Below are 125197 nucleotides of genomic sequence, written 5' to 3' on the forward strand. Positions count from 1 at the left end.
AGCTGAGCAGAAGCCGCCATTGAGGATAACATTGAAAGGACCGGGTGAGTCGTCAGGGCAAAGAAGAGAGGACTCAAAGGGCAACCCTATCTGACCGAGCGTGCAAGGACAAATGGCTCTGTAACCCCACCATTGAGCATAACTCTTGAAGAAGCCGCAACACTAATGGTGTAGATCAATCGGGACATCCGAGTACCAAAACCCATAGCAAACATGAGATCTGCAATGAAAGACTAGTCCACATAGTCAAACGCCTTTTCCAAGTCCAATTGAATCAATACCACTTCGTGACTGGAGTGCCGCGCATAGTCAATAGCCATTTGCACATTTAAGATATTATGCAGAATGTTGCGGCCCTTAATGAAACCATATTGAAGAGGATGCACAATAGCTGGAAGGTGCTTGTGAAGCCGATTCGCCAGCACTTTGGAGAAGATTTTATACATCAAGCCCATTAAAGAAATTGGTCTCCAGCGTTGCAGCATTGACGGCGAAGGGACCTTTGGAATCAGTTTGATAAGGCCTTCTCTCCATGAGAAAGGCATGACCCCTGTTTTCCAAACCTGCTGAAACATGACCGCCAATGGCTTTACCAGTTGCGTGGCCAAGTTCTCAAATAATTCATTAGTGAGACCATCCCAACCAGGACTTTTATCCTTAGGCAGGTGCAACAAAACATCCATAACCTCCTCCTCGCAAATATCCGCCTCCAAAGTGGCTTGCATATCAAGTGGAACCTGCTGGCAGACCAGATGATAGAAGACCGAGCAAGCATACGTAACCTGGCTAGAAGGCGAGGGAGAAGAACCAAGAAGTTCCATAAAATAATTTATGCACATATTGACAATGGTCTGCGGATCAGTGACCATGCGACCTTCCGAATCGTGGAGTCTAGTCATATTTTCGCGAGCAGCAGAAGCATGCAAGGCGCGAAAGAACTTATGAGACTGGCAGGCACTATCTTGCAATGTGTCAGTCAAGTTATACAGCTTGGCCTGCTGATAAGATTTCAACTGAAACACTTGAATAAGATGGGCCAAACGCCTGTCCAGTGACAGCAGAAAATCATCATCTGGGATATCCACGAGCAACGAACGGACCAAAGCCAGTAAGTCCTCTGCTGCATGTCGACGTCGCCGACAAAGAGAGGCATGATGAATCCCATACTGCCGAGCAACCTGCTACACATTAGAGAGCAGCTGTGCAAATGAAGCCAAGCCCTCAGAGGCGATGTCCAATAAGAACCTCTCAATCAATTGCTGCATATAGCCCTGAAAAATTGGATGCTTCAAATAAAAGGAGTTGAAACGTAAAGAGAGCCTATCCAGCAACTGCATAAAAGGTGCAATAGGTTGTGCCCGCATCTCAAGCTGGAGAGGGAAATGGTCCGACAATGCATATTGCTGCAAGACCTTCATTTCCAGCATCTCGGGAAGAAAATCATCTCCCTGCATGATATACATTCAGTCCAACCGCGACCAAGTAGTTGCATATTGTGCGGAATAAAAAGTAAACCCTGAAAAAGAAGGGTGAAGCCACGACCAAAGATCTTGCTTAAGTATGCGCAAAGCAAAGGAATTCCACACCCGGCTTTCCGGCGTATCCATTACCGAATGCCCTGAAGTGGACTGAGAAGAGTCAACACACATATTGAAATCTCCCATCAAAAACCCCCTTCGGCCAAGTGACATCGAGCCCTGCAAAGTCGACCAAAGATCCCGTCGGGATAAGGAATCATTCGAAGCATAGAGGCCCAGCAACCATAAAATCTCTCCTTCAAATAAGACTTCGATTACCAGAAAGCGGCCCTACACATCATTTTTAACAAGAACAGGCTGGTATTTCTCATGGACAATCATCAGCACGCCCGAATAGTGCGTAGCATGTGTCCCTGCATAAAATAGACGGAATCCATGACAATCCACAACTTTTCCTGCTTCACCGTGACTTTTGTGCTCAACTGCACACAATACATCCCACTGGTTCTCATGCAAGACAGTCCACATGGCATGTTGCTTATGGCGAGAGCAAATGCCTCGCACATTCCACATGGCTATCTTCATATATCTTCAAAATAAGAAAGTCAGGAACGAGGCGCCTGTTGCCTCGATTTCACCTTTTCCGCGAGAGCATCCAGGACACCCTCATTCAAAAAATCAGCCAATACTGCAAACGAATTCTGGCGACCTGCTTTAGAGGTAGAAGGAAAATCCACTGCCTTGGGAGTGGGGCGGGGATAATGCCGATCCCAGGGTGTAATCACATTACCTTTTGTATCAAACGCCAGCTTAGCAGGTGGGCCCTTGGGACCGTCTGTATAGACTTTCCTTGTAGACTAATTACGGGGGGCAGATGGGGCCATAGTGTTAGCAGAGTATTTGTCACCTCATGTGTGAGTCTGAGCTTGATCTGGGCTGGACATTCTTATTAGGTATTTTAGGTATTTTTCTGGTGTGGCATTTTATGCCAGTGGGACATTTTATGCACCAGTCGGCCAGCATTAATGCTGTCCGACCAGCATTGTTGCTCCCCACTTTTTTAGCCTATTTATACTCAGTGGCTCCTCCTCAGTCAGTCAATTCATCTTCACCATCTGCAGACTCTGTGGAGAGAGGAGCCAGAGCCAGTGCCAGTGCCCACGCAGCCAGTGACTCACTGTTGTATGCGACTGTCTCGTGTTCAGATATATGGATTCCATTTCCCGTGCATACATCTGAGTTCTCATCTGTATCGTGTTCTTTTCTTTTCTCTTTTTGTCTTGTGTTTCAGCAGTTTATTTCAGCACATGTTTATGCTTCCACCGCTGCTCCACTTCTGACATGGTATCAGTTTTCAGGATTTGTGTTTCTGCTGTGTTTTCTTGCTGATTTCAGAACTATTTTGTACCCTTGCTGATCAGACGACTGCTGTCACAGCCAGGCGACCTGTTTTGGGGCTGTTTTCAGCCTGCGTTTTTTGCAGTTTTGCCATCGCCTGCTGCCTCCGCACCCTCTGCTGCCTGCGTTTTTCATCTGTAGCTGCTGGCGACAGTTTTCTACCTGTTTTTCTCCAGTTTACAGCCTGCGTTTTGCTGATTCAGCGTCTCTCGTGGCTGGGTGACTGTTACTTCAGGCCGTTTTTGCTGTTTTTGGCAGTTTTTGACTGATTTTTTAACTTTCTGCTGCAAATTTTGTCTTCTATTGATCAGATTTTGGGTTATATTGCATGTGAACTCTCATTTTCTGTAGTCAGTGCTTGTGTTTTGGCTGTGTTTCCTCTCTAAATTCCATCTCTTCTCTACTTCTCTTCTTATCCTCTCCATATGGCTCCTTCGTGCACTTCCACTGATGATAAGTTACATGGACCTGATTATCTCACATGGAGTGCTGTCATGAAAGCTTGGTTTGTGCAGAAGCGGTTATGGTACATCGTCTGTGGAGCTACTCCTTCTCCTCTCCATCCTTTTCCTCTTCCTGAAGACTTTGATGAGGACAACCATGAGACATCCTTGAGATTACAGGGGCGGCTTCCAGCACATTATGGAGGTGAGGCTTATGTAGCTTCAGAGAGGGGTAACGGGAAGGCGAAGTCGAAGGCCCAGTGTTACCAATGTGGCAAGAAGGGACATTTACGGAAGGACTGCAAGAAGTTAGCGGCTTCCAGGAAGGAGCAGAAGACGAAGCGGGATGTTGACTCTACCGATGAGTCCTCTCCTTCATCAGACTCCGACTCCGATCCTCCGACCAAGGTGAAGTCCAAGGTGCGGAAGGGATCCTCTTCTTTGGATCGTGGAAAGGGCTTGGTGGCCCCTTCCTCGGCTGCTTTCTAGTGGTGGTGATGAGGTCATCCCTCACGACTCTCTTGTGCCAGAGAGGGAGTGTGAGCGGATGTTCAGATGGGGCAGCCGCGCCTCATCTATACTTTTATACAGGTGCACAGGTTCCAGAGAGGGACGTCCCTGACGCATCGACTTTCGTCTGGCGGAATCAAATCCTAGAGCTGGGATTGACATCCAGGTTCATGCTGAGCTGGTTATCTGACAGAGAGCGGGAGGCTTTCGTCTGGAGCTCAGATGAGGGGACACTTTGGCGGTCTGGCCAAAGGTGGGGACTCCATGGTCACCTATGTTCAGAGGCATTTTTGACAGGATGGTCTTGTATGCTACTGCGAGACATTGATGATGGACACAGAGACATGCTATGATATTCTCTATTTTCAAGTGTTTGGTACGATCGACATTGACATTAGATTCTCTCCGAGGCACCTTGGTGGTGGCTTGATCACCCACTGCTTGGGTATCCATGGTTCTACTTGGTGGTTCTCTGTTGTATAGTTTATGATCCCTTTTCATTGTACTATTGTATTGTATCAGATCACTCATGATCTGAGAGAGGGTGTTAGCAGAGTATTTGTCAGCTCATGTGTGACTCTGAGCTTGATCTGGGCTGGATATTTTTATTAGGTATTTTAGGTATTTTTCTGGTGTGACATTTTATGCACCAGTCGGCCAGCATTAATGCTGTCCGACCAGCATTGTTGCTCCCCACTTTTTTAGCCTATTTATACTCAGTGGCTCCTCCTCAGTCAGTAACTTCATCTTCACCATCTGCAGACTCTGTGGAGAGAGGAGCCAGAGCCAGTGCCAGTGCCCACGCAGCTAGTGACTCACTGTTGTATGCGACTGTCTCGTGTTCAGATATATGGATTCCATTTCCCGTGCATACATCTGAGTTCTCATCTGTATCGTGTTCTTTTCTTTTCTCTTTTTGTCTTGTGTTTCAGCAGTTTATTTCAGCACATGTTTATGCTTCCACCGCTGCTCCACTTCTGACACATAGTACGCGCAGCATGCTGTGAAGTGAACATTCCTTTCCTGCGCATATACGTGCGCACGGAATCCTGTGAAGCATTAGGCCCAAGATCCGCCAGGCCTGCATCCAACTTTTTACCTTTTTTTTTATGTGCCTCAATCCAATCAGTGCTACGGGAATCCAAACCCAGGACCTGTTGTTTGCTTTTATCCACCACATTAGGTGGCTGAAGGGTCTCCTGTGTTGGGGCATCAAGCACCATGTCATCCTTAGGCAGCACAACATGCGCATCCTCGGAAGACGGTTGTCTTTCGGGGCATTCGGCCATAAAATGCCCCAATTTACCACATGAAAAGCAATGTCCTGCAAAGTTGCCCCATTTCTCTCTCTCTCTTTTTTTTCGTAAATCTCTCTCTCTCTCTCTCTCTCTCTCTCTCTCTCTCTCTCTCTCTCTCTCTCTCTGTGCTTCTCTCTCTGTTCGTGTTTCTCTTCCGTTGCGCACTCTCACATTACCAGTTTCCAATTGAGAAAAATAGTCGGTGACTACATGCTCCAATCTCAAGCAATGAATAATTTCAAAGTTTAATTCTTGAAGGAATAGCATCCAATGAGCCAACTTGTCTGTCAAACACATTAATGCAAAGTAATCAATTATCAATATGAAAAAAAAATTATAGACAACAAATAATGCCAAATAGGGGCCAAAAACATCTTGAAAAAGGCACTAAAAGGCGGCCACAGCATTCTTTAAGCCATATCGCATGACTATGCAGATAAAAACACCCTATTTTGCGTAAAGGCAGTCTTATCCGGATCATTGGGATGCATCCGAATCTAATTATGCCCACTAAAACCACTCAGAAAAGTTTACATTTCATGACCGGCAACATCATCTGGAACCTAATCCATGAAAGGTAGCAGAAACGGATCAATAACTTTGGTAGCATTTAATTTCTCGAAATCAATATATACTCAGAATTGCTTGTTCTTCTTTGGCACGACCACAATCAGAGACAACCAAGCAACCCGATCCACTGTGGAAAATAAATCCAACTTTTAAAAGTTTGTCCAATTCAGGTTTAGCCAGATAGACACTACATCCTCTTGCAAATCAATGTGATCCTAACCGAACTTGGGATCAATGCCCTTATAGATCCATGCCAACACATCTTTGTGTATTGTTCCCAGGGTTACATTCCATTTGCAAACGGAGCCATGCCATCCGTTCCGTCCAATCTAGTCGGATCCGACCAGATCCATTTGATCCAGACTATTCCCATCAGGTGATCGTTGCGCACAAATTTTCATTTGACCGTTTTTTCTTGCCTGTTTTCTGCACATTTTGTTGGGCCCTTTTAAAAAAAAATTGGGCCTTTAGAGAATGCATCCAGCCCTTTCTTGTTGGTTGGAACTGTTTATAAACAGCCCTCTCCCACTTTAATCTCCACCCTTAACTTTCAAGCCTTCCTCCACTCAAGCCTCAAGCCTCAAGCCTCCACCTCTTGCTCAAGAGTCAAGCTCACGAGTCATCTCCACCTCTTCCTCTTCCTCTTCTCCTCCTTTACACCAAGTTACCACCTTCTCTTCCTCTTTCTCTCTTCCCATCCTCTCCTCTTCCTTCCACCTTCCAAGTATCATCTTCCTCTTCCTCTCCCTCTTTCTCTTCCTCTCTTTAATCGTAAGAGCCAAGACTTACTCCATACCACCTTCTTTTACCACATCCTCTTCCACCTCTCTTACCACCTCCTCTATCTACGCTTTGACTTCTCTTACCACCTCTATCTACTCTTTAAGTGAGAAGTCTTGCATCTTATCTATAGTTTAGACTCTATCACCATGACTAAAGCCCTTCACGAAGCCTTTTCTCTTCACATCTCATACCTTGAGAAAGCTATAAATCGCACCAATGCTTATTGTTGAACTTGGAAGTATTACAGCAAGGTCCCTACAAGTAGTGTGACACAACGTCTCCTCCATTTATCCAAGATGAGAGAGAATGTGGTCCATGCCTGAAGATCCCTCAATCAATGGCCGATGAGATCATCAAGAAATATTCCCCCATTTCAAAGGCATCAAGCAAGGTATCCTCTAGTATGGCGCAAGCTTAAGATCCTTCAATCAATGGCCGATGAGATCATCAAGAAACATTCCCCCATTTCAAAGGCATCAAGCAAGGTATCCTCTAGTATGGCGCAAGCTTAAGAGGAAATAGTCTCCCCCAATATATGCACACCCACAGCCACCCCTTCGACTACACCTACGGCTAGTATGGAGGGATTCATAGATCCCTCCGATTCCCCTTCCACTTCTTTAGTCCCCCACCACCGCCCATGGGTCCAAGAGGCTCAAGATACAAAGCCACACTTGTTGAAGGAACGGGACGTATTTCAGGCCCACTCTCATTCCTTCAAGAGTGACAAAGAAATGCGCAAATCAAGTTTGCACGACTCATCATCGAGTGCAATCTTTCTTTTCACATTCTAAGAGCGGATAGGTGGAGAAGAATAGTGAAGGTTATCGCCACCATGGGTCCATGCGAGGGGTGGCATGTAGTAGTTACCTACAATGACAAATGTACAAAGAAGCTATACAAGGAGAGGGAGAGGATCAACAAGTCCTTAAGCCCATTCGAGCCAGTTGCATGAAGTATGGGTGCTCCGTCCTCTCTCATGGATAGAATGATGACCGAAAGAAGAGAGATTATTAATATACTTGTCTCTTGCCCTCTTAGCATCTACTTCTTGCGTGCCATGGATGCAAGTATGAAGGGGAATAGAACAACCGGTCAATTCATCTACAAGCACATCAGACAACCATTATAGAGGTGGGTTTATACTCTTGAATATTTTATGTTTTATAAATTATCTTTCATGTTTTATGCTTCTTTAATATTATTTTTTATGCTTTATATTTTATATTTTAGACTTTGATGAATATCTCCATCTCTCTCTCTCTACATCTATCTCCACCTCCATTAGTACAGGCTTGATCTCTATGTATTTCCCGATTACCCACCTCTATGCCATACTATATTCTATGTGTATGTAGGTGGGACCAAGCAATGTTGTCAAAGTCATCACCAACAATGCTTCAAATTGTTGAAGGATGGAATATTGCTTGAGGAGGAATTCCCGTCTATAGTGTGGACACCTTGTGTCACACGTTGCTTTGGCCTTCTCAAGGAGAACATAGGCAACTTGGAGTGGGTGAAAAAAGTAGTGACGGATGCAAATACAATCGTCAATTTCATTAAAAGGAATAAAAATGCTTGTTATTTTTTGCATGTATAATGATGTGGAATCAAAAAAGCCATCAAAAACTTGCTTTGCCATCACATGGTTGCTCTTTGAACGACTATGGCATGCAAATTTCTTGATGCCGAGATTCCACAGTGATAATTTGTAATTAGTTTTTTTTTTACAAATTGAATCTCACTAATTTTGTACATATTGGTTTTTTCCATAAATAGTGGTACTGTTGATGTTTTGGACGATAACCCACAACAGGATGACTTTCCATACAAAACATTGGAATTTATTCGACATTTTTCCGGTACTGTACTAGGTCCATGGACTAGACACATCGGACGAATCGTACCTAACTACCCTGATTGTTCCATCAAACTGCCCCAGAAAGACGGATGAAGTTTGGCACTTATCCTTCCGATTTTGGATATTCGGAGGTGCCTTCACTCGTTGCAACAGCCGCAAATTCTCGCTCAAAGGCAGTTTAACGTCCATTAACTCTTCATAGGTAGGCTGGAAGTTCAAGCGTCTCTGCATCTTGTACAGTCAGGTCTACAGATGCCATCGGAGCCACATATACATCATTTGCTGGCCGAACTCACAAAAGAAATCATCCCCGGAACCATAACATCACGCGGGCGATTAAGGGCTCTGAGTTATCAAATTTTGGAACCAACCATATGGCTATGAGATCTTCATCGTATCAAACTCGAAGAAAGTCAGTAATTACGGATGATCAGTAATGAATTGCTCCTCAACATCATCATCGAGGCCTTCGCGCATGTTAATTTCTTCTATCTACACCGGCCAAATACCATGAAATAAGACGTTCTTAGCAATAATAAAAATGCAGAACTACTTGTTGCCGCCGCAGTTGATGGTGAACTAATCTTTCACCCAATCATGCTTACATATGGCTTGTCGAAGCCGGGGTCGTCCCAAAAGAAGAGGATAAGAAGCCTAAATGTCTTCCATAGCCAAGACTACCGAGGATCCATCAAATTGAACACCACCGATATCTAACATCGGAGAACGAAGCACTCCCAAACGTAGGACTCGTTGGATCTGCCGCCATCAAAGTGCCACGTGGATCCTGTAAAGAGGCAAACGGAAGCCACAACTACTATACTAGCTGGCCGCACCCAAAATATCGACCCCCAAGTTAGCCCGCCTGAATGTCACCTCCGCCTGAAGTGTCTAGGATGGATAAAATGACAACCAAGCATGATGTCAAAGCTCCAATTGTCCTTATCGACTCAGATTTGGGCTCATAGGCAAGAGACGACCATACTAACAAACATGACTGCTGATAGAGACCGCCATGGACAAGGCAAAGAGACCCTAATCCCCACCTGATTGTGCCTATAATGAAGGCTATTGTCATATGAGAAACAACCAAGAGATCACCGCACACACAAAGACATCCAAACACATCTCCTAACACCCTCTGTTAGATCCGGGTATGGCTAAAGGCCAAAGAAGCCAAAAAAAATGATGACAAAATGGGTGGCAAGAAGATGCCATTGGGAGTGGAGAGGCCTCAAATGGATGACATCGATGATATCCAATCGAGAATAGATGAGCCAAGTCTCGAGTCCAGCAAGATGATGATAACGAGGAGCTATCAAAGCATCGAAATGGATTCTTGCCAATGATGAACTTCAAAGCGCAAAAAGGACACAGCGAAGGCATGCTAGCAACAAGGGTGGCTCGAAGAAGAGGGAAAGGAGTTGCTGCATGATGGAAAGGCCTTGCAAAGACAATGTACCTTGGGATAGCATCAACAATATTTGTTATCCCCTTTGAAAGGGACAGGGGATTCGAGGAAACAACCAAAGATTCAGATGGTGGGGGATAGGAAGGGACTTGTAGAGTGGATGGTAGCCTAATGGGTGAGGCAATGGAGAGATGTGGAGGACCCTTCACAAAAGAAGGGGAATGGGGCCAGTAAAGCCCATGCCCCTAACAGCCTATCCAAAGAATGTCTCCTACAGTAGCATCCTCTATAAAGACCGCCCACTCAGTGAAGATAGCCTAGGTACCGGGACGAGTAAGGCTGTAAACTACGAGCAGATGGAAGTCCAAATCTAGAGCATGAAGCACTTCCTCTACAGAACTTGAACATGCCTGATCGAAAAATAATGGCATTCAGCCCGCACCACTAATAGTCAAAGACGAGATGTTCACTATGGTAACAAAAACTCTGTTGAGCACGTAGATCCTTCAGCCAATCGCACATGTAAGGCATATGACTTGAAGGCCCCCAATCCATGAGCAAGGTATCATGAAAGATGAGCAAGTCACAGGAGAATCCTCCACCGATTGGATATGAAGGAAGACAAACCCGATTGTAACAGTGGAAGCAGACGTGGATAAATAGGTAGGTTCCTTTGCTCCGACGATCACATCTAAACAAAGGTAAGGATCATACTTCTTCCAACAATTATCCTCAAGATGCCAGGTCTTGTAAAGTGGGCACTTGGGAAAAAGGTGAGGATACTTCTTCCAGCACTTCTCCTCAAGATGGAGATCGCGTAATCCCTTATGCTTTTCCTAAATTTGGTCAGAATTGGAGTCTAAAGATTACTCTGATTCGAATTTCTTCCTTTTTATTCTTCTTATAAATTTGTCCTTTCCAAACATGACGATGCCATAATTGTACTTGCTCCATCTAAATATGTCTCCTTTGTGATGTGCATCTTGCTCCAATCATCGGGACTAACTCTTTCAATTTGATGTTGCCGCTAACATTTCTAATGGTGCGCCAACGCTAACATAAACACCACATGAACGGCATGGGATGCACAATACCGTGGATGCTCATGGAACACGATCTACCGAGTGGTCTACCTCCACCATACTCTTCCAATCCCACAAGAATGCTTTAAAATTAGCTTCAAGAAGTAAGCCGTCAATCATCAGCACAAGGTGGATAACCTTGCTCAGAGATGGACTCTGCATGCGGCTGCACAAATACATGTGGGGAAGCTCAAGAAAAGTAGTAGCTCTACGAGATGCCTTCAACCCACACTGCTTGTATGCAATTCAGACATGGTGCCAGTAGGTGCAACCCAAAACCTAATAATCCTCCAACTAGTTTCTACCATGTGCCTCATATTCCTTCTTGGTCTGCAAAAAAACCATCCAAACAAGCTTGATGAAAGTATGGGCGAAAAGACACTGTAGGACACCATAGGAATAGTTCCGGTTGTATGGAAGTCTAGTCTAATCTATATACTCTAATGTGCAGGCCATTGGCTAGAGAAGTGTGTTTTCACGAGCCTCTGATTTGAAACTGGCTGAGGATGTTTACGGGTCATTTGAGCAGAGCTGGCATTGCCTTATAAGACAATGGCAGATAGCCTATGATATGAAATCATAAACGTTTTCGTGAATGCTGGTAGAAGCTCTGTGTTTCCTCTTCTCCCTTTTTTTTTGGTTTTTCGGGGGGGTTAACTCGTGATTATTTTGTGCAAAACGGTAGACGAGCGTCATTTTAGTTGAGAACTTACAGCAAAGGAAGGGGTGGCATTGAGCCGGTACTTGTTGCTGCTGCATGTGGCTGAGAAGAGGCCTGCTGCAGCGAGGGCACTGGCTGAGTAGAGTATGGCTCCTCCCACACCCGCTAGCTTGCCAGCCACAATGGAACAAGGGCTACCGTTGGAAGACAGCAGGCAAAGAGAAGGTTCCACGATCGCCATATCATCCAGAGAGAGAGAGACTCCGCGCGCGCGCGTGAAGCGTGCGTGGGAGAGAGAGTGTGAGTGAGTGAGAGTAGTGTGAGTGAGTGAGTGAGTGAGTGAGAGTGAGAAAGTAATCGAGTGAGCCTGTTGCAACGCTGTTGTTGTTTGTGGGTGTCTGTGGATAAGAAAAATAAATAAAACAACTGCTTTGCTAGCAAAGAAGAGAACTCCGATGACGTCATCACCTCTCACCTATAATAAGAATCTTCCGCTAATGGATCTCTGATGGGTGAAGGAATCCTAGACAGAGACCCTAGAGATTAGAACTAGAATCTATATGCTTCAAACTTCCCTTTGGCTTCCAAACTTGAAAAGTAAGGGTAAGGTTAAGAGGAGATTTGTGAATAATTAGCCTGTAGGAAGATTTGAGAATATTTCTCTATTTTTATTGTACCTTCAATCTCTTCCCAACCTCTATGTGGCTCCCGAACTTAAAAAGTAAGGCTAAAGAAATATTTGTGAATAATAAGGTTGCAAGGAGATTTGAAAATAATAAGGCATTACAATTCTCTTTTTTTTCAAATCTCCCTACAATCACCACATTTACAAGACTCTCTCTCTCTCTCCCACCACATCTCTCTCTTTTTCACTTGGTTGTGAACGTGCCATCAATCTTGTTGATGGCATGACTCTCTTGTGAGTACCTCTCTCTCTCTCTCTCTCTCTCTCTCTCTCTCTCTCTCTCTCTCTCTATGTGGGGTACAACTATGTATGTAGCTTCACTTGGATGGCTATAGCATATCCTACTCGCTCCGCCTCCACCTCCCACGTTATGATATCTCCAAAACCTCCAATCATGTTGGCCCTCAAGCTCTCCAACCTCTGTTGTTGGAGCTCTCCTACCTCTGTAGCATCGACCTTTGTTTAGGGTATTCCTCCTAGAGCTTCTGATCCACATGTACGTCTTTGACATGCACCGCACTAGGCCCTCGCCTCCTTCACCTCACCCTACATCCACAACCCCAACTATGGCTATTGTTGTTGCTGGAGCTCTCCAACTCCCACACATTGATACTATCAACTATGCCCGCCATTGTTCTTGAATCTCACATATGGTCACTCTCCAACACACACACGATCCATGGCAAGCGCTATATTGCTGCCACTTGTTGCTATTGTTGCAATTGTGGCTTGCTGATACCTGCTGTTGATGTTACAATTGAAGCTTTCTTGGCTACATGAGTCAGTCCCTGACATGTTGGCCCTTGAGCTATCTATTATCTCGATCATCATTGTAGCATATGTTGTCGATGATGATGTTGATGTTGCTCTTTCTGTAGTAGCTGATAAAAATGGAGTTGCTATGTAAATGAAGGTGACTCAACACTCACATGAGCTAGCTGCATGGCGTTCCTCCCTCTCCCATCAACCTACTGCACATGGCATCACTAACACCTTTCTCTCTCCCTTCATAGTAAGACATTCACTTGCTAATGCATCTCTCCCCAGTTAGCATGGCATTGACTTGTTGACTAGGTCATCTCCTGCACTTCTTGCTCATCATCACCATGAGTAAGGTCCCATTCGCAACTTTGATGTTCTCTACCCATCTTCGCATGATGACCATAACTAACCAAGGTCCCATCTACAATGCTACTGCCATTGGCATTTCTTATATGCTTAAACACACACACACACACATAGGGTAATGTTACCTACTTAATGTGGTAGAGGTTGGTTCACATGTGGAGGTTGATGTGAATACTACAACACTACTTATTTTATTTATAATGTTAAGTTGCAAATATCCTATTTGGTGATGTTAGTTGCAGTATTTTTTGCTTGCAAGCGTGTCTTGAGTATTTCTAATAAAAATGATGATTTGTTGATGGCAATTGATGGCGTTATTGATCACTCTTATTATTTGCATGCTAACATGGTTCGACTAGACTGTATCAATTGCCCAAGTTAGATCTACTTTTTTGAATACTTTGAGGTATCAATATGTGAACTTTGGGATAAATTTCATTTTGTTTAATAATTAAAGCATTCCTTATTTCGTTTTCCATTTTGATACGCATTGAATGAATCCCCCTATATCTCAAGATTGTATTAGAACTATCAATTTGAGTTACTCAAGATTGTCTTTAGAACCTAATTCACTTGAGTTACAATCTCTTCCCTCTATCATGTATCGTGTGTTTGATTTGCATCCACCATAGCTAACTAGCTCTAGATCTGTATTTCTCAACATGGTATCAGAGCCATGGCTGAGTTAGGTAGCTATCAGTGTGATTTCTTCTTCCTTGCAAGCTCCATAACTTGTCTTTCATTCTCCTCCTTGTCATCCAAACAGCCATAATTGCATATGAGGTGAAGAAGCTCAAGGAAGGAGGTGTGCTATCATTTAAGGGCTTATTGTGGTTCATAGCTCAAAGCTTTGATTATATTCAGCAACTGCGTGAGGTTAAACCATATCCTGAGAAGAAAGAGGGGTTGAGCTACTTGGTTCTAATCATTGCCTGTTTGCAAAGATAAGTTGAGGCTCTACTTCAATCTTGGTGGACAGAGAGAAAGAGAAGAAGAGAGTCTTAAATCTTTGTTCTTCACAGCATGTTGCCACGAATAGGGAAGAAGCCATACTTGCCTACCTTTGGACAGAAATAGAGAGTGAAGAAGAGATTGGTTGATTTCGAGATCTGTTGAAAAAGGGAAGAGTATAACCAAATCAGGTTGAGCTGAATCTGTCAATCGACTAGCTAATCAGGAAGAAGGTGATTGTGTAAGATTAAAACCCCAAATTGCATCACTTCTAATCGAGTGTGCACTGGACCGGATAGCGCTGGAGGAAACACATTCAAGTCCTGTTTTTTGAATAGCTGAAGCTGCTCATAAAAGAGGTAAAGAAGATTGAGCAAAGAGAGCTCTACTTGGATCGAGGCTGGGAGTGCTGCCACAAATCAGCGCGGATCAACAGCTGCCGCAAATTAGCACAAATCAATAGTCGTCGTGCTACAGTCGTCGTTTTCATTGTCTGTCATCAAGATTCGTTTTTTTTTCAATCTTAATACTAAGGCTAAAACCCTTAGTTCTTAAAGGCCATTCACACATTATCCTCTCAAAAGTCTATCCACACTAAGCTATTTAAATTCTCTCCTACACCTATTTACTCACATTATCATTCATAGACCTTAGTCAAAATTCTTCCCTCCTCTTAACTTGGATGTGAGTGATCTTAATTTGAAAAGTATGCATCATTGATTAAAATCATTTGTAAACCTTAAAATTGTATATGTGTAATTGGGATTAGACACTCAATGGTAAGACCTTCCCGTGCCTTTGAAAGGGAGATGTTTTATGCACAAGTGTCAAGAAAATTCAATGTCAGTATAATGCCAATCTATTTCAGTAAACATCGTCATCTAGCCAACTGAGCCAAAGCTCCAAACTCTATGTATCCAAGCCCAATATCATAATGTGCTATCAAGCAATGCATTCCAGCAAGTCCCAAAGCTATCCAAACAGAAATGTATTTGTCCTGCAAAGCCACATGAAACCCCCAAATCTATTTATCCCAAGACTCAACAAGTCGTGTCAAGCTACGTCAATGTACATGTTTGGATCCATCTCAAACTCACTAAGATCAAAGATTGAAGCAAAAGACCAAGAAGAAGACAACTACCAAAAAGAAGATGAAGAAATTGTTTCCGTTGCTAATGACAAAGAATTTCCCTTAGTGGATCTTGTTTTCCATAGTGGATGTAAGAACCCTACCAAAATGTAAAGTTTCAAGCCTTAACTTGACTAAGCTACCAAAGAGCTAGTCTCCTGGTCCATGTTCACATGCAAGGGGGGCAAAAAGCTAGCAGGGGTAGAAACTCATCATTTGAGGGGGGGTGTTGAGAAATCAAATGATGTATGCCCATAGGGGCTAAATGTATGCCTAAAAGAGGTTGCCCATAAGTGGCTCTGTATGCTTTAGAAAAGAGATGTCAAAAATCCCATAAGCACAATGAGGAACAATGGTACTATCTAGAAACTATATAACCATGTACTTTGTTGACACTCATAACATGTATTAGAACTATCAATTTGAGTTACTCAAGATTGTCTTTATGAGTCCAAGCTAATCTATCTTGGAACCTAATTCACTTGAGTTACAATCTCTTCCCTCTATCATATATCATGTGTTTGATTTACGTCCACCATAGCTAACTCACTCTAGATCTGTATTTCTCAACAGCTCATTTAGGTCTAAGCCCCCAACTATGCTAAAGCCTAGGCAAACTCCTAGAACCTTGCATGAGATAGCAACCGAGCAAGCCCTTGTTGAACATAGAAGTGTCGCAGAATGCTTAACTGAGTTGGATGCTAAGCTCAAGGTGTTCGCACGTGTCTACGTCCTTGCGGACATGGGTGCATTCCCTAAGGAGCAGCTTGTGGAGAATACTTGCCATTTTCCCTATCCTGGGAAGAGCAAGAACATCTTAACGAGCACTATGACATGCTTCTTCATGAATGCATGCGACTCACCTCTGACGAGGAAGCCGACGAACTACGCTTAGCTGTAACATTCAATGATGTCCTCTGCCAACCAAATCTCTTAGAGATAGAGCAGCTAAAGTGGCAATCAGAGGGTCGAAGTCAATTTGAAAAACGTTGGTTTGGAAGCCCGTTGCAATGGCCAAACTAGGAGCCCAGATTATGATAGTCTTAGAGGAGCGATTGGCCAAATGGCGGTCTCAAAGAGACCCAACCTATGTGGCACCAACTTCCTTTCGAGTGCTAACTGCCATTCGGGGTACGAACTTAGCTGGAACTAGCCAAGAGAACTCTTTGGCTAATAAGGTTCTCACTGAGGAGGAGCTACATGTTGCAAGTAGACTTGGACAAGGTACCATGATACTTGACATTGCAAAATACCTGATGTTATTAAGAAGGTTGCCATGAGTACTGGATGCGTGTGCCACAATCTAGTACAAACTTGAGTTCTACAATTGGTTTTTATCCTCGTGAAGTGACATGGATTCGTAAACATGTACATAAATAAACAATGAATTTTGTGACCATGTATAGATAATATCAACACAAACAAGCAATGATAGTCAAGTGCATGGAGAAGAGTTGGGTTTGACAGACTAAGCTCCTCAGGTCCTCGTCTCACCACACATTTAGAAGTCGTGTAACCATTCCCGCCTCCAATTGGAGGGCATGCAACCCTCATTATCGCCATAGGAAGCCTTGACCAACATCTCTGATGGTGTAGATGGGGCATCGTCCCTTTCTATACACTTTTCTCCTTTTTCGGTCTATCCTTCCAAAGATGAGCCTTGCTCCACTCCATGACAACCAATCCAGGCAACTTAGCATAAGCCAAGATCTGCTAATGGCTGGAGACAAAACGAACATCATCATGGGGGTCATCCCTCTACAACAAACTTTGCATGCCTCACCTCTCCCCTCCTCATCATATGCGCTTGATAACCCACTGTATAATCCCTTCTATGCAAATAGTTTTATCCTGCCTCAAGGCCTAATCCTTGGTTCGCATTTTGCAGGTCCCCCTACGGTAGCCGACATGGAGCACCCAGTGCAGTTGGCTTGCAAGGATGCTATTCGTCGTCGAAGGGAGCATGTAGCAAAAGTGCCTCCGCCGGAACACTACGTACCTACCCTTAAAAGGTATGCAAAGAAACGAGGCCCCAAGTGACACCGGCCCGGACATAGGCCAAAAGATCCCCAGGCCAGGGGAATAGAAGCTCAAGGGAGCACACCTACAACAAACACTGCATGGCTCACCTCTCCCCTCCTCATCATATGCACTTGATAACCCACTGTATAATCCCTTCCATGTAAATAGTTTTATCTTGCCTCAAGGCCTAATCCTTGGTTCACATTTTGCAGGTCCCCCTAGGTAGCTGACATGGAGCACCCAGTGCAATTGGCTTGCAAGGATGCTATCCGCCATCGAAGGGAGCATGTAGCAAAAGCGCCTCCGTCGGAATGCTACGTACCTACCCTTAAAAGGTATGCAAAGAAATGAGGTCCCAAGCGACACCGGCCTGGAAGTAGGCCAAAAGATCCCTAGGCCAAGGGAATAGAAGCTCAAGGGAGCACACAGGGCGTGGCAACACCGGTTGTATGGGCCCCCACCAGAAGCTCGGGCACCATGTGCTCGAAAGAGGAGAGGGCAGCTCGAGACAAGCAAAAATTTGATTCATTGTTCAAAAGCATTCTGGAAACAGTTGCGGCCAGGGACTACACCATCCGAGTCCCAGCCGATATTTTTCCTGCCCAGCCTCATAGGAGTCCCTCACCAGCACAACCTCAGTCGCTCAACCACCCAGACTCGCCCCGCCTCGTACAAATAGAGTAGCCCCATGTTGTATAAAAGGCTTATCAAATGCTATCGGGCCATGACTTTTTGTCTTTAAATGGTTAAGTGTTGACATGTTTCCCCATTGTACAAACTTTTCATATCTACGTTTAATATATTTCACGTCTTTAGCAAAAGAAAAAGCTAATCAAGCGCAGGTGATAAGTATCCAAGTCAACACCATGGAATTCAAATAAGTGATATCTCCTTGTGTTGCACTGGTTTATTATAGTTGCGGCATATACCGTGCATGTACTCTCATGAAGTGACAAGTGGATGCAGGATGATACAGGTCTGTGCGAAAGTGTTCAATGCTTGATCACCGCAAGACCATCAACCCCACAAAGAGCCACGACAAAGCCATGTTGCCAAAAGCGAAAATCACCCTTGCCGACCGCCCACATCACATGGTCCAAAGCATAGTCATGGGCTATGCTCTCTTTATGGTTCAAGCTCTATAGTTGGCTCACAGCAGTTGTTACCTCAATTGTACCGACATCGCGTGTCGCAAAGAGGTTTGCAATATCTCAAGTGTATCTCCCCATCTCAACAACTGCTTCTCTAACAATGAGGCTAGGGCACAATCATCACTGTATTATCAATTTCTTGAGCCTTCGAAGCTTGACATTTCCCAACCCATTGAAAGGCTGATAGCCTCAACATATTGCAATGGTTGTACTCAGGCAAGTCCAAAAAAAAAAAAGAAGAAAAGAGAAGAGAAATAAATAAATAAATAAATAAATAAACAAAAAAGTACAAGAAAAAGAAACAAAAAGAAAACAAAAGAAAAGAAAAGAACAAAAAGATATGAAGCACCTACGATCACAGCACATCACCTAGGGCTCCTCAAATTAGGTACGTCCAGTGACCTTGGTCGGCTGGCTCCGTCCCTAGTCCCCTAGCCCTTTAGCATCACCCCCAATTGTTCAGGGTACATCAAGGGCAGGACATACCTAGGGAGCTTGTCTCGCCTATGGTTAGATCTATCACCATGACCCATTCTCACGATTTCCTCTTGCACTCTGCCTTAATACCATTGCAATCAATTGTGGTAAGCACCGCGCGAATGGCCATGAAAAGTACATCGTCCTCATCAAGCAAGTCCCATAGCTCCCCGCTATCGAAAGTGCAGTGTCCCTGTGTTCAACTATGCTACGTTGTGTAGTCACAATGCAAAGGATGTCTCATACACCTTCACGTGTACTTCTTCTCAACATGGACAACTTTGCTTTATCCACACCTTGTTACGAGAAACCAGCCTGCGGTCTTCTAACTAGGTAATATCTAAGTATGCATGAGCACTCACATAATATCTACACCGAAATATATACACAGTTTGGGTCCTCAAGTGTAGGACATATACTCTCAGCTTGCTTAGAGTTCGACCTGTCTCCCAAACTAATTGAGCTATGTCTTGTGCACGATAGAGAAGACTAGCACTACCCCTAGGGAGAGACCACCTATGAGAGGTTTTCAATTGCAGGTATTGAAGACTCCAACGAAAGTGTCATTTGCTCTTCGTCGACACCCAACTCTGAATTCTTATCCTTTATCAACCTGCAAGCCCGCCAAGAATTGTCATGTGCAGAATCCCTAACAAACCAATACTTGTGCTGGCTATCAGTGCAATCCCCAACAAAGAACAGCCCTACCAACAACCCTACCACCAGCCACCTAGGCCACCAACGTGCCCCCAATGACCTTCCTGCACACCACCACCAACACTCCTCCACGGCAACCATCGATGTCCCTTCCACCCACATTTTCGGTGCATGCTAAAGCCTGCTACCTACGACAGTGAGCACCATGGGACTAGCACTCGTCTAGGAGGGGGGTAATGTTAACCGTCAGACGAATAAGGTGGAAAATCTGGAAAAGCTAAAGTAGAAGACAAAGGCCAAGGCAAAGTGAAATGGAAAACGAAGGCCCGCCAAGAAAAATCTAGAAACACGAGAAGCATAGAAAAGTCCTAAATAAGGGAAAAGGCGCACAAGGAAAAGCGCAAGTCAATACTTTTGTAAAAGAGCGCAAGCGCATCGTGATTTGATTTAAGGAGCGTCGGGCTTTCACCCGTGCAATTTGTAAATATAGACGGGGGCGGTGGAAAGGAAGCTAGGAAGATAGAAGGACAATGGGAAAAAGGGCCTAGGCCACGGCCGGACATGTAAAAAATGAGATAAGGGGATGACCGCCCAAAAGGGATTTAGGGTTTTCTATATAAAGTTGAAAAGTGAATGAGAAGCTCATTCTTGTGTGTGGCCAAAAGTGGGTCTCCTCTTCTTCTTCTTCTTCTTGCTTGCTTGAGCTTGTGCTTGAGAGAGGGAGTGTGAGAGTGTGAGGGAGTGAGTGTGTGAGGGTGAGGGACCGAGGAGGAGAAGCTCTCCATCTTCTCCTCTCTTCTTCTCTTCTCTTCTCTTCTCTTGCTCGCGGCAATGGAGCTTGAAGCGTGGAGCTTGAGGATGGAGCTTGCTTGAAGCTTGCACTTGGATCGTGGAGCTACCGGAGTGCGCTAGAGAGGAGGTAACTCAATCAGCATGGAGGTAAGCTTACTACACCCGTAGATATGGATGGCGCGTCGACTATGTGAGAGGTAGTCATTAGTGCTCGGCTCGGAACACTTGAAACAATAAGCGGTCCGTGGGTCTTGGCGGTTGAGCGAAAGCTCCCACACCACTCCCTCTCTCTCTCCCCGACGTGTTGTCGGCGGGGAGAGAGAGAGGGGGGTTTAAAAAATTTGTACTAATGATATTTTTTTTTCCCTTGAAATTATGAAAAGGGGGGGGGGGAGTTCCTATGGGGGGGGGGAGACACGGGGGAAAAAGAACACAGGAATATTATAAGGATCCACATTCAACCATCTTAGACCACGACGCCATAGAGGTGACACGAGTCAAATCCCACCTCTCCACATAAAAAGTCATTTCGACTTGAACTCGGAGCGGTGGCTCAATTGCCTCACTCAAAATGAGAACCTTGCACACTGGGAGACAAAAATGATGGTTGTTCCATGAGGCACGGCCACCATGGAGGAGGGGGGGAGACATGGGGTTGCCCAAGCCTCACACTCCCTTCCCTCATACCTGTCATGGGTCCCATCTCTCTCTCTCTCTCTCTCTCTCTCTCTCTCTTCATATAATGATGCATGTAGATAGGGAAAGGGAAAGGAGCACACTCTATATGCATGAGATACCAATGTGCATGCATGTAAATAAGATATAAGAGTATATCAATACTTAGATGCTCATGTATGTAGATAGACATGGTAGAAATAATGTACATAATGATATACATGTAGAGAGAGAGAGAGAGAGAGGACTCTATCCCCTCTCTCTCTACATAAGAATACAAACTTAGGTGGATTATATTGAGTGGTGGATTGACATATTGTACACATTAAGATATGTGTGTGAAGAGAGAGAGAGAGAGAGAGAGAGAGAGAGAGAGAGAGAGAGAGGACCCTATCATTATATAAGGCTAATTCATAACCCTCTCAAAAAACATATCATATGAGAATGTAATATCTCTAAAAAATCTAATTTTTAGTTTAAGGTAAAAAGATTTTGGTACATTTATGTTAAAGATAATAGTTTAAGATGCTCTGTGTGTGTGTGTGTGTGTTTGTGTGTGTGTGGAGTCCTCTTTCTCAAACCCTAAACCTTAAGTATTAAAAGTCCTCTCTCTCTACCTCTCTTACATCTACACATAGGGAATATATGTATATAGGCTATGGTAGAGTAACACATTGCCACATGTGAGACACTAATACCCCTATGCCTCCTAGGATTCCCTAACCTCTTACTACATTGTATATACTTTATATGAGTGATACAATTTTTTCTTTTACTATAGACCTCCACAACATAATGCCAGCCCTTTTTATTATCTAAAACCCTTAGTGTATATCTCATGCATGTTTTTAATTCACAAAATGGAGTCATACATTACAAGATACCAGAGAGATCATTTCTCTACCAAGTATAAATGAAGACAGATTGCTAGACTTGGATTTCAAATGGTTTGACCACAAATACATCATGTATTTCTCAATCTACCAGAGAGAAGAGGAATCATTATGATGAGACACGATAGTTATTAGATAGGATGCCTAATATAACTTCTCACTTGCAAGTTGGTTGCCATAACATTCAGCAAAGAAAAGAAGCCTCTATAATGAGGCATAATACATTAATGCCTTTTGTTGTCCAAAATAGGACTCTCATGTCAAAGTTTCTACTAGGACTATTGGATTAGTTGTTCTTATACATGAACCTTTAGAGTTAGCATATGGTGGTAATGCTCAAAATTATCAAAGTCTGGAAAGTCCAATGATAGTTGCAAAGCATATTAAAAATGTTCGTATTTTTAATCCCCAAGGTGGAGGATTTTTCTCCATCCTACATACAACGCTCATAATGGAAATTTATCTTGCAACTACAATAGTGCTATTTCGAGACCAAAATACCCATTCAATTAGGAGTCTTTCTAAGATATGTGATCGATGGAACAATATTAGCATCACTTTATACATGTGTTGACAAAGAGATTCATTGTTAGGTCAGTGTCATACATGGGTATTATGGGTGGATGTGCATAACATCCAAGCCACCCATCCATAGTAGCATCATTTTATACATGTGTCAACAAAGAGATTCAATGTTAGGTCAGTGCCATACATGGATGTTATGGGCAGATGTGCATCACATCCAGGCCACCCATCCATATCCCTCCTCCCCCTCCCTCCTCCTTCCTACTAATTGCAAAATGAGGGCGAACTACTAGCTATGAGCTAATCTCAGTTTGGAAGCATGAAAGTGGAGGAAGAGTACAAAGGGCCAATGCAAAGGGACAAAGGGAAGCCATGGAGGAGGAGGCAGAGAGGGTTGCACAAAGGAAGAGAAGCCATGAGAGGAGGTAGTGAAACTAAGAACAAGCCATGGGGGAGGAGGTAGAGAGAGCAAAGATGGGGTATATGCCTTCCCCCCTCTCTCTCCACACTATAGAGAGCATATTTTGCATACTATAGATGATGGATCTATTGTCTTTGTGAGATACATGGACACCCACCTCTCACATGGGATTAGATTTGCTATTGGTCAAATGCGCACCTCTTGACACCAATTAGAGATTGAGACTACTAGATACACATTCATACCACTAGAAGAGCACACATGGGATTAGATGTGTTATTGGTCAGTTACATGCCTCTTCACACCAATTAGAGATTGAGAAGGTATATGTAGATCCATACCACTAAAGGAGTGTACATGGGATTAGATGTGCTATTGGTCATTTACATGCCTCTTCACACCAATTAGAGTTTGAAATTGGTAGATACAAATCCATACCACCAAGAGACTGCACATGCCAGATATGTCAATTAGGGACAAAGAGAGACAAGCACTATGTTTTCCAATGCCCAACATACCAGAGATCCAAGGTTATTTCCACTATCTATGTAGGGATAAGTTTGGGCCACTATTTAGAGTCACTAAACAACACTTTCTTCATCTCTTGTTCATGGAGATGTGATGACTTTAGGATTCACTCCTAAGGAGTACAATAGCTCTAAGAAATTAGGGTCCCACCCAGGGGAAACTTATACATTTCTTTGTGAGAGAGATGTAGGTGGTTTCAACATAGCCACAATCTCAATCATTTACACATACATGGGGGATATTGATTGATCAAGGTGTCCAACTTAGCCAATCTAGATGTCCCAAACCTTGAGATAGGCATCAACGACACTTCTATAGGTGGATACATGAGATCATCGCCTGGCAAAAGGTCCTCTACATTCCTATGAGATTGTATCTATTAGGACTCTTTAATTATATTTCTCCTTACTTCTAGCGTGTAGTCTCCTTGTATTGTTCTTTACATTTTCATTTATTATTCTTTCCTGATAGTTGTGCTATCATACAAATAATTGTAATCATGGTCTCATAGCTCATTTTGGCCTCTTTGTAGACACTATATCATTTCATTTCCTCTGTGTGTGTGTGTGTGTGTGTGTGTGTGTGTGCATGAAGTGGATGAAGAAAGTCCCGAGAGTCTTCTCCCATATATATAGATGTTACTCTTACATGATGGTTTGCCACATGTGCCACATGTCAAATCTCCACTTTTAACATAGGGTCATCATGCTCCTATAGGCATATGTCAAGGTAATAAAAAGGAAGATAAGTGAGTGTAGGGTCATCAAAAGGGCCCAACTCCTCTCTCTCACACACAGATACATAGATAAATACATACATACATGTATATGTATGTATGTATGTATTCCACAAGGATCCATGGCAAAGCATTCTTATGTGTTTATAAGGAGTCCTTTACCATAACAAATTTGCATGCGTATTAGAAAAGATTCCTTTTAATCAATTTTTATAGAGGTTTTTATGAATTTGTTCACATTTCTTTCATGAATGGATTATTTGTCGAAATTCCTATTTGTTGACCCTTGGTGGAGCACACACAATGTGGCATAATGTTTACTCATATTTAGAGATCTCTTATAAGATCACTCAACATATGTGCATGTAATCATTTAATGTGTTTCTATCTAAAAGGTGGTTTGAAATTGTGTATGGACTTCTACAATACATGTTTAGGATATAGTATTGTACAAGATGATTAGAGGGGAGCTTCAAGCTCTACCTCGAGACCTACGGACCACTTATTGCTCAAGTATTTCGAACCGAGTAGCCATGGCTACCTCTCACATAGCCGACGCGCAATGCCTACCTTACGGGTATAGTGAGCTTACCTTGTTGCTCGATCGAGTACCCTCCTCTTCCTTGCACACCGGTAGCTCCACGATCCTTGAGGCAAGCTCAAGCAACCTCAATCCCTCTCCCAAGAGCTCCATCCTCCATAGCCACGCGCGAGACAAGAGAAGAGAAGAGAGGAAGGGAAGATGAAGAGAGAAGATGGAGAGCTTCTTCTCCAAGATCCCTCACTCCCACACAATCTCTCCCTCACTCCCTCACACTCTCTCAATCCCTCTCTCAAGCACAAGCAAGGAGGAAAGAAACAAGAGAAGAGGAAGAAGAAGAAGAAGAAGCTTTGACCACACACAAGAATGAGCTTCTCATTTACTTTTCAACTTTATATACATGCCCTACTTTTCATGGGCGGCCATCCCCTTTTTTACATGGCCGGCCATTAGCCTAGGCCCATTTCTCATTTCCCACCGTTCTAGTCTATCCTATTCCCAACTAATGCATACAATTTGCACAGGAGTAAGCCTAGCGCTCTCTTAGAAGGATTTGGGAGTGTTTTCACACTTAATGGTGTGGTTTTTACTCTTTTACTCTCCTTGGGCGACTCTAAGACTTCTTGAGGGTCGTGCCCGTGCTTTTAATTTTTTCTAGGGTCTGGTTACCGGTTAAGGTGCCTTTTTCTTCTTTTTTTCCTGCGCCTTTTGTTATTTTCTTTTTTCCATTTCCCGCTCCTCTGTGCTGCAGTAAACATTACCCCCCTCCTAGCCAAGTGCCAGTCCCATGGCACTGTGGTGGGAGGTAGTGGGATAGATGATGCTGTTGCGAGGTGGAACTCGTGGGTAGATGACACTGATGTTTGTGAATGAGAAGTAATGGGGTTTGATGACGATGACCAGGAGAGATTCCAGCGTGCTTTAGGCTCCAAGAAGATACTTGTCATCTTTCACACTGTTGTGGTGCCCCTTTAGGTAGCCGATTGTCCTTTGAGTACTCGAAACGCGTGAAGCAATAAGCAATACCTTAGGAGGATGGTATTGGAGGGATTTATTATGGAGAAACCCCCCGAATGATGTTTGCCTTGAAAAGCCGTGGTTGTGGTTGAAGATCCTTGTCTTTGAGTAGAAGGTCTTCAGTTTTGAGTTGAAGGTCTTCAGGCTTGTGGAATCAATAAGCGATCCGTGGATCTTGAGGCGTAGGGCAAGAATCATTGGACGATGAGGTTCCAAGATCTATGCCAATGGCAGATCCATCACTGGAGTTTCCTTCTGCTTGATTTGGTTCAGTCATGGCAGCCATCAGTAGACAGATGTTGGGCAACATGAAGTCTTTTGAGCCCTTTAGACCTTCGCAGTGAAGCTTCAAAGTTGTGGGAATGGAGTCATGTCCGTCTCATGGAAAAATTCCTTGTCATTGGAGGATGTAGTGGATGATCTTCTTCAGCCAAGCAGCCAGTTTTAGAAACACGAACATAACCTGCAAGAAAAGTTGTGCACTTCCTAGGGGGTGTGTCTGTCTCACTGTGCAGTGCATGGTGCTCGTGCCAGTGGGACTGGGAGATGGGTCTAACCTTGGGCAAGCCCTTGGTAATGTCCCACACTTGAGGACCCAGTTCGTGCGTCGTTGGAGGTGCGGTGCAAAACTTAGGGTGACAGGTCTGAAAGTCCTGCCCTTGATGTGCCCTAAGTGTGAAGTGGGGGAGGGGCTAGAGAGAACCCTAGATGCAGTGAGTGTGGTGTACAATAACAGTGAAGAGACTGCCAGCACATGTGAAGTGTCCTCCTTGTCAACCTGCTTAGTAGTAAATTCATCTTTCAGCTTTGCTATTTTTGCTCTTGTCCTGCTCTCCAGTCACCTTGTCTTTGTTTCTTTTGTTTTTCTCTTTTGCGTTTTTTTTTTTTAATAAGAATGACTGAGAGAGTACATTTGGCAAGGTATATCAAACCCATTTAATCACGGGGCGGTCACAGGCATTGTGATAAGAATGCGCGACTTTGTAGGTATTCTTTAATATCGACTTTAGCTCTCAGAGGAGTGGTTGACAAGAAGTACTCTATTGTGTCTATCTCTTCTTCACTCTCTTCTCTCGTAGAGTGACAGTCCTCATGCATTTCATCATCGGAGTCCTGTCCTTCTGAGTGCTCATCATTCCCCAAGCTTCCCTCTTCAATCTCCTTGTCATCAGTTACCAAAGCCAAGTTATATAACAAATTTAGGTCGTGGACCTTGGTCCATTTCCCTTCTGGCTTAGCTAAAAGATCACGTAGAGGTTTTAAGTTAGCAGCCAAATTGCCATCCAATTTATTGGTCAGATACTCTACGATTTCCTGAAGCTCTAATTTATTGTTGGGGATGTGAAACGAGGCTGGTTTGCCCGGGTTGAGTGAGCTCCCTGCCATCATGCAAAGTGGCACAACTGGCTCCTCAGTTGGCATGGTTGCGGCTTTAGCAGCCTGCCGATATGGCTCTTCCTCATCCGAGAATGGTAGGTCAATGGTTGCCAAGACGTGTATCCAATCCCTCTCATCCTCAGGGCAAGGAATATATTTAGTGAGCGATCCATAGGGTTTGGTCGTTTGAGTATCGCCTTTCAGCATAGCCGAGATGACAGCTAGGTCAACAGGTCTCGTCTTCCAAGTGTCCATCTCTACCCTTACCGCACTAGTTCTATTCCCTAGGAAAATCAACCCATTGCCCCAGTCCTCTATGACACGTGCATTTCTCATCCAAGGTCGGCCTAATAGTATGTCGTAATCCACTCCCTTCATGACAATGAAGTTTACCAAAAAATTGCACACCGACGATCTTTACTGGCCAACTCTTTAAGACCCCGAATGGTCTTACCTTCATTCCGTTTGCTAACGTGACGTTAAACATGGCAGTCTCTACAGGAGGGTTTTCCCATGCCTTTAAGACTGCATGGTTTAGTACACTAACACATGTGCCTGTGTCTACAATTCCTTTTCGCGTCATATCTCCTAAGGCTAGGATGGGCAAAACGGTGTGCATTTCAATGCCTTCCCAAAAAGCATTGATGTGCAAAGACTTAGGATTTGAGTGTAGAGTTAGACTTGGGATCTGTTTAACTGCATCATGATCTTGTGGATCAGCACCTGCAAGTCCTGTGTGTCCCTCGATCGAGTCTTTTAACTCCTGCCATAAGGAATGATTTTGTCTAAGCACATCTTCCAAGCTTAGAGTTACTGGAGTGGACAACAAGGTTGTTAGGAGGTTACTGGGCTCTTGTCTTCCTCTGAGGCTAGCAGTTCTAGGCCATGCGCCCTGTCTGCCCTGGTAAGTTTCCCCCCGGCCTTGCTGCTGAGCCACTCCCAACGGTGCAGGTATGCTCGCAGCCTACGGTTTTGAGGGTGAGACTGGTGTGCTCACACTGGAGAAGTCGTTCATAGGATCTTCCAATATGGGTTCAGCATCCTCGAGGTGCTTTTGGGCATCCTTGATCCACTTCTTGACCTTGGCTATAGCCTCGAGTTGCCATTTGGGGTGGCGATATTCCCTTACCTTGGCACTCCCTAGCTCAGTTGTCTTAGGAGCCGAGGTCTCTGCCTCTGCGTCTGTGAGCTTCTTTCCCGTTACTAGCGTAGTCGCTTCCTCGATTTTAAGGGTTATCTTTGCATTGGTTTTCTTTTTCTGTCTCCTCCGGCTTTTCTTCCCTATTGAGGTTGCGTCAAGGTTACTTGGCCATGGCAAGGAGATGCTTGCTTGTTTCGTTTGAGCTCGCATCATAGCATGTAGTGGGATGGGCATATCCTCACTACCAAAGATTTCCACTCCAAAGAGCCCCAAAGGCACCGATGGCACGTTGGCAGAGCTAATGGCTTCCGCCTAGGACAGTTAGAAAACAGATGTGTGATTCCACACTCTGTGCATCGGAGATCCGCTTTGTCTTTGTTAGCGAGTTCTCGTTCTGGGCAACGTGATGAAATGTGACCTAGGTGGCTGCAGGTCCAGCATGTGACTAGATCCTGGCTGGGCCCTCCAAAGCCTCTGCCTCTTCCTTTTTCTAAAGCCATCACTGGCACTGGCCGATAGTCCATCAGGACTGGGTTGCCCTCCTCGTCATAGAATATGTATGGGTTGACATATGTTTCTTCCTCATTAGGCTCCTCCACAAACTGAACAGGAGCATCACTAGATGGGTGGGTTACAAAAGGCCCTGGTGGCTTGGGTATACCAGTTGGGTTCATCTCCAGCCTAGGCACGGCAGGTCTTGAGTCAGTCGGTGCTGGAAGAGCTAACTGGGCTCCCCTCCCAAAGAAATTAGGTGGCCTATTACCTAAGTATGGAGGGTTGTATTGCTGCGCGTATGGGAATCTCCTCGGCATTCTACAATGCACTGCATCATGCCTGAATCTACTGCAATTTGAGCACGGCCGAGATCTAGGATCTTGGCACTCAACTGGGAGGTGATTGCCACCGCAGTATGCACATTGTACATGCGATCTCCCAGGCTTCCTCATGAGCTCTTGCAATCGTGCAATCTCCATTCTCATCTCTGCCATCCCTTGGTCGTGGTCTACACTCTTTCCCTTATCCTACATACTAGCAGTTGCTTTTCCCGCCAAAGTGGTTGATCTTTCAGGGTCCCTCTGGCTCGCACTATCTCGGTTGGTAGTTCTCATGCTACGTTTCCTGAGTTGATCATCTATGCGTATTGCCTCCTCGAAGACTCTAGCTAGCACGTCTCGTTGCAAGGTGGAGTTACTGGCCAGAGCCTTGTAGAGCTCCTCACTCCGAATCTCGTTCATGAACACTGTAGATACTGCCCTCCGATAAGTCGCTCGTTGGCAGGGATTCTCTTGTAGAGGTTGTACACCTCAGTGACGTAATCCCTAACGTCCTCCTTCTCCCTTTGACTGATATTCATCAACCTAACAATGAGGTTATTCGAATACCCCGCCTCCGAAAACCTCTTGATGAAGAGACCCTTAAGGTGAGCAAAGTCCATATGTTCTACGTCATCCAGACTAGAATACCAGGTCCTCCCCTTATCGCCTAAGCAAAGCCGAAGGCTTAAGCTCGCTGCGCAGGGTCAGTAAGACCGTTTGCCTCACATACTTGCTCGAACTGCTCCATGAAGCTGTACGGGTCAGTGCTAGGTTCGTACCTAGCTAGTCGTTTTGCTACGATGGGGATTCTAGACTGCCCTTTAGCACCTTGCGTGACTCCCAATCCTGATAGTAGCGCGGTGGCTAGGGCAGTAGCGCTCTGTTCCACGGATGTATTGTCCATGAGTCGCTTTGCTACCAGTTCACTCAATGTCATGTCAGCCTTTGCTGCCCGTTCCCTCTCTACGTTCGGTCCGGATTTGGCCGCTCCAGCTAGGTCTAGCACTTGTCTAGCCTCCTACATATCTACGTCTTGCTGCATTCTTCTAGCCCTTTGCTCATGGATGTAGGCAATTATGCCTTCCAGTGCTCTCTTGATAGCTCTTCTCTCTTCTTTCAAGTTAGCTACCACTTCCTCTACAGGTCTGCCTTGGATCACGGTCCTGGTGAGTAGATCATAGTCGTGGACCAGTTCTTGACCGAGGTTGGAAATTCTCCTAAGTCTAATTGGTCTTCCCCTTGTTCGCCTCTCGATCCCGACATTGTTTCTGCTTCCACCTCCACGAGGTTGTCAATGAATCCAATCAGCTCTGGCAGCGTCCACTTCTCTATCTTGTGGCTTCCGGTGTCTTCGTGTCTTCTCCAAGTACTACTAGTAGGGCACTCAAGCACCTATCTAAGTCTTGGGGTCTTCTCCTACTAGTGGGTTCCTTAATGTTATTAGATATCCTGGTGTGTTCCTTGTTATTCAAAAGCAGCTGCGATCCTTATTCACACGTTGTGCTTAGTGCTTTCGTGGTGCTTGGTGCGAAAACAGGCTTTTCTCTTTTCTTGCTGTGCAGACTTAGTGGAACACAAGAGTGAAGTACCGATGTAGAAAGTATTTAATGCGAACTCCACCTTGTTTCCCTCCACATTCCCAGCCTAATTTGAGTTCTCAACTCGGTTCCCCGCTATTCTATGGTCTTTTTGCAGGTCTGTGTTGCGTTTTCTATTTTGCCCTGAGTTCGACTGGTCTCTGAGGTTCTAATGGTCAAACTGGGTCTTGGGGATGTTCAGGGTTGCGTCCTGGGGTCAGGTCTGTAGCAGGGTCAACTAAAGATCCTTATCTTTTCTGTCTGGTAGGATGGTCCGATTGTGGGAATCGGACAGCACTGGTCTGACTCTAGGAGTCGGACGGTCCGATTCTTGCAATCGGACAGGTCTGGTCCGACTCTAGGAGTCGAACGGGGTTGGTCCGATTCTGGGACTTGTCTGATCCTGGTGGTCCGATTCTGGGAATCGGACCAGGAGGGTGGTGCTATTTTCAAAGTGGTCCGATTATGGAGTGGTCCGAGTCCGACTATAATGGTCTGACCATGATGGTCCCACTCTAGTGGGCAATCCGACTGCCACATGGCACGTCCGATTGGATGGTCCGATTCTGATAATTGGACAGGGCTAGTCCGACTCCCTCTGTCAGACAGTCCGATTCTGGGAATCGGGTCCAACTCTAGGACTCCGGTGGTCCGATTGCGTCTGCGGCGCGGCGGGCACGATTCCGACGCATTTGAATCCCTCTTGATGTCTGCTGCACACAATCACTACAGACTTTCCATATCTAATTAGAGCACTATTAAGAAACACCAGACTCACTCGGATCAGCACGAATCGATGGCACCCAGGATTGTGATAGTGCTCCCTCTTCCTGTCAACTAGAAGCTCTCTCTCTCTCTCTCTCTCACAAAGCTAACCAGTGAAATGAGGTTTGTCTTGGCCTCCCAAGCCTCTTAAGGTCCTTTCCTAGCACTATAAAACCTTACAACCAGTTTCCTTTCCCTATTTCACCCAGAAACTTGAATCTGGTCCCCTGTTTTCCTGTTTCCAACAACAGCCAAAGCCTCTATTTTCTCTTTTCTTAACCTAATCTAACCTTAATCTAGTGTAGGCAAAATGCAAAACCGAAATGCAGAATGGTAGTTCTAAACTAATGCTTCCAACAAACCCAAATACTTACTTGTTTCACGGATTAAACCCTCCTAAATCTCCTAGTTATCTCGAGCACCGGTTCAGGCTGCAAACCCTACTTCTATGCTCGATTTGATGCGCGCGGCGCTCAAGGCTCGATTCCATCGGTCCCGGCAATGGAACCAAAATGGAGGGGAGCTTCAAGCTCTACCCCGAGACCCACAGACCACTTATTGCTCAATGTTTCGAACCGAGTAGCCATGGCTACCTCTCACATAGCCGACGCGCAATGCCTACCTTACGGGTGTAGTGAGCTTACCTTGTTGCTCGATCGAGTACCCTCCTCTTTCTTGCACACCGGTAGCTCCACGATCCTTGAGGCAAGCTCAAGCAACCTCAATCCCTCTCCCAAGAGCTCCATCCTCCATAGCCACGCGTAAGACAAGAGAAGAGAAGAGAGGAAGGGAAGATGAAGAGAGAAGATGGAGAGCTTCTTCTCCAAGATCCCTCACTCCCACACGATCTCTCCCTCACTCCCTCACACTCCCTCACACTCTCTCAATCCCTCTCTCAAGCACAAGCAAGGAGGCAAGAAACAAGAGAAGAGGAAGAAGAAGAAGAAGAAGCTTTGACCACACACAAGAATGAGCTTCTCATTCACTTTTCAACTTTATATACATGCCCTACTTTTCATGGGTGGTCATCCCCTTTTTTACATGTCCGGCCATTAGCCTAGGCCCATTTCTCATTTCCCACCGTTCTAGTCTTATCATATTCCCAACTAATGCATACAATTTGCACAGGAGTGAGCCTGGCGCTCTCTTACAAGGATTTGGGAGCATTTTCACACTTAATGGTGCGCTTTTTACTCTTTTACTCTCGGGCGACTCTAAGACTTCTTGAGGGTCGTGCCCGTGCTTTTAATTTTTTCCAGGGTCTGGTTACCGATTAAGGTGCCTTTTTCTTCTTTTTGTCCTGCACCTTTTGTTATTTCCTTTTTTCCATTTCCCGCTCCTCTGTGCTGCGGTAAACAATGATGTAGATATTTATATCTAAAGGATTAAAATCAATGGGGGATCATAATGAGGGAGATATGGATGAAGAGGGTAAATGAGGTTAAAGAGAGTAGCTACATAATTGAATATAAAGGTCACTAAGTATAAACATAGAGGATAGTGCAAATAGAGCAGATATTAAAGATGGTGTAAAGAGAGCTAATAGAGAAATAGAGAACAAAAAGCATGTGTTAAATATGAGGTAGAAATTGGGGATTGCTGATTTGTAATTTAGACCTTGTATTTGAAGAGGCAAGTGAGGTAGGTTTAGGCCAGTTTAAATTTGAGTGTAAAGTGTGTAAGAATATTTCAAAATCTTGCTTATGAAATTGCCCTTAAGAAAGTTTGCATTAGCAATAGTTTTACATTTTGCAACTGATGCCAGGAGGCATATTTCACGGTGGATTTCATGAGGTTTTGCGGTGGATTCGGTAAAATTTTACTTATTTCCTGGGCTCATACACAAGGTGGATTCCTTGTGCGAAAAGTCGATAGGGACGCCTATCTTTTTCGGGCGTCTTGTTAATTTAATGTGCAAGTGGGTGATTTCATAGCGGGTGATTCCACAAAATACATATTTAAATTAATAGACGTTTATGAGTTTAGAGTGCGTACTCATAATAAATTAAGGTTAGGATTGAGTTCTAACCAATTTATTTATTTTGTAGCTGAAGACTGCTAGGTATTCACTTTTATCAGTTTAATTTTATTATTTTCTAAGAATTGTGAATGCTTCGGTTGATGTGTAGAGCAGGCAGCGGTGGCATTGGGAAGCACTGGGCAATAGCGTGTATTCAAGTTATTTAGAAGAAAGTATTATTTTTGATGGGCGCGCATCTTAGGCGTGGCATCAATATTTATTTTGATGCACTTATTTATTGAAGCGCCTGATATTTATTTATTATTTTGTATATGCATAGATGCACAATTTAAATATTTGTTATTGGACATTGTATTTGAGCATAGCCCGACTCTTTAGGCGCCCAATAGCTTTAATTCTTTAGTGGGACAAAAGCAAATACAAAAGCTAAAGCGTGCTAATTGTAAATTGGGCTATTTTTTTGAGCTTGGAGATGAATTATATATCAAATACATGCTTTGTGAAGCACTCACACAAGGCATGGGGAGAGATTATACCCAATTAGTCTTTTACTTCATGTCGTGCAAGCTTTGTCTCGTGTTTTTTGTGCAAAAGTAGAGTTCTTTTATTCTTGGCACTACAATGATTTAAGCCTATAGCGACGGCGGGTACTGTCGCTATTTGCGTCGCTTTTGTGATGCAAATAGTGACACAAAACGCAAATACTGACGCTCCACAGGGAGAAAAAAAGGCTGAAATCGAGCGCGGGTTTATTTCACATTTTTGCGTCTTATGTTTTGAGAGTGAGAGCGACCATCGTGAGAGAGGGAGAGGAAGAAGGCGTCCCACCACCGCCGCCGCCATTATTCGCGAAGGACAGAAGGAGCCTTCATCGCAAAGAGGAGCCGTCCCACAGTCGCCATATCTCATCAGTGAGTCCGCCTCTCTCCTTCTTTTGCTTGTTTAGGGTTTAAATCACTTTCTCTTTTGCTTATTTAGGAGAGGAAATGAGAGAGAAAGAGAGGGAGGGAGAGAAAGAGAAAGAGAAAGAGAAAGAGAAGGAGAAAGAGAGAGAAAGAGAAAGAGAAAGAGAAAGAGAAAGAGAAAGAGAGGGAGGGGGAGGGGGAGGAAATGAGAGAGGGAGAGAAAGAGAAAGAGAGGGAGAGGGAGAGGGAGAGTGCATTCTCTCTCTCCCTCTCCCTTTTGCTTTTGGAGAGTGTCAGGATATATTGTGAGAGGGGGAGGAAATGAGAGAGGGAGAGAAAGAGAAAGAGAGGGAGAGGGAGAGGGAGGGAGAGTACATTCTCTCTCTCCCTCTCCCTTTTGCTTTTGGAGAGTGTTAGGATGTATTGTGAGAGAGAGAGGAAATGAGAGAGAAAGAGAGGGAGAGGGAGAGGGAGGGGGAGGGGGAGGGGGAGGGAGGGAGAGGGAGAGAGAGAGGGAGGGAGGGAGGAAATGGAAGAGGTTGTGGGCAAAACCTTTGTGGTATGAAGGAGATGCTCTCAATAAAAGGCCATCTTTATCTCTACTTTCTATATCAGTGCTATCCATGTATTGACATCTAATTGAGCAAGGTCTATTTTTATGACTTGAATGTACTATTAACCACCATCATCTTTGTCTTCCAAAGGTTCACTATTGATCCTCTATGCATATAAAATGTTTGCAATGCATGCATGTGTCTTTAAAAGCCCTCAACAGAGTCTGCAATCAATACCACATCATTTGCATACAATAAAATGGATATCAATATGCCTGCTAATTGGTCCCCCCGAGCCTACATGCCCCATGCTCTATTCTCATCTCTCTTTGCCCATGTTCTAAGCTCATATTTCTACTTAGGCACACTAACCGATTGTAATGATTTACTTTTGACATTTTACTATAACTAATTACAATTCAATTATGTTATTCTATATATAATTCTTGTGAAAAGAAAGTTTTGCTCTTCTATTAATGTGTTTTCTTTGTAATAATATTTTTAATTTGGTAAAAATATAACATTCTACCTCTTGAGAATGTTGGGGTTTTGCACATAATTACTTAGTGCATCATTTGTACCAAACAAAAATTATTGTATGTTCTTCTTTTATGAACAAAGAGAAGTAGATGCATGATAATGCATGAGCAAGATGTAGACTCACAACTTTACAATAATACAAGTAGCCCTAACAAGTGCTACTAGGAGATCATCTAGTGTGTTTGTATCGTATATGTATACCCATTCTTATGTTTATATAATGGCAAGTACCTTTGTCACTAAAAATTTCAAGGGCACTAAATGAGTTTTTGAGTTTGTCCACAAAAAATGGCATCAGATGAGTGTTGACAAGAAAGACTACTCCTCCATCGCTGCATTTGTCCTCTCCTTATGGATGCATGTGGGGGAAAAGGGTAGGAGGTGACCTCCCTCAACACTTCAAATTCCAAGTCACTTAGGATGGTGGGAAATCGAAGCATAGTCATATGCCACATAGGTAAAGGAAAAGAGTATTGATGTCGAAACTATTTGTAAGGCCCTCTTCTTTGATAGGAACCAAGAAGAAAGACATGAAATTTTTAGGTAATCTAAAGCAAGCATTCTATGTCAATGGAAGCTTTATACACTATTGAATTTTTTTCTACTTGATGGGGAAGGTGCTAATAGATCCAAGACAAAACATCAAACCATCCTACGATAGGGGTACTGCATCCAATGAGTATCAAGAGAGCATGTACATGTCACAATTAGTCCTATTGTCTCACTATAATATATCTAACAAATGGCTCATGTATCATCCAATGATAAGAGGCATGAAGTGTCTTAAATTAATGCTTGATGTGAGAAGTGACAATCAAACTCAATGAGACTAAGCTTCAATCTCAATCCAAGTGCATTCTAGAAGCATGGCCAAGTATATGGCATCAACCATAGACATTAGTGTAGCATGCAAAGTAATCAATAAGCATCAACAAGCAATAAGAATGAAGTTTCTCTGACAAAATAGCAATCAACCCTACTTATTACAGAAGTGAAAACCTCTATAAAATTGAGTAAATGAGTGCTCAAATTAGTCCAATAGCATGCCAAGACATTGACATAGCATCCCAAGTGATCTCACATCAAATAGACATCTCGAGAAGCATAAGTGACCTCCAATAAACAAATAGTGAAGGGTTTTCCCAAATTGTATTACAAGCCATTAAATTGTTTGTTGTAACGTAGACAAGATGGAAAACGAAGAAGGTCTTGTTGTTCAAGATCGCGAGGCGTATCTTAATTAGTGTGTCCCATGTCCTTGCTCTCAATGCAAGTTGGCAATTAGACGAAAATGTCGATTGTTTTTAGAACACGTACGACGATTTGGCGAGTTTCAATTTGAGATCATTGATCAAGCGATTGCGGATTTTCAACAAACGATAATTTGAAGTTAATTTCAATCATGCATTGTACTCGCAAGCTAATTGAATACCATATGTAATAAGATTGGGTCTTGCTGGCAAATTTTCTATCTAGGGAGGTGATGTCTCGTTCCAAGGGGGAGTGCACCCTTTGCGGCCAATTAGAAGAGTACGTGGGCATGCGATAGATGGAGTGCAGGAGCCAATCCACCACTTGCAAGGCCAATCTATACCATCAATGCCAGAGGAGACATGCAACCTTCCAAACTTACCTACAATCTTGGAGCCTGAGATGGAGGCAATGATCGATGCATTGATTCCCATGGATGTCGAGACTTCTGATCTGCTTAGAGAGGAAGCATCCATACCATTATATGATGGGTGCCGAGTATCTCGGCTGAAGACATTGCTTGCACTCTTAAGTGTGCAAGCAAAATACGAGTGGAGCAATACGAGTGTGACCGAGTTGTTCAGGTACCTTGTACATACACTTCATTGATTTTTTTTTTCGACACTATTATTACAAACATTTGTGCTTTTTCAAGGTGTTTTATGATTTTTTTCAGGTTATTGAAATATCATATATTACCACCTATAAAAACCATGCCTGAGTCTAGTGATGATGCATGACATGTTTTACAGAAGCTTGGCATGGACTACAATAACATCCATGTATGTATCAACGATTGCTGTCTGTTTTGAGGAGAATACGAGACTATGGAGACATGTCCAAAGTGTGGTGCTCACAGGTATCGATGGGACTTGCAAGGGCAAACCATCCCTCAAAAAGTTCTCAGACACTTTCCACTCATCCCCCGCATAAACCACATGTTTTGTACGTCCGGCATGGCGAGCTTGACAACTGGCATGCGCAGAATAGGTCCATGGATGGAGTTCAACGAATATCAGCAGATTCGCATGCATAGAGCCACATTGACTCTACCTTCCCCGGCTTTGCCCGAAAACCAAGGAATCTTCGGCTCGGTCTCGCAATGGATGGCGTGAACCCATTCAGTCTGCGCTCAACTTCTTACAGTGTGTGGCCTATAGTCCTTGTCAACTACAACATCCCTCCATGGCTTTCTACGAAGAAAGGACATCTCATCCTTAGCTTGCTCGTCCCAGGCTGCTACAAAGTAAAAAATATGTGCAAGATATGAGCAGGCGTGATGGTCGGTGACCGGTCAGTCAATATTCGAGCCATTCTCATGTGGACGATGCATGACTTTCCGGGATTGGGAGAGTGCTCAATTGAGCAGGCCTCCGTTCTCGCTAGTAATATCTATATTTTACCTCTTTCAATCAAGTATTCACTAGGTCATGGTGTTGGAACAGGTCTGGTTACCTCAGGTTATCATGCATGTCCATTGTACGGGCCACAGTTAGACTCTCGAAGGTCACAAACCATGAAGAAGATGGTATATCAAGAACACGCTGCTTTCTTACCGGAGGATCACGAACTCAGGGAAGGTTTCTTTGGACGACCTCCAACACGTATGAAAGCCGTAAGCTGGTATGAGCTGAAAATGGTCCATGCGGAATCACATCCAAATGGAATGCGACGGTTCTCAATTTTCTACGGGTTGCCATATTGGACCCACTTACAGGTCAACCACTTGTTAGATCCCATGCATATTTTCAAGAATATGGGTAGCTTGTTATGGGACCACATCACAGGAAAGAGAGACACTATAGGGGCACGAATGGATTTGAAGGAGGTAGGTAAGATGGAGGCACTTTGACCGCAGTCGAGTGCTAATGGTCGTGTGCAACTTCCTCGCGCTCCTTGGGTTTTGTCCACTAAAAAAGAGCGCATTGTGAAGCAAGTAATTAAGTCTATCTGCACTCCGACGAGTATGATGCGTTCTCTCAGGTCCACATTTTCTAAAGATGACCAATTATCAGGGCTAAAATCCCATGACTGGCATAAGATATGTCAGGTTTGTACTACGAATGGATTATAATTAGCGTGGGCAATTTTCTATTTGGAATGTAGCCATTATTCATAATGCTTTCTCATTTGTGGCAGTTTGTACTACCGATCGCGATCGCAGGATGTCTTACTCCAGAAATATGCGGGGCCATTTACAAGTTGTCCACTTTGGTGCAATGGATCTCACAGAAGGAGATTAAGACGTCCTCTATTGAATCCGCGAGGCGGGGAGCAGTGGAGACGGTCTGTCTCTTTGAGAAATACCTACCCACTAGCATGCTCACGATACAGGTCCACCTTCTTGTGCATCTTGTGGATGAAGTGGAGATTGTTGAACCTGTCCATATGCGATGGATGTTCTTCTTGAAGCACTTCATGAAAACCCTGAAAGTCTTTGTGCGACAACGAGCTTGGCTGAAAGGTAGCATGGCCGAAGGTTGGTTGGTGTCTGAGGCGCTAGTGCATATTTCACAATGGCTACCAATGGTGGAACTAGACAATGAAATGCTATGGTCGCTGAAGGATGATGATAGATTGATTGGAGATGTGGTGGTTGGAAATGGGGTAGAAAAAAGAATGGATGCCTCAATGGAAGAGAAGGTGAATCGCTTTTGTATGTTGCACCATGCCTCTATGGAGACGTGGCTCGCCAAGTACCAGATCGCTAGGCAAGATCGAGAGGAAGCACGAGCTGAATTCCGACATAGTACACGTCATCAACCGATTCGATATCCCGAAGGCATGAAGGAGATGCCGTGGTTTATGTCAACGCGATGGTTGCATGGATCCTTGACCACAACGTCTCGCAAAGGGACAGAGGTCTCAATGGAGAAGTGGAAATTCTCGAGGGGATGTAGTCCAAAGGTAATGAGGGGTTTAGAATCTGTCGTATCTAAATTTTATATATGACATCTAATTTGAGTGTTTCAATGTATAGTACAAAATATATAGTGCATCGTGGTCGCCCGAACGACATTTTCGCGTGGAGCGTATTGACAAAATGCGCTCCACAATGGACTGTGGTGTCATGGCAAGGTTCGAGCAAAAGAGCCGGTGACGAGCAACGGATCCAAACACAGTTGTGGATGAGATGGAGTATTTTGGGAACTTTCAAAGTATTGTTACGGTGGATTACCGTAGCTTCTCCATAATACTATTCGATGTGCAGAGGTTCAAAGTGGTACTTGGAGGAGCTAAAGCAATAGTTCGATGAGGTCCATCTGGATTTCTCGAAATAGATTCCGAAAAAAAATGGACAGATTTGCACGACACCTTTGTGTTGCTGGCCCATTGTGAGCAGGTGCATGGACTCATTTGCTTGCTAATTGTATTACGACACGGTTTATGTCACAATGGTTTGAACTCTCTTGTATGTGTTTGTGAACAGGTAATCTTTTATCCAAACCCCCGACAACCTCGATGGTGGTATGTTATACCTTCAACTCCCCGAAGTGCGAGAGTATATGATCAAAGCGATGTTCCAAGCATAGATGAAGATAATATGCAAATAGAGGGGTCAATATTGCAAGAAGTGGAGGCCGTCGAAAGCTTGGAGCCAGCATCGGCTAACAATGATGGAAATACAGGAGTCCAAGAATTCTTTGAGAACGAGACAGACTTACTTTTTTGTGGTGACATGTCTATTGACCTTCCAGTGTATGTGGAGTTGTGTTAGGAGATTGACATGGGACCATAGGATACTTCATACTTGGAGCATCCACTTACTCAATTCGTTAACCAATCGCTTATAAGGATACACAAGATATGCATTTTAAGTGAGATTTTTTTTAAATGATTTATATTACTGTGCTTTGTATGATTTAAATTGATTATTCTAACATCATTTTTTATCTGTGCAGGTGACATTTTCAGGATGAGTCGAGGGATGAGCGATGAGGAGTTACAGGACATCTTCCCACGCATGTCTCCAGACTAGATCGCCAGATTCAGAGAGATGGCAGACCAGGAGCTGTCTCGGTCTTCGTCAGTGCTCTCTGCTAGATTTGCTTTAGCGCGATCGGATGCTTTGGCTTCGAGCAGACGATCTCAACGCTCACGACTTGGGCCAGAGGGAGGGAGTGCATCGGGATTAGGGGGATGCTGCAGAGATACAGAGGCAGTGAACCCGCGATCGACATGGGATACAGGTGCGACTCCTCGCTCTCGTGGCTCAGGTGAATGCTGTGGAGACACGGACATGGTGTCTCCATCTCGTCGTGCAGCTGGAGCTGTGTCACCTCCAGGATTTGTCACACTTATGGGAACGTCTACTCCAGTTACTCCGGCTTTTGCGCAACTGTCAGCAGGTGGCACCCCTGTGGATGCCACTCCGAGAGAGATTACCCCCGTCGGTATACCGGATGCAAAGGGGTCTTCTGGATATGCCCAAGAGCGTGGACGCAGATGGGAGAGGACCCATCTTAGGCAGACTCCTGGGGGTTATAGATATCTGGTCGATAGTAGGTCAGGAGCCATCATCATGAATGATGAGGGGAGGAGGGTGATGGCTCGCATGAGAGAGTTGTGCTAACAAGTTTTTCGGCATAACGTCTTGGATTGTTGGAAGAACATACTGGAGGGGAGCAAGGACTACATAGTAGCATCCTTGCACGAGGAGTTTCTAGTGCCGCAATAGATATATTCTCTACAGGCTGGATGATGGATTGCATACGTGCATACATGTCACATAGACGATCCGATGCACGCAAGGCAATCAAGAGTGGGGCTGCAAAGCCCGAGTCGTTAGATGCAGACAACTGGCGCCGACTGAGGGAGGAGGCTACAGATTCTCCAGGACGTTGGAGTCAGCAGCGCGAGGCGGCGAGGGCACGACTCGAGGCCGGAGTGGTCCATCATCTTGGGACTGGCGGCCACGGGACATATTTGGAGGACTTTGTAAGTTTTTATTTTGTTTTGCTTGTTTATTTTTTTGAAATATTCTTTATACTGACAATCATGTTTCTAACTGTTAGCATTTTGTTTTCCTTGCAGCACTCCGTTACAAATTGCGATCCGACTGGCCTTGAGACTCGATATACAAAGAGACATGGTCTCAGGGCATTGATTCGACCGATTGTATAGACGCAGTGGCCTTGTAAGTCACTCATATTTCTTGTCCATAGTTACCATGAGATATTTGAATGCATTATTGTATGGTGGACTGATGTGTTGTTTCTTTTTCTACAGAGTCTGTTTGATGCTCCTTTGCAGCAGGACGAACTTTCAGGGGACGAGGATGCGTAGCTCGCCCTTGGATCCCTGGAGCTCATACACCTTTATTTTTGAGTCACCTGATCTATGTAGACATGTTCTATGTATTAGTGATATCCTGTCATGATTGTACCAATCGCTTTTTATGCAATCATGTATTTATTTCATGTATCAGTTTTATGATTTCAGTATACATTATTTTTGTTTGCAAGCGCATTGTACACAGTAGTGCAGAAACTATTTTGTATGGCTCTCATAAAGCACACAGGCTGCCCTGCCACAAAAAATTTGTTTTCCTTGTTACCGTCGCTATTAGAGTCACAAATTTTACTGCTCGCATCGCTATTGGCATTGCTATACACATCACAAACCGTCGCTATTAGCGTCGTTATGTACCTCGCAAATCGTCGCTATCAACGTCGGTATTGGCGTCGCTATCATTGCGACGCTGATAACGACCCCAATACGGACGCTGATAGCAACGGTTTGCGACATGTATAGCGATGCCAATAGCGACGCTGATAGTGATGCCAATACCGATGTTTCTATGGCGTCGTTAATAACGATGCTTTTTGCGACGATGGGGGCAAATTTTGTTGTTTGTATTTTCGTCGCTTTAAATATCGGTATAAGGCCTATATCTTATAGTGTGGGGATTTTTCGGCGCTCACTACGCACGCATACAGCATCCGATCTGTGCCCAGTGGTATCAGAGCGAAGCTAAGATCAAGAGCTTCCAATCACTTACCATCTCACGCAAAGGCGGAGCTCGTGGAACAATCGAGCTCTATAGTCACTCTCGTGGCAATCCGTCAATACCAGCATGTTCCTGACAGTCAAGAATCCCCTGCTACGCACTCAGATCATGAAGGACCGGCCTCTGCAGGCGCAGGACCACGCGGGAAGCTTCTTCATCAACACATTTTTTTTCAAAGAACAGAGAAGCAAATAAGTTGATTTTCTGAAGTTTCATTAAAGAGCTTAATAAGCTTTCCAAAAGAAAGCTTAGCTTCCCACAATTTCGACGTCCGTGGTGGCAGAATGTACTACCTGCCGTCGACGTCATTCAGGACATATCGACGTCCTAATTTCAAAAAAACGATTAAGTTTAAAGCTTTAAGCTTTAAGCTTCTTAAGTTTCAACCTTACTAAGTCACAAATGTCAATTTCAACTCTCTTCCATAGCGGCAGTTCTCACCGGCTTAAACACAAACTTGTCTTTAACCCTTTGCAAGCCCATGTTCCCACCTGTGGACTAACAAAGCCAGATTCCAACAAACAGTTTGCAACACGCAATCTACATGCACGAATTATCTTCTTGGAAGACGACCGTGACATCAAATTTCTCATCCGCAAAAGAGAAATACTACAAAAAGCCATTTTAAAAAAAGAGAAATAAGCCTTGTAAACCCTACTTTGAGCTACGCTCATCCTGCTAACAAGATTTCGAGTGTGTGAGGTCTTTTGGAATTTTGTAGGATGTCTGATCAAACCATGGAAGATTTTATGGTTGAAGGTGACCTACCCGAACCAACGATGGAGCAAAAACTAGATTTGATTATGATGTATTGGGGATAAAGGCGCCTCCGTCTAGCCGCCCATGTATTACTACACTAATAGTCACCGCCACTAGACACTATAGGTGGCGGGCGTCCGTCACCGTCACTTTATTCTTTATTCTTTTAGTAATAGTTTGAATAAAAGAAGGCCCGGTCACACATTGTGACTGTTGGAGTTTCCATTTCTTGCCTCTCTCTTTCTTGCTCTTGCTCTCCCGCCATAACTCTCGAGTGCAAGCTTCGATCCTTCTCAGCTTTCAACTAGTATTAGAGCACGGCATCCCAACTCTTGAGCTTGGCTCGTGGCATTCTCAGCTTCCCATTGACTCCCCACTAGCATTGGGTCTCCTTCCCAACAACCATAGCTCATTCTCTTGAGCTCCCATCACTCCCCAGCTTCCTGAGCTTCTTTCCGGCCTATTGAGGCACCATCAAGGCATTGACATTGAGGTATTGCTTCATTATTTCAGAGATTTATCTCAGTCAATATGTCTAGGTAAACAAGGTTTTCACAGGTTATGGGCAGCCATAGCTCACACCTCTTGGAGCTTCCTTTACCTAGATCTTGCTTCCAGCCTATCAAGGCTTCCTGAGGCTTGGTGTAGACCTTCTTTGGCTCCCATTTTTTCCCCCTTTGGGCCCCATTGTTGACACATGGGACAGCAGACCCCCCCAGCCAGCTCACGGTTTTTTTGCGCATGTCTCAAAATCTAGCCCAAAAATCACTATTTTTGTCATATCTCGGGCATTCGAAACCCGATTCGGGCAAGATAAGAGTCTAAGTTGGGATTTTGGCATGCTCCGGACGCAATGGTGATGTTGGATTTGCCAAATTTTGATGACAGAATATTTTGCAACAGATTTCAAGTCTAAGATAGCATGTATTTGTATGCATATGGCTTATGTGATGCTCTACTGATGTCTATTGATATCGGATCACTTGTGGATGTTATGCCTCTTATGTGAGACGCATTTAGAGCTGATTTAGCTCAGCCATTGACTGTTTTGAACAATCCCAAATTTGTCCAAAATAGGACAGCCACCTATTACTTCAATTTTATGCTTACAGGTCTTGGCATTTGATGCCCGATTGGTGCCTATACATATGGAAATGTATGCCTATGGTTTGCCTATGGATTTGAGCTTGGATTGAGTACTAATTTGCTTAGTTTACAAAGGTTATATGCATGCTGAATACTCTTGGGATGAAGCTATCTTTCATACTTTGACATATGCCTATTGGTTCCGAGTGTATGTCTTGGGTTATGCTATGATGTATTGATCTTCGAGGGATGACTTCGAGGGATGTATTGATCCGGATGCTTTTGGAAGCTTGAGCTTATTTCAGCCAGCACTTATTGACATTGGTCTATGCTTGACAGTGGTCAGTGCTTTGATAGCTATATGCTATTTGGGTACATGCTTACCCAACGCCTAGGACTTGATGTATTTGTCTTGGCACAGTGTACCATGTATTTGTTTAATGCTCTCTGAAGACTTGGCTTGGATTCTCATTTGCTATTCTGGAATTTTTGTGTTGGTTGTTATTTTGGTTTTTAGATATACTTATTGGGATGTATGTCTTGCTCATGGATGCTACCTACAATTGCTTTGTAACCGTCATGCTCTTGGGATGCTATTGAGGCATTGTCTTGGTTACATGTCCTTGGTACTCTGACTAGGTTTGATTGAGCTATTGAGCTCGTTTATCTACCTTTCGTCCCAGTGGGAGCATCTTGTATGCTTGACCAACATTGAGCAAGAGGTTTATGCTATTTTGAGCATTTTATAGATACTTGAGACTTTGGGATCTCTTACACTTAAATGTTGCATGGTTCATGTACTGATATCTTGGAGTTACTTTTGACTTGAGCTTGGGCTTTGCACTCTTGTGAGCATACACCTACTGGTGTCAGGTCTTGCCAGTGTTATGTATACTTTGCCCTATTATCCAGGGGTATGCCTACTCACTGACGGATGCTTTGGTGACATGTTTGGGTGTTTACTCAAGGTCTTGATAATTGTTTGGTGCTAATTCATGCCCGTTTATGGATGCTCATGTCTTGGCTACCATTTCTTAACTTGGTGCAATGATTTGGTCAGCAATTGCTTCTCACAGTACCATGTTGTCATTTATTATAGCAAGCATATAACTCTGGACTGACACGGATTTTTCATGCTAAAATATTCTGAAATGATGTACTTTCACTAGTACTTGGTGGGCAATAGCTTTGGTTACACTTTTCTCGCCATTTTCTATCGATTTTAGTGATTTTTTGGTCATTTTCTGCAATAAACAGCAAGCAATTTTGAACCGTCTACAGTCTTCCAGCCTGCATTATCGCGAGTTCGTCCCCACTAATCATGATATTTTCAACATCACTAAGCTTGATGTACGAATTACTCTTATTGGAAGAGCCAGATTTGACAGGTGTTGGTGCAGAAATCGCAGATCAAACCATTGAGGTTCAACGGGCATTCGCCTACAACTATGCCAAATGAGGAATGGCTTGAGCTTGATGAGTTATGCAAGTCCACTATTGTATTATCTCTCACAGAACAGGTTCATTATAATGTATTTGAGAAAGAAGAGAGTGCATGGTAGTTGTGGACAGAGTGCATGGCAGTTGTGGGATAAAATCAAGAATCTCTATGACAAGAAAAGTCCAGCAAGTCAGATGTATTGGTTGAAGCAGCTTATGGATCTGCGCATGAAGGAGAATGTGACTATGTCTACTCACTTGAGCCAGTTTCATGCTATACTCAAGAACTTGACTTCGTAGGACATCACTTTTGTAGAGGATGTCACTTCTCTTTTCTTGCTTGGTACTCTTAATGAGTCATGGGATATATTCCACACTGTATTATGTGCCTCTACTACTACCTTGAAATTATCTGATGTTGAGAGTACTCTTCTACAGGAAGAGGTTAATCGTAAGAATTTGGATGCCTCTCGTGTGTCGCATGCTATGACAGTTAGAGGCAGGAATGATGGGTATAGAAAGCATAGCAGTGACAGTGGCCGTGGACGAGATTCTCAGAAATCTCAGTCCAAGTCTCGTGGGAAGTCATGTAGCAAATCTCGTGGCAGGAATGCAGATGTTACTTATCACCATTGTGGGGCCACAATGCCATGAACTACGCAATGAAAGGCGCAAAGATAAGGGGAAAGACAAAGTGCAAGATAAGTCTTCTAATCGTAGCATAGTGCCTACAAAGTCCAGTGTTAAAATTGAAGAGATCAATGTTATGCAGCCTGAGGATGTTGATGATGATGATTATATCCTTGCAGCTTCTTCTAGTGCTTCATAGATGATAGAGATACACTCTATGTATGCCCAATGTTGGCTCTTGGACTCAGGTGCGTCTTTTCATGTGACACCTTGCCGAGAGTGGTTTCATTCATATCGTACTGTTTCAGGTTATGTGCGCTTGGGTGATGAAAACTCTTTTGATATTGTGGACATTGGTGATGGTAGGCTGCAGTTTCTTTCTGGCAACAGTTTTGTTATGCAGGATGTGCGTCATGTACTTGCTTTGACACGCAGTCTCCTGTCAGCTGGACAGCTTGATGCCATAGGTTATCATGTATCTTTTGGAGACTCTACATGGAAGATCACTCGTGGTAGACTTGTGATTGCGAGAGGTGCCAAGGCTAGCAGCCTCTATCCCTTGATTGTATCCACTTCTTCCCTTGATCATGTTTTGTCTGTAGATTCTATCCCACATGTATCTCTTTGGCATGCTCGTTTGGGCCATATATCTTTGAAGTGAATGAAAATGCTTTCTGGTTTGTAGTACTTACCGCCCCTTGATTATGCATATTTTGATTCATATGAGCATTGTCTTTATGGCAGGTAGACTAGGTCTACGCATAAGAAGTCTGGTAGGCCATGCATGAGTGAGCCCTTGGCATTGGTACATTCGGATATCTGTGGGCCCATGCCTTGTCAGTCTATGGGTGGTGCAAAGTATTTTGTTACGTTCATAGATGATTTTTCACGAAAAGTTTGGGCTTATCCCATTAAGCTGAAATCTGATGTCTTGGCTGTGTTTCAAAGATGGCTTGCATTAGTTGAGAATCAGTCTGGATATAGGCTAAAATGCCTAAGAACAGATAATGGGGGTGAGTATGTCTCACGTGCTTTTGAGCAATTATGTGATGAGAGGGGTATTAAGCGTCAGTTGACCGCCCCTCTCCAGAATGGTTTGCCTGAGCGGATGAATAGAACCATCTAGGAGTGTGTACGCAGTATGCTTAGCCATGCAAGCCTACCACAGAGCTTTTGGGCTGCGACAATTAGTACAGCTGTGTATGTCATAAACAAATCACCTTCTAGTGGTTTGGATTTCCAGGTTGCAGAGGAGGTACGGACTGGAAAACCTCCCTCTTATATGCATCTTCGTGTCTTTGGATGTGAGGCATTTTTCCATGTGCCCAAGGACAAGAGAAGAAAGCTAGATCCTAAGAGTGTCAAATGCATTTTCCTTGGTTATGGGGATGCAAGCGAGATGGGTTACCATCTCTGGGATCTGTAGGCGCGGAAAGTCATTCGTAGTCATGATGTAGTCTTCCATGAAGACAAGATGCATCGGTAGCCTGAGAGAGTTATTGAGATCTGCAAGGTCATATTTCAGGAGGAGCCGAGAGCTCGCGCACAACCAGTTGGACAGCCTACAGATGCAGCAAATGCTCATGGTCAAGGTGTTGGACAAGCAACTAGACAGAAAGCCGAGCCTGCTGTGAGACGGTCTACTCGAGACAGACGTCCACCTGATAGATTTTAGCCCTCGATGCATTATGTCTTGGTTACAGATGCAGGAGAGCCTTTCACCTATGATGAGGCTATGCGCAGGGGTGACAGTCACTCCTGGAAGAGGGCTATGCAGTCTGAGATAGACTCCTTGCATAAAAATGACAATTGGGATTTGGTTTTCTTGCCTGAGGGCAAGAAGGCTTTGCCATGCAAGTGGATGTACAAGTTGAAAAGTACCCCTGGATACCCAAGCCAGCATACAAGGCTAGACTGGTAGTAAAGGGTTTTAAGCAGGAGTATGGTGTGGACTTTGATGAGGTCTTTTCTCCTATGGTTAAGATGACCACCTTGCGCTTAGTCTTGGCTTTGGTTGCTCAGCCTGACTTGGATTTATACCAGATGGATATCAAGACCGCTTTCTTACATGGGGACTTCCATGATGAGATTTATATGGAGTAGCCTAAGGGCTTTGCAGAACCTGGTAGGAAGCACCTAGTGTGCAAATTGAAGAAAAGTCTTTATGGCTTGAAATAGGCACCTAGGGAGTGATATCATAAGTTTGATGCCTTTATACAGTCACAGTGCTACAGCAGGAGTGCTATGGATCCGTGTCTTTACAGAAGAAAGCCCGTGATGGTTCTTTATTGATTTTGGTATTGTATGTGGATGATATGCTGATAGCAGGGAAAGCTCATGATGAGCTAGATGCTCTTAAGGATCAGCTCAATAAGAGCTTTGAGATGAAAGATCTGGGACAGGCCGCTCACATACTTGGTATGTGCATTAGACGCGACAGGCATTAGGGACTTCTCTACTTATCACAGAGGGAGTACATCCATAAAGTCCTTGAGCGCTTCCGCATGCAGGACGTAAAGCCCATTGGCTATCCATTGCCTTCTTATGTGAAGGCATCATAGGCTGATTGTCCGCAGACAGATGAGCAGAGGGCCGAGATGGCCAAGATTCCCTATGCATCTGCAGTGGACAGTCTTATGTATGCCATGATTGCCACTCGTCCAGATGTTGCCTTTGCATTTGGTGTTGTGGCACGTTATATGGCTACACCTGGCAAGAAGCATTGGGATGCCGTGAAGGGTATCATGAAGTACCTGAAGGGCACTGCAGATATGTGCATATGCTATGGCAGCCAGGATACAGGAGTCATAGGGTACACTAACTCTGATTATGTAGGACATGCGGATAGTAGAAAGTCCACTTTCGGCTATGTATTCACCTATATTGGAGATGTTGTTTCTTGGATGTTCAGGGTGCAGAAATTCAGGCCCTTTCTACTACAGAGACCGAGTATGTTGCAGCCATTGAGGCTTGCAAGGAGTCCATTTAGTTGGGTCGTTTGGTTGCGCTGACCTTGGTATTGATGCTATCCCTACACTGCATTCGGATTCTATGAGTGCTATTCAGTTAGCCAAGAATTCGGTTTTCCATGCGAAGACGAAACACATTGAGGTGAGGTATCACTTCATACGTGGGGTCGTTGAGGATATGTCTGTTGACCTTGTCAAGATCTCGACTGACCAGAATCCTACAGATCTGCTCACGAAAAGCCTCTCTACAGAGCGCTTTGCCTTCCTCAGGGGGTTGATGGGCATGGGATGAGATGACGTCTTTCCTCATTCTATTGTACATGTGTACATGTTGTATTTTCTTTTTTCCTTTTCTTTTCACACCTCACTAGGGTAGAGTCGCCTTTAAGTGGAAGGTTGTTGGGGGTAAAGGCGCCTTCGCCTAGCCGCCCATGTATTACTACACTGACAGTTTTACTGCCACTACATACTACAGGTGGCGAGCGCCCGTCATCGTCACTTTATTCTTTATTCTTTTAGTGACAGTTTGAATAAAGGAAGGCCCAATCATACATTGTGACTGTTGGAGTTCCCATTTCTTGTCTCTCTCTTTCTTGCTCTTGCTCTCCTGCCATAGCTCTCGAGTGCAAGCTTCGATCCTTCTCACCTTTTATGATGCAGCTTCAATAGAAACAAAGAGCACGTCAAACCTTGCAAGCTCAATTGGCCAATCTACAACGATCTACCACCGACCAAGATGGACCGCAATCTAAAGATCTTATATGACGTACGATCGACGAAACACTTGAAGCGCAATCTATTCGGAAAGAAACAAAGATAAGTTAAAAAAAATTCAAATTTCATACTTTCAATGGGTTACGTGATGGAAAGACTGTACTTGCTTTTATTAGTCAATTTGATGATTATTTCCATGAAGAACAGTATGCTGAGAAAGACAAAATTAAGTGTGCCACTAATCATCTACTGGACCGAGCATCCCTATGGTGGACTGTTGTCCGCAAGAGCATTGATTGTCCTACTACTTAGGAGACTTTCCAAAAGAAATTTTTGCCGAATTTCCTTCCACCCCAATTCCACAAAAAAGCAATCAAACAATGGAATCTTCTGCAACAAAGGGATCGTGAACCTATTTCACAATATACCGAGCATTTTTGGAATGCTTTATTGCAACTACGAATGCTTGAAGATGTACTTGAGGCAACCCATAAACGCAAGTTTATGTCAGGCTTACTTGAACATTTTTATGTTGAGGTCAATATGTTCAAGCCAACAACTCTCGAAGCTGCAATTTCCTTGGCCCATGACACTGAAGACAAAATTCGAGAACGAGAGAAGTGACCACAACAATTTCAAACTAATGGTAATTTTAGTTCAAAACAATTCAATTCAAATTTTTGAAGATTCAATCAAAACCATTTCCTTTCATCTTCATTCCGTAAATCTTGGACACGACCACATGCTTTACCATCAAACACAAATCCAAATTCTAAGCCACCTCTCCAGCCAAATCCCAACATTCGTAAACTTCATACTATTACTAATATTGTATCTAAAGCCAAACCCATAGTCTGTTACAAATGTCATCAATCTGGACATCTAGCGGCGAATTATCAATCCAAAAAGCCAACTGTATACATCAATTATTTGGGAGCGACAAAAGATGAAGACCATGAAGAAATGCCAGATTTCACGAAAGACGATGACGATATTGGTACTACTTCAGATACTTTACCAAGTATGCTAAATCCCCATTCTTTATTAACGATGAAATGTCTTATGCATGGTAAAGAAAAGACTGTTTTATATGATGATGGGAGCACACACGACTTTATTTCTACAAAATTGATCAAAGAATTGAATTTACATTCTTAGGCACTAGATACAATGGAACACAAGAACTGCATGACTTAGAAATTAAAATTGATGATTATGTCGAATGTAGAAATTTCTTAGTTGTGCATTTGCAATCTTAGGCACTACATACAATGGAACACAAGAACTGCATGACTTAGAAATTAAAATTGATGATTATGTCGAATGTAGAAATTTCTTAGTTGTGCATTTGCAATCTAGTGACATTATCTTAGGAATGCCTTGGCATCATCAGTACAATCCTGATATAGACTATTACACGCATTTAGTAAAGATTCATTCTAATGGGAAACAAATCACATTGCATGGTATGCATACTTTCGATAATTTTCCATTGCTTAGTCATACTCAGGCTAAACGTGCATTACAAAAAGGTAGCAAATCCTATTTAATATGGGTGAATGAAATCGAGGCTAAAGAAAATCATATGCATCCTAGGTACACATAATTTCTTTCACAATTTCAAGATTGTTTTGTTGCTCACTTACCACCTGGATTACCACCTATACGTCCCAAAGATCACAAGATAGACCTAATCCTTGGATCACAACCACCATGTAAAGCACCATATAGATATAACCAAATTGAACAGAAAGAAATTCAAGCCCAAATTGAAGAATTGTTAACCCGAGGACTCATTAGATCTAGTAGTTCTCCATTTAGTGCACCTGTCTTATTAGTGAAGAAGAAAAACAATACATATTGCATGTGCATTTATTATCGTGCCCTAAATAAAATCACTGTTAAGAATAGATATTCAATTCCTAGGGTAGATGATCTTATGGACAAGCTACAAGGATCTACAATATTTAGCAAGATAGATCTTAAATCTGGATACCATTAAGTAAAATTGGACACATCTGATATATTCAAAACTACATTTAGAACAAAATTTAGACACTATGAATTCCTTGTTATGCCTTTTGATTTAACTAATGCACCAGCCACATTCAGTCGTATGATGAATCACATATTTTTGAAGCATTAGCATTGTGTCATTGTTTTCTTTGATGATATATTGGTTTTCAGTAAGAATGAGAATGAGCATTATGAACATTAATCTTTGGTTTTTAAATTATTCAAAGAGAATCAATTATATGTCAATAAAAACAAGAGTGAATTTTTCCAAATACAAATTGAATACCTAGGACATATTGTTTCATCTGAAGGTATTAAAGTTGACCCTAAAAAGATAGAAGCAAATTTGAAGTGACCGATACCTAAAAATGTGCACGAATTATGTTCTTTCTTAGGTCTTGCTAACTTTTACAAAAAAATTGTGAGAAATTTTTCATTGCTTGCATTACCTTTGACAAATTTATTGAAAAAATGCATTATGTATCATTGGTCCGACAATCAACAAAAGTCCTTTGATTTACTGAAACATGCTTTAACTCATGCTCCTGTATTGCAATTACCTGACTTCAATAGACCATTTTTCTTAGTAGTCACTAATGCTAGTGGATTTGGAATAGGAGCAGTCCTTATGCAAGATTCCCATCCCATAGTCTACTCTAGCTGCAAACTTAAACCCTCTGAACTTAAATATTCTACCTATGATAAGGAATTGCTAGTTGTAGTACAAGCTTTACGTCAATGGAAACACTATTTAATGGGATCTGAATTCATGATCAAAACTAACCAACAAAGCATTAAACATCTCCTTAGTCAACCACAAATATCTGACCGACACATTAAATGGGCTACTTTTATTTAAAGTTTTCATCCACTCATACAATATCAACCCGGAAAAGAGAATGTCGTTGCCGATGCTTTAAGTCGAAAACCGACTATTCATAATATTTCTGTGATATCTTTTGACTCTCTTCTCCCTAGGAAAGATACATGACCAAGACCCTACTTTTCAAGCTGATTCGAATAAATTAGTTGCAAATAACTAGATTCCCATTGATTCATTGTCTTACACTGATGGATTTATGTTTTATGAAAAATGATTATGTGTAACTATTCCATTTCAATCATTTGTTTTGTATGAAATTCATTGTTCCCCATACCAAGGCCATAGAGAAATTACTTTGCATACACTGATTGAAGATTTTTATTGGCCACACAACATGGAATCTGATGTATCTAACTTTGTATCTGAATGTTTAATTTGTCAAAGAGTTAAAAGATACCATGGTAAACAATATGGTTTATTAATGCCTTTACCAATTCTAGAACGACCATGGGAACAGATCTCAATGGATTTTATCACTGGTTTGCCTAACACTAAAGCTAATCATGGCATGATTTGGACTATTGTTGATAGGTTTAGCAAACAAGCATATTTCATTCCATGCAAGAAAACATTAACTACATCTCAAGCTGCTCAATTGTTTTTGAAAATTATTTTTACTAATCATGGTTTGCCAAAAGTTATTATTTTTTACTGTGATTCTAGATTTTGCAATAATTTTTGGATTACTTTGTTTGCTAACTTAGGAACAAATATTGATTTTTCATTTGTATTTCATCCGAAAACAAATGGGTAAACAGAAGCTACTAACAGTACCATTTTAGATCTTATACATAATTTTAAAACCACAAACATGGGATACACATTTACATTTACTTCAGTTTGCATATAATAACACACCACATACAGCTACACAGAAAGCACCATTTGAAATTATTTATGGATATAGATTACCTACATGTGTTACATCATTGTCAAACAAAATTCAAGCTGCTGATGATATTGCTAACATGCATGCTACTATTTTTTATGAAGTTAAAGATATGATTGCCAAAGTTGAGCAATCATACACAAAACAAGCCAACAAGAAAAGAAAAGCTATGAGTTTCAAAGTTGATGATTATGTTTGGTTACGAATTGAAAAGCAAAGATTAGAAAGTGTTGACAAACACCCTATTGTAAAGTTAGTCCCTAGATTTTATGGACCTTTCAAGATCATTCACGAAATCAATGACAATGCATTTAAACTAGAATTACCACAACACTAGAAAATCCACAACACTTTTCATATCAGTTTATTACGACCTTTTAGAGGCCAATTAACTATGCACCCTGTCTATGAAAACCCTCCTTTGCTAGAAGAAGAATCTCAAATCCTTGAGCCTGAAACTATTCTAGATACTGACTTTATGACCACTAGAACTCACTGTAGATATTCTAGATATTTGGTTAAGTTTAAAAATCATCCTGTTGAAGAGGCCCAATGGATGCATGCTCGAGACCTGAGTACTTACCCCTCACTGTTGGCTTCACATTGAGCTAATAGCAATTAAGGACAATTGCTATCCCACCTCAGGGGTATAATGCTAGGAGGCATATTCCATGGTGGATTCCATGAGGTTTTGCGATGGATTCCGTAAAATTTTATTTATTGCCAGGGCTCATACACAAGGTGGATTCCTTGTGCGAAAAGTCGATGGGGACGCATGTCCTTTTCGGGCGTCTTGTTAATTTAATGTGCAAGTGGGTGATTCCATAGCGAGTGATTCTCCAAAATACATATTTAAATTAATAGACGTTTATGAGTTTAGAGTGCGCACTCGTAATAAGTTAAGGTTAGGATTGAGTTCTAACCAATTTATTTATTTTGTAGCTGAAGACTGCTAGGTATTCACTTTTGTCGGTTTAATTTTATTATTTTCTAACAATTGTGAATGCTTCAGTTGATGTGTAGAGCATGCAGTGGTGGCGTTGGGAAGCACTGGGCGATAGTGTGTATTCAAGTTATTTAAAAGAAATTATCATTTTTAATGGGCGCGCATCTTAGGCGTGGCGTCAATATTTTTTTGACGCGCTTATTTATTGAAGCACCTGACATTTATTTATTATTTTGTATGTGCATGGATGCACGATTTAAATATTTGTTATTAGACATTGTATTTGGGTACATCCCGACTCTTTGGGTGCCCGATAGCTTTAATTCTTTAGTGGGACAAAAGCAAACACAAAAGCTAAAGCGTGCTAATTGTAAATTGGGCTATTTTTTTGAGCTTGGAGATGAATAATATATCAAATACATGCTTTGTGGAACGCTCACACAAGGCATGGGGGGAGATTGTATCCAATTAGTCTTTTGCTTTATGTCGTGCAAGCTTTCTCTCTTGTTTTTTGTGCAAAAGTAGAGTTCTTTTGTTCTTGGGGACCTTCCGGCGCTCACTACGCGCGCATATAACATCCAATTTGTGCAGTAGCAACATCTATGCTTTGGCTTCAACAATACATGTTTTCATGCTTCTTTCCTCCCATTAAAGCGAGGACCTATTTTGCATGCTACCATGCTATCATGTAAGAATATTAATGGATGTGATAATAAGCATAATGTTTCTTTTGTCCTTTGGAGGCCACAAAAATATCCAATCCCCACAACAAGGAAAATAAGAACCTATTGAGACTAAGGATGAAGCTATACAAGTTAGGTCCTTTCTTGGTAATGTCAAGAGCTTATTAGACACCCTATCTTTATTGATATGTCAAAAGCTCATTAGACACGCTATCTTCTATCTTATAAGAGCAATGTCAAAACATCGACCTTTCTTAGTGATATTTGGTAGCATCTATGCCTTGGCTTCAACAATACATGCTTTCATGTTTTTTTTTCTCTCATTAAAGGGAGGACCAACTTTGCGTGCCATCATGATATCGAGTAGAAACACCGAATATGACAACAAGATCTTAAGAAAGCATAATGCTTACTATATCCTTCGAGGCCGCTAAAAGATTCAATTGTCATATCAAAGAAAAGAAGGAAACATTGAGACACGTACAACTACACTCTACCAATCCAGTCCAAGTAAAGCTCACATGTTAATCACTCCAACACCTCTACCAATCTTAAGTACTATGTAGAAATAATTATGTATAACGATATGTTGAATTGTGAATTATTTTATACATGATAGAACCCACATACAAACATAATTAATACATATAGAACAATAGTGTCATTGACTACAATCTAGAGTTTCTCATACATTGCTCAAGTAGAGGGTGTAGATTGTACAATTGTTATAAGTGATGTGCTAAAAAGTGGTGTTTCATAAATGCATGGAGGCTACTAGACTTAGAAAAAAATGCACCTAGGGGCTACTAGGCTTAGGTTGTACGATTGTTATGAGTGATGTGGTGTGAAAAGTGGTGTTTTCATAAATGCACCAAGGGGCTACTAGACTTAGTAATATGATGTCCACACATTGCTCATGCAAGAGCTTAGACTGAGCCAATTGCTTTACATCATACCAAGATAATAACCTTCCAATTTTCAAATATGAGGAATGCATATGATCTATCTAACTAGTGAAAAGGTTTCTTAGATGCCCACTCAAATACTTGTTTCTTTATGCTTCTCAAAGTATCTCAAGGGGATTTATGCATACATTACGTGGATGCTAAGAGTTGACCATGTTAATCATTGTTCTTGTCTCAATAATTTAGAGCCATATTTTATTAATGTTAGATTTTAGGTTTCTAATTGGACTTTAATTTCATCCAATTTGTGACCTCAAAACCCATAAATAAGAGCCATATATTAGGTGTACCTTTGTTCTTCCGACCTTCCTTAAGCTTGAGGCCTGCCATGTGTTTTTGTCAATATAAAGATGACCTTATCAGGCTTGCAAAGAGCATTGCTTCACTTAAAGTCTTCTTTTGGATGTTAGAATTGGTGTATGACTTACACTGTGTTTGTTAGGATGCCTGGCAAAAATGCCTATAGAGAAGAAGCATTACATTAACAAATAAGTGCATGATGAGACAATGTCATTCTATATATCAAAGGATAATGTAATTAAAATTGATCATACAATTCAATTGAGAAATCTCTCCTATTTGTATGCACTTTTTCCCTAAGATAATACTATCATGCATGTTATGTTGAACTGATATAGCATATGCAAAAACTATACATAGAAAGAAAATTGGATTTATGTAGCTTAGATATAGAGACTTCATATAAAACCCTATAAGATGTATAAGAAGTAGGAACCTATGAATGCCATTCAAAGATTATGCTAGCAATATGGTGTTGGTCCTTCAATGTACATTTCATTTGGATTCATATATGGAAAGCATTAGCACAGAGTGTTTGAAGTTTGATAAAGTGTATATAGTATATACAACATTATCAACATTATTTTTAAAAAATGCTTGAGTCCAATATTATTTCCACATATATGAAGGCACACAACCATACTATCGTTGTTGAGATATCCAATAATGACATTCTTGAGATGGTTGTGTCTAGTTTGAGAGGTTGGATGAATATGAGAAAGGCAAAGCATATGGCTAGGGGTAAAATAATCAAAAGAGCATTAACTCCCGTGCACAATGGGCAAACCTTCCACAATGGACTTAGTGGTGCCCTAGTACAAGAGCTCAAGAGCTTGTGGCAATATATTGAGTTTGCAATGTAGACAGACATTACTTGAATGCTAAATTTGATGATGCTCTATAGGGATTTCTTGATGGTTTTTCTAGTATACAAAAAGGGACACCATTGAGTTGCATGGAGAGATGTGGGGAAGGTTATGGGGTGGGACAAAAGGATCAGTAGTTTGCCCAACAAGTTGTAGATTGTAAGTTCAATCCTTGAAGCCTTAAACTGATAGGCTTGAGATTAAGGCCACAAAATTTAGGGTGCATGTGGGTCATCTCAATGATGTCACTATTGAGCTTGCTTTGTCATTGGCTACCCGCCCAAAAATAAGTGATCCCCTCCCTCTAATCAGTGAGATAAGATTTAGTGCCCCCTCCTCTCTTGTGGCCTCTCAAAGCATTGCCAACATATTTGTAATACATTCCTTCTCCCCCACCCCCCCCCCCCTCCCCCCGCAAGGCCCGACCCCACTGCCCCATTCATTCACATACTCATCCTCATGAGGGTGCCCTTATTCTAGCATGTTGTGTGTGTGTGTGTGTGTGTGTGTGTGTGTGTGTGTGTGTGTGTGTGAAGATAGGAGAGAGTGAGAGTGAAGATAGGAGAGAGTGAGATAGAGTTACTGTGGAGAGGTGAGACTGAGAAAAAGAGAGAGGATTATGAGAGAAGGGAGATTGAGTGTGAGAGAGTAGTCCAAAAAAAAGAGAGGGATAGGGGAAGTGCAAATAGTAAAAGGGCATATAGTAAGAGACGGTGATAGAGAGGTATTGGGAAGAACGCTTTAGAGAAAAAGAGAGAGAGAGAGAGAGAGAGAGAGGGAGAGGGAGAGAGAGAGAGAGAGAGAGAGAGAGAGAGAGAGAGAGAGAGAGAGAGAGAGAGAGAGGAACAACATCATTTCTATCCCATCTCAATACTCATCTTCTTTTTCCACTCAATTGCTTTGTCCGAGGTGATTATTATAGAAGTAATCTTCATAGACACCTATGGCACCTATGAGAAGAAGAGTTGTGGAGGACACACCCACATGCAATGGAGGGAACATCAATGCTAACAAGGCCAGAATCATCTCTACTTTGGGAACCAATAGTAAGCAAGTAGCCAACTGTTCACTGTCAAGCTAATAAGTCTATGCCCTCCATAGCGTTTTTATGTTACTCATTTATGCTTATTGTTAGATTAATATTGTTTGCAAAGGAATATATGCAATGCATTGGTGTGTTTGCTTTATGATTATGGTTGTGAGTTGACAAAAAGATTAAGTGGATATATGGTCATTGGATTTGCAACATGAATAAAGGCCATTAGTATGGTTAGACTCACTCCAAGGTCCAACGGAATGCCAAAGTGAATGAGATAAACTTAGTCGGGCATGGCTTGTTATCCAAGGATGAGATTCAAGGCTTGGTATCCAAGGATGAAATCCAAGTGAATGAGATAAGTAGGTCATGACTTGGTATCTAAGGATGAGCTCCAAGTGGTGAAAAAGGCCAAGTGCATTGCTTCATCATGTTAGATGGAGGAACTTCAAGGGACTTTATGCTAGTAAATCCATCAACAACCCATGATGGTGATGTAGAATTGTGTGATCCCCATTTCCTAGAAAAGGACGGATGACCTTGAATCCAAACAAGAGATGGAATGTCCTTGAGGGGTCAAGACTCCTTACGGGGACTATGATAATTTCATAGAAGTTAGGATCCTTATAGGGATAGTAATGAAGGAATTAAATGCTTAAGGAAATTGTTTTCCAGTGTTTATTTATTGATGTGTTGTGCCTAAGGATCATGTAAGGAACTTTGTGTAGTAGGATACTAAAAAGAACCTACTTTTGTACATTTAACAATTTGGTAGCATAAACTATGTAGGTAACTAAAGGACTTTTAGGTGCATGGTATAAAAAGTGAGTGGATGGTGGTCATGACAACCCTATCTTATGGATTGATGGACACAATAAGTTATCTTTTTATGTAATTATTTGGGGCTAGAACAATGATTGATCTTGGTTGTCTAAGTAATAGGTTAGTACTCAAGCTAACATTGTTTTAGGGGAATAGGGTATGGTTGAGCACTAGTCCTAATAGCCGTAGAAGTTTAAAAGATAGCCCACTCACTATGAACCAAGTGTGTTGTTAATATCATACACATCTTTGATTGATTGAGAAGTGAACCAATTACATTAGAAAACATTGGAAGTGTAGCAACCCTCAAGTTGATCCCTTTGGGTTAAGATCTTGACTTTTGCTATGAGATAGACTTTGAGACTACTCAACCAACTAAGTCTATGCATCTTGACTGGGTTTAATTGTGTTGCACATAGAGAGGTGTTTGAGCAACTACTAAATGTTACCTTGTGTAGCCTTCTAGGTACAAGTACATTTCATATTAGATGGGCCAATATTGAGAGCTCAATAGTCTTCTTCTTCTTCTTCTTCATTCTTTCTATCTTATATATACATTGTGTGTATCTCATAGTGGATAGTGTACCATGGAGGGTTTGGCGGAGAAACTTTCATCCTCCATCTTTTTTTATATTCCTCTTCTTCTCCCTTCTCCTATCAATATGTAATATTCATGGAGCAAATTGTGCGCATATTGGATTGAAGAGAATATCAACTAAGCATCACTTAAATCAGGAGTGGAACCTCCCTTTGGTGGATTGGACTGTAGAGACAAACGCACTTTAGAATACACAGAAAATGAGCTAGCGATGAGAGAGATTCTCTGAAGTGGAAAAACTTTTGAAGTGTACAACACGGGGCAGTCATTATTGATGACCCATTTAGTTCCAGCAAGGAACTCTTTCATTGGCTTCTGGAGCGGCGCCGCCCTCCCCCCCCACACACGGGCTCTCTTTCTCTCTCTCTCTCTCTCGCAGAAATCGTTCTTCTTCTTCTTCTTCGTGGATGATCGAGAAGAGCCCATTTCCTTCCACAACAACGTATATGACAAGCTTTCTCTCAATTCATGGAGGTTCGATACTAATTGCATCTATGCATATGCACATCATCACAGCTCGTTTTGCTCCAAAGCGTTCGTTTGATGGGATAAAAACACAATGCGCGTTGTGATGGGACGAAATGCTCTTCCTGATTCAGGAAGACCCGCTGATTCTTAAACATGTGCGCTGACTCATGTCCAGGGTATTATGACCGGTACAAGGCTACGACCTCGCCTTTGACATGTATAGTAATCGATCAAGGAATTATGGATCATGTACCTCTGTGGCCATGGCGGATACCCTCCTCTCCAGCTTCTTTCCCCTGTCCTGTCCCCCGATTTTCCTCATCCTGTCAAGTATGTCATGCTCAGCGTTTCTCTTTGTTCCGCTTTGCTAGTTGTTAGTTTTACCGTTTCACATGCTTACGAACCCATCGGGCTTGTTTCCAGCAGCGATTGGCCTGTATGTTGACCCCACATGCTACATTCTTCATGCATGTTCTACAAGTTATGGTGAACGTGTCCTACTCCTTTTTTGGCCTGGACGTTTTTGCTTCAGGCCTTTTACATCGCTACGATCTCATCGCCTTTTGAACACAGGTATTGGGGATGCCAATACATGCAATGAGCAATTAGGGAATTCATAAATCGTTCATTGAAACATAAATGCAGCAGCCCATTCCCTGTTACAGCTAATCACACTATCTTCATAGATCTTATGTTCAATATGCAGATTGTGGTTTGAATCAATGCTGCAGTAGAGCCCATTGGATTCTTTGCAATGGAAAATCACAATCAATGGTGATAAAGGCTGATCATGCGGAGTACATAGAGCTGCACGCAAGCAATGTGATTGTTAAATGACATGTTAACGAGTGAGTCACGTTTTCTTCATCAGTTTGTGGGAAATGTCATCAAAATAATAACCATACTCTCTCTGTGGGAATTTCTCGTGCGAAACATCGAAAAATTCTAAGTTATCGACGGTTCAATGACCTCGACCCCGTCCTAAGAATATGGGCTTGGATCAAGTCGATTCAGAGATGTCTATTGAAGAGAGATCAAGCTTGGTGAATGATTGCATTGGAAATTGGCTCAATCAAAGTGATTCATCTCTCTCTCTCTCTCTCTCTCTCTCTCTCTCTCTCTCTCTCAAAGGGGAGTTGCAATGCCACCCAGATGCACTATATGCCTTTGGCCAAGAGAGAGGCCTTACAATGAACCTTAGGAAGACCAAGCTTAAGGTGTTTAACACCTCCACCTCATGGATTGGACAATCATTGCATCGAATTACATATGGTGGAAAGACAATGGAGTAGGTCTAGTGACTACTCTTGCAAGGCCAAGATTCATTATGAGGAGAGCAACTAAGGTAGATTGACTCAAGACTACGAGGCATTAAAATCCATGGAGAACCATGCATACATATACACTTCAAGGTGCCTTGGATGAAGCTTTGGCTCTTTAATGCATTGGTTACACCAGCACTCTTATATGAAACTTCTATTTGGAGATTGAACCTCTACCATAGAAGAACAACCACAATACATAATTCATTACTCGACGGAGGGGAGGTTTACGATGGATGGAAGTAGATGGAGAGGCCCCTAGCCATGATAATCTCCGAGATGATCAAGAGTAAGACCTCAATGCCAGATGAGATAGTCAAAGCAGATATGGGAGTATGACCTATTGTGGCTAAGGCCCCTTTTTAGATTGTGATTTTAATACATGAGCTTTGGAGCCTTTTGAGGCAACAATACTCTAGACTTGCTCTAGAGTCACCTAAACAACAAGCACAAAAGGGTGGCATTGAGTATTGGTATGTTGATGTAGAGATATGGTTGCAACTACATGAGCTATATATGGTTCGCCTTCCACTTCCACCTCTATAGTATAACTTAAATTCCCCTTTCTCAGAGTTAGCCAAGAAGAGCTCATCAGGATGATTATTATTCAACTATATACAACTAGGACTTGGCCATTGCCTACCCAAGATTTAAAAAGCATACTCTACATATATCCTTTGATGATTTATTGATTAATCAACTCCGCACATCCTTCCATCAGTTGCAAATAGAGACTCGATTCCCTTCCTCCAGAGGACAAGATCTGTAAGCTTTGCCAGCTCAAGCCAAAGACTGAGGAACACTACATATACAAGTGCCTAGTATACTTTGAGATTAGGGAGGGCACTGACATTACATTTTCTAAGAGAGATTCAAACCACTAATCAAGGTGATGGACTTCCTAGATCAAGGTTGCCTTAGACTCTTCGTTTTGAAGTCGCATCACTATAGAGATCACCTCTTATAGTTTCAAGGGAGATACCTTGGGGATTCATGATAGCACATCTTTGCTTACCTTTTTGGAGCTATAGCCCTACGTGCTTCTTCAAGGCATACCCTAGTTCAGTTCATGGTTTCATCACTCATAAGTCACCTTAGATAGAGCCTCTAAGAGATGTAGAGAACATCACCCACATCTCATCAAAGGATACCCTACGTGCTACTTCAAGGCATACCCTAGTCCAACTTATGGCTTCATCACTCATAAGTCATCTTAGATAGAGCCTCTAAGAGATGTAGAGCACATCACCCACAACCCGTCAAAGGATACATACAATATTAGCAATTCATTAAGCAACTCCACCTTAATGCTTCAACTTACCCATGTTGGATAGACCCATGAGAGAGATCTTGGGATGATGTTAATCTCCATAGTATTTTTACATTATATCATATCCCTAGTGCCTTTTTAGTATTTCCATTGTTTTGTGTTTCCTAGCTAGATGTCTCCTTTTAAATTATAGTTTCTTTATTCTACTTGAAAAACATGATAATTCCTTGAGCTTCACACACACACACACACACACACACACACACACACACGTATTTGTCGCATAAGCTAATTTAACCTCTGCAACGACTGTACCTTAGGGTGAGGATTCACCCTAAGCTCTTGTCCTAACAATGAGATGACCCAAAGACTTTCCTTAATGATCATGTCATCACCACCCAAGCCAAATCAAGAGCTAAACTCAAGTCTTTACATTAGCGAGTTCCCAACCTAGAAGCAAAGAATGCAATTCTAAGATATCAAAGGGTGCTTTCACTTCCTTTTCCAAGATAGATAGATCGGTTGCAATAGAATAGGTTGACTTTCTCAAGGGCAGGATCTGCTAGCTTTGCTAGCTTAAACCAAAGACAAAGAAGTACTATATATGCAAGTGCCTAGTGTACTATGAGATTAATGGGTGCTTCCACTCCTTTTTCAAGAGAAACGTTAACCACTATACAAGGTGATGGGCTTTTTAAATTAGCTTTACCTTAAGACTCTTCCTTTTGGAGTTAAGAGGATATAGTGATCACCTCTTACGAGTCTTGAGGGAGGTACCTTAGGGATTCATGACCACACATCCTTGTTGGTTTTTTCATAGCTACAACTATACTTGATACTCTAGAGGATACTCTAGATCAAGGCATGGTTTCACCATAGGGAGTGACCTCAAATAAATCCTTTAAAGATGTAGAGCACACTACCCACAACCCAACTGTCCACATCCCCTCTCAAGGCACCATCGAAGGATGCAGATAATATTGGTACTTCGTATCTCCACACTTCAAGTTACCCATGTTGGATAGATCAATGAGAGAGATCTTAGGACGATATTGATCTGCATATTATTTCCACATTGTACTAGAGTGCTTTTCTAATCTTTTGAATTATTTAGTTTTTCTTAGCTTAATACTTCCATTTAGATTACAATTTCTTTATTCCACTTGGAAAACATGATAGTTCCTTGAACTTCATATGCTAAAATCTCTCTCTCTCTCTCTCTCTCTCTCTCTCTCTCTCTCTCTCTCTCTCACATCACCTTCCCTAAGATGCAAGGGCAACACCTCAAGGTGAGGATTCGGCCTAACCTCTTGCCTTAATTGCAAGATGAACCCAAAGACTTTCGCAATGCACAGTGGCATTGCCACCCAAGCCAAATCAAGTGTTAAACTCATGGGAGGAGTATTTATATCAATGTGTTCACAACTAGGGAGTAGAGAATGTGATTCTAGAAGAGTTACTTAGTTATCGAAGTGCTTATGTGTGCTTAGTGGAATTGGAGAGAAAGTTGGCAATAAATGTGACTACGACCAATAAAAAGAGTAAAGATGATGTCAAGGAAAGAATGACCATAGAAGAATAGGATGTACATAATGAAATTGAAAAAAGAAAGAAGAAAAATCAAGAAGTGTAAAAGGAAATTGAAACAAGGGAGAATGTAAATCAACAAGGTATGACAAACACCATCTTTGCAATAATTAATGAAGCTCTATTACAAAAGAAGATTCAATTCCATGATCGTGTAAGAGACCCCCTTGAGGAAGTAGTTGACAATGAGCGCCAAGAATGCTCATAGTCATATAAGATAGAGATCAAAGTAAGACCATTAATGGAAGAAAAGGATTCAAGTAGATGGTACCATGGAAAGTTATCAAACAAGGAAAGAATCAAAGAGCATGACCAAGTAGAGACTAAATGGGCAGTCTATTGAGGTGGCAAAGCCAGCATATAGAGGAGGTCGAAAGGCCTAAGCACTAAGTTACTTTCGGCACAAATAGGTAGTTTATTGAGATGGCAAAGTCATCATAGAAGCAGGAAGTGACTTTTGGGTCACGATCTATTACCTTTCATAGCTTTAAATAAACTTGTTTGGCGGCGTTTCAGGACATAACCGTGTGACCATGCGGTGTTTATTCGCACATAAATTCCTCATATCATGATTCATGAGCATGAGCGAAAATAACAAGATGCTGTGATCGGTCGATTAAGATGCCAACATGGCAAGCTACTGAAACCAGCGCTAGATGATCTTTTCCATCTGGCTGGTGAAACGTGCTTGCACCTGCATCGAAATGCCAGAAACTCTCGGGAAAAAGAAACGACAGCACCTCTGAATACACAGAGGTGAGATGCGTGTGGTTATAGCTCTGGCAGAAGATACATCAAACATTTGCTCTCCTGCAAACACACTCGTACAGATGCTGTAAAAATGCGGTAACATTTGCCGCATGTACAGTGGGGAGGACCTTTAAGGCTTCTGCTACTCTTGCGAACTCCATGTGGTGATGAATGCTAACATCTCTATCCATATGGGGGATTTTAGGAGCTTCTAGCATCGTTTTCGGTGGATAGAGCGCCCACTGCATTGCCCATATTGCAAGTGGCCGCATGTATGCAAGAGATCTAAACTGCCCACTTGTCGTCCAGGCTTCTGGTGTTTGAAACCAATAGCTGTAGCACACATCCGACTCAAGTCAGCTGGCATATAATAACAATAATTCACGTTAAAAACAGTCAGCTAGCATACAGCAACTGTAATCCACGTTAAAAAGTCAGTCAGCATATAGTAGGAATAATTCGCGTTCAAAACCATGTGTATACAACCGTTCACTACATTCCATTTGCAGGGTGTGAGCAATTTCTTCTTTGCTGTGCAAATCTAGACAAAAAAACATACAATCCCCATTTAAAGCATGCATGAGGCGATCAGCATTTCCTGCATTATTTGATGAAGGTTGGCCAACATTTTTTGCCCCAATTTTATGCAATCAGCCAGTTTTGGGCATTTCTTGCTATTTGTAGCTGCCCCACATAGTTGGCTGGTCATTCTTCTTTATGGGTTCCAGCACACTCCAATGTCTTCTAGTGCTGCCGTCCGTCATCAGCCTGAAACGGTACCCTCACTGATGCCTTAGGGCTGTGCCTAGGGACTGATCAGTCCTCATTGTATTCAGCTTTCTTTCATTGTTCAATGCACGCTTTCTTCTTCCATTCTCTTCTTTCATTGTAGTCTTTCTCTCCTCTCTCTCTCTCCATGTTCATGTTTCCTCTTCCACTGCATATTCTCACATGGTATCATTGCCAAAGCAAGGACTCAAAGATTCTACAAAGAGAAGACCTCACTAAGTTGCTGTTTGGAGCAGATTTGTTGAGAAGAAGATAGATTTTCTGCATTGTTCCAGCCTGCCACGAAGTGTGTGGGACATCTATAGCTCTATCTCGAAGGGTGTGGCTGATTTTTCCTCTATTTGCACTCCCCGATATCGAAATGCAAATTTTCTCGTATGTTTGCAGGTTTTTAGAGATGGATTACTACCAACTCAATGCTTTTGATGATTCTGAAGAGGAGCTTATTCCTTCTTCTGTTGATCAGCAATCACACTTGTCAACTCATTGCGAAGATCGACACACCTTCAAGGCCTCGTTCTCCCTCTGTTAGATCATGAAGATCAGAGCCCCCTTCTCCTCCTGCTTCTCTCCATATGTCCGGCAAGGCTCGTACTGCTAGCCCTTGCATTGCTATGATGGCACCCCCTATTCAAGTGCTCATGCTTCCTTCCTCACCCAAAGAAGATCGACTTGATGGGTCAAACTACTCCCTTTGGTCATGTAAAGTGGAGTGCATCCTCAAACACCTTTGATCTTTGGGATTTTGCTACCATCGTATTTCCCCCGTCCAATGGAGGATCCCCACATTGGTTCTACAATGGACCAAGCCGCTCTATGGGAAAAACTCAACTCTAGAGCTTGGTCTTCATTTTCATGAGCTTACAAAATCCTGTTCTAGTCCACGTGCACAGACTTCATGTAGTGGAAGTGTGGAGTTTGGACAAAGTTAGCTTCCTTCTATCATTAGAAGACCTTTGCCCACCCCATTACCCTCTAGAAGAAGCTTCAAATGTTTTCAGTTAAGGATTCGCCTTCTATGCGGGAGCACATCCATCAACTAGAGGACATGTGAGATGAGCTTGCATCCCTTGGTCAAATGATATCTTCAAAGAATATGGTGATGATTATTCTTACTCACCTACCATCTCCGAAGTATGATGTTTTCTACACCAACTTATTGATCTCTAGGGTGAATAAGATTGTTCTTTGGGAGAAGTTAGCACCACTTATTTTGGAGCATAAAGAGCATGTTAAGGAAATGGCGTCAGTGGATCCAGCTCTATGAAAGCTTTTATTGTAGGTTCGGCAAGAGGCAACAAGAAGCACAAGAAGGCCAAGCACAAGGAGAAGAAATGTTCATCATTCGGAGTCTTCCTCAGGATCTCACACAAATTCAAAGAAGCCTAAATGCCCCTATAATGGGAAGGGCACTCACCTTGTGGTGAAGTGTTGGAAGAAATACCCTCATCTTTGTCCGGAAGTGAACAATGGCACTAAAGCATTCGAGCCCTCCTCTACTTCTACATCAACTGTTACATATGAGCCATGTTGCTTCATATCCTTGAGCTCAAGGAGCCTCCTTCAGTGGTTGACTTGTCACCAGAGAGTTTTTGACTCATTGATAGCCGTGCTTCGAGTCACATGACTCCACAAGGAGATTTGCTACAGGATCTTCGTCCATCTTGTTGGGGATAAAGACAATTGTGCCTACGCTGCCCTATATTTACTTCACACACCGTGATTGCACATTTGGAAGTGAATGATGGCACTAAAGCATTCGAGCCCTTCTCAACTTCTACACCAATTGTTACATATGAGCCATGTTGCTTCACATCCATGAGCTTAAGGAGCCTCCTTCAATGGTTGACTTGTCTTGAGAGAGTTATTGGCTCATTGACAATGGTACTTAGAGTCATATGACTCCACAAGGAGATTCGCTACAGGATCTGTCCATCTTGTTGGGGATAAAGGCACATATGCCTATGCCGCCCTATATTTACTTCACATACTGTGACCGCATACCTATATACTAAAGGTGGCATGCGCCCATCATTGTCACTTTATTCTTTATTCTTTTAGTGACTACTAGACTAGGTAAGGGAAGGCCGGTCACAGATTGTGATTGTTGGAGTTTCCATACCTTGTGTCTCTCTCTCTTGCTCCATCCTCCATAGCTCGCTTCTCTCTTGCTTACGCTTGCTCATGCTTCCACACAGGCTTCTCCCCTTAACTAGTATTAAAGCCAACCTTTCGAGGAGCTTCTTGCGAGGTCGTAGTCTTGTCCCCGTAACAAAACCTACTCTATACATGTCTAGGACAATTCTATTTCAAGGTCTGGAGCTCATTCATGCTTCTACGGATGCCCGTATGCACATATATTGATGTTGGATGACTTGTGGATGTTTTGAAGTGTCTTTGGGATACATTTGAGCTTGCATTAGCTTAATTTTGACAATGTATTATTGTTGTACATTGTTTGGGAAGCAGGGTTTTTAATTGGGAAGGTTAAAAATCCACCTATATTCAACCTTTTGATAAGAAGACTCCTACCCGTCGTGTCATGCCTGCTACCCCACCCCGAGTGATCCCTCACGCCCGCCCCTGCCCATTGCATCACGCTTGAGAAATCGTGTCGCGCTTGCTACCCCACCCCTGACTGATCCCTCATGCCCGCCCCTGCCCATCGCCATTGCTTGTGGCCCCCCTCCCCCGCCTACAACCTGTCGCCCCCGCCTACGGCCCGTCGCCCCCCATCTACTGCCTAGTGGAGCCTACCTTGCCCGTCGCCCCCGCCCACGGCCCAGTGGCACGCTTGCCCTACCAACTCTCTCCCCCCCGCCAAGCAAGGCCCTGCGCCAAACCTCCCTCATACCTGTTGGGATGTAAAGGTCCTTTATTCACCTCCGTGTATTTTACACGTGTATTGTTATGTTGTACATGTGAATGCACCCTTACGGGCCCTAAGTATAAATACATTTTATTCTTTGTGTACCAACACATTGTTGGTACACCCAAATCAGTTCGTCACTCTTACTCTCACTCTCACTCACCTGTTCACTTCCTCTGCTGCAAATCTTCACGCTTCAAATTCCTTTTACTCTAGTATCTCCCGTAAGTCAAATGTATTGGACTTAGTGCATTCTGATGTATGTAGCATGCCTTTGAAATCGTTGGGTGGTGCTGTATACTTTGCCTCTTTTATTGATGATTGTTCCATGAAGATTTGGGTTTATTTGTTGAAAAAGAAAAGTGAAGTGTTTGATGTTTTTAAAACTTTTCATGCATTCGTGACCACTCAGACAGGTAGAAAGTTGAAGTGCTTGAGAACTGATAATGGGGGTGAGTTCACGTCTAATGAATTTAAGTCCTTTTGTGACTTGCATGGGATCAAGAGGGAGCTTACAGCCCCTTACAGCCCTTCTTCAAATGGTGTGGCTGAAAGATACAATAGGACTCTATGTCAGAGAGTGCGGTGCATGCTGTCCACTGCTAATCTCCCTCATGAATTTTGGGAAGAGGCACTTAAAATTGCGGTTCACATTTGCAACCGCTCTCCAAACAGGTCCCTAAATAATGGCATTCCTGAGGAGGTTTGGTCTGGCAAACCGGCCTCATATGACCATTTACGAATATTTGGCTGTGATGCTTTTGTGCATGTTAGAAATGAGCTGAGGAATAAACTTGACCCAAAATCCACCAAAGGCATTTTCATGAGCTATGGTGATGAGGGTGAATTTGGCTATAGAATGTGGCTACCTCAGTCCAAGAAAATTGTTCACAGCCGTAATGTTGTGTTTAAAGTTGCTGAAAAGTACTTTAGCCTCTGATGAAGACATGAAAAAGATTAAATTTCAGAATTCGCAGCCACCTATTACTTCAAATGATGAGCCTCATAGTGCTGTACCACAAGCTGAAACTGATGATCAGCCAGTTATCTTTGAGCCAGATGATGATGGACAGCAAATAGAAGCACAGGGAGATCATGGACAGCAAGATAGACTTGCTGATTATGAAAATGCAGGTGCTGGAAATGAAAATCAAGGTGCTGTACAGCAAGAACAGCATGCTGAAAATGGCTTACAGCAGCCAATAAATGCTGAAAATAACATGCCTCCAGATGTAGATCCGATTCCTGAGAATGTAGATCATTGGGTACGCAGGTCTACACGCCCAAGAAGGCAGCCACATAGGTATGACCCCTCTTTGCATTATGTGATGCTTACTGATGAGGGTGAGCCTCTGACATATAAAGAGGCTAAGTCATGCAAATTCAGCAATAAGTGGGAGCTAGCTATGCAGGAAGAGATTAAATCTCTGTATGCTAATGATACTTGGGATCTTGTGTCGTTGCCCAAAGGAAGAAAGCCTCTTCCAAACAAATGGGTTTACAAAGTAAAGACAGTTGATGGGAAACCCAAGTACAAGGCAAGATTGGTTGCCAAAGGGTGTGCACAAAAGGAAGGTATTGACTTCCAGGAGGTCTTCTCACCTGTCGTGAAGATGACCACACTACGTGTGCTTTTTGCTCTCACTGCTGTATTGGATTTAGAGCTGTACCAAATGGATGTGAAAACAGCTTTTCTGCATGGTGACATTGATGAGGAGATCTACATGAAACAGTCCGAGGGTTTTGTAGTTCCTGGAAAAGAGCAGTTGGTGTGTAAAGTAAAACGCAGCTTATATGGGCTGAAACAAGCACCACGGCAGTGGTACAAAAAGTTTGACACTTTTATGCTCTCTCATGGGTTTACGCAAAGCCATGCAGATCATTGTTTGTATATGAAAAAGGATACAGATGGCAGCCCTATCATACTTGTTTTGTATGTTGATGATATGTTGCTAGCTGGGAAGAGAAAGACTAGCTTGGATGCTCTCAAAGATCAGCTGAAATCAGCCTTTTCCATGAAAGATTTGGGGAATGCAGAGCATATATTGGGCATGAGGATTCGTAGGGATAGAACGCACAAATTGTTGTTCTTATCTCAAGAAAAGTACATTGAAAAGGTACTGGACAGATTTAACATGGCTGAAGCTAAGCCTCTCGGAGTACCCTTACCTCCCTTACCTCCATACCTTAAGCTTAGTAAAGCCAACAGCCCAAAAGATGACATGGAAGCCAATGCTATGAAGGGAGTCCCTTATGCATCAGCTTGTGGCTCTCTTATGTATGCTATGGTGGCTACTCGTCCAGACATTGCTCATGCAGTGGGAGTTGTCAACAGGTTTATGTCAAATCCTGGCAAACCACATTGGGAGGCTGTCAAGAGTATTCTTAGATATCTGAAGGGTACACAAAGAAAGTGTATTTGCTATGGGCAGGGTGCACTTAATTTGCAGGGTTATTGTGATGCAAACATGGCAGGTGACTTAGACACTCGCAGGTCCACTAGCGGGTATGTCTTTACAGTTGCTGGAGGGGCCGTCTCTTGGTGCTCCAGGCTGCAGAACATCGTCGCACTGAGTACTACTGAAGCTGAATACATATCAGCTATTGAAGCTTCTAAGGAAGCTATATGGTTGAGCAGACTCGAAGAGGATCTCGACATATCTATGAGTACTCCAATGTTGGTATGTGATAGCCATAGTGTTGTGTATCTGGCTAAAAATGCCATGTATCATTCACGCACAAAGCATATTGATATGCGATATCACTTTATCAGACAGATTCTGGAGGATGGTCTAATCACATTGACCAAGATCAAAACACAGGACAACCCTGCAGATGTTCTCACTAAAAGTCTAGGCAAGGCTCAGCATGAGCATTGCATACGACTAGTGGGAGTTGGTTAAAGGTTCACTCCGGACCTTTAAGTGGGAGGTTGTTGGGATGTAAAGGTCCTTTATTCACCTCCGTGTATTTTACACGTGTATTGTTATGTTGTACATGTGAATGCATCCTTACGGGCCCCAAGTATAAACACATTTTATTCTTTGTGTACCAACACATTGTTGGTACACCCAAATCAGTTCGTCACTCTTACTCTCACTCTCACTCTCACTCACCTGTTCACTTCCTCTGCTGCAAATCTTCATGCTTCCGCTACCCGCGCACTCCAACAATACCCCCCCCTTTCCCCCCAAGCAAGACTCTGCCATCCACCCCCGCCCTCACACACCACCCCCCCCCCCCCCCCCCCGGTCACGTTGCCCCCACCTCCTCCACCTTGAGGCCCGGCCAAGCAGATACACCACTTGATTAAAAAAAACAACTTCCCCCACCCCCCCTCCAATTGCCCCCTCCTCCTACAGCAACTCCCCCCTCCAGTAGCACAGCAGCATGATAGGTAGGTTCTCAGCAGGGTCGTGCAATGGAAACCTCTGGTCAGATGCCGATGCATTCTGCCAGTACCCCCCAATCGAACACCTTGCGTATCATCCTCTCTAAGGGCCCATAACAAAAGCTTCGACTTGAAGGTTTCATGGCAGTTTAGCCCTCTTCCCAAGGTATGCATTTGCTCCTGCTTCTTCTCTGCTTGTTTCCACTCATCGAGGCTTGCTCAAGTGCTCTAAAGTGAGTAGCAAGAGCAGCATAGTAGGCAGCAACATCAGCATGATTTGCGCCAATTTCCAGCTCCCTGTCCCTAACATTCTCCAACACCTACAGCTCATGCTTTGGTCCTCTTGGCAACTCCTCGACATTGGTACTTCGAACTTGCTCCTAAGCATTATTTGAGAGCTTCCCAACCTCTATCATTGCTGCAATATACAGCAAACCTACTATATACAGGTGTAGGACAATTCTATTTCAAGGTTTGGAGCTCATTCATGCTTCTACGGATGCCCGTATGCACATATATTGATGTTGGATGACTTGTGGATGTTTTGAAGTGTCTTTGGGATACATTTGAGCTTGCATTAGCTTAATTTTGACAATGTATTATTGTTGTACATTGTTTGCGAAGCAGGGTTTTTAATTGGGAAGGTTAAAAATCCACCTATATTCAACCTTTTGATAAGAAGACTCCTACCCGTCGTGTCGCGCCTGCTACCCCGCCCCGAGTGATCCCTCATGCCCGCCCTTGCCCATTGCATCATGCTTGAGAAATCGTGTCGCGCTTGCTACCCCACCCCTGACTGATCCCTCATGCCCGCCCCTGCCCATCGCCATTGCTTGTGGCCCCCCTCCCGCGCCTGCAGCCTATCCCCCCCCTCCTACGGCCCGTCCCCCCCACCTACTACCTAGTGGAGCCTACCTTGCCCGTCGCCCCCGCCCACGGCCCAGTGGCGCGCTTGCCCTACCAACTCTCTTCCTCCCACCAAGCAAGGCCCTGCGCCAAACCTCCCTCATCCCCCCCCCCCCTTTCCCCCCAAGCAAGACTCTGCCATCCACCCCCGCCCTCACCCCCCCCCCCCCCCCCCGGTGTGATAAACCTGCACTCGTTACGCACTCAACACGGCACAGAAAGGTAACACAATATGAGCTCAAGGTATACTCTTGTATTATTCAATCCAAAAGCGGGACAATATAGACACATCCCAGGACTACACCCTCGTGACGCCGCACATAAGAGGGTTCACCATTGGGCATAGGGAATCACACGTAGAGTGGAAACAAGGCAGGGCTTTGAGTCACTACTACTCCCTATATAGGTGCAATCGGTAGCAACGGCATGGTATAGCTACAAAGCCCTTACACTCACCCCCGCTTACAAGATTGCTCACCTCAGCAATCTAAGGGTAGCGTTTGTTATTTGACTCATCCGGGGTCTTAACGCAGCTTTTCCTAGCAAGCTGGTCAGTGTCTGCCGCTCTAAAGGGACCGCGGGGTCTTAACACAGTCTCTGTTAGCAGAGTATTTGTCAGCTCATGTGTGAGTCTGAGCTTGATCTGGGCTGGGCATTTTTTATTAGGTATTTTAGGTATTTTTCTGGTGTGGCATTTTATGCCATTGGGGCATTTTTATGCACCAGTCGGCCAGCATTAATGCTGTCCGACCAGCATTATTGCTCCCCACTTTTTCAACCTATTTATACTCAGTGGCTCCTCCTCAGTCAGTCACTTCATCTTCACCATCTGCAGACTCTGTGGAGACAGGAGCCAGTGCCAGTGCCAGTGCCCACGCAGCCATTGACACACTGTTGTATGCGACTGTCTCGTGTTCAGATATATGGATTCCATTTCCCGTGCATACATCTGAGTTCTCATCTGTATCGTGTTCTTTTCTTTTCTCTTTTTGTCTTGTGTTTCAGCAGTTTATTTCAGCACATGTTTATGCTTCCACCGCTGCTCCACTTCTGACATGGTATCAGTTTTAAGAATGTGCGTTTCTGCTGTGTTTTATTGCTGACTTTAGGACTGTTTTGTACCCCTGCTGATCCGACGACTGCTGTCGCAGCCAAGCGACCTGTTTTGGGGCTGTTTTCAGCCTGCGTTTTTTGCAGTTTTGCCATCGTCTGCTGCCTACGCACCCTCTACTGCCTGCGTTTTTCATCTGCAGCTGCTGGCGACAGTTTGCTACTTGTTTTTTCTCCAGTTTACAGCCTGCGTTTTGCTGATTCAGTATCTCTCGTGGCTGGGTGACTGTTACTTCAGGCCGTTTTTGCTGTTTTTGGCAGTTTTTGACTGATTTTTTGACTTTCTGCAGCAAATTTTGTCTTCTATTGATCAGATTTTGGGTTATCTTGCATGTGAACTCTCATTTTTTTTGTAGTCTGTGCTTGTGTTTTGGCTGTGTTTCCTCTCTACATTCCATCTCTTCTCTACTTCTCTTCTTATCCTCTCCATATGGCTCCTCCGTGCACTTCCACTGATGATAAGTTACATGGACCTGATTATCTCACATGGAGTGCTGTCATGAAAGCTTGGTTTGTGCAGAAGCGGTTATGGTACATCGTCTGTGGAGCTAATCCTCGACCTCTCCGTCCTTTTCCTCTTCCTGAAGACTTTGATGAGGACAACCATGAGGAAGCGGTGCTCACATGGGACTCGGACGATGCCCGTATTTACTCGGCGTTGCTTCGGTGTATTTCTAAAGCGGTCTTACCGGCGGTTACCTCCTGTAGGACATCTCCTGAAGTATGGCAGAAGTTGCAGCAGATGTACGAGGCACCTTCCACCATGCGGGCCGTCACACTTTATGGCCAGCTCCAGCAGATGAAGTTTGAGCCGAAAGATACTATTCAGTCTTTTCTTCTTCGTGTTATGCAGGTACAGGACCAGCTTCGGCACATGCAATCTGCTCTTCCCGAGGTGCATCTTGTCGGGACGGTCCTCTACAAGCTCCCCCCGGAGTTTGATGGAGTGGCCAATGCTTTGCGGGCGCAGACATCATCGACTCCTGTCAGTTTTACACATATGACCTCGATGCTTCTTGAGCATGAGACATCCTTGAGATTACAGGGGCGGCTTCCGGCACATTATGGAGGTGAGGCTTATGTAGCTTCAGAGAGGGGTAACGGGAAGAAGAAGTCGAAGGCCCAGTGTTACCACTGTGGCAAGAAGGGACATTTGCGGAAGGACTGCAAGAAGTTAGCGGCTTCCAGGAAGAAGGAGCAGAAGACGAAGCGGGATGCTGACTCTACCGATGAGTCCTCTCCTTCATCAGACTCCGACTCCGATCCTCCGACCAAGGTGAAGTCCAAGGCGCGGAAGGGATCCTCTTCTTCGGATCGCGGGAAGGGCTTGGTGGCCCCTTTCTCGGCTGCTTTCTAGTGGTGGTGATGAGGTCATCCCTCACGACTCTCTTGTGCCAGAGAGGGAGTGTGAGCGGGTGTTCAGATGGGGCAGCCGCGCCTCATCTATACTTTTATACAGGTGCACAGGTTCCAGAGAGGGACGTCCCTGACGCATCGACTTCAGTCTAGCGGAATCAAATCCTGGAGCTGGGATTGACATCCAGGTTCATGCTGAGCTAGTTATCTGACAGAGAGCAGGAGGCTTTCGTCTGGAGCTCACATGAGGGGACACTTTGGCGGTCTGGACCAAAGGCAGGGAATCCATGGTCACCTATGTTCAGGGGCATTTTTGACAGGATGGTCTTGTATGCTACTGCGAGACATTGGTGATGGACACAGAGACATGCTATGATCTTCTCTATTTTCAGGTGTTTGGTACGATCGACATCGACATCAGGTTCTCTCCGAGGCACCTTGGTGGTGGCTTGATCACCCACTGCTTGGGTATCCATGGTTCTACTTGGTGGTTCTATGTTGTATAGTTTCTGATCCCTTTTCATTGTACTATTGTATTGTATCAGATCACTCATGATCTGAGAGAGGGTGTTAGCAGAGTATTTGTCAGCTCATGTGTGAGTCTGAGCTTGATCTGGGCTGGGCATTTTTTATTAGGTATTTTTCTGGTGTGGCATTTTATGCCATTGGGGCATTTTTATGCACCAGTCGGCCAGCATTAATGCTGTCCGACCAGCATTATTGCTCCCCACTTTTTCAACCTATTTATACTCAGTGGCTCCTCCTCAGTCAGTCACTTCATCTTCACCATCTGCAGACTCTGTGGAGAGAGGAGCCAGTGCCAGTGCCCACGCAGCCAGTGACACACTGTTGTATGCGACTGTCTCGTGTTCAGATATATGGATTCCATTTCCTGTGCATACATCTGAGTTCTCATCTGTATCGTGTTCTTTTCTTTTCTCTTTTTGTCTTGTGTTTCAGCAGTTTATTTCAGCACATGTTTATGCTTCCACCGTTGCTCCACTTCTGACAGTCTATACTATCAGACTGGCCAGTGTCTGCCGCACTAAGACATGGGGGCTTTTTCTTTATGGAGTTATTTTGTGATGATTGCTACCATGTGAGTCCACCCTCGACTCGATTACATTTGAGGAGTGGAGGCACATTTGAGGTTTATGATTGAGAACCGCATTATTTGTTGGAGTGTTGGGGCGGCTCAAGGGTCGATAGAAGGAGCAGGGGGGTTCTCCTCGAGCCAAAGGGCGAAGGCATCCTTTCCGCGTTCACGGGCCTCCGCTTCTGAGATCCAAGTGGCCTCCTTGAGTGGACGCCCGCGCCACTTGGTGAGGTATTCGGGGAAGCCTCTTTGTTCCCGGCGTTGGAGGAATGCTTCTACTTCGAACGGACCATTGGAATGGAGCATTGGTATGCGCCGTCCCCATTGGTTGTCGGGATAGAACCTGCGTAGAAGACGAGCATGAAATGCATTATGAACACAAACACTGTCTGGCAGGTCCAGCTTGTAAGTGACTCCGTTCAGCACTTACGTGATTCGGTAGGGTCCATAGTAGCGGTGATTGAGCTTTGGGGTCATGTTTTTGGGAAGTGACATATTCTTAGAGCTCACTAGGACCATGTCTCCTTTGGCAAATGGTACAGCCTTTCTCTTCTTGTTTGCTTGCTCTGTCATTGATATCTTGCTCCGCTCGAGACTTTGCTTAGCTGCTGCATTGCGATCTCTCCATTTCTTCAAGAATTCTTCTGCATCTTGATCCTCCGCTTTGGCCGCTCCGGATGCTAAGGCCAGTGGTGTGATGACTTCTTTTCCTGCAGCTAACTCAAAGGGAGTGTACCCTGTAGCCGAGTGGATGGAGCTATTATAGTGAAATTCCAAGACATCAAGGTACAAGGCCCAATCTTTCTGATCCACTCTAGCATAGCAGCGGAGGTAATCTTCAATGCCTTGGTTGACTCGTTCTGTCTGTCCATCTGTCTCCGGGTGGAAGGATGATGAGAATCTCAGTTGGGTTTCCAGAGTCTTGAAGAGTTCCTTCCACATGTCGCTCATGAATCTTCCATCTCTATCTGATACAATGGCCAGTGGTAAGCCATGCAATTTGAATACATGTGTGAAGAAGAGGCGTGCTACCTCCTTGGCATTCAGTGGTGGTTTGGCCGGGATGAAGTGGGCCTGTTTGGAAAAATAGTCCACCACTACAAAGATGATTGTGTACCCATGGGACTCCGGTAGTTCCACAATGAAGTCCATGCTGATGACATCCCATGGGCGGTTGGGAACTGGTAATGGTTGTAGTAGTCCGACTGGTCTTGATCTGGGTGCTTTGACCATTGGGCAAGTGGGGCAAGTTTTGATGTAGTCTATCACTTCTTCCTTCATGTTCGGCCAAAAGAACTGCTTCCTAAGGGCCTCCAAGGTTTTGCTTTGCCCTTTGTGGCCTCCAATCTTGCCGTCATGTATCTCATGTAGGATGAGTTTCTTTAATTCCACATTGTTGGGGATATACAATCTTTTGCCTAAAAATAGAATACCCTCTTCTAGAGTGTACATTCCATGGGGGGTCTTCTCTGCTTCCACATCTTTGATTATCTTGTGCATGCCTTGATCTTGTTCTAGGGCCTCTTTGACAAGTTCTATGAAGTTGCTGCTGACAACGCTGACAGCTTTCAGGTCAGCTTTCCGGCTCAAGGCATCTGCTATTTTGTTAGTAGAGCCGGGCTTGTGCTTAATTTCCAGGTCAAATCCGGCTAGGAAGTCTAGCCAGCGGGCTTGCTTTGCTGATAACTTGGGTTGGGATTGGAAGTATTTGAAGGAGATATTATCGGTGAAGACTATTGTATGCTTGTCTTGAACATAGTGCTTCCATTTTCTAAGGCAGTGGATGACTACCAACATTTCCTTCTCATGTGTGCTCCACCTTGTTTCAGCATCAGTAAATTTCTTTGACTCATACGCAATGAGGTGCCCCTCTTGGACTAGTACACCCCCTATGCCACAGTTAGATGCATCTGTAGAGATTTCAAAGGGTTTGGTGAAGTTCGGCACCCTTAGGACGGGAGTTTGGCTCATGCACTTCTTCATCTGCTCAAAGGCTTCCTGTTGCGCGTTCCCCCATGTAAACGAGTGGTCTTCTTTACATGGTCAACTTAGTGCTAAGAATGACCAACCCAACAACAATCATTTGCTAACCTATAGGATGCACATAACTACTACAAAGATATAAGGTTAGAACCTACAAAGATATAAGGTTAGAACCTACAAGGTGACATTAGCTACAATACCATATGGCAAACCTGCACCCCCCTATAAGGGCTTTGTAGCTATACCATGGTCTTGCCTGCCAGAAACACCTCTATAAGGAGTAGTAGTGACTTTGAGCCCCTTGCTTGGTTTCCACTTTATATGTGATTCCCTATACCCAATGCAGATACACCACCTGATTTAAAAACTTCTTCCCCTGCCCCCTCCTCCTGCAGCAACTCCCCCCTCCAGTAGCACAACAGCATGATAGGTAGGTTCTCAGCAGGGTCGTGCAATGGAAACCTCTGGTCAGATGCCGATGCATTCTGCCAGTACCCCCCAATCAAACACCTTGCGTATCATCCTCTCTAAGCAACAGCTCTTAGCCGTCCATGCCACAAAGCTGGAGTTCAAAGAAACAACAATCTTTGGTCAGATCGTTGGACACTCCCCATCGAAGGCCCAGCTATGGGATTGGCTCTACTCCACGTTGTACATTGGCACAGCGCAGATCATAGAGGTAGTCCTCATGGGCCAAGGGATCTTCATGGTTCGACTCACCTCTACAGATTCAACTCATGAGTTAGTGGAGAGCTTATCCTATGCCTCCACAAAAGGGGTCATTTACATGGTTCCCTGGTATAGCGGCTTCATAGTGGAGACATTTGCGCTCCATAACAGATTTCTCAGACATTCAATCACCTTACTTTACACTGGACTAGCAGTAGAGTACCGCCAATTAGTGGAGGACTTTGGACGGCTCTTCGACGCAGTTCTTCCTGCCTCCTTCACGGATGCTTTCACACTGAACAGATGCCTGTTCGGTCAGTCACAGGTTTCCCCATGATCTTACACCTTGCATCCTAGAATGTGAAGTCTCCACTACAGTAGGACACATGGTTCCAGGAAGTCGATTGTTCGGCACGAGTTGCAACCAGTCCCTTGCAGGACGGATAGACAGCCTACTTCTGCAGGAGCACAAGCTCACCCCCGCCCAGGCCCATCAGATAGGGAAGGTTCTCCCAAGTAGGTCACACACATCCTGGGAGTACGCCATCAGTGCCCATGGCAAAAGTTGAGGCATATGCACCTCTATTGACCCGAGCCTTACCACCTACGTACAGGATCATGGGGCGATTGTGGCAAGGAGAGTTCTATGGGTCAAGTTGGATACTGGGAACTCGTGACTCAGAGTCCTCAATGTCTATGCCCCACTGAGGTCAGGGCACGCAGCAGCTTCTGGGTGGAGATTGCAGCACACCTCCCAAAGGTGGACTCCTGGATTGTTGGAGGAGACTTAAACAACCTGGAGGCCTTAGAGGACCAGCACGGTAGAGGCAAAAACTACCAGGGCATGGCTGGGGAGGAGCACGAAAGCCTCTAGCCATTGCAAAGCTGATCAAAGAATTTCCAAAGTCAGAATCAACAGCACATTGATCCTTCATGGCATCCAACTCACTGTGATAAACCATACTGGCAATTGATAACTAAGGCTTACATAACAATGCATTAGCCATTGCATTCTTTTTTCCATTTATGTGCACAATCTGAAAGCGAAACATAGATAAAGGTTTGCCTACCGCATATGCTTCCCAAATAACTTCATCTAAGTCAAAAAGTAGCGCAAAGTTTGACAGTCTGCTTGCACTGTAAAATCAACTCCTAAAAGATAATGTTTCCATGTAGAAAGTGCATGAATTACAGCCAAGAGTTCTTTCTCATAGACCTGCAAATTCTTCTCTCCACCATGGAGAAGACGACTCTCATAAGCAACCACACGGCCATCTTGCATTAAAACAGCTCCAATGTTGTTTCCACATGCATCACACTCCACAACAAATGACTTCCTGAGATCAAGCAACACAAGCATAGGATTAGAATACATCTTTTATTTTAATATATCAAATGCTGAAATTTCCAGTGCTGTCCATTTGAAGACATCTTTTATTTTAATATATCAAATGCTGAACTTCCAATGCTGTCCATCTGAATGGCATATTCTTCTTCTGCAAAGCATACAATGGAGAAACAATTTTAGCAAAGTTCCGTACATACATCCTGTAGTAGGAACATGGATCCATAAAGCTACAAACCTCATGAACATTTCAAAGATGTGGCCATAAACAAATTGCCTCAATCTTAGCAGGATCCATATGTATGCCATTAGCCAATACAATGTGGCACAAAAAGTGAACCTCATACAAGAAGAATTCACTTTTCTTGTCATTAATCAACAACTAATGCATGTGCATCTCATTGAATATTATTGTCAAATGCTTGTGATGCTTGGCCTCATTCTTCGAAAAGACAATCATGTCATCAAAGAAGCTGCCCACAAATTCCCTATGCTGCCAAAAGATGCGATCCATCATTCTATTGAATGTGGCAAGAGCATTCATAAGCCCAAATGGCATGACAAGAAACTCATACAAACCAAAAGATGTTCAGAAGGTTGTCTTGGGTACATCCTCAAGTCTAATCCAAATCTGATGGTAACCACTTTTCGAATCTATATGGCTAAAGATGACTATCCCTTGCAATCTATCCAAGATATCATCAATCCTAGGGATCAGAAATCTATTCCTTATCATGATTTTGTTCAAAGCACTATAGTCAATGCACATACGCCATGACCCATCCTTCTTTTGCACTAAAAGCAATGGAGAACAAAACAAAGATGAACGAGGCTGAATTAGCCCTTTTTCTAACAGCTCATTAACCTGACTCATAATCTTCTGTTGGGCTGCAGTAACCTTGTAAGGTGGCTTATTAGTAGGTGGGCTACTGTTGAGGATCAAATCTATGTCATGATCCTTAATCCAAACTAGTCACATTCGCAAAAATTCCATTATCACTCTTATCCTTAGTGAAAACCAAGTAAGCTAAAAGATCATTTTTCATTAATTTGGAAATAGCATAACCAAATACAACATTTTACATCCAAAGTATAAACTTCGCCTCTATGAAAGAGAGTCACAATCTTATCATGAGCATCAATCATCGCATGCATACGATGGCACCAAGGCATACCAAGCAAAACATCACGTCCTTCCAATGGAGTAATAAAAGACTCTTCGCTGTCCACATAACTTTAAATGTGCAAACGAAGCTTTCCAATGATAGGAGTGACCGGGTCTACGTGTCCCTTGCATGCCATACCAATCTCACCCATGGGCCCCATCTCATCCTCTCTAATACGTAAACGCGCTGCCATATCAAGAGAGAGGTAATTTGATCGTGCCCCTGCATCAAGAAAAATCAATGCATGTTGATCTTTGATTTTGCCCCATGTCCTACAAAGTTCAGTGCTATCAACATTGGATTGATCTACCACTACATCAAACACTAAACCAGCAATGGTTTTGCCTTTCTTTCCCTTATTATAATCATTTTCAACTTGCTGTTTATTAGGACAATTGCGCGCCATGTGCCCTTCCTATTCACAAATAAATCATTTATTTGCAGCCATCAGCTCCTTACATCGTGCATCATTTTTCCCACTCTCTCTGCAACACGTTCCTCTTTCTAGCCTTATTTTCAGTTTTGCCCTGATTTTCAGCTTTATTTTCAGATTTACCCTTTTTCTCAAACTTTGCCTCAGTGACATGTGACTTGGCATCACTATCTTGGAATCCTGCATCCTTTCCACACAGCAATGTGTCAGCTGTAGTAGCAATTTCTATAAGCTGAGACATGCTAGAAACAATGGACTTAATGCAAAAATCCCAAATACCCTTTGGCAAACCACAAATATACTTCTCCACCTGCTCATGAAGGGTAACTGTGCAATAAGAAGTAACTGGCAGCAATGCATCCCAAAACTTCTTGCAATGTATCAGTATAATAAGAACTTGTATCAGTATAATAAGAAGTACCTTTGAACTTGTATTTGAAGCAAACATTTGCTTGAGCTAGACCCAAGTAGTAGGTGACTTCCCTTGAATAAGAAGTGTAGACCACCACTGCAATGCATTTCCCTTCAAAAATGTGGATGCCTTTCATATCTTAGATGCCAATGTGAAGTTGCCTCCAGAGTAGGTTGTATCAAACTGCTGAATAAAAACAAGTGCTTCAACCTATCTTGTGCACCACTGAAAGGCTCAAACTTCACACTTTTGCCACCTTCATCATAGTCCTTCGATGGACCTATGGGAGTCAAGTTATCATAAATAGACTGCTGCAAAAAGGGTACATTTGCTGTATTTACATGATAACCAGCACTATTAGATGCTCCTACATGACTAGCACCAAATCCTTGTGTTCCAACAGTCCCTGGGGGTGCAGATACATATCCATATGGCCCATTTCGTGCCTCAAGTATCATGCCTATGCTGCCATACATGGGATTAGGCATTCCACTTGCATTACCCAAATGCATTGGGTGTTATGAGCCATGCATTGGCTACTACATACCATACGGATTTGAGTCATACATTCCCATATGTGGTACCTATCCAACCATAGTATGAAAAATGGTACCACCACCAAAGTATCCTTGCTATCCCATGCTTGCATGTGCATAATTACCTTGTTGCCTATGTTCCCATGGATTGGCACTACTAATTGGCCATGCATTTGCACTTCTTGCCCTACGAATACCAACTGTTTGTGCTCATCATGCATTTTGGGCTCTTCCAAAGAAGGCTTAGGCAATTCTTTTGGTTCTTGTGGCTGTCTTGAAACTATAGAAGGTGTCTTCTTCTCTTTGCCTTTGTTGTCCTTCCTTGGGGCATTCATGAATTGAGAAAATTGGGAATCCTTTGCCAATTCAGCAAAAATATATGTTGCAATACGCATTCAATCCTTGAAGCTATAATCAAATTCTTCGGCCCCTTACTAGTCATCAACCTCTTTATGCATTAAAGTGCCAGCATTTGGGTCTTTTCCCACATTTTTCAGCTTGCTATCCATGCTGAGAACCATGCCCGACATCACTCATTCAATTCCCCCTTCACCAAATGACTGACCAAGGAGTGATGCATCCTCTCCACTTGATCCCATATCACCATGTGAAGACATGCTTGTTGTAATTCACTGCTGAGAGCAATGTCAGCACTAATGCAATAGTCCCAAGCTGCAATCAAGTGCCACGGGCCCACCAATTCAAAGGATTTGCTGGTATCCCGGCAAGAGAACCATGAAACCAGCCTTCCTTCGGTGGATGGGTGGCAATTCCATGATTACAACTAAGTTACAGCAACAACATTTTTTTACAAAATTGAGAAATGCAAATTAACTCACAATCTTGGACAATGGACACCCTATTGGCCCCAAAACTAGCACCCCTTTCAATATTTCTTTAGCTTAATTGAAGTAGAAGTTGATATATAGTGGGATTTTCCCAATCCCTTTTGATATTCTAACTCCCCTTGCTGTCCAAAATGACCAGCAGGTCTTCAATCTAAATTTCCCGTTAATTCAACCAATCAATTGGCCTTCACTCACTTTGATGGAGATGGAAAATGCCCCAAATTCATTGATGTTTTGGTCCCTCCACTTGAATTTGATTGAAAACCGCTTCAACCTTGTTGAATCCAAGACTTGGAGCTTCCAATTTCTGGCATGCTTCCCAAGGTTGCTACTAAACCCTAATTTCTACTGTAAATTAGGGTTTACAGCAAAGAAATCTGAAATTTCTCAGTCTTTGGTGATCTCAATGTTGTAATCTTTGGAGCAAGGATGTAGAAAGGCTTGGAGATGAGAGAAAATGCTCAGGAGAGAGAAAATTTCTTCATTGAAAACTGAAGAAAGAGCTTATAGATGCTATCGCCTACTATTGGGAATCCTCTCCCTGCTGTCACTTGCATTAAATGCTGCAATCAGCAGCCCAAATAGCTGTTGCGTGAAGCCAACCTGCTCTTTCCTGACGGAAAATGGAGGAAAAACGGTCCCAATCATCTCCAACAGCTCCCCACGATTCACAACACTAGATTGGTCACATTTTTGCTCTTCTTCAGCTTCCCACCAACCTTCATGGGCAAGTTTGCCAAATTGCAGCCTTCCCAAATGGTTTTTCCAGTATTATTCGTAAATTACATATTAATTTTCAATCTTTAAATACTACAAATTCATCTAATAATTATTTATGTGCATAGAAAAATAATTTGACTCGCCAATAATTAAATAGGCTAGGCAATTTTCATTCGCGAGTGTCTCTATGTCATCTTTTACCATCAAATTCATGTTAGGTATCACCAATTGACACTTATGGCCAAATGAATGACCTAGGTCAACAATTAGCACTAGATACTACCGAGTATCTATGTAATGTAACTTATAGCAACTTTTGCTTTTGACATCTCGTGATTTCCTTGGGTCCTGGGCTCGTAAATTTACTCTAACCCCAGTTATAGTGTCATGAGGACATGTATTTTTTAAACCTCACTTAACATGTGGATTAATTTTTAATCACATGGTTAAGTAAAGTTACACATGTGAGGTGTAACTGGCGTTAAAGTAATTTTATAAGCTCGAAACCCGAGAAAATCACGAGATGTCAAAGGCAAAAATTGCTATAACTTATGTCGCACGGGTATTTGGTGGTATCTGGTGCCAGTTGTTGGGCTAGGTTATTCATTTGAGCAGATCCCGCTCTGATAAAAAGATGACATACCAACGAGACAATAGGGTTTGCGGGGAGGAACACGGAGTGAAACTCGGCAAACATGGAGAAGAAAAGAGAAGAGAAAAGAAACTCTAATGAATGGAATGATGAAGTTCTAAATCATAGAGTGAATGTGAAACAAGGAAACAAGGGTGCCATAGCACAAGGAAGATGATGAAGATAGCCACGAACCACAAACCACAATGTCCTCCTAAGGGGTGTGAGGGCGGTGATGAGGTTGGAGAGAAGAGGTGATAGACTGAATGAATCAACCGTAAAGAATGAGTGAGAGAGTGGCCTACAAATAGACACAATCAGTCTAGGGTGGCGCCCCTTTTTGGGGTTGCAAACCCTAAACACAAAACGCAGAAACGCAAAAAACGCAAACTGCGGGTAAAAGGTAAAGGGTTTCTCAACACGTGACCTATTTTACTTGCGTTTTTGCAGACATCAACATCTGTACAGCCTGCGTCAACCCCTCTACTACCTATGTGTCAGGTTCCAGCCTGCGTTTTGGTATTTTTGCATCTCCTCTTGGCTGGGCGACTACATTTTCAGGCCGTTTTTGCTATTTCAAGCAGTTTCTGGCTGTTTTTTTAACTTGTTACAGTAGTTTTATTCTTGTTTTGGTCAAATTTGGGTAAATACTGCATGTGAACTTTCGTTTTCTGCAGTTTGTGCTTCTGGTTTGGCTGTGTTTCCTCTCCAAAAACCTTATTTTCTCTACTTCTCTTCTACATCCTCTACAGATGGCTCCTCTGTGTACATCCACTGACGGTACGTTACATGGAGATTCCAGTGAGGCTCTTGCAGCTTCAGAGAGGGGTTCAAAGAAGAAGAAGCCAAAGACCCACTGTTACCACTATGGCAAGAAAGGTCATTTACAAAAGGACTGCAAAGAGTTAGCGGCTTCCAAGAAGAAGGAGAAGAAGACCAAGTAGGATGTAGACTCCTCCAACGAGTCATCATTTGCCTCAGACTCAGACTTCCATCCTCCAACCAAGGAGAAGTCCAAGGCACAGGATCAACTTCTTCGAATAGCGGGAAGGGCTTGGTGGTCCCTTCCTCAACTACTTTCTAGTGGTGGTGATGACGGCATCCCTCACAGCTCTCTAGTGCCAGAGGGAGAGTGTGAAAGGGTGGTGAGATGAGGCAGCTGCACCTCATCTATACATTTATACAAATGCACAAGATCCAAAGAGGAACTTCCCTCATGCATTGATTGAAGTCTGGCAAGTTCAAATCCTAGAGCTAGGATTGACATCCAGGTTCATGATGGGCTGTTTATTTGACATAGAGCAAGCTTGGCTCCTAGTCTTGAACTCACATGAGGGGACACTTTGGCAGTTTGGCCGGGGAATCCATGGTCACATATGTTCCAGAGGCATTTATGACACAATGGTCATATATGCTACTTAGAGACATTGGGACAAACATAGAGATATGCTATGATCTTCTCTATTTTCAGGAGTTGGTACAATCGACATCGACATCAGGTTCTCTCCGAGGCACCTTGGTGGTGGCTTGATCACCCACTACTTGAGTATCCATGGTTCTACTTGGTGGTTCTATGTTGTATGGTTTATGATTCATTCTCATTGTATCCTTGTATTGTATCAGATCATCCATGATCTGAGAGAGGGTATTAGCAAATATATCAGCTCATGTGTGAGTCTATGCATGCAAAGGCTGGACACATTATTTAGGATATTTAGACATTTTTCTTTGTGTCATTTTATGGTCATATTGGGCATTTATTGCTAGCCGACCTGATCATATTGAGGACATATTTTTGTCCTATTTATTTAGGCTCTTTCTCCTCGGTCAATTAGTCTCTCATCATCACTTGTGGATCTTCTGTTGGGGAGAGGAGCCAATGCCAGTACCCACACAACCAATGACTCACTGTTGTATACAACTGTCTTGTGTTGGATATATGGATTCTATTTCCCAAGCATACATTTGAGTTCTCATTTGTATTGTGTTCTTCACTGTTCTTTGTTTCTCTTTCTCTTTTGTCTTGTGTTTCAGCAGTTTATTATAGCATATATTTGTGCTTCCATTGCTGCTCCACTTCTGACAATGAGTTATACAATGTGTCCTACTTCAAACGGATCTTGAATCGCAGCAAAGGCAGCCTTCGAGTGTCGAACATCAACAAACACAGCCAAGGAAAGCTAGATCTGATGCAGACAATGGTGCAGGGGAGAGAAAGACTAAACACGCAGATATTTAAGGAGAGAGAAAATCTACACCACAACTGTTAGGTGCAAATGCCGCACACAGAGGTGAGAGAATGTTAGAGCAGCAACCACAAATTGCAAACGCAGCATTCAGAGGAGAGAGAAGATAAGGGAAACAACTCTTAGCTGATGACGGCAGCACCAAACTGTAGGCAACAGCTCTTGGGACCTAGTGACAGCTGCAAACAGGTGAGGAAGGCTAGAATCATGCGCCAAATGGTAGCAGATGGCTGGTGGAGGCTCTAACTGTAATATCCTCGATGACCAAGATGTGAGTAGTAGAGATACGGCTCTTGAAACCTACAAAACAAGATTAAGGGAGAGTGGTGGGTTGCATGTCTATTTATAGAAATTTTGGGTCACCCAAATTAGGGTTTTGCATGTGGGTCACAATAACTCTCTAGGATCATGTTTCTTTTTAAAATAAGATATTTTCTTCATTGATTAAGTGTATTTTGGGGCTGTTTTTAAGTTAGGTACTGAGGCTTGCAAGAAGATCCTATGGTTAGGCAATCTAGTGGCAGACCTTGATATTATTGTTACTTCTATACTACATTCAAATTCTATGAGTGCTATTCAGTTGGCTAGGAATTCGGTTTTCCGTGTAAAGATGAAGCACATTGAGGTGTGCTATCACTTCATCTAGGAGGTAGTAGAGGACAAGTTTGTTGAGCTTGTCAAGATCTCAATCAACCAACCTCTTACTCTTGATCTTTGTCTCTATCCTTGTTCTTGGCTCTCCCTTGTTTCCCCTTTTGAGAAATGGAAAATACCTCTTCTCCTAGACATGACAAAGCACGTTTCTTATGAACTTGATCAAACAGCCATACATTACACAACAATTGGCACTCAAACTAATAGAAAGTAGTAGATAATGTGGATTGTGACAGCACTTGTTGCACAAGTTTGAGATACTTGGGGGGCAACTTGTTAAGGAGCAAAGTGTCATGGTCTTCATCTGACTTGGGAGCTCCAAAATTGGCAAAACTACTAGTACTCAACTAGCTTGACCTTAAGGTCATCTTAGTCAGAGATTTTGAACTCTTGGAGCTCATGGTCAATGTTGATTCAATGGGTTCTAACTTGAGCTACATAATGATTTGTCAAGTGAGCCCACTGATTAGATGCGAGGTCAAAATGCTATAATTGTGAGTACAATTCAAAAAGCGAACCTTGCATCAACTCAACTATGCCTAAAGCATTACGGCTTTTCCAAGAGCAGATAACCTCATAAGAAGACAAATTAGGGGTTTCAGCCCCTGAGGACAGTCCCACAAGTTCTAAGAATCTAAAACATGCCACATCAAATTTGACCAAATGATGTGGTTAGACGCATTAAAACATGTCTTATCAATAAATGCATTCTTGGTAGATGCAGATGTATGAAAGAAACTTGCAGGGTAATGTGAGGGGGCTGGAATAGAACCTAGTACTACATTTTGTATCATAGGGATAGGCATCGCAACTCATGGCTCTTGCCCAATTGTATGTTGTGGTGCATGATGATAAACCAATGCCCCACTAGGTACTAATGTTTGTGCAAATTGTGGAACCATCTAGGCAGCATTAGGGGTTTGGAATGCTTGGGTAGGTAACCCTCATGAATAGATTGTTAGAGAGTCATTTCCTGGACAGCAGTGTGCAGAACAGTACGGACAGGTGCCACGTCAACCAAGCAGGAGCCACGTCAGCAACTGCTGATTCCACGCGGCAGCAGATTGTCAATCGGACAGTTTGTGATTAGTCGGACAATTTGTGTGCAGTCGAACAGTTTTTTACCATTATTTAATGCAGTCAGCTGCATTTATTGCAGCCGACCTGGTGCTGGGCATTATTTCCTTCCTGGCTATTTATAGTCAGATTGTGGCACATTCTCAATCATTCTGATCATGAGATCTGATGGAGACAGACTGCAGAGACGGACAGCACCCGGGCTGATGGAGATCGAGGTCCTCAAGGTGGAGACACACACAGATATTTTCTCTGCACCCGTGTATATTTTTGCACTCCTATACAGCATACTACATTGCAGATTTTTTGGGTTACACTATCTCCTTTTCTCTCTCTCTCTCTCTCTCTCTCTCTCTCTCTCTCTCTCTCTCTCTCTCTGTGTTCACTCTCTCTCAGTCCTTGTCCTATGCTTCCGCATCGCTGCACTCTGACATGGTATTAGAGCGGTGAAGACGAACTGACTGAGTGCTAAACCTACCTGAAAAGGAGATTTCAACGCAACACAAGGCTGCATTTCCAACATTCGAGGGCGAGTAGGAGAGCTGTGCATGGGATCAAGGCTGAAGCGAGCGTAGGCGTGTGGGAAAGGAGTCCAGTTGGTGAATGTGTTGCAGGTTGTTGCTGTTTGAAGGGGTGGAAGGCTGCCTTTTAGGTCTTCCACTACAGATTTTACATTTTCATCACCTCTGGCGGCTAAAGAAGGTTCGAAAAGCGGAGAAAAGAGCCCTAGCAGGCTGTGCCTTCACAATCAGAAAGGGCTGCTTTTGCATTTGGGCAGGTATTACAAGTGAACATCTCTTCAAGGAGGACTAACATGGAGTTCCAAGCGATTATGGACAAGAAGGTGCCTGTCCTATCGGCTCTTCCATCAAATCAGAAGCTTGATGGTGACAATTACCGCATTTGGCGCGTGATGATATTAGCCATTTTGGAGTCTTATGATTTGGCGGAGCTTGTGATGGAGGAGATCAATCGGCCGTCGGTGATAGATGAGTCCAAACTCTCTTCCAGTGCTCGTGCAGAGTTGACCAAAGCTCAGTCTCATTGGGACAGACTAAATGCCAGGATTTGTTCTTTTTCTATTTCTGTCTTGTACTACAGCAGTCATAGCTCACATCGAGCACTTAACGTTGGCTCGAGATATATGGCTGGAGCTCGACCAGATATACAACCAAATGACCCTAATAAAGAGGGTTTCTTTGGAGGTGTAGATGCGAACCTTGTCCGTGAATGTGTCTTCTTTGCTTCAAGAACACATCAACAAGCTTCGGCAGCTTCAGATGCAAGTTCAAAATGCGGGAAAGCCTATTTTCTCCGAAGACATGGCGATCACTTTGTTGTTCCAGTTACCGCCACGATTGAGTATTTTTTATTCCGTTCTTATTGCATCAGGGCGAGAGTCGACTCTTCAATGGGAAGAGTTGGTTCCTATGGTCTTGGACCAAGAGGAACAATTGAAGGGACAAAATGCTTCCAAATCGGAGGCTTTGGTTGGTCAAGCCTCTCAGAAGAAGGGGAAGGACCAAAAGAAAAAGGAGGACAACAAATCCAAGAAGGACAAGGAGAAAGAATTGACATGCCATATTTGTGGTAAGACCGTTCATTGGAAGAAGGATTGCCCCAACAAAGACAAGAAGGACACCAAGAAGAAGGCCACGAAGGATTCTAGAGCAGTGGCTGCACTCTCATCAACTACTTTTCTACAAACTACTTTTCTACACTTAGCCGTCATTGAGGACTCTACACCGAAGACTTCTGATGCTGCAATGACAGCTTCCTAGGCTCGAGAGTGGATCGTGGATGGTGGTGCCTCACGGCACATGACTCCTTCCGTTGGTGTTGCCCATTTGCGACCTTCACATGGGCTAATTCTCATTGGACACAGCTCTTCTGTGTCTATTGCTGTGCGGGGTGAGATGCATCTTATTCCAGATGGACGTGGTGGTACCCACACTTCTGAGGTGTTGTATGTGCCAGGCTTACGGTATCATTTACTTTCGGTCCATAAGATTTGTGCTCTTGGTCTCTTGGTCGAGTTTAACAGTGATACTGTTCGAGTCCTTGATCGTGGATTGAGGAAGGTTCTCTCTATAGAGTATGAGGAGAATGGTATCTACAAATTGAAGTCTTGTGCAGCTCTTACCTCTCTTTTTCTTACCTCTCAGACACAGTCTGAGCTATGGCATGCTCGGTTTGGCCACCTGAACTATGAGTACCTTTGGAAGGCGTCGCGAGGATCATTTATTCGAGGTTTGTCGAACATAGTGGTGAGCCACCAACCATGTGTCTCCTACATTCGTGGGAAACTACATTGGGATGCGATTCCCAACAAAGCTTCGCGGCGGTCTACTTCACCTATGGAGCTTGTATCTACGAATCTTTGTGGCCCGATGAGAACCAAGTCCCTGAAGGGGAGCTTGTACTTCATGTTGATCGTAGATGACTACAGCAGGATGACATGGGCCTATTTCTTAACATTGAAGTTGGAGGCTTTCTCTCACTTCAAGGATTGGCTTATCTTTGAGAAGAACCGATCTGGCCAGCAACTGAAGACCTTGCGTTCAAACAAGGGCAGTGAATTTGTGTCTAATGAGTTTGCTCGTGCAGATAGGAGCATTCACTAGGACTTTGCTAACACCAACACTCCTCAAGAGAGTGGAATTTTGAAGCGAAAGAACTAAAGTGTGATCGAGATGGCGTGCACCATGATGGAGCACCAACAGACACCTCAGTTTCTGTGGGCCGAGGCAGTGTGTTGAGAAACCCTTCACCCGCAGTTTGCATTTTTGTGTTTCTGCGTTTTGCATTTAGGGTTTGCGTTTAGGGTTTGTAGCCCCAAAAAGGAGCACCATCCTAGACTGATTGTGCCTATTTATAGGCTAGTCTCTCATTCATTCCTTACGGCTGATTCATTAGCCCATCATCACCTCTTCTCTCCAACCTCTCCACTACCCTCACACCCCTTCATGAGGACATTGCGGTTCGTGGTTCATGGCTGTCTTCATCGTTTTCCTTGTGCTACGGCACCCTTGTTCCCTTGTATTACATTCACTCCATGATTCGGAACTTCATCATTCCATTCATCAGAGTTTATTCTCTCTTCTCTTCTCTTCTCCATGTTTGCCAAGTTTACTCCGTGTTCCTCCCCGCAAAACCTACTGTCTCACTGGTACATCATCTTTTGACATGGTATCAGAGCTGGATCTGCTCAAACAGTGGCAAAGATCCTCCACTCCAGTGAAGGCAAAGATCGGTGACGAGTTTGGCATCCACTTCTCTTCTTCTTCCACTACATCAAAATCTCGTTTTTGCAGATTTTAGGTGTTTCAGCTTGATGCCCACACCCCGTTCGCGGAGGACATCTCAGCCGAAGCTGTCCATTGTTGTCTCCATCAGTTGGCACCTGATTTCCCGGCCCTCTTCACGTAGTTTGGAGCTGATTCCAGCCAGGCGACTGTTGTTCCTGTGCAGACCTGCTGCCGTACAGCCTGCCACGTCATCACAACCCTGCTGCCTACGTTTTTTAGTATTTCTCCCTCTTGCAGGCTGTCCTGCCTGCGTTTTTAGTCTTTCTCTCTCCTGTTGCCTACGTTTTTAGTCTTTCTCTCACGTGGTGCCTGCGTTTTTAGTCTTTCTCTCTTCTCACCTGCATTTTTCTATTGGTTGCAATTTCTTACTGCTTGTCGTATCCTCCTCCTACTAGCAACTCACTTCTAGCCCTTCCACTACCCTCCCACCCCTTGAGGCAGACATTGCAGTTCGTGCTTCACAATGTCCTCACACCCCTTGAGGCAGACATTGCGGTTCGTGGTTCATGGTGGCTGACCTCTTCCTTCTTCAACAAGGCACACTGGTATCCATGGCTTCTTTATCAATAGATGACCCATGGCTTCTTTACCAATAGATGACCAAACTACTGGGTGCTCCTATTGTGACATCATCGGACACACCACCGATGCTTGCCGACTTCGACCTTTGCTCCTCACCCCCCCGGAGTACATGCGTCTTCCACCAAGCACTCCTTGTGCCACCTCTTCTTTCTGGGCCATAGAGATCGTTCTGCATCGGCTATCAAAGTACTATGCTCAAGGCAATACGACGCACCCAATGCGCACTAAGTCCTTTCGATTACATGGAGGATCGATTGGCGCTATGACCTCCTGGAGATCGTCGCAATGCCAGCGGCAATCTTCTCCCACTTATTTTCAAGTACAGTGGCTTCCACGACCTACGGCTCTGCAGTCCGCTCCACCGAGAGATAGTGATTGTTTGATACCGTATCCTCATCAGTCCGCTCCTACGAGAGACAGTGGCTGCTCGACTCCTTCCTCTTCTTCGGCTACCCAGTCTACTCCACTGAGAGAGCAACTGTTGCCCACCTCTTGCTCGTTCTGAGCCCTCCCTTCCCACCCTCGACTACTCACATTCGAGAGACTACCTCTGGGAGCTCTTCGGCACCCCAAATACCTTCTTCGGCATGATCAGCCGCACTTTCTTCGTCATCAGACATTTCGGCATCTGTGTGTGAGAGTGCGCAACGGAAGAAGAACACGAACACGGAGGAGAGGAGAGAGAAAGCAGAGAATGAAGGAAGAAAATCTGCACTGACTGAAATGAATGCTGAATACACTGAAATGGACTGATCAGTCCCTGCACGCAGCTCGGAGCGTCAGTGAGGGCACCAGAACAGGCTGATGATGATGGCAGCACCGAAGACGGAGGAAGATGATGGAGTCGGAGTGTGCACCTGCCAAAGAAGGAGGGAAGTTGATAATACAACTGACTGGCAAGTGGGAAATGGCTATAAATAGCCAAAAAACCCACAAACTGGCCGACCTGAAATTTGAGGCCATAAATATGTCCGACCAGCATTTCATGCTGATCCGACCAGCATTTAATGCTGGTAAAAATGCCAGGAATGCTCAGAAAAATCCCGGAAAGGGTGGACAACGTCCGGCAGGTGAGGCAGGCTGAAGAATGCAGAAACTGCCCCGGGAAATACCCATCTGAGTGCTCTAGAATGAGCTACCTCCTCCGTCAAAACAAGTGATAGACAAGTCAGAGCTCCTAAAGTCCTCATCTGACTCAGACTGAGGCTCACAGGCAAGAGATGGCAAGGCATGACAAACATGACTGCTAACACCCCCTCTCAGATCCTGGATGTGGCAGAAGGCCAAGGGAGAAACGGATCCTGGGGTGGCAAGAGGAATGCCAAGGTCAATGAAGTCCGTCGATGTAGACTGCTGCTGAAGGAGCTCCTCACGATCCTGGAAAGCCCCCTCTAAAACACTAGGGGCCAGGGAATCCACAGCCGCATCACCGAGATCGTCCCCCTCTGAAAGGGATGGGGGGGTACGAGGGAACCACCGGAGGAGAGGGTGGGGGATGGGAAGGAACCTGTGGAATAGAAGGTGCATAAGCGGGAACGGGTGTAGCAAGAGACTGCCTCGAAGGACCCTGCATCAAAGAAGGAGAATGGAGCCTGTAAAGCCCGCTCTCCTGCCAACGTGTAGATAAGACAGCTCCTGTAAGAGAATCCTCAATAACAACGGCATGCTCGGTGAAGATCACGCGTGTGCCAAGCCTCGTAAGGCCATAAACTGAGAGGAGGGGAAGGCCCAAATCCGGAACATGTAGGGCCTGGGAAAAGGAGCTCGAAGGTCGGTCGGTAAACAAAGGCAATGTGCTAACACCACTAATAGGCACCGATAAAATGTCACCAACAGTGACTGAACCCTCTGATGGACGGAGATCCTGTAACAAATCACCTCGGGGAGTCATATGACTCGAAGCACCACTGTCCACTAACCAAGGCTGCGCAGAAGACACTGCAGCCACGGAAGAAGGATCCTCCTCCAAAGCATGGATATGAAGGAACACTGACTCATGGGTAACAGCTGGTGTAGAGGTAGAAGAAGGCTCCGATGTAGATCCACCCTTCGCTCCCGGACGAAGGTGAGGGTACTTCTTCCAACATTTCTCCTCTGGATGTGTCCCTTTCCCACAGTGTGGGCACTTCGGTCTCTTTGAATCTGAGTCAGAGCCTGAAGAACTGTCCTTCTTCTTAGCCTTGGACTTCGTCTTCTTCTTCTTCTGTCCTCCCGAACCTGCAACAAAGGCTCTAGTGGAGTCGGATCCACTAGCACTGACCTCTCTGAGTCGCTTGTCATGCTCCAAGACAAGCAGGAATAGCTCCTCCCATAGAAGCTTCTCACGGGTCCTCGATGTAAGAAGGCTGGTGTAGAAGACATCAAACCGAGGCGATGGCAGTTGAGTCAAAAGAATCATAGCCATGTCTTCAGAAGATATCGTCCGACCGAGGGATGCAAGCTCATCCCTCATATCCTGTAATCTGTTGATGTGGTCCTTCATGGAAGGACTATCATCAATAGCGAGCATCCGCAACTTCTTTTCAAGAGATATCCGGTGGCCAAACGTCTTCTGTTGATAGAGAGACGCGAGCTTTCTCCACACATCTGCTGCAGTCTTCAACCTGTGAACATGAACAAGGACAGAATCCTGCAAACTCAGAAAGAGGAAAGATCTGGCTCTAGAATTAAGCCGATCCCATAAGGCTACACAATCCATAGATGTCCCATCTGCGGGATCCACCTTAGGCCGGGGAATAGGAACAGAAACAAGCTCCCAAAGATCGAAGGAGTCCAAGATACACTCCACCTTGCAGGACCATAGAGAAAAGTTGGAGCCATCCAACCGGTCCTCTTTGGGCAGTTGAGGAAGTACGGGTACCTGTACAGGGGGTACCAAAGGCTGCATCTTCGGCCCACTGGAAGGGGATCGCCGAGATACATGAATAGAAGGGGGACGGGAAAGAGGAATAGACTCCGGACGACGGTCCTCGTGATAGAAATCACGCCTCCGTTCAAATGAATGTCGAGACAAAAGCTCATCATCTGAATCATCAAAACCTGTAAACTGATGATAAGACATCTTCTAAATCTGCAAAACACCAAACACCAAAGAAAACTGTGCTGATGCCGAAGAATGACCACCAGAAGGGTCACCAACCACCAGAAGAACCACCAAACTCCAGGAAATCAGGTCGCCTATCACCAGGAGGTGAAAACGCAGCTGTGTAGGGCACAAAATCCGGAGGGAAAGTTGCCAGGCACCAAAACGCAGCCAAGAAAAGAAGCGCCAGCTGGAGATGAGCCGCCAGGAGGGAATACGACCACCTTGGATGCAAAACGCAGCCTGTAGTGGAGTCACCCAGCTGAAAAGAAGGCCGCCCAGCTGAAAACGCAGGTAGCAGGAGCTGGTTGATGACGTGGCAGCCTCTGGAAGGGGCTGATGCAGCAAACGCAAATGTATAGACCACCTGGAGGGGCCGCCTGGCTGTTGGAGAGAAGGGGGGCAGCAACAGATGATAGGTGTGGTGTCTCTCCAGTCGATGAGGACCTCCGTGCTCTCAGTTTGGCGATGATACCATGTGAGAGTGCGCAACGGAAGAAGAACACGAACACGGAGGAGAGGAGAGAGAAAGCATAGAATGAAGGAAGAAAATCTGCACTGACTGAAATGAATGCTGAATACACTGAAATGGACTGATCAGTCCCTGCACGCAGCTCGGAGCGTCGGTGAGGGCACCAGAACAGGCTGATGATGATGGCAGCACCGAAGACGGAGGAAGATGACGGAGTCGGAGTGTGCACCTGCCAAAGAAGGAGGGAAGTTGATAATACAACTGACTGGCAAGTGGGAAATGGCTATAAATAGCCAAAAAACCCACAAACTGGCCGACCTGAAATTTGAGGCCATAAATATGTCCGACCAGCATTTAATGCTGATCCGACCAGCGTAAAAATGCCAGGAATGCTCAGAAAAATCCCGGAAAGGGTGGACAACGTCCGGCAGGTGAGGCAGGCTGAAGAATGCAGAAACTGCCCTGGGAAATACACATCTGAGTGCTCTAGAATGAGCTACCTCCTCCGTCAAAACAAGTGATAGACAAGTCAGAGCTCCTAAAGTCCTCATCTAACTCAGACTAAGGCTCACAGGCAGGAGATAACAAGGCATGACAAACATGACTGCTAACACTATGATCCATGAGTTTTTGAATTTCCTATCTACTTCTTTAGAGGGGAATGTTATTTCTTTGCCCTCAGAGGGGGCATCTACTTCTTCTTTGACTTCAACGGGGGCCTCTCCACCTCCCACCTCGCAGGGGGAATCGACTCCACATGTTCTTCACCCATCCTCTACTTTGTTGGGGTGGCTATCTTCAACCAGTCATCTCTTCTCCTAATACTCAGGATCTTCAGGTACCACCTAGATCGGGACCTCAGAGGTTCAGCCGCAACTTGGTGACAAGGCCTTCGTATTCCTTCCAACATGGATGCACGGAGCTAGTGGCTTCTCTCCTGAGGTTGTGTTTCGGGTTCTCCAGTTCACTCTGTCTACTAGTCTTTACTGCAAGTTCCCTTTCCGGTGGAAATCTTGGATCTTAGGGGTCCTCTACATCTTCTTGCCTTGGTCACTTGGTCAGCATGGAGCCAACTCCCGAGACTGAGTATGGGCATATCCTTATGGTTCTCGACACCACACAAAGTCCAACATTCCTCCTATGCATTGCAAGTGAACAATTTCCCCTCCAAGTGGCACCTGCTGCATGAGCATTCTTCAACATGTAGCATTGCATCTCCACCTCACTCTTCTCTTGTTCCCCTTTTTGGGCCTGAGAGGGGGTATTGAGAAACCCTTCACCCGCAGTTTGCGTTTTTTGCATTTACGGTTTGTAGCCCCAAAAAGGAGTGCCATCCTAGACTGACTGTGCCTATTTATAGGCCACTCTCTCATTCATTCCTTACGGCTGATTCATTCAGTCCGTCACCTCTTCTCTCCAGCCTCTCCACTACCCTCACACCCCTTCAGGAGGACATTGCGGTTCGTGGTTCGTGGTTGTCTTCATCATCTTCCTTGTGCTACGGCACCCTTGTTCCCTTGTATCACATTCACTCCATGATTCGAAACTTCATCATTCCATTCATCAGAGTTTCTTCTCTCTTCTCTTATCTTCTCCATATTTGCCGAGTTCACTCCGTATTCCTCCCCACAAACCCTATTGTCTCGCTGATACGTCATCTTTTAACAATGGCTTACCGCAATTCACATCCTCAATCGATCTCCCACTTCGGCCGTTGACAGGATGACACCTTTTGAGACTTACTTTGGGACTAAGCCTGATGTCTCGTATTTTAGGATCTTTGGGTGTGACACCTATATGCACATCCTGAAGACACAGCATGACAAGTTTAAGGCGGCTTTCCGATGACAGGTTTTTATTGACTACAGCTCTCAATCCCAAGGTTATCGTCTGTTTGATCCCGTCAAGCGGGATGTCTACATGAGCCGAGATGTGCGGTTCGTGGAAGTTCCGACCACAGAGGGAGTTGAGGAGCACCCTGTCCTTGGAGATCCAAGGGAGAGTTACGCTCCCGAGACAGTTCCTTTGGAGCCCCAGCCTCTTGATGAAGATTCTTCTTCTGATTCACGGTCTTCTCTTCCACCGGCCACCCTAGTGGAGCTTCCGCCGGTGGATGTTCCCGAGTCTTCAGCAGATGGAGAGCGACGGGGGAGAGGTCCGGCCTCCTTCTCGTTGGGCCCATGACACACTCCGAGATTCAAGGATTGAGGGGGTCCCTGAGGAGTGGGAACCACAGGATGAACCGCGGAGGTCATGAAGGAATCAGGCACATTCTTTGGAGCTTGTTTGCTCTAACTATTGTTTGATGGCCTGTGTTATATAGGGTCGTGAGCCCACTTCAATGAAGGAGGCTTTACAATTTGACCATTGGCGGAAGGCTATGGAAGCCGAGTTGGAGGCTATTGAGAGGAATGGCACTTGGTCTCTTGTGCCTCGTCCCTCTCACAAGAAGGTGATTGGTGTCAAGTGGGTCTTCAAGACCAAGTACCTTAGCGATGGTTTTTTGGACAAGCACAAGGCTCGCCTTGTTGTTAAAGGTTTTGCTCAGCGCCTAGGTATTGACTTCCATGATACCTTTGTCCCCACTGCTTGTATGGCGACTATTCGAGTTGTTCTTGCCTTGGTTGACCATAGGAGATGGCCTGTCTATCAGTTGGATGTGAAGTCGGCCTTTCTCAATGGTGACTTGCAGGAGGAGATCTATGTAGAGCAGTCTCCTCGCTTTGGATCCTCGGATGGGAAAGTTTACAAGTTGAAAAAGGCCTTGTATGGCCTCAAGCAGGCTCCGCGTGCATGGAACGAGAAGATTGACTCATTTTTTCAATCAACGTTGGGATATAGACGCTCCACGGCCGATCCACAACTTTATGTGCAGACTTCCGAGGCTGGTCATGTGTTGTTTGCGTTGTAGGTTGATGATTTGATTCTGACAGTGAATCATGCACAGAAGGTCCAAGCGACCAAGATAGCTTTACATCAAACATTCGAGATGACGGATTTGGGGCTTCTTTATTTCTTCTTGGGTCACGAGATTTATCAATCTCAGAGGGGATTTTCATCTCTCAGCAGAGATATATTCAACAGCTCTTGGTGACTTTTAAGATGGAGACTTGTCGGACCATTTCTACTCCTATGGATCCGAACTGGAAGGCCACTTCACACTCCAATTCTCCCATGACAGATGCTTCTCGCTACCATCAGTTGATTGGATTCTTGATTTAGCTTCTCAACACTCGTGTTGATCTTTGCTTTGTTGTGGGTCTTTTGGTAGGGTTCATGAGTGAAACCAAACAGGTGCATTAGCAGGCTGCCCTGAGGATTCTTCGGTATTTGAGGGGGACCCCTAACTTAGGGATTTCTTATCCAACAGGTATCGATACCTCAGATCTTGTTCTTGCAGGTTGGAGCATGGGCTGGTGATGTGGACCACCGGCGGTCTACTACAGGCTACTCCTTTACCTTGGGTACAGGTGTTATCTCATGGAGTAGCAAGAAGCAACCCACAGTAGCCCTTTCTTCTACTAAGGCAGAGTATCAAGCTACATCTTCTACCACATGTGAGGTTGTGTGGCTTCGGAGATTGTTGAAGGAGCTTGGCTGCCCCCAGACTCGTCCTACTCTTCTGCAATGTGACAATGAGAGTTGCATTGCCTTGGTATGGAATCCTGTATTCCATGCCCGGACGAAGCAGATTGAGATCCAATATCACTTCATTTAAGAGAGCTTCTGGATGGGACCATTGATGTGGAGTACTGCAAGACGGAGGATAATCTTGCAGATTTGTTCATGAAGGTGCTTCCCCAAGCTCTTCTTCGGCAACATTCCAGATCCCTCAGTCTTTTGGCCTATCCAGGATCTGAGAGGGGGTGCTAGAGAGTCATTTCCTCGACAGCAGTGTGCAGAACAATATGGCCAAGTGCCACGTCAGCCGAGCAGGAGCTGCGTCAGCAGCTGCAGATTCCACATGGTAGCACATTGTCAATCGGACAGTTTGGGTGCAGTCGAACAATTTTTTACCATTATTTCATGCAGTAGGCTGCATTTATTGCAGTCGACTTGGTCATGGGCATTATTTCCTTCTTGGCTATTTATAGTCAGATTGTGGCACATTCAGAGATCGAGGTCCTCAAGGGGGAGACACACGCAGATATTTTCTCTACACCCGTGTATATTTCTGCACTCCTATACAGCATACTACACTGCAGATTTTTTGTGTTACACTGTCTCCTTTTCTCTCTCTCTCTTCTCTCTACGTTCACTCTCACGACTTGTAACCTCATCACTCCCATGGGGTAGTTGTTACAATATTACAGTAGTGATGTGTGTGAAAACACTTAGGACCACCCAAACACTTTTTTAGCTTTTGGGAGGTTTTGTCCTGTGCATGCATATGTGCCCGTTGAGGGCTACTTTAACTTTGTACCTAGCACACCTCATAGTCATTTTCTTGGTTGTGTGCTCTTGAGCTGCTGCTGCTTCTCATATGCCTATGTGCATTCCCACAAGATTAACCCAATCAGATAGAATTGCCCCAAAACAATGCAGAGGGAAGTACACAATCCATGGGCTGAGATGAGAGATGGATGGGCTGAGGTAGGCTGGTGTTTCAGAACATAGGAAAAGCAGAAAGGACCCACAAATCCCACAATCAGTGTCGCTCCATCTAGCTCCGCCGTCTCACTCCCCGCCATTTTGTGCAGCTCTGTCCAGATCTGTCAAGCTCCATTATTTTAATGTTCATACAAATGTTAGCCTTCACTTTAGTGCATTTAGCTCCATATCCACAGCATCGGCACATTGATTTTCTTCCAAGTGTCCACTAAAAAGTGCAGCCAACTGTATAGCATCCTGGTAACTCAAGACTAAAATTGAACCGATTATTTGGTATGACATTCTACTCTCTACACTTTCAAATAAAGCTTTCCAAAAGTAGACATAGAGTTTACGAAGGTTTAAATTGGCACATACCCAAACCCATCATCAGACCATCCAGCTCTAAAAACACCTTCAGCTGTTTTAAAAGCCTCATCAACCAAACCTTCATATATCATGCCCGCAGCAACAGCATAAGTTGTTCCTGTCCAAATTTCACGGGATTGCATGCAGGATTCATCAATGCTGCCATCTGGGTTCATACCATTGACTGCACCCATTTTCCCACCATTCATCTTCATTACATTAAACTGAAAGACCTTCTCCAAAGCACTTCGCGCTTTGTAATCGTCACAAATTGAAGGTAAGCCGCATGCTCTTGCATACCACTGCCCAGCCATTTGATCTGCCTGAATGGACAAACTGGAAGCATCTGTCCCTTCATCATAATTGAAGTAGGAGCCATTCCAAAGCTTATCTTCATACACTTTCCTTGCACATAGAAACTTGGATTGGAAATGTTTTGCTGCATTGACATCGTTCACTTCAACAGCCAATGCTGCTGCTGCCTGAAGAGCAGCAAGCCATAGGCCTCCACAATATGCACTAACACCTGTCACAGACCATGTATCATAAGTTTGATCAGGAAACCCATCATTTTCAATCATGCAATCCCTATCTCTGTCAAACTGATCCATATATGCCATAGCAGTGTACACAGCTGGCCAAAGGGCACGTGCAAAAGATTTTTTCCCTGTTGCAATGAAATCCCTGTGAACTTGCAAAACAAATTTCGGGTTGAGATCCTTCCATCTGCTTGTGTCATGAAGGTTGTAAGCATTTAATTCATTCCATGGATCATGAAGCCCAAGATCATGAGGCACTGCACCCAGCACCTTCCTTGCACCAATATTACCTTCAGCAAGAAACTTGACAGGCTCATTGTTGAATGATAATGTAGCAGCAGCAAAGTCACGCTGGATACTGAGCTCAAGTTCAGGAAAAAGTGAAAGCAATGCAAATGATGCATAAAAATGTACATCGTAAGTGGACCACATTAAGTATTCCACTCCTTCCAGATACAAAAACTGGCCCACATTTTTATCCCCATCTCTAAGCAATGAAGTACCATAGGCTGACTGCAGTGTGGCAGCACCCGTTTTCCTTGATCCAGATATTGACATGGCTTTTAGAATGGTGGAAGATATGTCCCCTGCTGAGAGACTTTCTAATTTGTTCTCTGTACCTTGTCCATTTCCATTGCAAGAACCTGGTTCAATTTCCTGCAATGGTACAGTAACTTGAAAACTATCCCCAATCTTTGGAGTTCCATTGACCTCCAAACCCTCATCATCTGTCTCGGAATGAAAGCCATCAGAGTAGAACGATGTCCCAGAGCTTTGATCATCAGTACCATCCCTTCCCTCTCCGGGGATGGGGCCTAAGCCATCTGCATGCACAAGAGTTACCAGTTTTCATTACTTATCAAATGCTGAAGACTGAAGTACGACTGAATTGATAAAACGACTGTCAGGCCTAGTGTATTGCAATGAGAAAGTGCATACACATGTTTATACCATTACCAATATGCCAGATAGAAGGCAAGCACATCAAAGGACGCCTATGATGTAATCACGATAATAAAGAGCACCATAAGATTGAATCTACTTCAATACCATGTCCACCTAAGTTAACCTTGTTTTAACAATTTAGTCAAGTATGACAGTTTCAATACCAGAAAAGGCAAGTCGCAATTAGATAGAAAATTTATTGAAGGAAGCTGATTATCTGGTGAGTGTAAGACTAGACTGAGGGCTTTATAGGCTGTAAGATAAATCTACAGCCAAATGTGGCTGCAGAAAGACGTACACAACCAGGATGTCACCCCTGGAGCCTTATCTGCCTGGAACATCTAGGAAATTCTCAGATTAGCCAAGTTGAGGAACAATCCTAAAGTGTTGCGTCCTACAGTTGCAGCTAGCCATAATCCACAGAGGATTCTTCTAGAGCCATTGTGCTTTCTCTACGCCTTTTTCATGACATTAAGCCAACTTAGAGATGCAAGAAGGTGAACCAATCACTGATTGATGTATATTAGAAATGCATCTCCCCAGAAAGAAAAAGCAGTGGTGAAATAAACCATGAAAACAAATAGTTGTCTCTAATTGAGATGTTTGTGCTTGACCCACTGAATAACAGAAGAAAGAAGATTTGAGAAATAGGTGAAAGAAGTCAATGTTCTTGCATTTATTGCAATCAAACATTACTAATATTAGAGTTTTTCACTGAAGAGAGGACTGTCAGAGAGTAACAGTATTCGCTTTACCTGTCCATATGGTGCCACCTGCAACTAGATAGTATAGCTCATTGAACAAAGTGACCCTGTACCTGCAAGCCAGTTTAAAATATCAAAGGACTTGTCTGATAAGAAAGAAGACATTGACATTAACCCTGGAACAAACTGATGCTGAAGAGTTTAGTTTACCATTTCCATATCAAAGAAGTTTACAGGATCTGTTAAACCTACCATTCTGGAAGGTTATCATCGATCAGAATCGGCTGTTGCCAATTTTCAATAGCTTGTTCCCAACTTTTGTGATCTGGCCAGGAAGACAGAATAGTGATAATTACAATAGATATCCGTACTGAATGATAACGAGAGATAATGAAGACTATGTAATATATTTACAACCTCAAGACACCCAAAATGACACACATGCTAAACAATGGAACCTCTTTTCGCACTAAAATGCAAGTCATTTTTATGTTGTAAACATCAAGCCAACAGCGGGCTTATTTAAGGATATTAACCTTCAGTATACTTGTTGCTTGCTGACTGCCAAAATGAAATGGCCGAAGTAAATAAGAATTCAATGCTCCTAGAACTACTTTCAGTGACTATCTTGGTTCTCATGATACAGAAACAAAAGCTCGACCCAAAGACACAACTACAAGGGCAATCAACATAAATGAACAATTCTGGTGCATTGATGTTTCTTCCACAAGACTGAAGCATCTATATGTTGCTGTTGCAGGTTCTTTAGAGTTGTGATCCAAAGTCAGCTATATGGAGGCACCCTCTTGTACACTGTTTTGCTTCAGTTAGTGCATGTTCCATTGATATTTATTTTGCTTATTTTGCATGAGTGTGTAAAATATCCCTCATTGTGCCTATTTCCCTTTTTCATTCTTCATCACATCTGTGTTTTGTTCCTTTACAATTATCTCCACTACAATGAGGCTTATGGTACACGACAGCTGATGATCAGCAGGAGTGGCAGACAGCTATTGCTAAATGTCATACTTCTTTATAACCACCACCCCTCAAGGTCCCAGTCTCCATAATAGAGGCCCCTCATGGTGACAGTGGACAGCAATTCCTGCCCCGTCCTCTTTTCCCACCCCTGACCCCAAAACCCCTCCCATGTCACTATGGTAGGGAGGTGCTTCCACTCACCTTGAGTACTCCATCAATGCTCAAGGTTAGTATGGTGCAGTTTGTACTTTCATTGGAGCCTCAATCCTTCCTTGCATCAAGGTTAATGGCTCAATTGTCCCTCACCATTGTGAGGAATTGGGGATATGCCTGTATAGTAACCACACCAACAGACTATGGGGGAATAGAATAGGGTAGAGCTCTTCCTGTCCTCCCCAATCACACCACTTCTAAACCATCCTACCCTGCAGATGAGAAAGGTTTCCTGTTATACTGAAAGGGCTCCTTCTCCACCAAGAGGATCCCACCACTGCACACTTGTGAGACTTTGATGCCGAAGGCAAAATACTATTAAGTGCCAGCTAAACAACCCAAGTAGATAAACCAGGCACACAAGATCTGCACCTCTGACACTAAGCAACTATAAATCCTTATATATGCCTATGTATCCCCATTTCCTACCAACCACAGCTCAGCAACCCTCTTTACAACCTTACTGCAATTCACCATGAAAACTGTAAACCTGTAGCCTTGAGTTGATTATTCCAAGCACTGGCATATATCCAACATCTCAATCATGAAGATCATGAGAGGTACAAAATTGATCAGAGAGAACCAAATAAACTAGCTCAGACTGCGAACATACAGTCTGTCTGCAAAAATTCAATTCTGGGTGTCTACAGATGATACCACTCAATTACAAGCACTAACATATATCACTCATCCCATACATGAAGCAGATGAGATGAGCAAAACTCTGAGCAAAAAGCATAATTGGATCAACTCAGAAAGAGGGTTTGCAGAGCTGCCTGAACTGTACTGCAATTGTATTTCGATTACAAGCACTAACATATATCACCCATCCCATACATGAAGCAGATGAGGTGACCAAAACTCTGAGCAAAAAGCATAATTGGTTCAACTCAGAAAGAGGGTTTGCAGCTGCCTGCACTGTACTGCAATTGTATTTCACTGCTGCTACAGAAATGACAAGGACATGCAAAACTTCATCTCTAGCTCTTCAAAAATCCAATGCTCTAACTATCTGCATAAAATCAGCCTATGCAAGACCTCTTATTGCTCTTCTGCATCCTCGATATCCCCACTTTCAAGTGATAGTTCTTTCTTTTCCTTCTGCATTCAGTTGATTTGCATGGTCATCCTCTTTCTTTCCAGTTCACTAAAGTTCCCACATTCATGGATTTCAGACCACTTACTTCCTAATCCCTATGACATGATAAGGTTCCTAGTCACATTACTAACTCCTTTACTATTTGGGCCATCTATTCCTAGTATCCTTACTAGTGTCCGCCCAAAGCTACATGGGTCGGCTTTATTTCCACACACTGTGCACTGTGCTTCCAGCTTCTTTGTTGATTCCTTGATTGTCCGCTACTACTCACCTACAAAAGGACAAAAGCAGTGGATGTGGCCACATTCCTTTATTCAAGAATAATGCAAAGGGATACAAGTATGACAAGGTCATAGACAGTGACAATGCTAGGGATTCAATGGAAAAATAATGGCATGCAAAAAATGCAGAGTTGGTAGGAATGAAGATTGCAATAGAAAGAAATACGTAGATCTGGACGAGCTTGAACAAAAAGAGAATGCTCTATGCCTGTGAGAATCTTTGCAGGAAAAGGAGCTTCAAATGCAGGAAAGAGAAGTTGGTGTTAATACATCAAGTAATAGAGAGAGAGTACTTGCTCAACAGCAAAAATCCCTTAAGGTGAGGCAAAATGATGTCATGGGCATGAACCTATCATGCATATGGAAAGAATAAGATCTAAGAAGGCAAAAGATATAAGTTGCCATGGCCATTGTCGCTCATACAAGAGTGACCCCTGGATGTATGGAAAAGGAAAATGAGTTCTGAGTATTGCTAAAGAGATTGACATTACACTGATCAATAGTCGAAGCACATTGTTATACTTGTAGGACTAAGGGCATTTTGATTTCTATCCACAAGTTCCTAGTGCACCATGTATGGCACATATCAGTGTCCACCACTTAGAATATGCTAGTAAATAAGCCATTATTTTGATCACAGGAATGAACATGTGCACAACTAGTTCCTAGTGTAGTATGTGTGACATACAATCAGTCTCCACCACTTTGAACCTGCTAGTAAATTGTTGTCTATGCCGCATGTAAATAGTTGCTCTCATTGAGATATTGACAGAACATGCAAATACTCTTTTGTCTTGAGAATAGCAGCACTGCACTTTTACATGATCATTTAAGGTTCTCAATTACAACACAGCCTTCATTCAAGAGCAGTCGCACATCATGCTATGGAACTCTTAGCTACCCACAGAGACATACAGGTAGCAAAGAAAACAACACTTAAAGTTCCATACATCCCACACTTCAATACTATACCACTCAAATTGGAACACTACCATTTTCATGTAGTATAAGGTACATTATTGAAAAGTAAATGCCACTTAAAAGTCAAAGATATATATCAGAAAATCTATTGCACTATGGCTGATGATGACTAACTAATTGACTTTAAAAGGGGAAAGATGAAGTAAGTAAAGTCCATAGGATGAGATATATACAATTAACCTCAAGGATACTGAGATTTTATATCGTTGCACCACAGCCCACAAAGGTAAGATTGTATAAAATCAAAAAGTGAATGCTTTAAAATGCAACAAAAAACCAAAGATATACCACGAATAGCATCACGAACAATTTGTGCAGCTGCTTTTCCAGAAGTTCCATAAAATTGTGTGTACCGTCTGCACATACAGTTCATAAAATGACACAAATTAAAGTACAGCTTGCAAGTCTGCACTATAAAGTGCAAAACAAACTTAAGAGAACCAGGTGGCAAATTTCACCTTGACTCCTCCAATCAAAAAGATTAGTGACCATATAAACAGCAGTCATAGAGGATGCTCCAGAGCATTAGAGTCTGAAAGCAACAAGTACAGTAAACAGAATGAACACATGACAGAATACATGCCTGTGATATGACTTCCCCTTCACAAATTTTACTTCTGGACAATCCCATGCCAATGCAAACACCACAGTCCTCTTTTCATGAGGTGGAATAACTACTGTTGCAGCAACAGCAGCACCAATTGATGAGCCCTGTGCTGAAGGTGACAAGGGCTTTGTGTTCCAATTGTCAGGATCAAACGAACCATGCTGTCAACAGATATTTCAACAGTCTATGATCATCAACTATGCAACAAAGAAGAGAAAAAAAGTATACACGTAGTAATGAGTGTTTGCTCAGACATGTGCACACACACTAACATTCAGAAAAGACAAATGTAACCAACCTGTTTCATCTTCAACCACATATCTCCGGCTGATAGATTACAATCTTTCCCACAGAAGGAGAAATTAGGGCATATGGATACTGAAATATCAGGAGTTTCCTGAGCTGCAATTGCAAAGGTGATTGGAGGAGATGCCTTTGCAGTTCTGTAGAGTAGATCTCCATAAGCACAAACCATACAAGTACACTGGAATCCCTAAAAGAAAATAGCGCATTGAATTTTTATAAAAGCAGACTGCTTACTTGTGATGAAGCAGTACACCTTGAACTCCATCCTCTTCTCTGGAGTCAGTACGACATAATTAGCCATGTTAAACATACAAAAATATAGTCGCATCTGAATGCAGGTGCATGGAGAGACCAAGCACCTTTTTTAGTCTCCTCAAAATTTATTGTGTTTTGCAGGAGAGATTTTCATTTCTCAAAATCACACAAAGATGGTTGTTTAGCTATCATATAATGAATGCATACAGATAGCATTAGGGTACATGCAAAGGAACTGCAAAGTTTCTTTAGTCCCTGTTATGAATGGCAAACTTGTTGCATGCATGCCTCATTTTATATTTCCTTTTCATAGCATTGTGTTTTGTAATTTGGGAACTTGGCACACACACTCTCTTTTTCTCTCTCTCATTATAAATGTGAGGCAGTGACTGATGTGATGGTATGAAGGAGCTGCAATGAGACACATGTGACTCTGATGTGGTGACTGACATAATGCAGTGAGTGATGCAGTGATTGATGTAATGCAGTGAGTGACGCAGTGATTGGCATAATGCAGGGAGGCTGACGTGACAGCAGTGACACAGTGACTGACGTGATACAAGTTTCTTGGTGCTTGCCTTTTTGTGACGTGGTGCTCCAGAAGCAACCCAGGAAACTGACGTGATGAAAAGAAATTGATGTGGTGCTCCAAAAGTGATGCAGGAAACTGGCATGATGCTTCAGAAGTGACTGCAAGACTGATGTGATGCAGTGACTGATGTGACTGATGTACTTAGTGCCTGACACGACCGGCACGATTGATTGCAAGCATTGATATGGTCGCACTAGACAGGCATTACCTTTCATACATTGCAGTGATTGTAGAGATGGTCGTGCTGGACAGACATTGCCTCTGATGCATTGCAGTGATGATCTGTTCCCCAATCTGAAGTGGGTTGCACTGGACACAGGCAATAACTGTGTTGACGCAGTGACAGCAACTGCTGAGTGTCTTTGGGGCTGTTGCTGGTCTGATGCAATAGTGACCATATGCAATAGGGAAATCACACGCTGTGTAATAGTCTGCAATAGTGCAGCATTTACTGCAAGTTTAAGCTTGGCTGAAATTGGATTACTGAGGCACAGCAGCAAGCATTGCACATAGCAATATTGGGACCAATACTTGTGAATGCATTCATAGTAGGGAGAACATACATTCACAAATATAGGTGAACCAGTATCACAAGAAAACAAGGCAACACCCTGGTGGAAGAGCAATCTTTCCAAACCCCAACAAAGCTCTACCAGAGATGCGGATGTGATGCACTCACACCAACAAGCATCAAACAATGCTCTAACTGAAGAGAACATGCAAGCAGGGCATGGACAACATAAGATCTTTCATAAGAGCTGAGATGAAAGAAATGTATGCATCAATACATGCTAAAGTATCATAGGAGATGAAAGCAAACATTAATGAGTGGGAAAATGGGAAATACAGTGAAATAAAAGCAGAATTACATGCTGAAATGGCAAATAACATGGTGAAATTTAACATTGCTTGGAAGGATGAAATGGAAATGTTGAGAAAACACACTGATGCATGCATGACAGCCAAAGACAAAGCAATTGTTGAGCTGAAATCTCACTTAGATGCTTGCAAGAAAGATATAGCAGCATATTAGGAAAAAATCAATATACAAAAGCCACGCTAATGGCACCTGAATTGAAAAAAGAGATGGAATGTCTTATGAAGGAGATGCATACATGGGCCAATGTAGTTGAAGGGGCAAGAAAAAAGATCGAAACAATGGAAAATGTCACTAAAGAAAATGCTCAATGGATTGAGGTTGCAAAAAAAACAAAGGAGGGCACATGAGCAAAGTGGAAGTGATGAACGCAACCATAGAAGAAGAAGCAAGATGGAAAATCTGGGCACTCCGAATTCCTGCAGTAGGATGGGCTGGAAAAGGCACTCCACAAGATGCAACAGCCCTAAAAGAGCAAATGGAGGGATGCAAATGAGGTGGGTGACGGGTCTACACGAGATGGCCCAAGACAAAGAAGTGAGCACCTATGGAACACACTTGCTAGCTTTGGGAGAAGTGCACATAGGTTAGTCATTTTCAATAATCTCTCATGCCAAGATTAGATGCCATGACATGCTGGAACCATAAGCAATAGCTTGGAGTATAAACAAGGAGAAGACCTAGGTAAGTTCATTTCTCACATGAAAGGGCTCATGGCACAGCTAACCTCAATTCAAGCTCCAATTCATGATGAAGATGCCATTGCAAAGGTATTTCCAACCTTTGTAACTACTCTTACAAATATCCCTAATCCAACCTTGGAAAGCACCATCCAATCTTATTTAGATGAGGAGAAAAGAAATCAAAAAGAAGGCAGCACTAGTCAGGCATCCACTTCAACCACCCATGACCAACTCTTATTCATTTTGTATCCACTAAATGCTCCTTCCGCAACAAAAAGGGACATCTTGTCAGCAACTCTTGGAAAAAATATCCTAATAAAATGAAGTGCAACAAATGTAAGAAGACAAGGCATATTACAAATAAATGTCCTACAATCCCTTAAGTACCAAAACAATTGAAGGCCAACTTTATCTCCAACCCATAGATGATCGACTTTTCTAAATCTATAAATCATCTACCTATAAGCACTCTTGTAGCCTGATTTATAAATGCATCCCACTTTGTTTGGGGGGGGGGGGGGCGCGCATTAACATGTCTTGTAGTCCAATGCCACTCTGGCATTGAGGGAAGGTATTGAGAGATAGGCATGTAAACCCTATATATGCAAGAGTGGATAAGGGTAGCCGGGTGTGAATGAACTAGAGGGCAAGGGGGAAACCATAACCCTAGCCATCCAAAGGCTATTTAAACAACCTAAAGGTCACTCTCAATGAAGAGGAGAGTGTACTAGTTGTACTTGTGAACAACTCATTAAGCAAGATCTTCTTCTTGTACTCTCTCTCTCTCTCTCTCTCTCTCTCTCTCTCTCTCTCTCGCACACTCTTGCTCTCACTTTGATATTTCAACAAACTAGACCTAACCATGCCATAGAGCCACACTAGACAGGGCCATTGCACTTTGTCGAGCACAACCACCTCAACCACCTAGTCCATGACTAATGGGCCCATACCATAATCAGATCAAAGGCATCATTGTGAGGCAAAGAGACTCATCAACACATCAGCACAGCGGTCCTAGACCATATCATACCCTGGATCACATGCTGACCTTGAGATTCAGAGAAGCAGCTACTGTATCTACCTCCAGTTCTGCTTCAACTACATTGCAGTTGGCCCCTCTGCTCCTTGAGCATACTTTGTACTCCACCTTCCTCTTCCCAAAAGAAATCTTGGATAACATGCTTCACCAAAGCCGTCCAAGATTTAGAGAAACCCAAGCAAGAGATGGCATACCACCTGGTAGAACCTGATTATACACCATTACGCTCCCTGCAAGGAAGAGTTTGCTGACACTCCAATAGAGTAACTCAGTTTTGCATGCACCATATACAAATTGTGCAGAAAACTGCTGTGACTTGGTTTGCATGCACTCCATACCAGTCATGCAGAAACCACATTTATGTGACTGCAGAAGGGCCCAAAGTTAACATTTCCCTTTTCAAAAAACCAAGTTTGTGGTACTCACCTTGTCATAATGCAAGTTCCTTTAATTTGCACACACTCCTTGTTCCTTTAATTTGCACACACTCCTTGTTCATGATGTTACTACCCTATTGGTAGTATATATTCCTTCACTTTGCAAAGCCTATGTATATGAGTGTACTTGAAGCTTCCACAATCTGCTGACCCACCTGTCCATGCATGTTTTGACACCCCAACAATCTGTATTGTCACTGAATGTTCTGCTCCATCAATGCAATTAGACTGTTAAAATGACACCAAACTTTTAAGGCCAATCAGTACTCATGACTGCAACTGCAGCATGCTCATACGCTACATCGTTTAGCCACCATTCACTTGTATACCAAGCAATGGTTGTATTGGAAAATATAGTTCTCACAAAAAGGAAATGCTTTTGGGGAATAAGGGAAAATGAGCTGCAAGGGGAAAGGATTTTGTTTGTCAAAACTCACCTCTGAGTATGATCCAAGGCCATGAATAGCTTCTTTATACTTGACCTTTTTCAATAAAATAAACATAAAGAAATGGGTGATTCTTTTCCAACACTAAACATTTGGAATATCAAAAGAAAACATCGAATTGTATCCAGGATTTGGATTCTAAAAGGCATGAGAACCAATTTTACAAAAATTGTTTTAAGCAATTAATTGAACCAGTTCACGATGTTATACTCAGTAGTACACTAGCACATTATTCAATGCTAGGGCTGACTCAATTCAAAGTTATTTTGGCATCAACATAATTCAAATTTGAACTGCAAAACTTACTTAAAAGGAGTGTTGAAATGTCCACCTGACAAATGTGAGACACCGCCGATAGAGTTCTGCAGCAACAGCAGATATTGTGGTTTTTTCATCCTTTAGACATGCTGGACTAAAAACTTAAGCCAAGTCAAGGCAGGAACTCACTGTCCATGTAAAAAGCAAGCTCACAGTTGCTGCATCTTTACCAGTATTTGCAAGCTGTAACATTTGGGAGCAAAGGGGAAAAAATTACAGCATTGCAAAAATGAGACAAACATCAATGTAGAAAATGCTTAGATAATTACTTCTTTGAACCAGTCTTGTTACTTGAAGCACAACAAAAGACAAATCTTGATAATAATGCTTACACAAATGTCCAAGCGACAGGTCCATTCAAATCTAGGTATCAAAGCAAATATTTGCATAACCAAGCCTCCTTTGTACACTCATGCAACAAAGGATTGACTTTGCACAAACATTTTTCATGTATCAAAGAACTATCCTTTATACACTCATGCAACAAAGGATTGACTTTGCACAAACATTTTTCATGTATGAAAGAACTCTCCTTCACATATCTAAAGCAAAGATCTTGGTTCCTCACAGTGTACGAGAAGACACTAGTAGGTAAGCTGCTTTCTTTGTAATTGTGTGGTAAAAATGGGGATATTTGACGACATGAGATCTTCAAATCTGGATCAGGTTCACCTGTAAACAATTCACAAGGTGAAACACTGTAAAACTCTCATACCAGATAACTACATAGAACCCTTCAAATCCTTTGAGCACAGCAAGGCCGGAGTGCTTCACCATCATAGATTGTCCATGCTCGGGGAAACAGCGCATGGTAAGAGCAATGTTGCCCATTCAAATTCCAGCTCCAAGAAGAAATGCCTGAGCTGTCATCTTTCTTCCTGAATGAAAGATACAACAGATACTGTAAGCATGTCATACTGTCATCAAATTAATTGATGGTTAATATATGCTTAGGCTCTTAAGTGTTGTCATTGTTTCTCCAGGTTGCTGCCTCTCTGCATTCTGAAAGTTTCACGTTTCTACTATTGACTGTACACTGCAGCTGCTGAAATTGGAAATAGCTTGCAATATGAAGCTCACTTACCGCACTTCTTCAGAAAAACCAGCACCTAATACAGAGCAGTAATTTTTCCCACTCTCTCGTTGTATAAATACCTGCATCAGAAGTGCAACATCTTCATACGATGGTGACTCATGGTCTTGATACACTACTTAGATAAACAAGTGTTTCATTTGAAGCATGTAACATAGAAGACACTAAAACCTACAGAAAACTGATTTCCTTGCACTGGTGCTTCTTTACAGACACCAGGTAGCAATTGGAAATGATGGAATTCACCTCGAAACCCCCTGCCGATACTTCCTGCCCTACAGTACAGACAAGCATTGTAACTGATGATACTGTGCTGGTAGCTTTAACTGCACATGATTCAAACTCATCTTTGTTTTTCTTCAGCAAGTAGATGTTCACAACGTTCTACTCACCCCATTCCACCTAGAGGTACACCATGCGATGCTGCGGGTTTGGGGCCTTTACGAAAAGGATCGATAGGGGCTTTCTGCATGTATACAATAAAACCAAGTTCATAATCAGCAAAAACTAGAACTTAGCCAGCTGAAAAACATGATGTACAACTACTGCACAAGGCTTACCCTTCCTTTCGCACGCTCAGACCTTGCATATTGCCACACTCGCCATCCTAAGCCAATCTGAACAAGCCACAATGCTTATACTATCAGGCACCAATAATGCAGTGACCCAAGTAGACACTAGTTGATGGAGCACTCACCATCTTGAATGTTTCCATCAGTGTAAGAGTAAACTCCCTCAAAAAATTTGCATGAGAGTCTAGTTTGCGTCGCCATGCTTGAGGAGGAGGGGCCCCAGGATCCGATTCCAGCTGGCAACAAACATTAACCAAATTCAATCCTACTTTATACAATTTGACAACTGGTTAGATGTTACTCCTCCGATTTGCATTTGGCATCAGAGCAACACCAACAAGCAGGGCCTGAACTTGGATAACATGAAAGAAACATGAGGTGCAGGGAGTTATCAATTGCTATAATCAGTTTTTGCAATTATCCAACCTACTACAACAGCATTTTACAGATATCAATGGCCTTCCTTGTGAGCTGCAATCCAGTATCTGTATTCAGCTGCACTTTCCAGTCCAGACAAGAGAGTAACTCACTGCATGCATCGTTGTCCTCTGAACAAAGCTGTTCACTGACCAGGACTGCCTTCTATCATGGAACATGTTGGATGTTGCCATCATCATTTCCTGAACTCTTTCCATTCTTGATGGCACAAACCTATATAAAGAATGAGCTGTGTGCCTTGCTATAGCATTGCCCTTCTGCTGATTTACTCCCCTAGAACTACACCAGGTTGACAGTAATCCTCCCTGTTGCAAATATAGAAGAAGATTAACATCAGATTACACGTTTGATCTGTCAATTTTTAACCTTAGACTTCTGCAATTCCACAGGTATGCTCCGTACTTGTATATTTGCAACGTTCTGAAAGCAATATACATTTGCAGTGACAAACACTGGAATGAACGAGCAATGATGTTGACGCCCTCTGGTGATTGCTGCATGCGGAAACCAGAGACGCATAGAATGAGGAGGAAAATCCAGCAAAGCACATGGAGAAAGCTGTCAAGTCTGGAGGGTATGCATGGGAACGCCGAGATGTAACTACCAATGCGTTGCAAGGAGTAAGAATGGAGACTGAATAATTGATCTGAGAAGGTTCAAGGACCGTTTCGGTGAGCTCCCAAACCGATCAAAGCCATAACTGCTCTTCTGATCATGGGAACGAGATCCTTGGCGCAATCGTTAAGCTGACTGCGAATGCTTCAGAAGTGCCCGTTCCACAAGAAGGATACAGCACGCGGTCGCCTACAAGATGCCAATCCAACATCCAGGTCCGGTTGAATCACGGGAGAGGAACGTGCGCAGGGTTATCGGCACGCAAATGCGGCCGGTTGCCCCGTGAGAACGATGATCTGGTTGGCCGTAAAAGAGAAGCATTTCTGAAAGAATCACATTTTGCTGTTAAATAGCAGGAGAGGCAGCAGACGATGGCCGATTCGAGAGGAAATGACAGCGATGGAGTACTCAAAAAACCGTTTCAAAGGAGGAGAAGAGACTGAAGGGATCGGATCCTTTCATGCCTGCAATTTCCGGAGACGATTACAGACCAGTCATGGTCACAAGTCTCGCAAGCTGTGTACGTTGATGCGGGAGATAAATAACAACAAATTGGCAATTATCGTGGGTCTCCGCGAGAGAGAGAGAGAGAGAGAGAGAGGAATCATTCAGCGAAAAGAAAAAAAGGAGACGGAATTCAAAGTAGAGACTCATTTGACTGCAGATGGCAAATGAAAGCCTTGCGGCCTCCAGGAAGGTTCACATGGGGCGAGCGGTCCAAAGCTGCGTGATAGAAATTCGCGAGGCCTTTGAGCCACCAAATAAAACAGAACCCATATGGTCCAAATCAATAATAAAAGTCCCGCACAATATTAGTGGGACAAAGGGGATTCTGGAATATGGGTTCGAGGGTAGAACTTAGAGTCTCAATGGTAAGATAAGTCAAAGGGAGTTAGGTAAGCTAAGCACTTGACTTAGCTATCGACTTTTGTATCGACAGATATTATTTCATCTCCAATACAATATTTCTTCACTTCTAGAACTCACATTCATCACATACGAGTGGTACTAGTAGGCCTTCCACAAGTTGCTACATCAATAGTGGTAGGGGGATTATGTATGAAGAAATAAGCCTTCACGCACAAGAACAAACCCTACAAAGGTCAGGTCATGCCGCTTAACAGCAAGGAAGATTGAGAGAGAGTGAGTGAACTATGAACAATGAGTAGGATATCACCACACATCATAGCCTAGAAGAATGCAACATTAGAAATCAACTTGATAAGATTGATGGAGTACACTTCTTTTGCGAGGGGAGGGGATACTTTGTTTCACTAACAATCGACCCTAATTCCACGAAGTTGAATTTGATGTTACCTTCTCTACATTGATCTGCAGAACCCCTCTTACTTGTGTGAAAGTAAACAGTACTTGCATGCGGATCAATTATCAACTACTTTTGAATCAAAGATAATTGTGATTCTCTATGCTTAGCCACTAAAAAGCCAAGTTAAGCACTGGCAGATGTCTAGAAATACTGAGAAAAAGGGATATAATGCAGGGGATATTTGCTCACACCCCCCCCCCCCAAATAATAATAATAATAAATTGAAGTCTCTTGCCCTCCCACTAGCGCTATGATAGGACTATCTACAAGCAGGGATAGTAGAGTTCTTTTTGCCCTATATATCCTAGGTGTGACAAAGGTCTAAAGCCTCATTGTTGTATCCTCCTTCCAAGCAAAAAATCTATAAATTGCCTTTTGATAGTAAAACATCTTGTACTTTGTCAACTTCCATGAAACTAGGGTTACCTTTGTGAAGATCGTGAATATTTGGACATTTCTAATATTCTCAACTTTCATGAAGCTAGCTTCTCGGTATTACATTCTCAAGGAAATCACATTCTTTTAAGTTGTGGCTCACACCATAATCCATTCATATTTGAAAAGGACATCTTTTTCTATTGCATTTTTAGATGAGAATAAAATAAATGTTTCGTTAAAGAGTGTTCCTTAGAAATAAAAAATGGAATTAAAAAGGGCTAAAAACTGGGACGTGATGGAGGTCAAAGCACTTCATCATATCTTTGAAATCTAGGATCATTTACATCTACATCTAAATAGTAATTTACAAGATCTAAACAACAAATATTTAACTTATTTTGACTTCCATAAATTCTCATTATGAGACCTCTCAACCTTTAGAGTTCTATGACATTTGGTGGAAAAAGGGTAACGATAGCTTTTGTTTGGCCTATTGTAAAGCCAATCACACAATAGGAGGACAAAATTTGGCAAATATATAATTCATTTGGCAATACTAAAGGATATGCTTTTGTGGCATATTAGTGGGCTTATGAGTTATTATAGAGCTAGCGCTTTTGTTTGGCCTATTATAAAGCCAATCACACAATAGGAGGAAAAAATTTGGCAAATATATAATTCATTTGGCAATACTAAAGGATATGCTTTTGTGGCATATTAGTGGGCTTGTGAGTTATTATAGAGCTAGCAACGTTCCTATGTCCTCTTTATTTCTCAATGCAATGAGACTCTCTGAAGAGGATGAGATGGACCTTGTAAGGAAAAGGATGTTTTGTTAGCCCTAATTGCAATTGAGGCTTTGTGCGTGCGTGCGTGCGTGCGTGCGTGTGTGTGTGTGTGTGTGTGTGAAATAAACTTAATTCATAAGGCGAAAGCTCATAGATACAAACATTACAATTTGGCACCATAAAAAATGCACTTATTGGGTTACTAAATACCATTTTTTGTTGTGGAACTTATCAACATGGTTAAGAGTAGGTTTTATCTCATGTTTCTTTCGAGCATGTTTCTACATTCACATTTTGTATTATGGTCCGTAACTAATTATCGGAGAAAAGCTGGTATGGCATGCTCACCAAGAATAATCAAATATGGTATAGAAGCTAGTAGCGTAGTCGAGACCAACTACTAGATACTTTCCGAGTACTAGCAAGGGTTTGTAATGTATCAAAAAACCATTAGATTGAGTATATATGCATAATCATCTAAAGTGCAACATGCAACATCATCTCAAGCAACAAATACAAATATCAACATTATGGGTCCTTCTTCATGAACCAAATAAGGACTGTTAAGAAAAATTATTACCTACCTTGAAGGTGATACACTACTTTCTAGCACCTTTCAAAACTACTAGAATCTTCTTCCTTATTATCAACCCTTCTTCTCTCAAAGAGGTCACAATATGCTTGTTCCCAAAAGGTTATTGTGTTTAAACCTCCATATTCCATCAATTATCACACCTCTAATTACATTCCATAGCTTTAGTGTTTCCACATTTAGCAATCCTTGATCTTGAAAAGGGGCTCTCTTAAGAGTGATGTGTGCATGTAAGCCCACCTTATGCACCCTAGAGCTCCAAAAAGTTGAGGGACATTCTCCTCTTCCCTCATGCACATGAGACAAAGAATGAAACTTGCAAGGCTTTCCCAGTTTTGCCCTTGTGGGAGAACTTGTTCATTAGCACCTTCCACAAAGACTAGGTTCAGATTGGGTGTTGGCATTGCTCTCTAGACGTTCACATGATGTTGTAAATAACATTCTTAGTAATGTATCTTCACACTATAAAACATTACGAATCCTCATATGTTTCCAAATAACTCTTAATAAAAAGTCTTCAAGGTGCATCAAGGAATGGGAAAATGAGCATTCCCAAAGATGCAAGGGATGCACTTTCTTTTGCTTATAGTGAAATAGAGAGGGTAGCATTTCACATATGATAAGGAGGTAAATCAAGCAACACAAGTGGCGCATAATTCACTCTTCTATTCTAAAGATAGGTTTTGCCACTTATTCACTTAAAGGCCCCCAACCCTCATGGCACTTATCCACAATATGAGAAGTCACTCAAAAGGCCATTGGCTCATGCTAGAAATAAAACCATAAGTGATTTTTAGCTTGTGTAGAGGTTAGACATGGGCCCTACATCTTTAGGAGAGAGTAACAAAATTACAAACAATAGATCCATTGTACCCCCAAAAATATAACACCTTCAATGTAATGTGGTATAAATAGCTAAATCCACGTCAAATATGGATAGGACCCCTAAACCCTTAGTAAAAGGTGACTTGTATGGCATCAAAAAGCCCATTCTTGTGAGCTTAATCAAAACATCTAATGGCTAAGGAGTTGTAAAATTATTAGTAGCCTTGAATTGCTTCTTCACTTTGAGTCGTTTAGAAATTACAAGAACTCCTTTGATTCCAAACATATTTTTCTAAAGCAAGGAATCCTTCGCATTGATGAGGTGAATGTGTTCATAGAAAAACTCAGTTTATACCATGAAAATTTGTGAGATTGAAGGGGTTCTTGTCAACCCACCATAAGACCATGTGAAAATGTGAAGTGTGCAAGGAATGCTAGTACTTATAAAGATGGCAAAAACCGTATGGGCCATTCTTACAATTTATGATCGATGCAACCCTTACTAGTCTTGACAACTCATTGTGACATAACACAATAAATGTTATATGGAAGCCTACACATTTTTCAATTGAAAACTTTTATCTTGGTTCGCAAAAATGTCTTTAGTGAACATTACACTAACTTGAAAATACTTTTGAACTTAAATGCTTGTAGCTTCTTTTTTAGAGCTTATCATCTTTGCACATGGTCGAGTTTAGTTGTGTAGCATGAATCTCGTAATGGAGCTTCCATTCACAAATGATACCCCTAATAACAAAAGTTTGCAAAACCTTTGCATCATTTGCCATTCGAATAGATACGTCTTTTAGCATTTAATGTAGACGGCATAGTTCTACTTCTCCATGCTATGCCCTTGGGGCTTCAGCCATATCTCTCTCTCTCTCTCTCTCTCTATATATATATATGTGTGTGTGTGTGGTTTTTTTTTTTTTTTGTCCCCAGACCTGTTACTTACACTTTAGTGTTGTACCTAGACTATGCAATGGTTGTCCTTGAACGCCAGTGCAGTTCTTTTTTTAAAACAAAATGGGAATTTAGAAATCTGGAAGTATTAATTATCCAAAAGTAAGGAAACGTGCCGTATTATAAGGCTCTACACCAGTAAAATGACGTCAGGTGAACAAAATGACGTCATGTGCACGATGGCAAAAGCACCGCCCTAAAAGGTCGAGAGTGTTTAATCAAAATCTAATGGAAATGCGGTCAAACGAAAGGAAGGCACGTGAGCAGAATCAAAAGTTGCAACTATCGCAAAGAAAAGCCCAAACAAAAAGGGGCGGTTGGCCGACCTCCGCTAAAATATTTAGTTTCCTGAAAGTGCAATGCGTAACGATGGCTTATCATCCAATCACATTCTAAAATTCTCATTAATTTTTTAAACAAAACAATGCCCGCACCCCTCCTGGTCGAGAAAATAAAATATATATACACTCCATCGAATTAAATAAAATACTCTCCTCGTCCCGCCTTCGCTTTCGACAACAAATCACCAACGATGTGAATATCGAACGAAAATGATAAATTATTAGTAATCGCAGTTAACTAATCATGGTTGGTTCTGTCCCACGGTCTCCAGCTCACCTATGGGCGCTCACATGGAGACGACAGCCAGAGAGTCGTTAGAGCGTCTTCACATGGGGTTGGCCAGTCAAACCTATGTTCTCAACTTCAAATGCTGAGAATTGGACACTTTCCTCCAGGCCAGTCAAAATGCACGAATTTTATGGTATGTCGGGTGTTTATTTTTGGCCAACCTTTGGAAGGCCTTAGAGTTGTGTCCCAATCATGGTTAGTAGGGAGAGTTGAACGCCACTCCCCATGGTCGCACTCGGGAGCAACAAGGTGAGCGGGGTTAGCTTTCCCCCATACTTACCTTGCACATTAAAAAAACGTGGTGCTAGCAGGGTGAAAGAAAATGCCCCTTTCTAATCGTTTCGCAAATGGCAAGTTGACCTATGTTTGTGTCAACCAATTTAGTGCATCCAATGAGCTATGTTTGTGTCAGCCACAAGGTGAGTGGGGTTAGCTTCCCCCCGTACTTACCTCGCACAATAAAAAAACGTGGTGCTAGCAGGGTGAAAGAAAATGCCCCTCTCTAATTGTTTCGTAGATGGCAAGTTGAGCTATGTTGGTGTCAGCCAAATGAGTGCATCCAATGAGAATATTTCTCTTTAATTTTCAGCTCTGAACAACGGGTGTCGATGCATTGATTATGGATGTATCGCGTATTCTTTCCTTCCCTCTACATTGTGGTGTGACCTCAAGGTGAGAGAGGTATGATTTTTCAATCATTTGCCCCGCTCACCCGCTAACCCAACTCTTAGTGTTACAAATTTTTCTCGGCTAGTTTTTTTTATCCTCAACAAAAAAGTACTAGTGTTTCATGATTCCTGTTGCTTGGTCCACATGGAAGGGGCACTTCGAAGTGCAAACATATGTGCATGCTCTTTTGCATACTTCCTTTTTCTCACTCGAGTAGGCTTGTGCAAATCGATAGAGTTAAGACGTAAATAGTAAATGTAACTTTGCTCTTCACTCAACCATGATAGCACATTGGATTCCATCTCTAAATTACTATATAACAAATATTGAAAAATAACATATATACCTTGTTATTTGTCACAGGAAGGTAAGCATATGCAAGTTTGGTTTTCCTCTCAAACAGTGTGTCATTTCCATGAGAAGATAGTGAAATTATGAATCTTTGAAACTCAAGTGTGCTTACACATTGAAAATTTTCTTGATAGAAATTTTATAATGATACAATCCCAAATCTGTGCAATCATGTTTCTATTAAGGGAAATGAAATTGGAGGTGCAAGTACATTCAACAAATAACATAAACTTTATGAATGAGAGGAGAAAATATTGTACAAAATCAAAATCTCTCTCTCTCTCTCTCTCTCTATATATATATATATATATAGAAGACATATAAAAGCACATTGGACTCCATCTCTAAAATACTATATAACAAATATTGAAACTAACATATATACCTTATTATTTGCCACGGGAAGATAAGCATTATATAAGTTTGGTTTTCCTCTCAAACACTGTCATTTCCATGAAAAGATAGTATAATTATGAATCTTTGAAGCTCAAGTGTGCTTACAAATTGAAAAAATTCTTGATAGAAATTTTATAATGATAAAACCCCAAATTTGTGCAATCATCATGTTCGGATTAAGGGAAAGGAAATTGAAGGTGCAAGAACATTCAACAAATAACACAAACTTTTTGAATGAGAGGACAAAATCTTGTGCACAATCTCTCTCTCTCTCTCTCTCAATGAATGGATTAAAAAATAAATAAATGCTCTCTAAATTGAAGGCATATAAGAGCACTTACCTTGCACCCAATTTTTTGAAAACGAGAATTATTGGAATGATGTAGCACGGGTAGCCAACTCATCGCAATGGCGTGTCGTTGGATTGTGTGATGGATTTTGGGGGTGGCGATGCTGCCTTCCACAGCCCTAGGCGCTCCACCCAGGAAGCCTGTGAGAGAGAGGCCGACGTGGAGGAGGACCAGGCAGGCTGGGGCCAACCAAGTCCCATGATGACCCGGGCTTCATTGTTAGTTGGCCAGCTCCCTGGCACCACCAGCTCTGTCTGTATGCACAATTGTGGGCACCTTGAAACAGCCTTGCATAAAGGCTATCTAACCCGACATACCGCCCCGCGGGGCAGGGGGGCGGGGAGAGAGAGAGAGAGAGAGAGAGAGAGAGAGAGAGAGAGCTTCAAGGATCATGACCCCCATCTACATCGTCTTCTTTCATGGTCGCCTCTTGCAAGTCAACAACTTCAAGCATCGCAACCCCCATCTACATTGCCTCCTTCTCTATCCTCCTCGTCCAGGTCGTACATGGCATTTGATTAAGCATAGTACTCTTAAGCACTTTCGAATTAAATAAAATACGCTCCTCGTCCGACCTACAGTTTTCACCATAAAATAACCAACCATGAAAGTATCGCACGAAAATGATAAGTTATTACTAATCGCAGTTAACTGGCTAATCGTGCTTGGTGCTGTCCCACTGTTTCGAACTCACCTGTAGACACTCACGCACATGGAGACGAGCCAAAGAGTCGTTGGAGCGTCTTCACATGGAGTTGGCCAGCCAAACAACTTCAAATGCTGAGGATTGGTGATTTTCCTCTGCGGCGTTCGAAACGCATGAATTTTATGGTATCTTGGTCACACTTAGGGTTAGTAAGGAGAGTCGAACCCCACTCCCCTTCCTAACCCTTGGTCGCACTTAGGAGTTGCACCTAAGATCTACAAGGTGAGTGGGGTTAGCTTCGCTTTACACTCACCCTACTACCACATTGAAAAAACATTGTGCTAGTAAGGTGAAGGAAAATGCTCCTCTCTAATTGGTTAGTAGGGTGAACGAAAATGCTTCTCTTTGATTGGTTAGCAGTTGGCAAGCCGAGATATGTTTGTGTCAACTAGATGACACATCTAATGAGAATATTTATTTTAAATTTTCATATTTGAACAGCGGGCATTGACTCATTGATTACGGGTATTTCTTTTTCTCTCCTCCCCTCTGTGTGAGGGGGGTACAATTTTTAAGGTGTTGGCCCCACTCACCCTAGGCTGACCCAGCTCTTAGAGTTTAAGTTGTTCTTAGGTAGATATTTTTTTAGCAACTTCATACATTATCTTCATTTTAAAGCTCCATAATCTTTACACTTAGTTACTGCCTAATTTCATGATTGCCTATGAACTTCTCAAATTATCCTCAACAAAAAGTACTAGAGTTCCATGACCCACATTGTTGGGTGGAATGGCCATTTTGGAGTGCAAATGTATAAGTATGCTCTTTTGCATACTTCTTTTTTCTCACGCCTTTCTCACTTGAGCAAGCTTGTGCAATTTAA

At 43.2% G+C, this 125197-nt stretch overlaps 2 protein-coding genes and 1 long non-coding RNA gene across 11 annotated transcripts in view; 1 reads left to right on the plus strand and 2 right to left on the minus strand.

Annotated features, from left to right (window-relative positions):
* DEG2 (DEGP protease 2) overlaps positions 1-11887 on the minus strand; it is a 143957-nt gene extending 132070 nt beyond the window's left edge. For all 3 annotated transcript variants that reach the window (XR_015692822.1, XM_087690719.1, XM_087690718.1), the window contains exon 1: positions 11548-11887. Coding sequence is in view for 2 of the 3 variants with exons in the window: in XM_087690719.1 (XP_087546845.1) it covers positions 11548-11736 (189 nt within the window). In the remaining variant the exon portion in view is untranslated. The remainder of the gene's footprint in view (positions 1-11547) is intronic.
* Positions 11888-60641: 48754 nt separating this feature from the next.
* On the plus strand, positions 60642-61625 carry LOC148026303 (uncharacterized). 3 transcript variants are annotated; one of them, XR_015692767.1, is made up of 4 exons: positions 60642-60815; positions 60985-61139; positions 61236-61382; positions 61516-61625. It is a non-coding gene; the product is annotated as an uncharacterized LOC148026303 (long non-coding RNA). The 3 variants fall into 3 exon arrangements; XR_015692766.1 differs by lacking the exon at positions 61516-61625 and having other exon boundaries at positions 61233-61449; XR_015692765.1 differs by lacking the exon at positions 61516-61625 and having other exon boundaries at positions 61236-61449.
* A 3950-nt stretch (positions 61626-65575) lies between these two features.
* LOC148026304 (uncharacterized) lies at positions 65576-117090 on the minus strand. 5 transcript variants are annotated; one of them, XM_087690722.1, is made up of 21 exons: positions 116864-117080; positions 116187-116722; positions 115877-116089; positions 115472-115582; positions 115335-115391; positions 115167-115240; positions 114950-115049; positions 114766-114836; positions 114456-114559; positions 114250-114353; positions 113811-113864; positions 113670-113725; positions 113355-113399; positions 109269-109307; positions 109027-109171; positions 108705-108889; positions 108410-108477; positions 104819-104891; positions 104618-104679; positions 102388-103741; positions 65576-66071 (listed from the first exon to the last, which is right to left on the minus strand). In XM_087690722.1, the coding sequence occupies exons 2-21, from the start codon at positions 116301-116303 to the stop codon at positions 65783-65785; spliced, it is 3321 nt and encodes a 1106-aa protein (XP_087546848.1). In that variant the 5' UTR covers positions 116304-116722; positions 116864-117080; the 3' UTR covers positions 65576-65782. The 5 variants fall into 5 exon arrangements, with proteins under 5 accessions (XP_087546848.1, XP_087546852.1, XP_087546847.1 ...); XM_087690726.1 differs by having other exon boundaries at positions 116187-116278; positions 116389-117080; XM_087690725.1 differs by adding an exon at positions 81124-81244 and having other exon boundaries at positions 65873-66071; positions 116187-117090.
* Positions 117091-125197: the final 8107 nt, after the last annotated feature.

Source organism: Lygodium microphyllum, chromosome 13 (genome assembly GCF_053477565.2).
Source record: "Lygodium microphyllum isolate KBCC chromosome 13, Lygodium_microphyllum_v1.1.10, whole genome shotgun sequence".
In the NCBI taxonomy this organism is placed as follows: domain Eukaryota; kingdom Viridiplantae; phylum Streptophyta; class Polypodiopsida; order Schizaeales; family Lygodiaceae; genus Lygodium; species Lygodium microphyllum.

Coding starts and splice junctions, on each gene's coding strand:
- LOC148026304 (XM_087690722.1), bottom strand. CDS start 116,303: ATGCGTCTCTGGTTTCCGCATGCAGCAATCACCAGAGGGCGTCAACAT. Junction 116,090..116,186: donor AGAACGTTGCAAATATACAA/GTACGGAGCATA, acceptor TATTTGCAACAG/GGAGGATTACTGTCAACCTG. Junction 115,241..115,334: donor CTGAGCGTGCGAAAGGAAGG/GTAAGCCTTGTG, acceptor GTATACATGCAG/AAAGCCCCTATCGATCCTTT.